Below are 144,179 nucleotides of genomic sequence, written 5' to 3'. Positions count from 1 at the left end.
AGTCTTGCTAAAAAATCTCCAGAAAACCTGTAAAAATAAGGAAATCAGGGGCATCAGACATGATTTCCTTTTCTGAAATGGCCGATCATTTGGAGAGTTTAGTGAAATCCTGTTCAAACAAAGCCCACGCTCTAGCCCTTCCATGCATTAATCAGATGATGTATTTTTTTTGGAGGTTATCAGGTTCAAAGCAGCTCTCACATCATCTCTCACTTAAATCAAGAACTTCTAATTTGGGGTCATACACTGAGGTACTAACAGTTGTCATTAAAAATCCCATCGCACAAAGAGTGTTGGTTTCCCCTGTATTGTCAAATAAACTCTCTCAATCTGGCAAACGAATAACCCCCCAGCTCAACTGATTTAATGAGCACTCCCTCTCCACCTCAGCTGATGTGTGGAGAGTGTTTTTGTGCAAATGGGTGCCATGCATCACCCAGGTGGATACTTCATATTGATGATACTAGCTAAGGTGAGCTATTCCCTTACACTTCAAAGCACTTTTGTGTCCATGGAAATCACTATATAAACAATGCATAATTCTTATTTTTATTAATTAGGGGTCCAAGCAGCAACCTACTGGAACCCTTTTGTTTTTGTTCTCTTTATTCATTTATTTTTTAAATTAAGGGTCCAATTAGCAATGCTGCTGGAACTTTATTGTTTTTGTTCAGTCCAAACCGTGAAGCCAGTACTCATAAATCTAATTTTGTAGCTATGGCCTCTTTTGACACAGCTGTTATGAATACTATGTCCGATCCTCACCAAACTTGGTAGTGAAATGCAGAACTTGCTTTGGAGCCAGCATACAAGATTTGGTGGGTCTTTTCCTAGAGACAAGAATAATAAAAAAAAATCTATAATTGCCTTTAACTCTTCAACCATTTGACTACTCCGGTTGAAATTTTGTAATAATTGTGGAGTTAGGAACTCAGTATTTATTTAAACGTGTTGAAAATAATATGGCCACCTTATATCAATCAATTGTGGGCTCTTCAACTACTTGGCCTAAATCCTTCCATTCCAGGATTCATCAGAGTCAGGTGTTGTTTTGTGTCGTTCATTACATCCTGGAAATAATACATTAGACCGTGCGGTAATTTACAAATGCTCCTTTGACCCTGTTAATTGTTGCTTGCAGCTTATTTAATTATTATTGTCTTTACAATTGTCAGTCTTACTTTAAGCAGCCCTAATATGTGTATAAGTGCAGTGTCTATAGACGTAGGGACAGTGTAACTACTAAATTAATACACAATGTTACATGATTCTTACTGTTACTCTTTGAATGCTTGGCACGTATATCACGATTGCAGGGAAATAAGAGAAATAATAACCTCACTAACACTGAACATGTGACTGTGGTGACTTACTGTTGTGACTGTAGTCCACAATGATGCTTGAAATTGTGTTTCAAACAGGTTTTAGAGTTGAAAGTACGAAATAGCAATGTGCCCATGCACAATTATTATTGTTACTACTCAAGTAGTTGCTGTGTAATTACACAGTAATTGTGTAATTACAATGCAACTGTAATTACACAGTGCACACTGCAATCACACAGCATAAAAATATGAGACAGATCACATATTGGACAGTGGTGTGGGAAGCCACAGACTCTTCAGCTAATATTGTTGTTCATTAGCTGTGTGGCACTTGAAAATAGTCAGCTCAAGTTCCACTTCCTTTCAAAGTGAGTACAGCAAGAGTGATTTCAGGTCAACTACTGCTAAAGGAAAAATGTATTACTCTACAACTTCCCTGAGCAAGTCAGTGAACTGCCAGTGTTTAAATATTGGTAGCCATGGTGACCACAACAACACCGGGGATAAAATGCCAAAGGTGTCTCAATGTTAAACCAAGGAAAGGTCTGCCAGGCACGATCTTCACAATCTGTGCTTCCCTAACAAAACTTTGAGCTCAATCACTGCCTCAGCAATGAACTGTGGCATGCATAAAAGCCAGTCACTGTCTGACTTAGCTTTATATGTTAGAGTGCATGTAACCTGTGGCAGAAAATAAAAGAATCTATATGTACATAAATGTACATACAGTAGTAGTGACTGTACATGTCATTCACTGTTAAAAATTTTTTAATTCACTTGAACCATCCAAAATAGCAATGCAACTGCTGTGCTGGTTGGAGCAAAACCTGCAAATGTAAATGGAGGGACTTATTATAAATAATAAATAAATATATTAGTAAGCACACACAGAAACCCTCATCAACTGAACTCATTTGTTTAAAAAATCCACATTCCATTTTGAGTCAAGGACATAAAAAAATAAAAAAGTTAAGGACAAATCTTATCTGTAGTTCCTGACATATTATTGTGGCCTTAGTTATTTGTGTAAATCTGGTCTCCATTATTTTGTATGGACTAAGGTGACATCTGACGTTACTTGCATTTTATGAACTTTATTTTTCTCACAGCCATAATTGGAAAAGCTGGTCTTGTGGCCTCTCAACTGCACCATGGAAACTGATCATTTTAATTGACTTCACGCTTTGATCCTTGGCAGAAATCCTACTGAAGATAAATGGATCAATGCATGCCCTTCCGTCAGTAAGCAACATACAAAACACTTGACTAATTTTTTATTGTTTTAGAGGAGCACCTTTGTTCCTTTACAAGCTTGCCATTTTAGGTCAGTCGTAGAAGAACGAGACAAGCCATTTGGTTCTTCTAAACGACTCATTCCCTGTTCGGTTGCAATCCCATTAATTAAAGCATAATGGTGAAAATACACATTCAAATTACATTTGAATTCTTTTACAGCATGGGGTCTCCTGGTGACCTTTACAAAACCCGCAACATGCCTAATTAAGCTCATCCAATTAAGTGTCTCTCCAGGTCTAATTCCTGCTATTAAATGCATTTGCCTGTGTGTATGTTAGGAAATAGTTGCTGCTGTTTTTTTTCTTTTCTTTTTTTCTCACAAGTTGACTACTTTGGAACATAATTGAACTAAATAAATAAATAAATAAATAAATATAAACAGAGTTCCTATAGCTTTTGTATCCCAGTATCTCAACAAAAATGATTCCCACGTACAAACCAGATATTGGCATGGATTCAATCAAGATATCTACTGTAATTAAGTATTTGTACTTGGATTGAGACTCAAATGTTCTCCTTTTTCTGAATTTTAGGGACGGTGAGCTAGTGATGCATGTAATTGTGAGTCAGAGTGAAGAACAAATGTTGATTGCATCAGGGGCCATTGACTACATCTCTAAATTTACATTTGGTAAATTAACTGAGTGTCAAATTATTGATATTAAAATGAGTACATTACAACAAATACATGAGCTATATGCCTCACACATAATAATAATAATAATAATAATAATAATAATAATAATAATAATAATGTGATGCAACCACATGTTTCCTGTATCTCTCCTCTGCATTCTTCATATATGAGGAGAATGTACCCACAAGTCAGTCAAAAGGAATATTTAAAATTTTAGGATTACATTAATTAGATTTTATGCCAGCACTAAAACACCTGATTGAACTCAAACAGGTGTTGATTGAAGACCACAATTCAGTAATTAGTTGAACCTCAGGTGTCATAGTGCTGGTCTTAAACAAAAACCTGCACCCACGTCAGCCCATTTTAGATAAGATTGGGCCACCCTGCTTTAGAGCTTCTGGAGGAGAAGTTAAAGCTGGTAATACTGCAATCTTATTGATTCTGATTTATTTTGGCTATCATACATGACTGACATGTTTTTTTGGTATAAATCATAAAATGTATAAAGATTATTTACAAAGCATATCCCAGAAGGTAAAAGGTTAACCAGGATGCTAACCAGGTCAGGCTCATATCAGGTAATAAACCTGAAAGGTGAGTTTACCTCTGTACAAACTGGAGCAAGTCAAAGGGGCAAGGGAGCCAGTTTAGTAATTGCAAAAAAAGAAAGCTCATGTCATCTTGACAGAGTGAAAACTACGTCACATCTTACATATTACCAATGGCACTTAAACTGCACTAACCATTATATTAAATTATGTTAATTTACATTCATTTGGGAAAAGCTCTTAAAGTGCCTTACAAACCCAAGTGTATAAGTGCATTCATTATATGAAACATAATGCTACATACAGAAAGAAGGAGCCACAGAAAGAGGATGCGAAATGTCTTTGAGTCAGAAACAGCATCGTCAAATAGTGCTAGTATCTTACTGTAAACCTGGCCAGGCATTGAGTTCATATCCTGGGAGAGCATCAGTTAAGGTCTGCATTGTGAAAAGTGATAAATATTATATCAAAGTGATTGATAGCAGTATATCAGTCCCACACTTCTCAAGGATAATGTCCTTATGGGTTTTACAATGACAGATGCCTCAAGATAAGAAGCAATGCTGGATGATTCCAGTGCTTTTTCCTTGGCTTGTGTGTTAGCACTATGGCACAGTAGGAAAAGGATTAACTTCATGCACCATAAATTATCATGATGACACCATGGGCCTGCTCATATATGTCTTCTGGGGAAAAGACTGGAGAGATTGATACATTTGCATAGGCAAGCTCCAACTGTGAATGCGAGAGAAGATTTATGGGAAAAGTCATTGTAGCAGAGGTTCAGTTTAACGTCCCCATTTCACTCTGAAATGCAATGATGACTCGAATGAAAATGTTATCCATCTATACAAACATTAGTATGGAGATTTGATGGACTGATTCATGCAGAACCTCAACACAACTGAAAAATTACACATATTATATATGTGCTAAATATTAAATATTCACTAACTCCGAAGGTGTGCCTCTCCTTTTAGTAATACTCCTTTTTTCAAGAAACGTGAGACTACTGTTAAAGTACAGTTCTAAAATATCAACCTATAACATGTTGCAAACGTGAGATAAACATTTAAGTATTGTAGCATACAACTGAAATTTTGAATGTTACACATTGGTACATTTTATCACGAAGACACACACACACTCACGCATACACACATACATACTGTCCTCCAAAATTATTCATACTCTTGATAAATATGAGCAAAAAAAGCTGAATTAAATAAAAACAATAGAAGCTACAATATACATTTATAAATGAAACATGATATTTATTTTATGCTAATACAATTGCTTGGAGAAAATGACTATTCAAAATGACTGTTCAAACTGCTCCAACATAATATGGACACAATGAGGGAAATTTCAGGCCCTGAGAAAAGGGCAGAATACTGGGCTACTGTGGATCAACGTACAGCTTACTACAGCTGGGGTGAGTCCAACTGTTTCCCTGTGGGCTCTTACTTTTGTGTGACATACCCCATGCATACACATTTGGTAGGCCTTTCATTTTTGGTAGGAGATCGTTAGAGCATGCAACTTCGAGGTATGAAACACTGTGAAACATGCACACCTGTGTTAAAGCTGTAGACGATGCTTTTCGCACTAATATAGAGACAGCTCTAATATTGGGACAAAGCTGGCAATTAGGAGGCTGTTTCTGTTGTGTGAATTTCAGATTTTTAAAAAAACAAAACATACTTTTCAAACAAACAAAAAAAAAAAACGAAATTAAAAGCACATAATCATCCAGTTACCGTAACTCGTGGAGGATAACAATAATATCATTTTAATTGGCTCCAGCTCGGAAACAAAACTGTATGAGAGTTTGTGAATTAATTTTGAATATTAATGAACAAAGATGTCTGTCGAGGTTCATTTAACTCAATTGAAAACTATGGGTTAATTTGTAGCTTTTTCATAACATCTGCAAAGGCTGGCGTATTGCATTTAATTTGATTTGTCTGTTAAAGACCCTACTCTTGGAGGTTATTTTTTATAGCGTGCTCTAGTTGCAGTTATGTCTGCAAATACAACTCAATTTTGCTGGTTTGAAGCAAACACAATAGGTTACTTTTTAAAATGAGTCAGAAATAGTCAAGGCTGACCTTTACATGCAAAGAGTTCTGCTTATTCCTTTTGCGCTTGCAGAGGCCGTTTCATTATAATGCAAACGTTGAAAAAAAATTGAATCAGAATTTCATAAAGTATAAAAATCCCATTTTAAAATATTAATATAAGCTATGATGGTCAGTAATGCTGTATGTTATCACATTGTTTCAGCCTGGCTTTGCTGTAAGAATGGGACACAACACAACACTCTTGAATTAAGTTGAATTCAAATGATGCTTCAAGTAATTTGAGGACAAAAACTGTACGGTCATACGCAGAGTAATTCATATGCAGTTAAATATCACTTTGCCTTTGTTAATTCCAGCATATTGTTTTCCTAATTATTTCTTGACAACGTAATATCTTATTTTATTGCTGACCTACTGGTGAAAGCTGACTGACGGGCAGTGGACACTGAATGTTCACCTACCAGCTGATTATAAATGTAGTATTCTTCTAAAGCACCAGCATTACAGTACAAAAACATTAATTATTGTAATTACTTTCACCCCACCCCCCCCCCCCCCATCCCCCCTCCCCCAATCATATTATCACATCCTTGACAGGGGGGAAAGCTAGCTATTGTTTAGAAATAATGCAACTATTTGCAGGCTGCACAATTATTTCTGGATAATTGGCTTGGGAATATAAGGCAATTATTTTTCCAAACTAATTATTCATTTTTAGAATAAAGGTAATTTTTCACACCATAATTATGAGCGGAATCGATGCTCTGAACTAGCCGTCAGGTCGTTTGTTTTTTTTCTTCCCCCCCCCCCCCCCGCTTCTTTTAGCAGACGGGATCAACAGCTTGAGGCAGACGTCTGCGCAGCACGGAGGGCGTTGTCGTAGTAACCACTCTGATGCGGTCGTTGATGGGGAGCGTGCTCAGATGTGCTCGGGAGTGCTGCTGGCTGTCAGTAACTGTAGGAGGAGGGGGCTCAGGGTCAAACTTAATAGCCTGCAAAACAGGAAGCAAAGGCTATTACATTACAGCAATTTGTGGTTCTCTGTGGGTGGGTGGGGGTGGAGTTCCCTGCTACAGGCTCTTTTTTCCTGAGGAGAACGACCATGTTCTGACTGTCACATGGACTTCTGGCAGTCATTCACACAAGTCAAGTTTACAGTGACCACACTCAGTGGCCTGTTTGCCTGAATCCTCACTGTTTATTCAAAACATGTAATACATAGATTGGGAAGAATCAGGCACATAACTACAGTGCATTAAATATACTGAAAATAAAAAATGGTAATTATAATAATAATAATAATTTTAAATGAAAAATAATTAACTTGAATTAATTATATAGCCTGCCTTGGATCAGTTCAAAGGTCAGAAGCTCAAAATGATTTTAAATATTTCTTATTCTTATAAGAAAATCAAGGGTTTTGCATTTCTTTTTTCTTATTTTTATAATTTGCGAACAGATGGGCAAAATTACATTGCAAGATTAACAGATCACATTTGAATTTTACTATTACAGTTAGATCATAATTATACATTCAGGTGTGTCATATTTGTGGGAGAGGTAGCAATTTCAACATGTCATCTTGAGATGAATGTCTGTTTATTCAACACCATTAATAATATGCAACCTTTCTCACTGATCCTTTTCTCAACTGTAAACAATAAATACACTTCTCAATAAACAACTATTCCTCTGATGAAATGCCTATGCCCATAGAAATAGCAATACATACATTAAACATTATGAGGAACATCAATCTACCTCATGTATTGCAGATAGTCCAGTCTCCTTTTTAAAACTGACTGAACTTTTCATATTGTAATGGAAACATGGACGCAACTGGCATTACTTTATTTTCATTGTAAGGGAAGGCCATGAAACCATACATTTTCTATCCTTCTCAGAGAAAATTTTTCAAACTGTTTAGCTTACTTTTCATCAGAAGACCAAACTAGCAAGCATTTGTAAACCTGGTGTATGTTCAGCATGTCCAACTACACGGTAAAACATTCAGTGTTAAATCAACTCTTACAGAGTAAATATGGCCCTACTCTGGTCACTATTGGGCTCATGTACTCTGTTAGAGTTGAAATACCCCTGGAGATTTTACTGTGTAAACGGCTTCCCTGGGGTTGATGCTCATCGCAAAAACGTCATTGTGTCACATAATCTAAATAGGATATTACCATTACCTTATAAACGAGTGACTCGTGAAAACTCTGTGCTCTGGGGTATTATGCTGTAAAGTGGGAATAAGGAGTATGGGATGAAAACGTATAAACTGAATGCAGTCCACAGCTAGCACTGGTATGTTCAGAATGTGATACCACTTGTAGTGGAGCCATAAAATTGACCCGTAATCATTTTATCTTTGGTATCTAAGGAGGATGTGGAAAACTGTTGCTTTCCCCCCATCCCCCCTTCACAGAGGCTGAAGTGTTTTGTGGGCAGCATCGAGAGCAAATTTCTTTCTATATTGAATTTCAAGGTGTTTCTTTAGGACATCAATCATGACCACTTTAAAAGAAATGCACTCTGTGGCACTTGTTTGGTTGGGCATGCTATATAAAATGAAATTTGACTGATAAGAGTCTTGCATTATTATCCAGAAGTGCTCCTCAGTGGAAAAGGTAAGAATCTTTCACTTCATAAGCATCAAGGATGCAATAAAAGCAAAAATGGTGAGAGCTGGAGCTGTGGGGTATTTTATTTGCCTGGATGTGCAGAATGTTTCCTTGCATATAAGGGAGGGAGTGGTGAAATATCTGCAAACAGAACATTCATAAAACATTTGAACATTAAAACCATTTTTCAGAAAATCTGCCAGAAATATTCAACCATACTATACAGGTTCTATACTTAAAGTTAATGCCCAATAGAATTAATCTGGCGGCATGCTAAAGTGACTTTGTGTTCAGTGTTTTATTACCATATAGAGTATTTAAACATCAGTATATCAGCAAATATCTTGGAAATACAAAACTATCTTGACACATACTTTATACAGCATTTACAGTGGGGGGTTTCTGGGGGGGTAGGATATGAAACTGAATCCATATCAAACCATTATGGTCAAAGGCAAGAGACTTTATATTGAAATTCAGCTCAAAAATTGCTTGATCAAAAATTTGTAAAGGAATAGTTTCTTAGATATTTCCCCTTGCCGGTGAATGCAAGCAGTGTCACAATGGATAAAATGAATACAAATTTAATGTGCAGGCTTCTGTGGAGTTTCACAATGGTCTTCAGCAACAGGAAATTTAAAGCTAATGCCACTTACGGAACGTGCAAATGTGAAAACCAGTGGATCTCTCTCTCTCTCTCTCTCTCTCTCTCACACACACACACTCACAGAACGTGCAAATGTGAAAACCAGTGGGTCTCTCTCTCTCTCTCTCTCTTACAGAACATGCAAATCTGAAAACCAGTGGGTCTCTCTCTCTCTCTTACTTACAGAACGTGCAGATGTGACAACCAGTGGGTCTCTCTCTCTCTCTCTCTCTCTCCCTCTCTCTCTCTCTCTCTCTCTCTCTATTTCTCTCTCTTTCTCGAATCTAGCCCATTCCACTCATGAGCGACATGATTAAGAGTTTGCCCCATCACACCATTATCGTCAGACACAGCTGGTGCTCTGTCAGGTAGCGGACGCTGCTCCTCAATCCCCCGGCACGAGTGGAGACGCCGACGCGGAAAACATTTCGTTCTCCTGACGCGCGCTTCCACGGAGTAGCTGCCCGCAGTGATTTCCCCAGATTACCATATTCATGACAGCTTTGAGTGAAAGAATTCCGCTCGCCGGTACCCGCCGAACACAGAAAAGGAATTAAAAAACTGGCAGGCAGTTTGTCTTCGGTTTGGTAGACAGATGAGAGCGGGGCTCTCTTTTGGTTTATGTAAATGGCGAAGCGTAAGGCTAACAGAGTCCAGGGGAACCCGACAGACCGGTTTCAGCAAACAGAACTGCACATAAACACCCTGAGTGTTTTTTTTTTTCTTTCTTTTTCTTCTTCTTCAATTTGTGTACTCATGGGTCAAGTAAGCAGGTGCAAATGAAACAAGGGGCTGTTTCATTGAGAATCAGAAAAGGTCAATATGCATGCGCTGCCTTAGATTTTAAACGAGTTGCCACGGTTTCCCCCGTCTCGTTGCGCAAGAGTGGCTCCGGGGTCTATTGGGTGCCTGCAGTCTGGCTGTGTGAAGTGTGCTCCTCTGATGTAATGACGGTGCAGCTGGACTGCAAAGCAGTGAAATAAAATGGAAGCTTATGCTTCAAAGGACATGAATGCTGGCCTACGCTCATTGGAATTGGTGGAGGTTGTTGCAGCCATGAGGCATACCAGTAAATTCAGTTGGGCATTTTAATTTGTGAGAAAGAAAATTGAAAAAATAAGGTATAATTATGAAATAATGAAAAACAACTATAGTTTGAATAGAAAAAAAATAGTATCAACATATAGCTACTTGTGTTCTGTGTTTTTCAGCCTTGGATCTTAGGCTGAAAGGCATCATATGTGGTACAGTATATGAAGGTATCATAATTGTATTGATTGTAATAGATTCATATTTTCGAATGGGGACAACCAGTGCTATCTCTCTACTTAATCCACTCCCCAAAACGGCATCCCTGCACTCTTGCAGTTGATGACTTTGCTTCCTATTTTGAATCCAATGTTACTGATACACTGTGTGGGGGTGCTCCTGCTGCCAAACTACAGGGTCTGTTCTGATGCAGTTCTGATGCCATAAGATGTGAGCCCTCAACTACATGCCCTCTAGAGCCCACCCCTCTTCCTTGCAGCAGTCTTCTGTTCCTCCTCTTCTGTCCTTCATCTCCTCTTTGGCCAACTTTTCAAACTCTGCTTCTGCCCAAAATAAGTTTAAGCAGTCCTGTTAAAAATTTAACAATGCACACCTGCAGCCCAAACGTACTGACCAGCATCTCTCATCCCTTTCCTGTCTATAACCCTTGAATGGCTGGTACCCAATAGACTGATAAACTGCCTGACTCAGAACAACTTGAACTTTAAGGCTAGCCACTCACTGGAGATGGTCGTCCTGAGTATAACAGAAGAGCTGAAACCTGCTCTTCTTAAATCTATTTTATCTCTTAGAACACTTCTAGGTGCTTCTGACAACCTAGGTCGAAATAGGTATCTTATAGGCAAGCCAATCTGACCTTGCTCTGCAAACAGGCCACTCTACTCTGGTCACCTTGTAATCTCTTTCTTACAACAGACCTTGAACCCTGAGCTGAAAACCTTGACCTGTGCGACATTTGCATCTGAATGTCGGTATTTATTTTAATTTCTACATCTGTGCCACTGAAATATTGCTCAAGCCAATTGGGGACTTGCTCATGCTCTCTGAATGGGGCCATTGTCATCTTGAAAGATGCTGCTCTCTGCAGGAAACAAATGGGTTGACATGAGATGAATATCATCACTTGGTACCATTAAGCAATGATTGATATTAACCTTGCCTTCTATGTGTGCGTGCGTGTGCACCCAAACTATGCTGGGATAATGTGCCCTACACTATAACGGAACCACCCGACCCCTTTAGTGTGATAATATAGTTGTTTCCCTTTTTGTTCACTATGTTTAGATCTATAGAGTATATAAATTATATAACTTATAATTTCATTAATTTGTTTAACAGAAATATACCATTGCATAGGAATTGTATAAAGTATCCAATCATTTCTTAGGTTAAAAAGAGCCTTAACCATGGCTCACCTCTGTGAATCATGCATTTGTGCTGTTTCCATAGAAAATATTTTGAGCAGAGCACATATTCTCCGGTAAAATGTATTTCAGTTACATCAATGAAAGAACTAATGGTCTGATGTACTGACAAAAAAAAACAAACAAAAAAATTTCATATAAAAATATGTGGCAAAGGCAAGGCCAAGCCCAAAGTGTACAATTCAAAGGCATCTCATTCCAATGTCGTAATCAGATCTGATCTGAAATTTAAGGGTTGTTTTTCCTGCTCTGGACAGTTACAAGTTCAGTGGGTTCTTTTTTATACTTTGAGTTGATGGGGCTCGAAATGGATATCTGCGTTGACAGAAAGGTTTCTTCCCTAAATGAAGCTCCACCACACCCCATTCCCACTCTTCTAGTAGAACTGAGACATGCCTAATGGGTACTAATCCTACTCTGAAAGTACAAATGATTGATGGTTGCAGTGTAACTGAAGGTGCAAGTCTTTGAGGGAAACTTCATTCTGCCAAATCCTCTTCCCACCTTTTCATAATTCTTTCTACTGACCATGAACCAAAGCTAAAGATTAAATTGCCCACACAGAAAACAGAGTTGGGCTTTTAGGCCTGGGTTCAATCAATATTTTTTTAAAACTTTTACTCACAATAAAATGTGATGTGTTCGCTTTTTTCTTTCTTTTTTTAACACAAAAGAATTAAATGATGATCTGGTACAACTTTGCAACATAACCTATGTGCATGAAAAAGAAAGGCAAAAAATGATTGTAAAAATTTCAGCGATGGAAATTATTTAAAAAGTGTTTACTACAGAAACCTTAAAACGCCAACACATTTCAGCTGAATGTCTTCTTCAGGACAGTATTGCAAAAGACATGGGGCTCTTTCTAATTGCTTATTTTACCTCCTTGCAAAGAAAGGATGCAATAGTGGAGGAACTGAGGAAATGTGTATTAGGCGAAGGGAATGTCCGTGTTCAGTGAAGCATCAGTTAGAAGCCACGTCATTTACAGATGTGGCAGTTGGGGAGAGGTGGATCTCACTCACGTTTCCTTGCTCAAGCATCCTTCGGGATTCTCCTAGCTCCTCGCTCCTAGCTTCTTCAAGGAGCCTTTAACAGGTAGGAATGCCCTTAAAGATGGTGGACTTTGATCGATTTCCGGGTCAGTGAACCGGCAGAGTGATAAAATACGCGATTGGAAAGGGCCTAAAAAAATATCCACATACACACCTGTGAGGGCACTCACTGACAAAGTCAACCAATAGGGTAGCAAGTGTCAATTAAGCACAGTAACCACTTTCCGCTGTAAAGTGGCTGAGTGCAATCGATGTAATTGGGCAACAATTAAAATACACTATGACTTAATAACAATCTCAACATGAAAACAAAAAGTGAATTAAAAATGAAGTGACAAACCGAAGCATACCGTATAAGAAATCTTTAAGACTAAACTCTTCATTCATACCATTTAAATTGGAAGATGCAAAAAGCTTCTCTATATTTTCAAAACTCTAGGACCTATTGTAGGGGAACTTCCTTTGTTCTTATAAACACACAGATAATATACCATATCTCTAAGTGTGAACAGACTTCTGCCCTAAAAACCCGCATCTGTGGGCTCCCCCTCTACGATCCTCTGAGGATCCCTTCCCACTGGAGAGGTTCTTTACCTCACTTGCTGGTTTTTTTGGGGGTTGAGGCTTGGTCTTTCCCAATTTTCCTATTTCTTGGTTTTCAGTAAAGCACCGTTGCGAGTTTTACAGTATCTCTGCAAACGTGCTATTCAAATAAAATTGATGATAATGAATTAACTTGCGTGTTTTAAGTGAAATTTTTGCAAAAGTTAAAGACAAATGCTGATTGAATCCCGGCCTTAACATTGAAATGAATACCAATTTGGGTCCAGAATGCCATTTGTGGAGAATGAAGAAGAGATTCAGTATGCACATTTAAATACAGTAAAGCAGACCAAGTCTCCATTGACAATTAATACTGAAAATTTGAATAAGATGCTATACAGAATCCATTGAAATTCTCCACAGCAGTGATTTTTTTCTACCTTTTGTTGCAGTGCATTTCTTTGTGAAAACAGCTTGGTTGCTGCCCTCTAAGCTCCATGTCTCCATTAAGAAAAGACATCAGGCCACAAGAAGAAAAAAAAAATTCCGAAGTATAATAATTGTGTGATTTATCCTCAGTAAAGTGCTACGTTGTGCCATAATTAAAAATGAAAACTTTAATTTATCTCTGTGTTCAGCAGTCATTAATTTAACCGGCAGAGCATGCATTCTAATCTAATAGCTTGGAATTTTTTTCTTCCTGTAACAGAGCATTAAAATGCATGCTAGCCGCCGGGCCTCTGTAACCACCAGACAGAGGGGCAGGGGTTTCGCGGGGAAGTGTGGCTCGAAGACCGCCGGCTAGCCGAAGAATGAACCTCTGACACTCGCTCAGTGTGATTAAGACTAAGCTGCCTTTTCTGCTCGTCTTTTGTCCTGCATGATAGGAGCCTATTTGTTGTGTAATAATTTGAAGAGAGTTCATTGAAAGCTGCAGGAACTGATGAAGTGTAACTGTTTTAATGAGAAGAGCGGGATGGGCGGGGGGGGGGCGGGGGGTTCTGCCAGGCCCTGGTCCCAAACAATCAGAGAGCCGTTCCTAATTAGATGCAGTGTTCCTCACAAACGCCAGATTTGTCAATTATGTAAAACCCCCTTACCCCCCTCCCATCCCCCATCCATGTGCCCGCCCCCGCCCCAGAACTGTAAACGATGCTGCTACTACACAAAAAAAGAAAAAAAAGGAAAATAAGGCTATGGTGATGTTAATTTGCCTGTATAAACATGCTGACTGTTTCCTAGTGATATGTTGCATAATTCCAGTTTATGCCCTCATGGCGCAACATCAGGTTTTATGCTGATTTTTGGAAAGGAGACGGTGATATAAAAAAAAACTAAAACCCAGTGAAGCAGAAAATGCCGATCTACTGTCATTGCAGAATTAAACTTCTGAAGTGAGAAAAAGCACTTGCCAGAAGACAAAAAAACACCTCTCCTTCTTTCAAACCCCCCTGCCCTCCCCTGGTGAAATTCTAACACGCTTCTTCTCAGCTGTGGCCTCCTAAAAGCAAAGAATGTGGATCAAATTGGCGTCTGTCTCAAGGGCAGAGTGGAGGAACGGCTAATGAAATACCCCACAGAGTAGCTGGGCTTGCGAGGGCAGCAACAGTACATCTCAACTCTGCTGCCGCCACTGGGCATAGGGCCAACCTGCTCGGTGCCGCTACGTGCTAAAATAACCCCGTGTGCTTTGCGCACTCCTCTACGCTCTTTCACAGAATGGGCAGTGACGGTGAAATCTGGCAGCACTGAACGAGATGGCCAGTTAGCCGTCGTCACCGCCTTCGTCGTTGCTATCGCCGTCGTTGCCGACACCGCTGTCGTCACAACGGCACCCTCGTCATTATTGTCACCGTTCGTCACCATGTTTGTTATCATCAACATCATTATTATTTTGCCTCCTTCCAGAAGGATCTGTGACATTGAAGTGTAGCTAATAACATGCAAAACGCACTTTAATTGAGCAGAGCAGGAGGATTCTTGGGTTCGAATCAGAATTATTTTTCTTTAGCCAAGGCACTTTAACTGCCTCAGTAAGCATTCAGAATGAATGAGCAATGTCAGTGCAGTACAGCAAATAGCACAGAGACACAAACCATATACAAAATGAGGTGAGAAACCTGTTTGTGGCGAAACAGGAGGACCATCTGTTAATTGCGATGTGGTGCCGGCCATGACAAAGAATGTGTCGAAACCCCTCACCCCCCTTTCAGAGGCTTAAATGATTGCTGCTAATTGTACAAAAGCCAAGCTGGTTACTGTGTAACGAGCTGGAAATCAAAGCTTTATAAAGGTTTTTGTATTAATGTATTTAACATTTAGAATTACTTAAATTAGATTGCCGTATTATATAAAGAAAATATAGAGTAAATATTCAATTTAAACAACATTTTAAAAAACATTATTATTATTATTATTATTATTATTATTATTATTATTATTATTATTGTTATTATTATTATTATTATTGTTATTATTATTATTATTATAAAATGCAATTCAGTGCCAAACAGTGACATAACTGTACACAGTTGATTGGTACCCAAATGGCTGATTTCTAACTACACTTGAGAGGAATAGTGCAGTTTCATTGTTTTTCTCATTCCAAGGAAGCTAAGTACACCGGGTACCAGTAAAGAGCCCATGGAGTGTTCAGTGAATGGCGTGCTACGCGGCGCTACATGGGGCTACGCGGCGCTACATGGGGCTACGCGGCGCTACGCGGCGAAGCGACACTTAAATGGCCTCCGCCTCCCATTCTCAGGCCTTCCGTTTGTCCCTCAACCCCCTCCCGCCCCTCCGTCGCCCGCCCGGCGAAGCTTGGATCGGCGGCGGCGGCGACGGCGTGTCACCCCGGGCCTCCCGGCAGAGATGGGGCAGTGCCGAGCCGGCTCGGGGCTTTATTACCGCACCGCGACCGCACTGCGACCGCCCGGGCCTCCACGCTGCCGTGCGGTCGGCCCCGGCAGTAATTACAGAACTGCATTTCCCCTGCCGCCCCAACCCCCGGGAACCGCCAGCTGTGCTGGGGGGGCAGAGACCAAAGAGGCCGAAAAACCAGATTTCACACCCCGCGTGGGGGCCAACGGGAGGTGGAGGGGAGGGGAGGGGGGGAGGGGATCAAGCTGAGGCTCGGTTCTCCCCTATGTCCCAACGGGCCATTCTGCCGCTGTTTCTGCTGAATAAACCTCTGGTATGTGGTTTCCTTCTTTCGGCAGTCTCCAGCACACTCTATTCCATGCTGTAATTTCTACTGCTTCACACCATACTAGCGCAGGAGACCGCAGAGCACAGCTGCAGTGTCCATATCTGCATTATTAACAATGAAAGGAAAGAAATGTAGAAGTGTAGAATTGGGAAATATTTTTGATATATTAATAACTATATAAAGAAAAATTGAACACATTTATTACTTTTTCATCTAATGAGTCACATTTGCCTACACTGCCTGCCTTTCACAGCAAGAAGTTCCAATTTTCTCATGGCTTTACTTTCCATATTATCGCTCTCCCATTCTCGATTTTTCTGTCTCTTTCACTGTATTCTCCTTCCTTCTCTCCCTCTGTATCACTTCATCTTAATCTTTCTTTGTTCACTTTCTCTTTCTCCTCTCTCTCTCTCTCACACACACACACACATAAACACAAACACACACAACTATCTCAAACACACAGACACACAAACACACACACACATTCACAGCCAGGTTAACAAAACCAAACATGCAGGCATGCACACACACACACGCACACACACATGCACATGCGCACACACACACACACACACACACGCGCACACGCACACACACATGCACATGCGCACACACACACACGCACACACACACACACACACGCACACGCACACGCGCACACATACGCACACGCGCACACACGCACATGCACACGCACACACACGCGCGCGCACACACACTCACACATTTGGCCGCAGTGGCAAATTGAATTGTCCCAGTAGCGGCACGGCGCTCGGGCCCCATGCCCCCGTGAGTGACGGTCATCTGACACGGCGCCCGGCGCGCCCTGCTGGCCGTGCCACCGAGCGGTGGGCAACCTGTCACCGGTCGTCCCCGCTCTCGGGTGACGCAGCGGGCAACGCTCGCCACATCGCGCTCGGACCCGCCGCGCTCCTGACAGTCTCCCCACGCCGCGGTCTGAAAAAAGAAGAACTCTCAGCAACTCCTTTTTTTATACTCCCCCCGCCCCCCCCCCCCCCCCCCCCCCCCCATTGATTTCAGATTTCACTTGAGTGGTGAAAGCTATGGCTTAGCCGTGTCACTTTATTTTAGAGGCAGGGACACGACATGCAAATGTTCCGGGCGATGCGAAAAGACGCTTTTTTGTGCTCCTTACAAACGTGACAAAACGATCTGGGGCACGATTGGCATAACAGCCGCAGGACTTGCCTCCGTGTGTATGCATCACTACCTCTGCAGGAGAGAAACCAACACCCTGGTTAGCTCATTTAGAGGTACACTGTGCTGTTGATATTTATGTCAAACACTGATGTATATTAGTGAGATATTAAAAAGCAGAGCAGACTGGCCAGACTGAGAAAATTCCACTAAAGGTTAGAAAATGCATCGTGGCCACACGCTTTTGACGGCGCACGTTGCATTTTTGTATGTAATTCTCTTATAGAGAATTATCGGCCACAGTAGACTCCTCAATAAGACCTTTACTTACATTTTCTAACGTCAACTATAAATCGTTAATACAGTTTTAATGATGGGTGATGGCATTATAAATAATGTGATAAACATTTATAACTGCACCACATAATCATCACACAAATTAACAGCAACACACTGCATGCGGATTTATTATTATTATTTTTTTCAGTAAATGCTGGTACCAATACTCTGTAATCCAAAAACAGTGATTTGGTTTTGTTTTGTTAAAGAAACCTTGCACAACTGCAAACAAGTACAATATCCACAACATTTAAAAAAACAAATAGCATAGAAAAGATAAGATTAACAGGAAGTTGTAGGACTGTTCCATGTTCTATGAGTGGCAGTTGGAACCAGATTCCTGTGTTATACAACTTTCAGTGGTATTGACATTGCGAGTTTAACCTTTCTCTGCATTCAAAACTGTTCCTCAGTCTGAAAAAAGGCACCTTCAGCTCCAATCAACCCAATGCTCTCAAACCAGAAGGACTCCTTAAACTGACACAAAGCCCTGAACTTCAATTAAATGTGTTGTAACAACATAAATAGACACACTTGACTCTGAAGGTTATGTTTCATGTACTGAGTGACATAGGCAAAATTAATTCTTACAGTTCCAAGCCATGGTGCAAATATTCTGTATTTACTTATATAAGAGGAGTGCTTTTTTTGACGAATTCCAATAAATTAGGCATAAATGAAAATTTTTATGCATCATGTACTGCAACTTTCTGATGAATTCACAATGTGTTATTAGCATCCCCCACACTAATAATTACTGGATTTATTCTTGCCATGCTAATGCTGTTTAGGTAGAGGCAAGGGGAATATAACACAGACAGAATAGGACGTGTATTCTACACTTTTGCTATTTGACAATGTTCAGTGTTAATTCAGCTCCACTAGGGATCAAATGCACTCTTACAGAGTAAATTGATTGAACACTGAACATTTTGCAGTGCAACATATGGCTTTGCTGAGTCCTCATCTCTTAGTTTTCTTTATTGGGCCTTCAACATTCCTCTTCAACAGCGAGCCGTCAGTGGAATTCAGGTCTAGAGCCATCAAGCTGCCTAAAGTTCTTACGCTTCATGAGTTCACAATGAAGGAGCAAATTTCTCGTTAATGTGCATAACCTGTCACCTCCCTGCCGGTTTGTCCAGTCAATGGCTCAGGTGATTGGGGGGGTGGGGGCTGTCTGCACCCAGTCACTTCTGCTCCTTTACCCTCCACAGACAGAGTGACAGCTCTGTGCCCAGACGGTGATTACCGATCGTGTCGTCATCCCTGCTCCGCACCCCACCTGCACCGGGGGGGACCCCGTCGCGCTCGCTCACACGCATACGCGGGTCCTGGAAACAGGCGCAAAGGAGAAGTAGTGGATAAAGCCAAGGCCGTGGATCCCCCCAGGAAAATAACAATTATGTGACCTAGGACAACTAAACAGTAATCACCAAAGCTCATGGACCAAAAGTGAGGTTTAGTGGTGCTATAAACCATTTTTCCAGGATTACTGTATAGCTGGAAGAGGGAGGAAACTGCACAGGGGGATAGGTGAGTCAAGTGACCAGGATTCTGCTTCAGAGAACACCTCTGTTTGCTGTGATTTGCAAATGAAAACTAACTGCACAGAAATTGTCATTCGCAGAGCTTGTCTCTCTTTGTGAATGAAATCGAAAATCTGAACTACGTGCTGCTTACTGTGTCTACTTTAATGATGACTGAATCCAAAACAGTTGCATGTATGCCAAACATCATGCACACCATTCAGAACCATGTGGTTGAACTAAAATCCGAAAACATATGAACGATGCTGGTGTGAACAAGAAATGTAAAATTGATATCATGTTAGTTTGTTCCGAGCAGTTCCGAGCAGGATAATGGTATAAGCTGCACGACAGAGGTATGCACTTTAACATGAGGTTTACTTAGTTAATGAGCTAAAATACTTTAGTCACGTCTTTTCTTTTAGATTCACAGCTGATTATTTTAAAACAGATTTGAAAGCAGAAAGGCCCCATGCTGAGATAATTCAGTTATTCATGCTTCCCTGCTTGTTGTTTACAGTAATGACTTCATTAGGATTCAGATCCACTTAAACTCACTATTTCGGTCTGTTGAAATTCGCTCCCTGTTTACATCTACACATTCCCCCAAAAAAAAAAAAACTAATTTTGACAAATATTTTGGAGTCAGATTTAACTGGCTCGAGTTTAGTATTGAATGTGGGAGGAAATACAAAGCTTGAAGTTTGCAAAAATGGAACAGTTGGTGAGAAACCATGTGAGAAACAGTTTGAGCTACTCATTTAAGAAGGCCACTGAACACCAGCTCTGCGAATGATTGCCGCTGAAAGAAATTAGAGAGCTGCTTTGGCTCATTGGAAAAACCCTGGCAGAAAGGAAGATAAAATGTGTCCTTCAGTTCTCCCAAGGAGTACAGTAAGCATTCATTAGAGATTATGCCTCCCACAGATGAAGATTTTACAGCAATATATATGCAAGGAAAGGAATCTATGTGTGTGTGTGTGTGTGTGTGTGTGTGTGTACTGAATGTGTGTTGATATGAATATGCATTAAAACAGCTTTATCTAGCCAAATTCCAGTTTTAAGCATACTTAAATTTATCCCATTAATTGGATGAAATTGGATGAAAATGGTGTTTCTCATCATTTTTACCATGTGAGTCTTAGGCCCCCTTCCCCCCACCCCAATTGACTTGGCAATCTACAAAAAATAGCAAACATTACCCCAACCTGTTATCACTGGACAAGTCCTACTTATCCGATGGTCTATTTTCAGCACGACATTTCACATTTCAAAAGCAGTGTGCTGGTCTTTTGAAATGTTCAAGTGCATCTTAAGTTGCACCAAAGTGCTAGTGAATTTTGAGGAAAGAAGATCACTAATATGGTAAATGGTGCTGAGGCCAGAGAAGAGGGTACACATGACTCGAATGATGAAACAAAAGCGCAATGCTTTATTCCAGCAAATACAGGAGAATACAGAAGATGACTGCTTCACAGTAACTGGCCAAAATCACTTGAGTCAAATCGATTGATTCCTTCTGTCCGTCTGCAGCATGGACTAGTTAATGTAATAGTGGAGAAATCTCACCTTAATCAATCAGTAGTCACAAAGGATCAGTGAAATGACACAGGAAGGGAGAGAAGACGCTAGCGCAGAGCATCTGAGAGTTTGTAAAGTTCACCATTTTGATACTGAAAGCTTTATTTCCGTATGCGACGAAAGTGCAGCATCATCAATATACATAACAACAACCGCATGTTTTTGATTTAAAACAAAAACTGAAATTATAAGACATTCAAAACTAGATGAGAGAAGTTTATAATCTCCAGGTGTATTGAGGGACATATAACCTTTCAGCACTGAAGCAATCTTTGGATAAAATGGGAAGCTACAGGATGAATAAGCATATTGTTGCATAGAGTGCCGTTGTTGTCTATCCAGCCGCAGGGTGCAGGCACTGTGGGCGGGTCAGGGTTAAGAGGAGGAATAAGACCAGACAGCGGAGGCTGGCAACGGAGCCGTTTAACATTTACAGCCTAGCTGAGCTGTGCGGCAGCTGAGCTGAGATACTATTAAAAAGACAAACAGTAACTGAGGATGGTAACATATGCGCAGGTCTTCTGGTAGAGACTCAGTTGCTTGTGCTGCAGGAAGGCAAAGAGACTATCATAAATAAATATGTCACATCGAAGGTCTGGGGGGCATCCGAACGATGAGGCAATGGACAACAGCTGGCATGATTAGCGACAAGCTAAGTCTGGTATTGCATGGGCGAGGCTGGTGCAGTCTTGTTCTTCTGTGAGAAGGGTCAGCGTTCAAGGTCTACGACAGCGGTCCTAGGGACCATTGTGTATGCTGTTTTTTGTTCCGCACAATCTCTTGTTCAATTAAGGTTGTTGAAAACGTGTTTAAGTTCTTTCTATTTTTTCTTTCCTTAAAACAATGCAGGTTTGGCTCCGTACATTTGCTTTGTCTTTTAAGTCTTCATTACCTACCAAATGGTCAGTTTGAGAGGCCATGTGTTAACACTTTCACCAATTAGGAGCCTATTTATTCACCTCAGGCTTTAATTTTACCAGTTACATTTTTTTGACCTTTATTTCTTTTGTAATCGTTTGCAATCCATGCGAATATGGTACTTTTATTCTTGATGGCACGCATAGCTATTTCTGACATAATGTGGCTTATGAGGGTAAATCATCCCTCATGAAAATTAAGAAAATTAACAGTCTGATAAAATTCTGAGATTGCAATGGTTGGAACAAAAATCGGCACAGACAGGGTTTTCCCCCATACCAAGTTTGAGAACCACTGGTCCACAGCACTCAATACAGCTGGGCCGGCGCTGTACGTGGTCCTGCAGCACTTCCAGTCTTCTGGAGCCGTTGGGGGGGGGGAAGCGCACCGTAAACAGCCGCGGCCCTCTCCGTTCCTGCTTTCTGGCGCCGCGCGTTCAGGGGAGAACCACGCCATTTAGGCCTGGTGTTCGCTTTATCTTCAAAGATGCTGCGCCCTCGCGCAGCCAGGCTTCCGGAAAAACAAACGGAGGAGAGAATTTCCGCGTCTTCACTTGCGACGGACGCGGCGGCCTTTCATCTTCCTCCGCTCCGGTCAGGCCGCACATTGATTTATTCCCTCTGTGAACACTGTCTTATTTCCTTTGGTTCTCTCAATCAGTCCACTCACTCCATGCGGCGGACTGCGCTCTTCAAAGGAACACATTGCCGTCGCCTCCAAAGAGATTTAAAGTTTGAGACAATCAAGCGCACTTTGCATTCCAGGTCTTTTAGTTTAGAAATGTACCACTTAACCATACAGCAGTCTGTCTAGGGCCATTCCCTGAAGACGTGTTCTGTAGTTTACCTTAAGATTATTGGCTGAAAAATTATGTGCACTTAATTGAACAGAAATAAAAGTTTTCAAGGTTAGGAAGTACTTGAATATGAACAATCAGAAAGAACATCAGGTGGTATATGTTTGTCTGTATACTTGTACAGGTTTACTCCTTGTCCTTATATTCCTTCAGGCTCTTTTCTGATTTTCAGAAAGCATAATTTGACAAATTATCATTCAATGCTCTTTATATTATATTGTGCTTATACATTTGATAAATTGACCATTGGTCATCCAAAACCTGTGTCACTTCTTGTTGGATATTATATTTCCAGTTGTTATAGTGCAAATGCGCCATTTTATACAAACTAATTCAATGTTAGGTTTATTTATTGTGATCATTATCAAATGTACTCTATCAGAGTAAAAGGTACTCAGAGTACTCATATTTTTATATTACTGAGTACAATTGCGTAATGACAGCTCCACATTTTTGCAGTAGTTTCTCACACAAGTCAATACATCCGAGCAGTTTTAGTAATGCACAATTAGGATGTGAAATGACTTTTATGACCACACGGCAACAAGGTTCATATCCAAAGAGAAAATACTGTGGTACTCCTGATCAATATCCACAGCTGTGAGCAGCATGCTCGGCAACTGACGGCAGTCTGATCATCGCTACAAACAAAGACTTTCCATGGATTTTAAAATTGGATATTGGATACTTTTCCAATCTATCATATGTACAAGGCATTGGGCACAATCAATGGTTCCTGTATTCAGCTCACTGTTTATCCTGATGAGGAGTATTTTAGTGCCATTTACACTGTCCATGTGTGACAAGGACCACTCTCCAGATCATTAGAATTGAATCGGCTGAGCCCTTTGTAATATATTACTGGCCCTTTGCTATAAGCTTGTCTATAAATTGGTGTTCAGCTATGTCCTACGGCTGATTATGTGGCAGTTGTTTTGTGATCTGACATGAGCATTGGAAACCACGCCTCTTTGCGTCTTCTTCAGTAGAGGTTGGGGGAGAGGTGTGCTTATTTTAAAACCACACAGGTACTTATTTTATTTATGACTGCTTTATTAGTTTTTTCTTTTTTTTTTAAACCTAAAAAGCATAGCACTCATCATAAGCAGTCAAACCTTCAGAGGGTTTTCTAATGAGCGGTGAGACGGTCGTTACTCTCCATCCCTGGGGCAACAACATTACGAGTTATGCATTGACTACACGAGGCTACGTGGCTTTACCTGCACGTTGTATCAGGGCTTCAGCATCAGCATCTGCTGCTGCACCGCCACACAGGTGTCTCAACTGGGTACACCGCACTGGAAGCCCTGTATTCCACCTCTAATGAGTCAAAACTGCAGCTGGAGCTTCTTTTCCTTTTTTCAGTGTTGCAAAGCCAGGCCTTCATACTCGATGAGGATTCTCTGTAATTCAGAAAACATTCTTGAAAAGAAAACAATATAGCGAGGAGGCAAAAAGCAACAAAATTAACATTCTGTAGAAACGGATTAATGAAATTCTACTGATCTGACAGAGGATAACAGTCACTTCACTGAATAGCACATGCTTTGATAATACTCTGAAGTTATTTGTTCTGTTTTTAAATAAAGAAGCAATGTCCTAAGATATGATACTTTGTGAAGATATTTTGGAGGACAATTTTCTGTTGTATTCTCTGGAAAGTTCAACCCTGGTAAGGAAAAGAATCAGCAAATGGTTTTTTACAGATTTCTGAAAAAAAATATTAATACGCAGAAAGTAGGGACTGGTTCTAACAGAGGGTGAAAGGGGTGATCCAGTACTTCTGTTTTACCCCAATGTCAGTCGAGGACATACACTACATTCATCAGGCACTTTGTTTTGAGAATAATGTAAATCACCCAGCCAGCTTTTGAGCCAATCCCATTAGTTTTCTTTATGGTCGTTTACAACAGCCGAATGAGCCGGCATTCCTCGAAAGAGCGTTTCCTGTTTTACTTCACTACAGATGACAGATTTCCCAGATTCTATCAGCCTAGGTTATAGTTTACTGTCATAATAAAACATTTTGTTCTTCACTGTGTATTGGTACTGTAGGTAGTCCCCTTTTTGTACCATAACTATATTTATTTATATACTGCACTATGTTATTCAAAGACAAAGATCCTTTGTACATGCTTTGGACAAAACAGGACACACACAGCCCACTGTGCCCCTTCACGGTGAAGCACAACGGTGGAAGTATTGGCTTTCAACACCTCCCATTTGCTCTCAGTTGTAATTACTCAAATATCAGAGGCAGCATCAGATGGATGTGGGGAGAGGGCTTCCTGCAAGAAATTCTTCTTCATTTGCAAGGGGGAGGGAAAAAAAGATGTTCCCCTAATTAGCGGGATAATGAATTAGCGATCCCGGGCTCTCCTTGGAGCATCTCGGAAAAACGAGTTACAGGGTTATCGCTGGACGACCGGCTCAGGTAACACACTCGGCTGGCTCCTTGGCACATCTTAATGGGAGACAGGAAGTTCTGCCTCCTCCATATGCCCCCGTGAAGCCCAATTGAGTCACGCTTGACTGTAAAAAACAAAGAACATTAGCAGCATTTGGCTACGTGGACTATAATGGACTACACTAGCACATTACTTTTTATTACTATAGAGGCAGTAATACAGTAGAGACTTCGGTAGCAGTACGGTTATAGTTTGAGAAGTACTATCACATAAACACTGATGCATGATAAAAATGAGAAATTGATTTATTATTATTATTATTATTATTATTATTATTATTATCATTAGTATTATGATTATTATTATTATCATTAATAATAACAAATAGGCCTGTTAGGTGGTCAAATAGGGGGTCCAGGGTTCCTAAGCATGCTTGCATGTTACGTATAGACTTCACTTTCCAATTTATTCCGGATTGCTAAGACATGCATGTGAGCCCTAGGGTCGTTCCCTATAGACAACTCTGGATTTCCTGGATTTTTCAGCCAAAGCTATTGAATTTAAAAAATGAACCCGGCACATTTTCTATGTTCGAATGCATCAAAGGGCTCCGCGGGACGCAGCACGTATAAATCAACATAGCCAAGAGAGCCGAGCTATTACTTTCACTGCCCCAGGGTGCTGAGATGAAGTCCAGTTAAAAGTAAAGTTATTGCTCCAGCTTTCCAACTGAGAAGCAAAAGGCACATTTTTATTTTAGTCTTTGGGCTTTGAAACCACGCCACCAGCCTGGACAAAATAATTACTCAAACACAGCTATCGAATGGCACGAGCAAACTGCGCTTGTGTCTTTTAAAAGTAGCCAATGACCCAAACACGAAAATGTGTTCCCTGACGTATTAAGGTTTGTACCCTGAAAAGGAATTAATCAATTTTCCCTCTGAATCTAAGTGATTTCATTAAGAACAGATGCGTCGGTGGTTCTATGCATATGTTTCTCAGATGAGCCCCGCTTGAGGACTGTAATTAAAGGATCTGTTATTAATTTTCTGTATAGATTCCAGAATTGATCCTTTCACTACCACATAACATTGCAGGGTGTAATAAAGCAATGAGACTCAATCAGTTGTCGCCACAGACTCACTAAGAAAGTAGACATTTGTTCTTTAGGCATCCCATAATTACTTGACAAATCATTGACTATTTCTGTGGAAAAACTGCAAGTTCCTTTCCACAGAATGCAATTTTGAGGAGCACAAGGAGTATTTTGTGTAAAACTACCATTTTTAGGCACTGTGTTTTCAGTATGTACTCTCATAGCAGATACCTTTAAGAAAGATCTGTAGATAAGTATTTGAAGAGCGTGAACTGAATCCATACATTCACAGAGGGTTTTCTCCCTCTGTGCGGTGAATGAGAAGATCAGAGAATCAGCTACAGAGCGGCTTTGGTGTTTGGCCTGCGCAATTCAGCGGGGTTGCAAATTCACACAATAACTACATGAATTCTGTAGGTGTAGGAACGCGTTTTTATCAGGCTTTCAACCTTTCAGGCAGGTTTTTCAGAAAGGCAACTTTTTATGTCTAATTGCCCAATGACCATGTCACTGAACACGTTCGTGTGACATATGTTGACTCAATGGGGTTCTGACAGATGTTGCACATGCTTGGTAGTTTTAATTAGCTTTTTATAAAACTGTTTGTTTTTGTGTTTGGGGATCCACCCAAGGGAAGTAACAGAGGCCCCTGATAAGCAGATTGCCATTTGTTACTTTTTCATTTTAATCCTTTCCATTCCATTCCGTGTGAGACAAAATGTTGTTGTGACTGCAAAGAAAACAGGACTTTATTGACTGGTTGACGATTCCTTGTGGATGAAAGCTGAAATAAACACTTTGTTAGAGCTACAATGCCGATCTGTGTTTCAGCAGCACAGGGAGCAGGGTTATATTATATTGTGGTGAGTGAGTACATTCTTGGTGATTAAAGAGGTTACTTGCTAGGAATTGGAACCAAACCTTAGTCTTTCACCCCACAATGCAGTGTGGCATTAATGCAGCTCCAGAAAGCCCAGTCACAAGATGAGAATATCCTTCTGCAATGCTGTTCCTATAACCATCAACATGCCTGATGAGAGCCATTGCCACTGTCTTTGCCAGTCGCCATACTACCCATCTCATGTCAGAGTTGTGAGGCTAAGCAGATGTGGGCTTGGTTCGAGCTCAGATGGGAGACACCCTGGAAAAAATAAGTTGCTGCTGGCAGAGATGCTGGTGGGCTGGTATGAGTCACACTTCCCGAATAGAAAATGTAAAGCCCCAGCACAGTGATGGGAGCACTGTGCTGCAGAAGGTGCTGTACTTCAAATGAGATGTTAAACTAAGGTCCTGCCTCATTGTGGGCATTGAAGATCCCTTCTTATTCAGAAAAAGTAGGGGTATTAACCCCTGTGTCCTGTCCAAATCTCAACATCTAGACACCTAATTGGCTACAAAATCCCTTTAATTCCTACCTACTATGAATCCCCAGATCATCACTGCAAATGAAAACTAAGAACAGATTTACGTTGACCTACCTGATTACATAAAGGTTATATAGGATTACAAAATGCATACATTGTTTTGTTATATAATGCACCCAGTAACCATGACGTGAACCACAGAGGGCCTTTTTGATGGTTCAACATTGAAGATTTTTCCAGAAAGAGCTACATTTGCACCAGAAAAAAAAAATGACAAAAAAACCTCAGCAACTGTTTGCTCAGGACTGAGACTTCATCTCAGAAAGGCTGAGCTCTGGGAGGTGGGATCGGCAAATCGTTCCTGAAAATGTTAAGCCTATAATGTTAAACGGCCTGCGTAAGTGAGATGACCTCATTTAGGTGTTTTTCATAAAGCGTCCAGGCGGGTGGCCCATTTTATATCCTCGCCGAAGACGGATTCCGGGCCACCCGGGGACCGGCATCAATCGCCTCGCTTTGCCGGGGATGGAAAATAATGGCGTCGGGGGGAAAATGTGGCGCGATGTGCGCAGAGAACCCAGTCCGCGCCCCGGCGCGTTTCTCTCGCAAGATTGCCGCTCCCGACGTCGCGTGGCTCGCTCGTTTACCTGGACTCGGGAGTCCCTAATGAATTACGAGCTCCGGTCCAATCATGCTGACAGATGGAGGTGTTCATCGCATTAGATTTAACCTCATTTGCCCAGCAGGGCTCCTGTCATTGATCACAGCTACCTGTTGTCCACGTTCATTTCGCCCTCCCCACCTCAGGAACTCCTGCTGCCGGACTATAGAGAAAGGCATCCTTTTCCCGCGTGCTAAATGATCTTTATTGCTAATGTAACACTAAACCTGGTAACATAAATTAAATCACTGGCCTAATTCCTGCATATATTCTACAGATGGTTACCACTATGCATATGAGCGTCTCCGTCTCCCTGCCACCCAACAGCCGAGTTTTTTCTTGGTGACTCGCGCTTCTTTTACAATCAATGTTTTGTAAAAGCATGAAAATATAAAAGGGAACTGGCAGCAAATCAAAGTGGGTTTCTGCTGTAGTAGCTGCCATCTTTGGTCGTTGAAGATGTGCAACAGGTGTCTTGTGCTGCTCACACAGTATGTATTACCAATGTGTTCTTTGTACGTTACCGATACATTTCTGAAATGTTGCTGAGGGCCACTGGGAGTCAAAATCAAATATTAGTCTGTCTGGTTAAAATATCCCAGAATCCCATGCTGTTTAATGTCACAGCCTCAAGATGACTACATGTTATATGGAAGCTGTGGTTTCCGAAAGGTAGCATGTCGGTATTGTGTCTTATTGATTGATTAATGCTTTTGTCCTTTAATCTCAAAATTGAGTGTCTCTATCAAAATACATATTGGATTAAAGCTAAAACCTCATTACAATTGCCCCTGTCTCTAATTTCAGCCAAATTGGGAACATGATGAACAATACTAGTGATCATCGTGTGACGGCCAGTGATTTATAGAGACCAACATGTTAGGAGACCGACCTGTTCCTGACTTCTTTTATTACTGAATTGAAATGTGAATGAATAAGTCGAATACATTTTCAAATTTATGTAAGGATGATAGAAAGAACGAAAGGAACAAAGAAAGAAAGAAAATGCATAAAGGCATAAATATGCATGAAGTGTATATGCATCTAAAAATAAAGGCCTGATTATGGGGAAATTTCTTAGCAAACTGACACATGCGTTCCAAAGCCAATACACAACATTAATAACAAAGCAAATGACATGAAGCAGAAAAAAATGATGAGGTCAAAGGATGTTCTGTTGGGCAGATGAGTCAAACAGTTACCCCAGCAACACACCGTATACAACATACACAGACATGCAGTATATATGCAGGTTGGCTGCATGATTAGAACAAAATAAATTAGTGTACTCATTTTTTTTTTCCTGCCAGATCTGCCCATTAATTTGTGTTTTTCATCCCACCCAGTCCATAGGTGGTCAATGAAAAGCCACATGCAGCCTGACACTCATTAGCTGCATTTCAACGCTGACATGCAAAGATAACAAGCAATTTACTGAAATAACCAATTTCCCTTGAAAATAATTGTGAAGAGACATCCCAGACCTACATTCCTTTAATAGAGTGTAGTAAAAGTGTTACGATAATTCTGACATTTTCAAATGCCATAGGTCCACCTTTTCCCTTTGACAGCGCTGTGGCATTATGCTTAAACAATTACCTGATAAAACAGTGTCTTAATGGAACTGCACAGTGAGCTATGCTTTCATAAATGTTCACATTTTGTTTTCCCCAGCAGGGGAACTTGATTCATGTGCTCTCATTACAGGGGGCATCATTGGCCAAGGGGCTGAAAGCTGCAGGTTCTCTTTGGGACAAAATAAAATGGAAAATCATAGCACTGTCAATAAATCAATAAATAAAAATAAAAAGTCAACAATAATAATCATAATAATCTTAAGAAATAAGAATAAGAAGATTAGGTCAAAAGTAAGAAAAAAAGAATAAAACTGAAATCATTTTTTCAGGAAAGGAGGCGAGCATGAGTGGGAATAGGGGAAACATTGCATTCAGGAAGACTTTTCAGGTATATGTTTACATAAAAAGTACTAGTTTCATTCCACAGTGAAAAATAAAGTAATAATATCAGTAATTAAAATATGCACGATTATTTTTTGGACTAGAATTCTGCACTTCCGACTGAAACTTGACAATCAAGCAGAAGCAGAGCGGGGGATCAACTTGGTTGAAGGAAACGATGGAAGTATGCATGTTGCAATTACATTGACATAGGTGGGCATTTCGTGACATTAAAACTATAATAATTTTAAAGAATATATATATTTTTTTAATTAAACTGAAAGCACAAATTCATTACAGTATATTGAATCCAGTGTAGGAGTAGATGTTGTAACTTAAGTGAAACATGTAACACTGCCTGAATGGGAAAAATTCACGTCACTTCATTTCAATCCTACAAAGCATTTTTTTACAAACATCTCGCAGACTATGCCTTTACATCATAGACCATGATCCCGATTTACTTAAATGAAACTTGCAGTGAAAATTGTGGGCTGATGATGCTGGTGCATTCACAGTCTGCCTAAAATGATCGTCTTATTTACTAAGGCTACAGCTACGCAAACAGCAAATGGCACTGCATGCTATTCATTTTGCGTATGAAGCAGAGCTTAAAAAGCGAAGTTCAACAAAAAAAACCTCTTGTTTAGTGCATTGAACACAGTAAAATGTCCAGTGTTGATTTAACACTAATTGTACACCTACAATATTTGGCCTCCTGGTGACAAGTAATAATAATAATAATAATAATACGTGTAGTCAATTCGGTAGATTGATTAGAAGTGTACAGAAAGCAGAGCGGACATTTGATTGTTGTAGGATAGCGACTAGCGCACCACTCCACTACAGAGCCTTCCTGTTCTTCCTGTCCTGCTCCATGCTCAGAAATGCATAATTCAGGGTTTTCACATGTCTGTGTTTGGCATTCAGGGTTAGCCAAAGGGCACAGGCTTATCTTGGTACACACGCAGCATGCGACACGTACTAGAGCTGTGAACGGAGCCCTCCCTGAGCGGGAGCGCGGGCTATTGTTCGCGGGGCCGGCGGTGGCCTTCCCGCGGCTTTCATTTTGTTTGTGTTTGATCATGGTTTCGCTTACATTGATTCCGTTACTATAAATGTCGTTGGCATGGCGATGCCATTATATGTGCTGGTATTTAGACAGAAGGAAATTATATTCCATTCATGCACAAGAGAGGAGGGCGCATATAGATTGAACTCGGGCCGCACGGTTCCAAAATAACAGCATATTTTTACATTTTCTTAAGGTCCATGCCACATCCTGGTCACCCCGTGCGAGATTCAATGCAGAGCCACATCTCAGTATTTCAGTACTGCAGTCAAAGAAACTGTTTGCATTGAAGTACAAACAAACTGGCTCAATTATTTTCACTCTGCATTATTAGACATCCCTTTTCATTCAGGGTAGGTAGCGTAGTTTATCATATATATATATATATATATATATATATATATATATATATATATACACACACACACACACGTCTTGTACATCAGGGAGACTGTAGACTCTATCTTCAACTATAAAAACACCAAGAATGACATGATGTGCACGCTGCGTCCAGCCTCTTAATGATAACATAATGTATGATAACATTTTAAATTAAAGGACTTGAACCCAATCGCTGCTTGTGGCTATGTTTTAGATACTGCGTTCTTCAGGTGGAATAATGGCACTCTTTATTATTAATATCATTAATGTGGGTCTGAAAGCGGAGATCTGAATTAATAGTTACCCCAAGGTTTTTAACAGCTGCTTTGGCGGAGACAGAGAAACCATACATTTTTAAAGGAAATTGTCAGAACTTATCGCTAAAAGATTTGGTACCTACTACCAGTATCTGAGTCTTAACAGCATTCAACATTTTGTATCAACCAAGCCTCTTTGTCTTTAAGACAGGCCTCTAATTTGGCTAGCTGACCAACTTCGCCTGGTTTAGAAGATAAAGTTGCATATCATTTAGAACCTTAGCAGCTACATCCTGTGCAAGTTGGAGAATTTTCAGAGCCTTATTAGTGCAACCAGACAATGCAACATTACAGTAATCAAGCCCAGAGGACACAAATGTATTAACATTTTTTTTCCATCCTGAAGTGACAACATCTTCCTTAATTTAGGCATGGTCTTCCGGTGGAATAATGGCACTCTTCATTATTAATATTATTAATGTGGGCCTGAAAGGAGTGATCAGGATCAATAGTTACACTAAGGTTTTTAACTGCTTTCGGGGAGACAGCTGTGTATTTAACGAAAACTGTTGGAATTTATCTCTAAGAGATTTGGGACCTACTACCTGTATCTCAGTCTTACCAGAATTCAACAAGAGGAGATTCTGGGTCATTCAAGCCTCTGTGTCTTTAAGACAGTCCTCTAATATAGATATCTGATCAACTTTGCCTGGTTTAAAATGATAAATGATTTTTCTGGTTTGCACGTAAAAGTTAAAGATTCAAGTTGTTTTGCGTTTCAAAGAGATATCAGTTTCACAATATCAATAAAGCAGTCACTGTCTAGTGTAGATTCAGTTATCTTTTCTTTAATTCCTATTGTTTTACTGCAAAAGAAAGTCAAGGAATCAATACTGCTACAAGAAGCTGGAATTTGAGGTTTAGTTGCTGCATGATTATTAGTTAGATCACCAACTGTATTTAATAGAAATCAGGGATTATTCAGATTTCCTTGTATACGTTTTGAAAAGTAAGAAGACTTACACTGGAGAGAGAATGCTTATAGGCACCAAGACTCTCTTTCCAGGCTGGGTGGAATACTGGCAGTGTTGTGGAGCTCCACTTGTATTCCAGTTGACGAGACTTACGTTTAAGAGCTCATATTTGGTCAGTGTACCAAGGGGCAAATCTTTTCTCAATAAATGTTTTACTTCTTAATGGAGAAACTACATCACAGGTTTTACTGTACATAGCACAGTAGCCAATATATCTGCCAGATCATGGATAGATGAGGAGGAAGTTGAAATGTTTCAATCAAAACGTTCCAGTAGTGCATCAGTAAAGACTGTGATAGTGCAACCTGTGTACATCTTAGGTTCAGATGTTAGGGGGTGGGCCAACTGTTGATGCAGTGTTATAAGAAAGTGGTCAGAGAAGAACTGGATTGTGTGGGCGAATTACAACATCACTAATAATAACACCAAACCCTAAGACCAGGTCTAAAATATGGCTGCAATAATGTGTGGGATGGACAACATTTTGAGTAAAGCCAACTGACTCTAAAATATAAACTGACTCATGAATGCAGATGTAAGAAGATCATCTGCATTTTTAAAGTGCAGGTTAAAATCGCCTGACATTACCCCTTTATTGTAGCTTATAACCACAGTAAGTGAGAAAGACATTCTGCAAAGTCATGAACAAAGTATGAGCCAGGAGGGATATAGACAGTCACCAGGGCAATAAGCTCAGAAAAAAATGCAGTGCCTGTTGAAATACTAGTGACTAGTATTTCAAATGAATCAATTTTATACTCTGATTTTGGAATTGTGTGAATTATGTAATTCTAAATTATAGCAACACCACCCTCTCTTTGAAAAAAAAACAAAAAACAGGGGGTTTGACTATATATGAAACCAGGCGGTTATACCTTGTTTAAACAAAAGTTCTCATCTACTTTACGCCATGTTAAAGATTACTGTCTTTAATATGTCAAGACAGTAATCAGAAATGAGTTCATTCATAAGAGCTACATTAGAGTTAAGAGATCTTGTTTAGTAATACAAATTTCAGAATAGTGTTATTTCTGGAATTATTGGCGGTATGATTTGTCTTGATCAGGATCAAGTTTTTTGTGGCCAACTATGGATTTTAGATTTAAAATTTGGAATACAGGAAACAACATAAGGAAAAATATTTATATCTCCTACATTTATTGTTGAAATGCACACGTTTAATTATCTGTTCTCACTATTCTATAATTTGTGGAGGTGTTTTCTCCTAAATGAGTAATAGACTAAAAGTAGACAACCTCAAGAGAGCACAATAATGAAAGTAACATGTTTATTCAACTTAATTAAACCTTATATTTACTCTGATGTTGAAATGTGTGAATTAAATACATCACAAACATTTTTGTTTTTATACACATAACTAAACATAGTAAATGTGTAATAAATGTTTTACACAGAGCGTGAGGTGCAGATGAGGCATGCCATTTGAACAAGGTTGAAGATGAGCTACTCGACACTTCTACCCATCCACATCTCTACCTATCCAAACCTTCTGCTGACACATATGGAATCTATCAAACCTATCAAAACCTATTTATTTACATTGTCTGAGAATATGACAGAGAGAAAGACAGAAATTTGATTAAGCAGCCAATGTAACCTGTGCAACATGCTGCACAAGTATAAATGCTCTGTCCAATCGCAAATGCTGCACACAATGCAAATTACTCATACTAGAACAGCCTTCATCATAGTCAAAAGACTATGAAAGCGCTCAGTTTGCAACTAGTGCTTGCACACACCACACAGATGATGATTGGTTGTCTGGTGATGAGATCACTTTGGTAGACAGCTCTGGCAACTGTTAGACATAACCATAGCAACATGTTATAATGGCTGATTCACAAAACCGATAGCCAGCGTTTATCAGGAAAATGTCATCGTTGCAAGAAGTTACATCTAGGTATTTTGTGGTCATGGATACACTATTTATTTGGTGTGTAAATATGAGTATGAGGTAGTTGTGTATTATATTGCATTATTTGTCTGGTTAGCTCTGTCTTGCATTATTCTGGGTAACTGAAAAAGTAATACAGCTAATGTTGCATTACTCTTAAAGCCTAAGCTAATTGCTTTCTGTAGAACTATAACTATAACAAAATGTCATTACATGGCCTGCGCAACCTGTGCAACAAACTGCACTAGTATAACTGATCTGCCCATTCGCGAGGGCTGCAAACAACACAAATCATGCAAACTGTACATTAAAAACTGTAGAGTTAGAGAAACAAAGACTTGTGCAGATGAAACAAGTATTAATTGGTACCAAAGTGATGGAAAGAGGAAAGTGTGGAAAAAGAAAGGAAGTGGTCATGATCCAAAGCATGCCACCTAATCTGTGAAACATACTGAAGACAGTGTTGTGGCTTGGGCAGTTATGGCTGCCACTGGAACTGGCTCACTTGTATTTATTGTTGATGTGACTACTGAAGGCAGCAGCAGGAAGATTTCTGAAATCATCCACAGAAACATCTTATCTGCTTAGATGCAGCCAAATTCCTCAAAAGTCACTGGTCAGTCCTTCACCTAGCAGCAGGACAAGGAGCCCAAACATGCTGCTAAAGTAACCAAAAAAGTTTCCAGAGGGGTGGCATGTTCTTGACTGGCTAAGTCAAATCACCTGGCCTGAATCCAGTTGAACATGAATTTCACTTAGTGAAGAAAGAAAAAGCAGGAACTCAAGATGGGTGCAAAACAGGCCTGACAGAGCATCACCAGGGAACATACCCAGCATCTGGTGATGTTTGTGGGTCACAGAATTCAGGCAGCCATCGAATGCAAACGATTTACGATAATAAAATATATACGATGACTTTTTAAAAGATTATGTTGATTTGTCCAATTGCCTTTGGTCCCCTAAAAAGGGGGTGTATGCATAAAATGGACTGTATTTCCTACACAGTTCACCAAATATGGATTTACATCACACATTATAGATACCCTCTAATTAAAGCCGACAGTCTACACCTCATATTAAATTTTTTCATTTCAAATCCAATGTGCTGAAGTACAGAGGCAAAAAAAGACGTGTGACTGTCCAAATGCTTACGGACTGCTCTGTATATCTGTCTATATATGGACTATATATGGATAATGCTATGCAGGGATTTAAGGGAGGTGCATCGCTCAAGGGCACGATGACAGCCACCCACCGGGGAATTGAACCCGCAACCTTTTAAAGCCCTGTACCAGAGGACCAATCGTTTTGGGCGATGCTAATGATCGGCTGAAAGCACAGGAGCGCAAAGGAAGGCAGGGGAACGAGAGCGATGACTCAGAGGCGGTTCGTAGGAACGCGCCGGTAACGAGCATCTCCGCATCAACCAGAACAACGCACGGCCATGTTTGGGTTTGATGTCACCCTGATAATCAGCAGGCAGGCATAAATTGTGATGCCAGAGAGAGCTGTAGGGGTGGCTGGGTATTTTTTTTTTAATGTGCTTCAGCTCCTAATTGCTGCTGTCATCAAAATGAGGTGCAGTCACCTCACCAACGCAGTACGATTTTCAGAATTAACTCAACTCTACCTGAGCTTAGAGAAATGTACTCTGACAGAATGAAATGTACTCCATCAGAGTAGATTTAATATTGAACATTTGGCTGTTCCAAGGATACTTGCTGAAAAGTACAGTAATTCTAAAAGATTCTGTAACTCCATAAATCTCTGAGAACAGAATAGCCCCCTCTCTGCACAGAGCCCATAAATGTGCTGCAGTTACATAGTAAATGCTGTTCCTGACTGTTCTGACCCTCTGGAATTATGTGAGTGTTTGAGAAGACTTCAGACAAAACTTTGTTCTTCTCTTTGAAAAAAACAAAAAACAAAACAAAAAACAGAGCTGAAGCTATTTTTCAAGCAACATTTGTCTTTAACTACTTAACTAACTCCCTATTAAAGTTAACAAGTGCCAAAATTAACTCACTAAACTGTGAAGAAAACAAAGTACTGTGTTTAATTAGGAGGTAAGTTTAAGAACAAATATTGATTAAATGCAGGCCTATGAACATTTTTCAGCTTGATAACTGCACAACTAATTTAATGCTTATATAAGAGAGACCTTCAGGTTCACATCGCATAAGTTATAAACGAATACACATCTCCCCTCAAATGTATCTTAATAACATGATAAAATACTTGCAGCAAAGCATTCCAGAGGGCAATAACAACAGTGAATGACAGAATATAAGTTTCAAATAGGCCTGCTATTCATTTTATATGTTTCAGGGAGCCAGTAGATTTCTCCCAGGCAAACTCACAAACACAGAGAAAACTAGATAAAATGCCCTTCTCCTCCAGGAAGTTGTGGCATGCAAAGGAAATGAAGGAAGGCTGTTAAAGTTGATGTCATCGTTCTGAGGGCACTGTAACCACTGCCATAACAAAAGAAAACACACCTAAGATGTTTCAACTGTTTTCACCAATTACATCTCTGCAGCTGATGTTAGGACCCACAGTGTAAATATACAAGAAGAGACATTTTCAAATTTGGCCTCCAGCCCCATTCTGCTTAGCTGCAGTGCGCCATGGGCTTCATTGTTGGATATAGCCAAGCTTTTTGTATTGTCTGCTCTGGGGGTATATTTGTTATTTTGAATATATTTGTAAAGAAAGTATAAAAGGCCTGGATTCAATCGACTACAAGCACAGTTTAGGTGAACACCAAAATTAACCCGCCAAACATTTTTTTTATTTTGCCAAATTTTATGCTTTCCCCCGCATTTCTCTTAATTTTAATTGCCCAGTCATATTCACCATCCTCTCTCATTGCTGCAGCCTCTCTGATATCAATTTTGTACAGCACAGAAAAGCACATGCTCTCCTCCAAAACATTTTGATGCCAGGCCATTGCTTCTTTTCACACCGCTTTAAAACATTGGGGTTTGTGCAGACATGAGTCGTAGGAGGACAGTTCACATGCAAGTTTGTCATGTGGGCTGCAGGTACCCTATTGAGCAACAGGGGTTGCTGATGATGGGTTATATATATAGTTATCCTAGCTAGATGAATTCCTTCCATTCTCTTTTAAGAAGACACATGTTTGACTGTCAGAAGTCAGTTAAAGACAACATTTGATTGAATCCAGGCCAAATATGCTGCTAAAATTAAGTTAGATGAAACAGCATTGTAGATATTCAGTTCAGTGACTGCCCACAGATGACACACCATGGGTCGGAACACTGGTGTACTGTCTCCTCACAGCAAGAAGGTACCATGTTTGAATCCTGGCTGGCCTCACTCAGTGTAGGCTGGGATAGGCTCCAGGCCCCCTGCAACCCAGACCACAAAGCAAAGCAGCATAGATAATAAATGGATGGATGGATGGAAGGATGGAATTTCACCATGCTTTGTTTATTTTCACCTCACAAACACCTATTCTTTTTTCAGTATGTTGGCCCAGTGTAAAATTCTTTGTCACATGAACTTGGTAATTTCGTAGTTGGAGGAGCCAACCTTTTGTTACAGTGTGGGTGTTTTATCATGCATTGTGTTATTGCAAAGCATTTTGAACTTGTGACCTGAAAATCCTCAACAAATTATTATTATTATTATTATTATTATTATTATTATTATTGTAAAACAATCAATCCATAATGTGTGAAAGCCTGTGAAAACCTGAAGAATGTTATTGTGACCACAGTCTTTGAAATCACTGCTTATTATGTACAATGTTAGTTGTAGCAATGCACTAATATGTCGCCTGCTCTACAAAATTGGTACTCGTGGTTGTGTCAGTTTGCATGGTAATGACATGTGTTTCATGCCAAACATCTTAGGGGACTTCATTAAAAGCTGCAATGCATCAATGAGAGATGTGCTGCATGCATTCTGTACCGTTCGATAGATTGTATAAGAGATCACGTAGACGGATGAGTGCACACACTGTAACAACATAAGTGAATACTGAAACCAATTAATATTTATGATTTTCTTTCTCAAAAGAATATATGATCTTAACCTTAACCTTACCCCTTGAATTAATATACATTTCCCAATGTGACAGATGTGTAGAAAAACACATTTTGACAGACAAACAGGCAGGCAAGCAGACACAGACAGACAGATAGATAGACTTGAAAACGAAAAATGCAATTAAATAATTTACAAATGGAACCAACAGGTTTTTTTTTAAATACACAGCAGTATGGTGCACGCAACTGTGATAATAGCCATATTGCACGTGGAATGACAAAACAACAAGACAAGACGACTTCACATATTTCCAGGTCGCTCTAATAGAGGCTCCCATATGGTCATGGGAACTTGAATGTGGATTAGGTCATTTCCTCCCAGCCCCAAAGGCAGGACACATGATGCGCCGCATCCTTGGAACGGTGTGTTGACATTAGCGTTCCATATGGTCGTGTCAGACACGCGCTTTGGAAAACAGCTCTCCCAAGAGCATCCCTGCTGCTCGCTTATCGCCCCGCTGCACTTGGACCGGCTGATTAATTGTTCTAATTTTCCTCCCTATATCACATTAATTAACAATGCAGCTGTTTCAAGGAGTCATGAATCATAAATTAAGTCTTCTGCGTGGCAATTTCGCCGACTGACTGCACGGTAGGATCGTGTTCACCGGCACGCATCCTGACAAAAACACGCACTCGGCCGCCTCGATAACATCGACGCGCTCCTTCGGAGGACGGGGTTTTTAAAAAAAAATAAATAAATAAATAAATGAATAAATGAACGAATGCATAAATCTCATCATGCAAATTGGTCTCTGTCGGGTCCACTGCCGTGAATTTTGACTGTGGATTACTTGCCGGATTCGGCGGAAATTGTTAGTAAAAAGGGGGCCCCTTCCTGGGTCTCTGACACCGGTGAGGGAATTTGGACGGCGTTAATAAGGTGTGCTTGATCTCCGGCGGAGCACGCCTGCTAATGCCTGAGTCTCAGGGAGAGAGGGGGGGATCACGCGGCCTTGCTTCGTTTCCATTACCCGAGGCTGGGGAAAGCGCAGGAATCAACTCAGATCTGATTTGTATTTCTCTTAATTCTCGTGTATTTCAGTAAACGCTGCTGACTGCAATGCAGTGGACCGGAGTAAAAAAAAAAAAAAAAAAAAAAAGTTAGCAAAGCAGAGTGTAAACTTCAGCAGCATCGATTTTGTCGTGGGCAGGGGATTTATATGCCGTGATGACTGCTCTCGTGAAGCCGGGATGACTCACGAATGCAGATCGGCTCCGATTCCATGACAAAGATCTGTCACTGCTCTCCTCAACATTTCCAGGGGAAAAAAAAAAGGATGTTTGAAAGGGCAATAGAGGGAAATTCGTCTGATAAATCAAGGTAACTTACATGTATTCCGGCTCTTTTTTTGCATTTAATTTCCTTTAGCGCTGTTTCGTCTCCCTTCTCCCTCCCCAGGGACAGGAGGCGATTGATAGCCTAATCCGATGACTGTATTATGTTGCGGCTTGTCTTGGACCACGGCCCTATCATTAGCAGTTGGCCTATGGTTAAATTCGCAGCTCGCAGCATGCTGCGCCCTCCTGAGATTTAGAGGTCCGGCCTTTAGAAAATATTTAACATAAAATTGAAATCTTGACAGCACTCGACGAACCCCGAGCCCTCTGTGAGTCTGTTTTAATTAATCAGACTTACTGTACCGTGAGAGTCGAGTCTGGCATCTGTTAAGCCTGAGACGCACCATGCAATGCAGCCCCCTGATAACGGTGCTGGTTCATGTGTAGTTTTTTTATTGACAAAATTTGCTACTAATATGATTGTTTCTGTCGAAACCAAACATTTATTTATCGTTTTATTTTTTCTTTAAATTTGTATGGTAAATACCATTCGCTGCAATGTCCGTGAGTAAAAAATTCAAGAACAGTGAAATCTTACTGTAACAGTTATTGACCCTGTTGTGTGCAAAGTAATTACGAGGACCCCACTAGCATTGATGAAGTGATCAAATTTTTCTTTGCTGTCCATCTGTCTTGCAAGCCAAGTCCACCTTAAGTAACTCAATTAACCAATGAAAAATGATAATTCAAGAATGTAATCTGCCTGTAGCTGTTTACTGCAGGAGCACAACCACAAAACAGATATCATGGAAGGCCATGGGAGAATAATAGACTCCATGGCAACAAGACACAGGCACCGAATCAGGAACGAAAAATGCATGCATTGAACACAGAGGAAAAGGATATTCTGAGTTGTTGTGTCAATCCAGCCCATTTCCACAGTAAGTGTTAAGAGAAAATAACGACAAAAAAAAATGGTGTCCAGTTCATTATTGACGATGATAATTGTAACCACATGTCAGTTTAAAAACATAATTTAAGGAACTTCATTTACAACTCAGCGGTAGTTGGACAGGTATAGCCTACTCCCAGTTGCTTGTTTCTGAATGTTGAAAACCGCACGGTGTTACAAGCTTGGCATGGATGACTGAAACAGCTGGCTATGAATTCAAATGCTGTGAACTTGCTTCTAGGACAGAGGAAATGTATCTTCACTCTGTAATGTTTACATTATATCTCAAATGAAGGCTGCTGTGTAGCATATAAATATGAAAATCTAAAAAAAAACTGAAAATGTTTTGGGGTCTCATGGACGCTCTTCAGATGATAATGACTCACAAATAGATGGGATCACTGGGGAGGGGTGATTTTTTTCTCTGAAAATTATATGCTGTTTACAGTAATTCCTTGTGCAAATTCATATTGCTTGCCTTCCCAGAAATTCTGAATAGCATACATGCTAGGCAAATTGGTGTTTACAGAGTGATTTCAAAATTACTACCAAGCACCCATTGAACTGTGTCTAGCAGGTCTTCTATCATGGAATATCCATCCTCTTGGTGCCTATAGAGTGGAAACCCCCAGTCCACTAAATAAATAAATTCATTTATCAATCCCATTAGCCACAATGCACATTCTGCATTTTGAAGGCCTTGTTGTAACATGAATTTCATTCTAGTAGACGTAGCTGCTCCACCATGTCCATTTAACAGTATTAACTGATTTAACAAAACATAAGCCAGCCTTTATTTATAAACACTCGACGCAGAGTGACGTGTGTTTGTAGAAACGCACACACACACACACACACACACACACACACACACACGCATAAATAAACGCACCCAGTAGCCACTTTATTTATTAGGTGCACCCACTCATTCATGCAAGTAGCCTGCTGCCCAAACAGTGAATCATGATGCTGCATCTATATAAAGCATGGGGACATTGTGAAGGGGTTTAGTTGTTGTTCGATGAAACATTAGAAACTGGCAACAAGCATGATCTAAGTGACTTTGACCATGGTATGATTCTTGGTGACAGACATGGTAGTTTCATCATCTCAGAAACAGCAGCCTTCCTGGGATTTGCAAGCACTAGTCTCTAGAGTATACAGTGAATCGTGCGATAAACAGAAAACATTCAGTGAGTGGCAGTTCTGCGGGCAAAAACACCTTGTTAATGAGAGAGGTCAGAGGAGAATGGACAGGCTCATTCAAGCTAACCGAAAGGCCACAAATGCCCAAATAACAGCTGTTTACAACAGTGGTGTGCAGAAGGGCATCTCTGAAAGCACAAAGCATCAAACCTAACAGATTGGCTACAGCAGCAGTGGACCAAGCCAGGTTCCATTTCTGTCAACTAAGAACAAGAAGATGTGGCTACAGTGGCCATGTGATCACCAAAACTGCATGGCTGAATACTGGAAAAACGTTGCCTGGTCTCATGAATGTTGATTTCCGCTGCAACATGCAGATGGTTGGGTCAGAATTTGGCATGAACAGCATGCATCCATGTATCCATCCTGCTTTCATGTCAACTGCTGCTTGTGGTATTACGGTGTAGGGAATGTTTACTTGGCACACATTAGGCCCCTGAACCCCTTCGTGCAAGCCCCACTAGTGGCCAGGACACAGGCTCAGATTACTCAACTCAGACGTTCAGCGCTCCTGCAACCAAACTTTGAGTGGAAACAAGAAACTCTATGGTCTACCTTTATTAGTAGATGATACAGGACAACTACGCCAAATACACAGTTTCTAAGTGCCATCAGTGTCATGTAATTTGTCCATTTAACAAGGAAACTGCCCAGTCTCATCTGCAACTAGTGTTACACACTGGACAGTAGCATCTATCTGGGAGATTAAAATATCCTTTCATCACCAAAGATTAGTATTCCATCATAGAAACAAGATAAAGGCAACAGTAGCCTGAAGTTATACCAATACATTGGTGAAAAATGCTGCTCACTGAATAACAAAATAAACAATAGGAATTCTTACCGGACCAAATTGCAACACTGATTTTAGTGCAGATTTCTCTGTTGACTCATTAGCAAGCTAGCTAACATGAAACTCAGTCAAAATGCCGAAAGCAAAACTGTCTAAAGTCTGGTTGTATTTTACCTGGAGGGACTCAAACAGTGGGATGTGCCTTTGCAATAAAAAGGACGTTTTTTTAATCGTTGATCTTTCAAGAAGGTAGACACCAGTTTTCCGTTTGGAAGAGCGTTGTTTTAGCAGGGGTATCATCAAAATGTGAACAATATCCATCCCTAGTCATGAAACAATATCATGTGGGGTGTGCATGCGAAATGATAAGGAATGAATTTCATTAATGAGCTTCCCGCAAAGATTATTCAGCTGTAAAAGCAATAGTTTTTTTTTTTTGGCAAATATTAGTTAGCAATCAAGCTAGCTTTCACTCAAACCAAAGATGGTGACTGCATAGTTTTTAAAAACGCGTGCACTTCCTTATATGTCCATTTTGTGTGTGTATCCGATGTTGTTATTGGGGCTGATGTAGCTAAATGCTAAATCTACTATTTTGGAGTTGAATGAATGAATGAACGAGTGAATGAATGGATGAATGAAACATTGCATTTTTATTGCACTTTTCCAGATACTCAAGTTTTTTTTTTACAGTGATGAGGGGGAAACTACCACCAATGTGTACCATCCATTGCTGACATAGAACAGTGAGATTAGTTCATACATATGGCAGTTTTCTTCTTCTTTCTTCATGTTGATTAAAAGAACATTTTTTCACACACTGTGGAAAAAAATAATACACCAAGAATGAATAAATGGAAATCTGACAAACACATTTCCTTTGGCTCACTTTGTCATTACTGCAAGCCAGAGCCACATTGGTTCTGCTTCTGTCTGTGGGTCTGCAGCAAAGTGACTAATGCACCTTGATTCTGTCATTAATTAACCGGCATTAATTCACCATTCACCCTGACTCAAGAATTAAAATGATTAAATTTTAAACCCAAGATTAAAATGTGACTTTTTTCCGCAGTCTTTGGCCTAGATTCAATCAATATTTTTTCCTTATACTCAACATTAAAGGGCAGACTTAGCTTTTTTTCCTAACAACCACAGTTTGGGGAGTTCCACAATTACTATAATTGTGCATATTTTAAAAAAGCACTTTAATTTATTCGGAAGCCAAAGTTAAGGGAAAATGTTGATGAAATCCAGCATGAACTGCTTTCACTTGAGGTTGAATTACTGATCTCTATCAAAATGTGTTGTGGGTTGAAGCTGAAAAACACTGTCTGATTCAAAAGTTCTTTGAAGGTTTTAGTATAAATGTGTACAAACCATTAAATACGCATTTTCTGTGGTGTATAGCCTACATCTTTAGATAGGGCTTTTCATCAAATTAAGCGATGTCGTTTTTAAATGTTAACTTTTAACTTTTTTCTTGGGGACCAGTTTCCGAAATGGTGAAAACAGGCAAAACATTCTCCGCTTACGACTTTTGTGAAAAATACTGTATATGATAATTATGTTCTGTACACATGTGCGAACAATGTAGATTCATTTTCCTGAGATATACTTACTGAAGCTCTGACCAATGCATCTGTCACTAGTGGGAGGTATGCAGACGCAAACTTAAATATAGTCACACCTTTTCACTTTTTGATGCGTGAGAATAATGCTTTTTTCATTTCATCGATCTAAGGAGTCAAAAGTATGTCCATGGGGGTGTTTCATTTGGCCTCTGTGCCACCACCTGAATAGTCTTGGCTTGGTGAATACAAGTGGAGGGGGCTTATCTCAACAGTTTTTAGCAGCTGTGATCAGGTCATTGGTTTGCCTTGCAGTGCTATAGGAAGTGAGACATGCCATCTCTTTGAATGAGAAACAGCAATTCAAATTAAAACCTTCTGCCTGCGTGGTTTAGTTCAGTTAAAAGACATGAACATAAACAAGTAGAATACCACTTTAGGTAATGATTTAACCATGGACACTGGCAGTCATTTAACTTAAAAAAGAGATTTACAGGAATGCAACACGTAATAATTTATTGTTGAATTTTATTAGAAACTGTTATGTAAGTAACTGTATTCTGAAAAATGTATCACAAATCTTAAATTTATTAAATGATGCCAGTAACAATATTCCACATCACTTAGATCTATGTGGTCTGCTTGTGTAAAAATTAATATCATTGGACTGATATAATATCATTAAATTGTAATATGTGATGTTACATAAAGCTGATTCAACCTCATACATCCAAAATGGAATGTTTTGCTTAAGATGACACAGCTTCATCAATGCTTATGCCAGAAAGAAGCATCAAATGCGGAAGCATTCTAGAATAAATTTGCAAGAATTAAACATCAAGCACCATGTTTAGTGTACACAGTAAAATGGTCAGTGTTAAATCAACTCTTACAGAGCGTATTTTACTCTGATAGAGTGCATGTGATCCCTATTGGTCTCATATAAACTCTGTTAGAGTTGAATTAACACTGTCCAATATTTCCTTGTTATAAACATGTAATAAAATTTTAGTAATATAATTTAGAACGCAGGTCACTATGCACACACTATTTTGGAATTGTGTAATCATAGTAGTCCCCTTTTAACAAAAGCATTACAGGCAAGTGGAATCTTCTGAAGAAATGTGCTACTTTTTTGTCTTTTCTGACAAAGTTGCCCAACGGTGAGCTTCCTTCTTCTTTTAACATGGACAGTAAATCAAAGCGTTGTGGCCTAAGCCTTAGATTGCAGAGTTTAAAAGCAAATGCTAAAACATGCAAGGGATCAAACTTGCCATTGTAGGGTGGAAATCTCCAGAAAACACTGTCAGCCGTAATATCCCCCGATGGAGAGCGTGGGTTTTATGCTCGGAGGACATAAATCATTTTATGATTTGAAGAAGCAAGTGCAAGCAGCCGTGGCCCCTGTAACCCAAACCTCAATCAGCATCCCCCCCGGTATCCTTAGCAGCCTGCTGATCAATACCCACCGTGTCCCGGGACGCTTTCACGGTGTGTATTCAGTCTGGGCTGCTGAGAGACATCGGCCTGGTTGGCAGCCATAACTCGCCGGTGAAACCTGCGACAGTGATGGGGGTTTTGCTTACATAAAATACTGCTGCAATAGTCTGTATATTAATTTTTAATGCGCGGTGCATTCCTTACCCAGGCTGTAACACAGTCAACATTACATCAGCTGAGTGAGGGAAGAAATGGCCCGTAAGGGGGAAGGAAGATGGATGCGCGCTTTCACGTGCGCGCATGCACCCGTGCACGCTCGCGTACGTGCACACAAGAAAACATAATTAGAGTCAAAAGACAGAAATGTCATAAATTGCATTTACTGCACAGCAGCAATGCTGTAACAATACAGACCTCTTAAACAGCAGCAGGAATTGAGGCCAATGCTGGAGAGAACATTATTCACTGAAAAGGCTATAACAAATCAGTAAGGTATACCATATATATTGTAAAAGAGGATTTTCTAGAATGTTCAATATTTACATTTTTGTATCATATGTAATGGTTTAAATATACATATATACATATAGAAACAATTTATTTACATCCCCCTATTTGGTGTTTTTGTCAATGCATTTCATACAGCTTGTCATTGTTAGCAACAAGCTGTTGTATTGTAACATGATGATGCTCTTGTTTATACAGTATATTTGTAAAGACCCAAACTATGAAAAAGAGTGTTTCACATTGTGACAACATGTTTTTGCAAACAACTAATTGTGACAATTTGCAAACACAATATTATGGTCCAAATGCAACTATACATTGTTTTTAAATTATATGCCCACAAGATAACTAAAAAAGGTTCATTTGTTTCATAGAACTGTCTAAATCGCCATAATTTTCATGAATATGACAAAACCATACCCTTAATAACACCATCAACACAGTTATGGTGGCTCATTATACTGCAATAAAACGCAATGGAAATTTGTGAGTTCTGCTCTCATCGTATTGCAGAGTCTCTAAATTCTTCTCAATGGTTGGCAGAGTTGGCAGTGGACAGCCATAGTTCATGATACATGTGTGAACTGCTTTGAGACCCATACCCAGCACTGTTCTATCTTTTAAAGCCTGTAATGCTGCATGATGGGATATATGCTCCCCAAGCTTACATGGGGGCACGCTCCCATAATGTATTAACACTAATTCAGCTGTACACATTATACCAAACCTGTTTCAGCAGCGCCATAATCCTGATGATTCCTAGGTCCCTATTTATGGTGAAATGTTGAGCCTACCTTTAGCCTCTTGAATTCATTTAGCTTGCGCATAAATTCAAGTGAGAAACCAAGGGGTTTGGGTGGAACTAGAACCGGGGGAATCTCTGCTGCACAAAGACTACCTACTCCACATGCCTCCCTATTTCATACTGTTTTATACCATTTATAGTGAAACTTTAATATTTCATAACTTTCATACAATTCAATGGCATGATTCTAAAATGTTGTTTTCTTTCTTTTGTGAAACAAAGAAGCAAGGCCCAGCCAGTGCTTTCACACACAATCTGCTCCATCTGTGCTGGCTGCTGGAGGCACTGAACAAAGCGACGCTTCATAGGCTGAATGTTAGCGGAGATATTCTAGCGTGGCCGGTGTGCTTTACACCCTGAGTGTTCTCAGCTTCAGTCTGGCCCTGAGTCTGGACTCCACCGAATCTTATGAGGACGGTCGCTCCTGAGGGGCATTTGTATGAAACTGATCTGAGACAGTCAAAACCTGAGGGAAGAGTCATGTTAATGATACATTTGGCCCAATTGACAATCACATAAAATGTGTTGACTTACATTAATTGTCTCGAGGAGATGACTCATATGATCAAATTGATGGTGGTCAAATTTCAAAGTGCATATTATATTATTCTGTTCCCGACTCCTGGGATTCTGGAGCAAAGAAACCAATGAGTTGCCATGTGTGGTTGTCTTTTCTCGACCAGTCACATGCCAAGGGTGAGCATACTGAATTTGCTTACAGTCCCACATTGAAAATATTCCCTTCAGAGTACAAAGCAAAGAAGTATTTCCATCCTTTACTTTGTTTACAGTTGAAGAACAGAAAAAAAGGAATAAAACAAATAATCAAGTCACTAGTCAGTACACTAGTGGGGCTTGTTGTGAGACTCCAAGCTAAACACTTTATTTGTTATATCCATTGGAGTCACGTGTCTACAAGACAAAATTTGAAATGCTCGGCACGTCTAACTAAACATTACGTCACCCCACCTTCTTCCTCACGCACCTCACCTCTTCCTCAGCAAATAATTACATAAGAAACCCGTTGCTTCTGCTCATGGCCTTGGCTGTATCTACACTGTTGCTGACAGTGTGGGTCAGTGTGGCCAAGTGGATTTTGACAGCTCTTCAGGCCCGGTGACAGATGTTCTGCGGCAGCTCTGGAGCCCGTTCAAACGGGTCGGTTAACGAAACTCTGCGATAAACTAATCCCGTGAACCTGTGCACCAGGCAGACCGGGGGAGCCAAATGCGACCAATCTGTCAGCACAGCAGCGAGAGGGGAGCCCGGCAAGGGCTTTATCTACGCAGCTTATTATGAAACTTATTAGATCACGGCAAAGCACGGTGCCAGGAGGATTTATATTTTATTAGTTTGCTTTCCACTTTGTAGCTGCTTACTATGATCACAGTGGGCTTTTTGTGCCCCTCTCGATACACAGCTGAGACCTGCGTATGCTAAGAAGAATGCCTGCTGAAGCCTAGTTCTCTGCAGGTAAGCCGAGGCATCTTACAGAGCCATTCAATCCTACTCTGTTGCAGACCATTCAATAGTACTGCATTACTGTTGCCAATTCTTTTTCAGGCTGCTCAGTCCAGCCTCACTGTCAGCTATTTATGGCTTTTGCATTTTAATTGTTCAGTTCAACTGCATCACATGCTACTCAATCCATGCACACTATGGCGCATTCAGTTGCACCTGTAACATTTGCAGCAATGTGTTCAGTCCTTTATGCAATAAGTAATGAATCTTTTAATTAGTTTGGATGAACTTCAAAAAGGCTTCAGCACCCCATTTAAAGTTAATCTGCTTAAACATTATAAATAAATAAATACTTCATGGAGCACTGGTTCGTTTATTTTACAAACCTTGGATTAATTTTTCCTTGTTTCCTAGAATGCAGCTCTAAATATGTGTTATAATTTAAAGTAGTACTATGGGAATCAACAGGATGCTTTAAAAATATCACTCTCCTCTATATTAAAACAAACATAATTGTTGCAGAAAGCCAAATGCACCATGACACAAGTGCAGAGTGTGCACTTCAGCTTAACACATACTGCTTGCCTACTACCATTCGCTGCGTTGCGATCCCTGTGTGTGTCCTCTAAAAGCATCTTTCAATGTGGCCTGAAAGCCAAGTACAGTTCTGTTGAAACATCAATTTGTAGCTTTGGTCCACCTCCCGTCGTTCCGGCACTCCGACGAGGGCTTCTTCCTTCCCTCTTTCTGCCCGCACTGCTTCTCTGAGGAAGATGGGCTATAATTTTTTTTTCTTTCCAAATATATCCGGTAACTTGTGGTACATATCTCCTCAAGGAATGGGTTTTGCTCTCCTGGGTAAAGAGGTGAGATTTACAAGGTCTAAGTACAAAATGTAGCTTGGAGGTCATTTTCACAGAGGTCTTGCTGTAATGTCTCCCTACAAAAACCATGTTTTTTGGGGGGGGGGGGGGGGGAACTATAGCTAATCTGTGAACTGGGGGAAAAAAAAACACATCAGGACCTCTGGGGCCATCGCAGCGAGGTGTGATGGCCATCCTCAAAATCTCAGCTATTTACTGGGGCTGCGATTTGAAAATTGTCCATCTTTTCTAGGACGGCAATGCACTGACGTGAAAAACACACCCTTGCTTAAACAACATATGCCGAACGTATTTGAGAGGCAAGGAAGGGGATGAGAAAGGTTATTCCTCTGCAGAGAATACATTTAATTCCCAGGATTTTCAGAACGCGTTCAATTTATGTGTGTGGGTATCTCCAGCAAATGTCGTCCGTAGCAATTTGCCTTGATTTATTCAAGACTTTAACAGGATGGCAAACAAGCCTGGGTAGCAGGATTCAACATTTAAAACATCCAACAATGAGACACAAAGGGAGCTTTAGTGTCCTTACTCCAAAGAGAGGTGCTGTGGTACTGTTTCTTTATACTGTAAGTTTAATGGTAGAGCCATTAAAAATAATTCAGCTCCGTTAAAAGTGATTCAACAATGCGCTACACCAAAATCACAGCTACATGTATTGCTACAGCAACCCTGGTTTAATCCTTTGGTGCCATTATGCTCAGATTTAAACCTACCAGGTGGGACAGCATGATATCGGTTTAATAATACGGCTGACCATTGAACTTCAAAAGTACATCTTGTGTCTGTGCTGACATTTGCAGCCAAGTTTAACCTTGAAGTGGAGGTATGGTTTTTTACTTCAGGGGGGTAATTGAATACCAGTTTTAAAAAATGTTTGAAACTGCAGAAAGCAACGTGGCATAACGAGTTTGCTTTGGAAGATTCACATCTGACCACAGAGGTGGAAAAAGCTTAAAACTGCTGCTGATCACCACTGCTGATATTACAGCACCAGACTATTCAGAACGTTTCGATGTTCCTCCATCTCTGATTATTTTCACAGGACTTGTCAAAGATAATAGAAAGAGTATTCCCATTCTAAAACAATAAGAAAGAAGCATGTTTACAAAGTGTGAATTTCTTCTGTTGCATCTCTACCACTTGCGCCTGCACTATTGCAACATCATAAATACTACCAACAATTCAAAAGATAGAATAGCTTTTAATTCTGCTACTAAGGATAAAATACAACTGTTGTTGTATGTCGACTACAACATCTATGACATCAAATGAATTAAATGCACTATTAGCAGGTCTTTTGGATGACAATGGTACATTCTTTGATATAACAGTCAAATTTTTATTAACAATGTGTTGTCCATGTAGTAGATTAGGGAAATGTGACCACCAATATTATCCTTAACAAAGCAGGTAACATACACAGCTGAGATGACATGGGATCTGTGGAGGGAGAATCACAGAGTGTCTGAGGGAGAGAGGTCAGTGTGTTTGTCAGGCAGCACAGTGAATCATCCACTCAGAGGGGTTTAATATGGTCCCGCTCAGGGCAGCTGGCGAGACGAGCAGGGATTCCGGGGAGATGAAACCGGCTTGGATGCCCCCCCCCCCCCCCCCAACCACATCCGCCATCTCCCAAGAGGGCTGGGGGAAATCGGGATAGGGCGAGAGGCGGGGTCACGGCGTCCGATCCGGGCACCTGCTCCCAAGCAGATGTCGCTCGTGAGAACCGGATGTCTCCGGAGCGGGAACGTGGCCCCGCGGCTTATAAAAGGCCTGGAGGCTGACGAGCGTTTGCTGCCAGCTGCCGGGGCCCCCCGGGGAACCGTGGTCCCTCTCCTCAGAGCGGACATAAAGTGTGACCCCTCCCCCCCCACCTCGGGCTCAGGAAACTGGACCCAGGTGAGATGGGCTTGGTGTATTCTGGCTGGGGCCATTAATCTATAGCCCATGCTTAGCGACCACCCAGGGACTCACAATGGCCAATGTGACCTAGGCCTCTGTACTGGCCTTTATTGGGAAACCATGATTAGAACAGGGCAGGAAGGAGAGGTTGTCATTTCCCCTGGATGAATTTTTTTTAACAACTTTTTTGTTTCAAACCTCCCAAATTTGCAACGTCCACACACAACCATAAATAAGTCCCTCCTACTGCATCCTCTGCCACTGGAGGGCATCCATCTCTCTCTCTTTCTCTCTCTCTCTCTCTCTCTCTCTCTCTCTCTCCCACACACAAACACACACACACACACACAGTTAAAATATACAGAGAGCACTCAGGCTCTGCAGAGCTTGCTATCACTGGAGGGCATGTGAGTTTGTGTAGGATTAGATTCAGGACCTTGGACAGCTGCCATGCACTGGCTCTGGAGAGCCTGGTTTTTAGGGTTTTAGGGTGGCACAGGCACAGCATATTGGTCACAGCAATTCATGCTGAGGCTCCAGTGGCCCTCACAGTTTAGCTACTCACTGGAACTGCTGTGCGTGGGTGCTCATTTGTATATATACCTTTACAGTATTTAGGAATTGTTTTCCATTGATGATGAAAAAGCATGGCACAGGGTAAAAAAGGATTTAAGAAGATTTAAAACAATTTCAAATTTATAGTCAAATTAATTCTCCATTTTATTCTGCACTTTAACTATGCCTGAGGGTTTGGTTATTTGACAAAACAAATGCATTTAAAAAAACTACAATAACATTATTTTTTACTTAAATAAATAAATAAACAAATAAATAAATAAATACATTTTCTCTGCCAGTCTGCATTGGATGGATAAGGTTGGCTTCTTTCTGGGGAGATAAGTGCATTTTTAATTTGAATTCTAATGTAATTTAACACATAGTTTGCATCTTGTTACAGGTTCAAAGCCCTGAGTAGGTACAGCAGTCTAAAGATTATGCCCCGTGTGTGTTTGTGTGCAGGCGTGCAGTTTTATTTGTATATGCTATTAAACAATTTCTTGCTTATTTCCATACAATCAGAAATAATGCTTCTCACAGCTGTGGAGAAAGAGTGGCAAATTGTGTGATTAAATGATATTGCCTCTCCTTAGTTCACACAGAGGTTACCTGCCTGAAGGCGTGGGGCTTTGATTAGCTTTATGTCTTACAGGAGAAAATTCAAAGCAAAGGCTATAACTCTAGTAATTTATGTGCACTGCAGGAAGAAAATAGCTTTGTCTCCTGTTTAGAGGGAAACTATTTTTTTTTGTCCCCGGACAACAATAAATAGTCATAATAGTCAGATGGAAAATCATGCCTTTCTGTGCCACCTCAGGTTAGATAAAGCCTTTTGTTTTGCGCTGCGCTGTCTTAGTAATTAATAACCTCCATCACTGCATATATATATATATATATATATATATATATATATATATATATATATATATATATATATATATGGAGAGAGACTTTTAATGTTCACAAGTACATGCAATGTCATTATTTTAAAGATGTATTCTGTTCTGCTCTGTTAATATCTGCATACGATGCATTCTTTGTGGGACAGCTTTTGTTCTTTGAAATGTTGAATGTGCAAATCTGAACATGTAAAGCTTTCTCAATTGTAAACTGTAAAAAAACCAAAGATGTTCCATACATTGTGATATCCTACTGACTTTTAGAACTATGCTATGTCTTGCACATCTGTTCCTCATATAGTGCATTCCGCAGCTCCTACTGCTTAATTGTACGCCATACATGTTGTGAAATTGATAAAGTTTGACATTTTTGAAATGATGAAATGAGGTGGACGGCCTTGGTTCAAGGGTGCGGAAACAATATTGAATTTGCCACCTGAAGCCTCATCCTGAAACTCAAACCAACACCTTCACTTTCTGATGTAAAATGCAAGCAGTTAGAATGATACTGTACTTTAAATGATGCCTTGGTCAGTTTAAATTAATTGGCTGGTGATTGTGTGGATTTAAGTTGTTTCATGAGGCAGAATTTAAATTTAGGTATTATAATTTGCAATTTAAATGTAGAGCCGTACAAATATTCTGAATTACAATGAAAAATACAAAAAGAAGTACTACCTGGGTACATCATAAAGATGTTAATGAGGAACAATAAAAGGTGCTTTTTGGCATTGGGGTAATATGCAGTACATAGAAAAGAAAAATCAAGGCACTCTTGAATAGAAAACACTTAATAAAATACCTTTATTTCATGGCATGTTCCAAAAATGGTTATGAAATGCCCAACGCATTACGGCAAAGCTGATAAAGGCTTTGAGTAGCAGAAAAAAAAAAAATCTATAAAGCTACTGGCTATAACAGTGTTTTCCCCCTTTTAGCCGACATTATTCTCATACAGCTGATGTTTTGGCCATTAGAATTTTCTGCGGAATGCCCTAGTTTATTATAATGGGCTACATGGAGTTCATGTAATCTTCCTGTGTGCACGATTGCACCTTAAGTCTGTCAAAGTTTAAAAAAAAAAAAAAAACAGAACATGAGATAGCAGCGAAATTGATTTCCGGTGCCTGATGTTAAAAGGGAGATGCATTACTTGTAGCTTGCAGTTCTTTGCTCTGCAAAGGGTTCTACTACCGAAAAAAATGTAGTAATTTGCTGGAGACAAAAAGTCAAGAAATCTTGTGAATTTGAGCTGGGTCTCAGAGACAAAAAGTCCAATTTAATCATTTGGCAGATGTTTTTAGCCAAAGCAACTTATAAAGTGCACTTAACATGCTAAGCAAACACAGCTGCAATCATACTGTATAAGTGGCACCTTGAAGGCATATGCCTCAAGACCAGTGAAATACAGGTAGAGGAGGGATTGTGTTTTTATAGAAAAATTGTGGTTTAGTTTAAAAAGGTGGGTGTGTGTTTTTTCCAGACGTTTGTGGAAATCAGCCAGTGAATCTGCCTTCCTGACTGCTCGAGGTAGGGCGCTCCACCATCACAGTGTGAGGGCGGAGGAGAGCCAGGGCCGTAAGCAGCAGCTGCCAGGTGCTCGAGGAGACGGGACAGCCAGCTGGCGGGAGGATGCTGAAAGGAGAGGTCTGGGTTGGTGCGCGCGGTGTAATCATTGTCTGAAGATAGAAAAAGGGGCAGCACCGCACCGCAGCCTGGTACAACCGGTGCCACCGATTCGAATTGAATGCAGGCAGCCACCGGATTCCAATGAAGGGTGTTCAAAAGTGGCACGGTGTGAGTGAATTTAGGCAGTCTGAAGACCAGGTGGGCAGATGGCAGAGGCCGGTAGGCCAGGCAGCAAGGCGCTGCAGTAGTCCAGATGAGCGATTACGATGGGTTGGACGAGTAGTTGTGTAGCCTCCTGGGTGTGAGAAGGGCTTTTATTGAAGGTTTATTAAACTGATGTACACCACAACAGAATAGCATCCAAAAAAAAGTAATCCTGAGTCCAGGGTAATTATATTTTTAATGGTTAAATAAAATTTGTATTGATATAGCCACAGAAAGGCAAATCCGAGCAAGAAAAGGCCTTTGGCAGCCTATTACGTTAGCAGAATGTCTTCAAAACGCGCATGAAGAAGGGATTTGAACAATTACAACGGCTCTAATGCAAGATTTATGATTTCTCCTCAAACTGACAGCCATTACAGAGAGAAAGAATAATAAGCATTTTAGCCTTACAAAGCGCAGAGGAGCAAGTGGCAGGATGAAGCCATTTATCATAGTCAGCTGCGAGAGCAGCGGAGGCAGTGTCAGCCATAGGCCCCTCGCGAAGATTTCGCGGTCAATTAGGTTGAACACAGGTACAAAGTGGACACAATGCACTGGGACTCCAAAGCCAATTACCGAAGATGTTTAATTTCACCCCTCTTTACATGGTCTAGATTGGAAAAGGGCGCAGGGGAGCGGGGAGGGGGGGAGGGGGGGTGGGAGTGGTGGTGGGTGTCCTTCCCAAAACCGTGGATCCAGGGCTTATTGGATGTGCATGAAATGAGACCTGCTCGATTATGACAGGCTATTCTCCACCACCTCCTTATCAGTACACAGTTAGTCAGCTTGCATGAACTAAGACCGAGCAGACACAAAACCCAAACTGACAGGCAAGCAGCGAGAAATAGTCAGTTAGATGCATCTTCCAGAACAGGTGGTTGTTGACAGAAATGCAGCCGTAAAAACTTTTAATCTTTAATCAGACACAAGAAAATCCTTTATGGGTCGTGCACAATTAACACTGTGATGTCCCAAAAGGTTGTCATACAGCACTCAACACTGGTCTTACTCAAACAGCCAGCCTTTACTGTTAATGATAAAAGGATAGCTGCCTGTATCTCCCTCCTGGAAAGTTCATCAGTGTTAACTGTTTATGTAGCTATTAGCTAGGTACTTGCAAAATAACATAAATGTGGTTTGATTGAGTGTGGGTCGGGAATGCACTGAGGAAAAAAAATTGTCTCTTAAATAAATAAATGTAACTGCTCCACAAATAAATGTAGCTGATCCACAAATAAAGCTGATCTACAAATAAATGTAGCTGATTCACAAATAAATGCAACTGATCCACAAATAAATGTAACTGATCCACAAATAAATGTAACCGATCCACAAATAAATGTAGCTGGTTCACATTTGTGCACTGCCTGTCACTTGCATTTATTTGAGGATTTTTGTGGATTGGCTACATTTATTCATGAATCAGCTGCATTTATATGGGGATCCGCTGCATTTATTTGGGGATCCGCTACATTTATTTGTGAATCAGTAACATTTATTAATTTATTTATGACACAATAATACCCCCATGCGGGGAGGTTTGGCTGACAGGAGACCAATGTAGAGCCTTTTTTAGTAGTATATTTTATGATATTTTTGTTTCATATATTTAAGTAACAACTGTGGAGTGCACTGTAGTGTAATGCACTGTACACAACTTTTCACAACAAAAATTCACAACACTTTTGAATTGAACACTCCCCAATCGTGATTCATCATAAATCAATGACAGGTAGGGATCAACAGGGCACCTCCCTGCAATATGGGTGGGCTTATCTCTTAACTCAGTGGTTTTACTGCCAAGCGTTATATCCACAATGATATATTAAAAATTGGCTTGCCAGGCTATTTCAGCACTGATATCAGATGGGACAGACTGGCGTCACATTACAACAGAACACATTAGATGTGGGTAGTAAACACTATAAAATAAAAATTTGTTAATGACTTGAGCCCTCAGTGGAAGTTCTGGCACATCAGTCCATAAGGCCTAATTAAGAAGTTTAGCCTTTAATGGTTGATTTTAAATTTTTATGTAGGTTTTGTTCAAGAAGCATTAATTGGTAAGTCCAATGACTTAGAATACTACCTGAGATCCTGAATTATGCGGTGGCTGTTGTTAATTTCTCACACACAAAGCAGCGATGCTACAACAACAAAATTTATCATAAAATATTAAGGCAAAACGCCTGACAGCAGATGTTTTACTTTATACTACTTTTGTTTAACATTTAACTTCTGTCCTTAGGCAAGGCGTTCTCCTTACAGATACAAAGCAGGAATGGTTTTCTCAGTTTCAAAACTGTGTTTCCATGGTAACCCTACATTTCATATTTCTTGCAAAGGTACTGTAGTTAGCCAAGGGGCTTTGGAGGACAAGGAGCCACACCATAATGTTCATATACCTGGCAGGACTGTCCGTGGCCACTTGTCACATTCCCTTTCCCGTCTTCCCATTCCTCAGTTTTATTTTTTCTAATGGGATAATTGGTGTAAGTAAATAGATTAAATTAATCCTTCACTGGCTTACTTTTGGAGTGATGTGTTCTTCCTGCATAATCTCATTCTCTCTTTGTTAATTTTACTAAATGAACATAATACTATAATGAACATCTGGCTTTTGCCTGATGAATATTTGAATATTTTCTCATGTGATTAATGCATTGTAAGGTTGTACTTATCTAACAGGACACATTGTTACATAAAATTAGTTTAAAACATTTTTTTAAGTTTGATTATGACCTTCAATTGTAATTTATGGAAAAGCTAGCTATCTTACAAATTATTAATTAAAAAAACCTCTGTATTGAATGATCATACAAAAACAGAAAGCAAACAGAAAGCACACTAATTTCTTCTATTAAGCTGATGAACCCTGATATACTAGCTAACTAACAAATTACTTAATGACAATTACCATTCAAAACCACTGCTTCCATGCTTCCAAGTGATTCACCTTATTGAACGAGCGTGCAAGCCCCCATCTTGGATCTACCACTTCAGGAGGTGGGTGTACAGTCGCATGGGCTAGTCACACTACTTCTTAACCTTGATAAAAATAAAATTACTGCCATTCAATTCAAACATACCCTTTTTTTTTCGAAGTAAAAAGACACATTCGTAGGATTCTGGCTCCTTTTAGGCGAAATGTAATTTTCACCATTTTTTAAGCTCAAAGTTGTGATTTTCGGTTTTACTGTAACTGTAATAATTGGGCTTGGTTAAAAAAAAAGCAGTTCTTAACTTTGATTATTAATGTGCAATTCTTTTGTTACATTTCTTGCCCAGATACAATACATACTATCTGTACAACTGAGTCTGGTGCAGCGCAGAATTTGCTGCTCAAATAAACAAAATCAATAGATACTTGGCCAATTAGTAGGCCAGTAGTTAGCCAGTTGTATCTCTTACAGAAAACTTTGCCATATACAGTCATAGAAAGATTATTTGTCTTTATGTATTATTTAGTTTTATGTATTATGTAGTTTATGACTGAAAACTGAAACATGACTGATATTTTTGAATTAGATGCAGTCAGCATGCTTTCTATATAGCCAAATAATTTTACACCAGGCTATACATAACAATATAAAGGTGCCTGAAGAGAACACTGACATTCATTCTGATTTGGCTATTTGACAATCAGAAATATTTTTTATGCTGATAAAAGGAAAAACTGAAAATACAACCTGGAAATATGAACACGGCATATTGCCTATGTTTTATATTCAGAAGTATTTTCAGCAATTTGCTGATGCAAAAGTTCCATCAGCAACAAATCTTCCATTTTCAGGTTAAATGGCAAGGAAGTATTACAGTATGCAAGGTCTGTCTAGCATTTTCTTTGTAGGAAAGGCCATAGTTGGAGGGACAGTACAATCAGGGGCTGGAATCTTAATGATACTGCACTGAATGGCTTACTGAAATATTCAGGGGCATGAAATAGGGTAGATAGTGACAAAAAAAAAATTAAGCATAGCTTATTGAGTCTCGAAACCTTGCATATTCTGTTGTTTATCAGGCAGGAAAAAATATATAAATAGATACCAAGATCAGATACTAACTTTTTCCTAATGTCATTCAGAGATTCTTTCTATATTCAAGTAGCCAGCAAATGTAGATATAAAAAAAATTGTATTTACAGTGGCAGCAAAAGTTTGGGCATCCCTGGTCAGAAGTTTTGTTGAAGTGGACACAACCTCTTCAGGGTAGAAACCTAAATGTGACATAGATCTGCAAGTTTTAATGCATAACTTGCTAAATATATGCTTGCTGATGAGTTTGAAATTTGTTTGAATGCTGTTTAAAAGTTTGAAAAACATTAAAGGCATAATAAACAAGATTATTATACTTACTGTGATTCTGTGTTCAAAGAAGTTCCATCCTCCCTCCTCAACCCTGCCCACTCACCTCTATTTTATATTTTATTTCCATTTTTATGCCATTTTTATTTTTATATCCTTACTTTTTGATAGCTGTTGCCATCAGGGAAAAGAAACTCTGAAGTTGACTCTGGTTCTTGAATGAACCCTGTCGGCTACTCATCTTGCTTCTTTGTGCTTCTTCACCTCCACCATTGCAGTAGCTAGCTAGCTACAAACATGCCACTGAAACCTGATCCCGCCCCACAGGCTCTGCAGGCACACCTGCCCCTCCCCACACAGAAAAGAGTGTCATGCCCAGAAACATCCCAAACACATTTTAGAATAAATACAAAGGACAATGGATTCGGCAAATGTGCGCACAGACAGATATTGCAAGTGCATCATAGATATGACTGAGCATGGTTATTTTATCATATTTTCAAGGTAAAAATCCTGCATAAAATGCCTTTAATTTAAATGTGGTATGTGCAAGAGTTTAGACACCCTTTCAGTTGAACCATTAATGTTTTTTTTTTTAAATGGTCTCAACTCGATTTTTAGGCCTTAAATTAAGTGAAGACAATTTCAGAGCTTAATAAATACTCTTAATAAAAAGATCCTTACAATCTCGCTTGACAAGAACATATCTTAACACTTCCTGCTGGGAATTTCCACTGTCAGAAATAGCAATGACATTATTATAACATCAAGAAATGGTAGTTAAGTAGCTAAGTAAAGCCAAGGGAATATCTGAAAGACCAAGAAGAATCTGCAATAGAACTGCTCATAGACTGGTCAGGTACAGTATGCAAAGCAAAACCAACATATCACTGCAAAGTACCAGAAAAAAGGTTTAGTGACCCTGGAGTAGTGGCACACTGGTCCAATGTGCAGTGTTGCTTACACAAAAAAGATCTGGAAGAGTTGTCAGAAGGAAACCTTTCCTGTGATCTAATTCCAAAATTCAAGGTCTGAAGTATGCAACGTGACACTTGGATAAACCAGAGACTTACATACTGGTGAAAAAAGTACTGTGGACTGATGAAACAAAAATGTAACTATTTGGCCACAACCACCAAAGATACATTTTGGATGAAAAGAGCACATTACCAGCAATTTAGCATGGGATCTATTGGGGTTGTTTGGCAACCAGTGGCAAAATAAATATTTTACCAGCAGAAGAAACAATGGATTCAACTAAATATCAACACATCCTTGAAGCAAATGTCCCTGAGCCATTTAAAGGAGCTGAAGAGAGTTTGGATATTCCAGTAAGGTGATATCTCAGAATCAACAATCAACCACTTAAAGGAACAAAAGGTTAAGATTTTGGAATAGCCTTCACAGTCTCCAGACGTATTGAAAATCTGTGAATATTATTGAATATTATTGAAAATCTCTGGGGAGATCTCAAGCACGCCATGCCCTGAGAAGACCTAAGAATATTTCTGAACTAGAAGGCTTCTGCAAGGAGTGGGAAAAAAACACACAAATAAAAAGGCTGTTAGCAGGCTATAAGAAATGTTTGGGAGCTATGACGTCTGCCAAAGGATGTTCTGTCAAAGAAACGTTTGCACATGAAGCGTTTACTGTTTTATTTGTTCAACCTGTTAAATTTTGCAAGCAAAAAGTATTTGTGCATTAAAATTCAGAAGAATATGTCATATTTAAGTTTGTTCCCTGCAGAGGTTGTCTTCTGTTCACTTAGAAAATCAACAAAACATGGAAATTGACCAGGGGTGCCCAAACTTGTGCATGGCACTGTATTTTAAGCAATCTTACCACAGTGGGGTAAGTGGTAAATTGGCAGATTTGGACAATTTGGACTTTGATTCTGACAGTCACTCGTAACTGAAGGAGCACCCGCGAAAAATATATGAGGCATGATTTATTCGATACATTCTAGAGCCGGTATTTGTTACAATACTCTAAATGAATATGAAGATTATGTTCATAGTAATTACTAAATTATACATTTCAAGCTGCAAACAAACAGTGAGAGAATTAATCTTACATTGCAAGACAGAGAGAGAGAGAGTGAGGGAGATGGAGAGGGGGGGTGGGTGGTGAGTCATCCGCCACCTGCCCAGTCTGTTCAACCCTGTTGGTTCAGTGCGAATTGAGCTTCAGCTATAAAACTCCGCGATTTATCATCTTATTGCTTTCACGAGTATGGTAAAGGTCAACAGTATCCTCAGACCGTTAGCCCGCAGTGACACAATTTATGAAATAAATGAAACGATCGCTTTAAATCAAATTAGATATATTTTTTATTTCTCTCAAAACTCACCAGAATACAGCATTTAATACCTACATTTTCTCCCAAAACTCACAATTCCCCCCAAGCCATCTTGTGTACAGCAGATACTAGTTACCAGTGAAGTCACACCTCCATGAAACAGGCCTCTTTTGTAAATGAGCCTTTCTCGAATACAGCCACCTGACAGCTTACATAGCTGCTGACCATGTTTCTAAAGTGGCCGGACAGGTTCAATTTAATGATGCAAGCGAAAACGTGGCACATCAATTAAACAAGCCACTGAATTAAAACCCAGAGACTGCAAATTAAGACATGGACCCAGGCTACATCTGACATTCCCAGTGCACTATTGAGAATTGCGAGCATGTGCGTCAACTGTGATTAATCCAGTCTGGTAAACTGTTTGTTGTCACGTGGTAGTCGGTGCACTAACACGGTACATAGGTTGGACTGGTTGAAGGGGAAGTCTATGAGAAGAAATAAAACAAAAATAATTCGGAAACTGCTCGGCTTGGCAAGTAATTATTTTACCAATCAGCTTTACCAGGCTGTTGACATGATACCTAAATCACTGATTTGATGATTTCAACATTTTTGTTAGTCCATCATGAATACGTATTTGCAAAATATATATATATTTTTTTTTTAAGTTTGGGAATCCATTTCGAGAAGGTCTACACATTTTATATTGTTTGTGCTGTGTATTTCTAAATTATGTATAAAGCTATTATTAATAATTTATTAAGTAGTTACAACCACATTAAAAGTTTTCCACATTAAGGTAAAATTGCCAGAGAATATCCCGCGTTGGCCTTGCATACAGAATCCGCCCATGCATTTCCATTCAAAAGATGAAAAGTATCGCAGGCGGATGCAACTATCCAGCAAGGGAAGTTTTTATTCCCTGCATCCCAGCGTAAATTGGGTTGCGTGTGGCTCACAGATGAAGCTGTCTGTCCTGAAACACCACCTGCCCATCCTTGGCCTCAAACTGCTCCCTACACATTGCAGCATCTGTTTTGTTCCTTTCAACTGCTTGACAGCACCCCCAAAGAAAAGCTCTGCAAAACATTGCTTTTAATGCTGCAAGCTCCCATTCCAATGCAGCCACCTGGTGATTTACACTGAGGGAACTGGTTCTGTTGTATATCATGCACACTGTTATAATGACAACAACACAATGGCAAGACACATAAACAAGTGAAAACACCAGTAATGAAACACACAAATTATTAAAAGATTATGAGAAGGTGCATCCCTCAATTGTATTAAGAATTAAATATTTTGGAGGTTGAAATGAACAACATTGCCCCCAGTACATGCACCAAGACTCATTAATGCACTTTACTAATCATAATACTATAATACTGAATTTTCTTCATGCATAATAAAAAAGGTTTAAAATAAACCCAGATCTCTTTAGTCTTTACATAACTGCACTGCATACTAGAGGAAAATAATCTAGAGAAATAAGGATAACTAACAGTGACTGTTGCTCTGTAAGCTCACCTGATGGGCTTAGACAAAAGAGTCCCATTTCACACAAAACCTTCCACCACTCAATTCTTGTTTCAAACACATAAAAGAGATCTGAGAACCATTATCTTGTCTTTAAAAGCATCTCCCTCTCCCTTCTACTCCTGGAGTCACAAAATCAATATTTATCATTTACAGGATCAAGACAAACCCACTAGTGGGCAAGCATTATTAAAACTATAAAAATGCTGGAATGACAGTATTACTTAGGAGCCCTAGTGGTACAGGTGGATTACAAACAGTTTTCATTTTTTCTACTGTGGACACTATAATCTTGCTATAAAATAGGAAATATGGTGCATGCTTCTTATAGTTGCCTTTAGTTCACTAAACTATATATCTCTGTGTATGTATGTTTCACAAAGGATGTAAAATATATATTAGCAGATAGATGTGAGTTGTTCTGTATATTGTTTCTCACTCTTACACCACCCTATCCTCCAGATATAGAGCATAGTCCACTGCCTATTTATAGACTATATTATATGCACTCTATTCAAGCAGTTGGGGTGGAATGGCCACATTCTCCATCCTAAGAGCCTGGTGCTATGGTAACGTGTGTCAGCTGCAAAGCTGATACGTGCAGGACCAAGGAGAAATGTTTATTGAGACTCACCTCTGACATCACAAAGCACTGCTTGCACAAACACCATCACTTTGAACGAAGGGAAGAGCAGAGTGGAAGGGGTGGAGGCAGCAACACCTCCAGTAATTCTTTACCCGTGGATACAAACATTTTGAGTTTCTCAAAACACCAGGGGCCAGATTTACTAAGCCTTTTGCAACTATTTTCAGATGCAGATATTATGCATTCTGCCCCAGAAACATGTATCTTATGTATAAAAGAGGCGTACAGGGCAAGAAGCACAGTATGTGTGTGATCTAGGTGAGTCTTCGCAAGGTGCGATTGTCTCCTTAATGCATATCAATTTAAAGAAGGATCAAGAAATATTATGTGCCGCTGATTACGTGTTCTGTGGAATTGACTAAAGTTTGCACATTTAACAAGGGTCAATTTTTGCATGACTTTTCACCGCCTTTCAAGAGTAGGTGTAAATCAAGGAGCAAGCAAGCCGGAGACACAGGTGTAGTTCTCAAAGATGCACTGAGAGAGTTTTTGAAACAAGAATCACATTAATTGAACTTCCCAAGAAAGCATCAAACCGAACAGATTATTAACATGAATTATAATTTAATAATTATTGCGGCCAACAATAACGACTGGTTGTTTGTATTGAAAAAAACATTACCGTAGCTATAGGAAGAGCGCTCGGAAAATCACGGAAAGCACAGAAACAGTGAAATTCTTCCAACTTTGTCTAACTATCTCACATCTGGATCAATTGAAAAATTGCCACTACAGTTGCAATATATGCATTTTGTTTTGCATTGTCAGTAGTGCTGGATATGCTCCACCAGAAGATACACCAATTTCTCCAAATCCAATAAAAATACACGGTACAATATTCGGCATTAAATCAACCCTTACAGAGTTTATATGAGTCCAATATGGCCAGAGTGGACTCATATGAACTCTGTAAGAGCTAAATAAACACTGGGCATTTTACTGCGTATTCAATGCACTAAACAAGATTTTATTTATTTCTTTTTTTAACTGTGCCTTTTAAACTGTGCTTCATACGCAAAATGCGAATAGTAGGCAGTGCCATTCGCTGATTGCGTAATTAGCCTTAGTAAATAAGACGTTCATTTCGGGCAGACTGCAAATGCATCAATATAACCTCGTCAGCCCCCAGTGTGCGCTGAGTTTTATGTACGTAAATCTGGCACATCTGGAGTATCTATAACATTCTGGCTATAAGGCATTATTATTCCAGTGCAATATTATTATTATTATTATTATTATTATTATTATTATTATTATTTTCTATAGACTGCCGTCCATACATCAGATCCCGCATAGCCAGTGAGTTAACCATTGTAAACCTCGTCATGTCTCTGTGAGACACAGGAATTATCTTGTTATCAGTTTAATAACGGAACATAGGAGTAAACAAAGCTGTCCTCCAGCACCTGTTACGCTGCATCTCCGGGGAAATCCACTGTCATTGGAACTGTCAATCACAGCAGATACAGAAATATTAAAAATGGGAAGATAATATGCCCTTTTGCTCTGTAAATCTATTATTTGGTGACGGGTGTAATAAGGAAACTCCACTGGACTATAAATGCAATCAATGCAGTGCAGCTGACAGCCATAACCTATGAGCCCATAAATGTTATAGACGCTCGTTTTGGGAGGTTATTATTTATTTATGTTTTTACACACTTTATTTTATGATTGTGTTCACAAGAAATTTTTTGACCTGTGGCCAGTGTTAAAATGAGCTTGATTCTTGCTGCCTCATGAAGCTTGCGAGCAGAGAAGAGAAGGCTGATCCTTCTCATTGGTGGAGGCAAGTCGTCCTACGACGTCCCAGTGGCCTGACTAACTAGGAGACACAGCTAAAGTCGACCGGTTGCCCAGGTGTTTCTTGTTCCTTTCATCCCTTGTTGTTCAAATCCATGTATAAAGCCACCACTTTCTGTGTCTTGGGGGAGAGACTTTGACAAGGTTTTGCAAGGTGAATTTCTGCAACCCACTTTTTTTGCTGCATAGAACTGTTGTGTGTTTTTGTTATTTTTAATGTTCACTGGCAGTTTGTTGGGGAGCCTTTTCTCTTTGTTTATTTGTTTATGTTTTGCACGTATACAAGGAAATAAAAAATTTCCTGTTTGATTTGTGATCAATTTAAGCCATTTGCCACCCTGTGCTACTCCATCCACTATGCTATATCCTGCTAATTCCTTGGGGCACTATACTGCATGCTACTATGGTTGTCATATATAGATTCACCTCATGCAAATGGTGAGCTATGAAAGTAGAAGTACTGGCTTGCTCATGGTCAATGGACCATCAATAATGTAATCCAAACCAGGAAAATAACCACCAGTGCCTTCAACATTCAAAAAAAGCACCAAATGTAGCACAAATCAAAACGATTAAATACCGTTTTACTTAGCTCTGACTGTTTTGGGCAGGGCAGAATACTTTGGTGTGTTTCAAAATGTTAGCATGCAGACTTTTGTTTATCGTGAAAAAATGATTCAAATGCTTTGAGTTTTTTTCCCGTGACAAGAAAAGCGAGAAAGCCCTTGTGATACCACCGGAGTAAATTATGTGCAAAAAAAAAAAAAAAAGGTGGACTCACTGACTCGAGTCCCGGTGTGTTCAAAAGCTCCATGGGGATGAGCGAGACATGAAGAGCGGTGAAAGCAGGTCACACGGCGCGTGAGTGCGCCGGCGGACCTCCCCCCACCCGCCCACCCCCCACCCCCCAAAGCCCCCCCCCGCCGCCCCACCCCCCCGCGGAGACCTCAGGATTGTGTCTTCTCCGAAGCAGCGTGCAGACTGCAGCAGCTGGGATCAAAATATTATGCCTGCTTCTGCTGAAAAAAAAGGCATTTCCGTTAAAATAATATCTATTGTTAAAGCGCTGACAGCCCCGTATCCCTTAAAATGAGAGGGATGTTGAATATCGAATGTTTGTGAATGCCGTCCATTGTTCTCCGGCTCGCTCGAAAGAACGAATGCATCCGTACTTACGAATGCAAAGAGCAGATAGACAAAAGTATTCTGAAACATTCAAAAAGTAACTGTCACACAAATCATAATAGAAATCAAAGACGCACAAATGAACAATACGTAATAAAAAAAAAAACAACGTTGCATGATTGAGGGAGCCCGATTTCCATCCCTGTAAGTATTTACCCCTTTTTTTCTCATTTGTGATCTTGTGTATCTCAAGTCTTCCCATGTAGGAGGCACTTACTGTTGATGCACACACTGTTGTTATTTTGGCTGTGAAATATGACACTGTCCTTCTACCTAGTTGTCTACCAAGGAGGTGAATCAAGTATTTCTTCTGATACGAAAACACCAACAAATGAATAATTTATTTTAATCACTTGATTCCACTCGTTTTCATAAAAAGGCCGACTCAATTTGTAACATTAAACATTTATTTACAGTTATTGTCAAGAGACATAGATAGAAGAACCATTACAAGGTAATGTGCCTTCCGTTGCCCAGAAAGGAACGTGTGGCCTTGGGTTGGAATGATGTCCAGCTAAGTGCTGATAGGTCGGGAACTCGGGGATTGGTCCATCTTCTTGGTCACTCTGGAAGATGTCGGCTGCCTTGGATTTTTAACCAAAACCAGTTTACTGATCTCTGGCTTACCTGGAGTCTTTTCCTTCTGTCCAGGGCTTGGGTTGTGCTGATTGGCTTATGTGAACAGGAAGTCTTGAACTGTCAGCTCTGATGTTTATGATGTTTATGGATGGCTGTTTATGGATCTTCTCATTAGTTGGGCATATGGTAATAGAACTAATCCCCCGTCCCTGCTGATGGCAGAGGCAATTCTCTGTGGATAGCAGAAAATGTGAGACTGACGAAAGTTTTTGATAATGAATGTCACGAGTGCAAGCTACAGTGCACTCCAATAATGCACTCACCCAAGAAGCAATGAGTTAATACTGGAAACTTAATTCTGCAGAGAATGTGCCGATTGGAGGAGAGGCATGTGTCACATTGATAGTCGGTAGCCAGTGGCTGCTTAGTAGGGAAGAGCTAATACAGAATCCTCCAACTTAATATCCCAATGTTAGGGCCTCCTGGACATAGCCAGATCAAGTCAGCCAAGGCTTAAACCTGTGGTGTTTAGAATATAGCATACATGGTGCGCATGTTCAATTCAATTCAATTCAGTTTTGGTCTTTATACAGGTACACTGTCACAAAGATGCATTACAGGAAAACAAACAAGTTCATCGATTCAGCCAAACAGGAGTGACTCTCCGACTCTCTCGAGTCTCTGAGTTTACTTTGTACATTGATTTCAGTCACACGTCGGCTCACGCACATTGCAAAGTACAGCTTCCCACTGATCAGTACACAACTTAGGAAAGGGGTGTGGCCCAGGGTGGTTTCCTTATGCATTTTGTGGATAAGCATTTGGATCCTGCAGGATGGTAAAAGTTGACAGAGAGAAAAGCATTTTTCTCTAAATTGAGAACAGTGTGCAGAGTTGCAGATTGCAATGCTGTTCCCTGCGATTAGGTGAATCCAACACATCCTGTTTTATGCATGTAATTATGTGTGCATCATACATCCAAAAAAAAAAAAACAGCCCGTGTGAGTCTGTTTGCTCTCGTTCATTGTTAAATGGCAGCCTCTGTCATGATACAAGTCTCTTGCTGTGTCTGTGTATTGTAAAACAAATTGACTTTGGTTCTGTCACTTTCAGCGGTTCCAAACTGCCTAAGAGTCCGTATCACGTAATAAATCCAAGCCAGCATAAGTCACACAGTGCACAAAATCAAAAATCAAACATCGTAAAATGACTGCACGTGGGGTCATTCCAGGTAGAAATGCCCCAGCGCTGGCCCGTGTCTGTGATTGTTTTTATTCAAGTCTGATTTAATCTCTCGAACTGCATGGGTAATTTTTCACACTCTCGCGAAATATGTTTCTCCACTCTTCCTCTGCATAGCCCTTGCCCCCAAAATTTTGTAAAATAAAGATTTTGAAAATGCATTTGTTTTCCACAATGTGGTGCTTGAGGCAAATCAGCACAAGGTCAGATACCATTTGACTGATTCAACACAGAACAACAGCTTAATGGATCAGCTCTAATATTAATAGGACTAGCAATGCTTAAAGCTTTTCCCACAACACACGTGTTTTGACATAGGGAAGACTTGCAGTTTTGTATTATGTGCATGAGAGATGGGCTATGTACCGGTAGTCCTAGTTCAGTTGTCCTTTTTCTGTTGTCACATGTATGCCATTACAGGAGTAGACATGATTTCATTGAAAAATCACATCACGTGTGGAGTGTTCTTATCGTCTGGGTTCCAAGGCAGTAGTATAGGCAACAATAATGAAACATAATAGTGACATAATGATCACAGCATACATGGCTATTACCTAGAAAAACAAGCTGACATAAGAAATGTAAGATATATGGTCTATGTTTGTTTAAAATGAACATTTTATTGTTTACTTAATAAACTTAATGACATGTGCATTTTCTTTTAATGTCAGCAGGAAAAGATCAATTTAACTGAATTCTTTAAGCACTTAAATTTACTTATTTTACAATTTACTATATATTGCATCGCTGGAAATCTATTTTATATAGTTCTCTATAATAAAAGTAAACCCTTAGAATAAAAATTTGCCAGGAAGAGCATAAATGAAGATGCATTGACATTTTAGCATTCTCTCCTCTGATAAAGCATGGCCCATTACTTTTGTCGCAATTATGAATTTGCATATTTTAATTAGGAACTACCCCATACAAAACAATTACTATAATAGCACACTAACTTGATTTCATAACATGGAACATTTTTTTTTTCAACCGGAGAGACAAGAAAACCTTAATTAGCACTAATTAGACCTGATCTGCATAGGTTTGATAAAGCCCACCACTGCTAGCATGTAAGATTATTTTTTCTTCAATTTCTTGAATGTTACTGATGGAGTGATAACAGTCTCACACAGCAAGTTCGCTCACTGTTACTGTGCATTCGGGCCTCTGGCACAGCGGCTGAATTCTGACTTAATGGCTAATTGGGTTTAAAGTAGAACAGGCAGAGTGTGGTTCCATGAACTCGGAAACGGGCAGGGTTATCATACACAATCAGTTAATCACTGATCTGATTTGTGAGGATATCTTTAACTTTGACTCTAAATTAAATGTAAGTGTTCATTTTAATCTCCACTCCACTATCCTGGAGTTTAGTGTTCTCCAAAATTAACTTGTCAAACTGTGTTGTTGGAGATAACAACTAACAATTGATCTCAAGGTGACAAGCAAGGTTTCCCACTGAGATTAATAATGTACAACCTAGCCTAGCCTAAATCAGAAGTCAAGTGGTAGAACGTAAATCCTCCATGACAGTAGTGGTGTCTAAAAATGGATACAAACAGCATACTGTACGTGTAAACACAAACATGGGCACTTCAACATGTTCAATGTTAAATCAACTCTTACAGAATGGACTCATGTAAACTCATGAGTTGAAATACCAGTGGACATTTTAACATGAAGGAAGGCATCTTGGCTTTCACATCATCCCATTCTTCACCTTATTTCATTTTCACTTCCTTTGTTTATTTATGATAGACACAGAGAGACAGTGTAAGTCCTTTTCACTTAATTTCACTGAACACTACTCTCGGCTGCAAGTGTGTTATGCATTTGTTAAAGTACATACTGTATCATTTGAGGTCAAATTGTATTTGTTCAAGAATGTTAAAATGTGCTTGCTGATTGCTAGTCCTTGTCAGGAGAAAAGAAAGAATTAAAATATCCAGATATTCTTCCCTTAGGTTCAAAATATTGAATATGAACAGTAAACGGAGCCAAACAAACATTGTTTGAGGGAGGTACAGTACCCTCTAGTAATATCAACAGATAGCATGACATTACCAGGGATGTGTGTGTGTGTATGTGTGTGTGTGTGTGTGTGTGTGTGTGTGTGCGTGTCTGTGCATGTGTGATAGAGAGAGAGAGAGAGAGAGAGAGAGAGAGAGCGAGAGATCATCTGAGTAGGGTGTGTGTGCGTGTGTGTGGAGGGGGTGTCTACAAATCTGCAAGTTTGTATTTAATGAGGTTGTGACCTTGGAACATTTAACTCCTGGCATTTTTTCTTATCTGAATATATTTTAACAAGAATTTTAATTCAAAACAACTAAAACCATGAAATTACCTAAAGTAAAATGCCAGACTAAAATACAGAAACAAAGAATCTAACTTGGAAAAGATAACACATTTTATTTTTTTCAGTGCACTCCACATACAGTAAGTGGCATCCAGGAATCCTTTTGGGTAGAAATATGTAACATACAAGCATAATCCATTGCAGTATATAACTGTAACAGTGATTGATGATGTCACCTGCTATGTAACGTGTACACATTTCATGTATGTGTGGTGTGGGTATTTCCAATGGGTTCATGTTGGGAAGATTTGGTTAAGTACCTTCAGAGCTATTCTGTGCTGTTCTTCTCTAATGAAAACACTGTACAGGCCCCTATCCAGGAACACAGATTCAGGTCTATTAGCGTGAAATGCAGGGCAAACAGGGTAAATAACCACCCAAACAGATGGCAGCTAGGCCTGTCAGGTATACCAGCTTATCCGCAGACCAGATTCAAACTGCCTTTTTCACCAAAAAAGCAACAAGACCAATTAAACTGTTCACTGACCAGATGAAGATTTTTGTTTTAATACTTTGGCACAAGACCATTTATCCTCTTGATATCCTCTTTGTGACACAACACTTATGAATGCCATTCTGCTGTAAGCAAATGTCCACAATCACCGTACCCTGTAAAATGCTGTGAACCCAACAAAGTAACTAGCTGGCCTTGAGCATCGTATTCCACGCATGTTTAGATCCCTTGCCGGCTACTTGTATGTTTTTAAGGAAACCAGGTTTTATCATTGCAGCACAGCCATCTAATCCCACCATAAAACCCACAACCTTTTGAAGGGAGACACTGGAGATGAATACTAATCAGTTACTGGGGCCTAAACTGTGGTTACATATTGAACCTCTCTACGATTGGCTGAATTTGTGGTCACGGGCTGAGTAAATATTATATAGCAGTTACACAGTAATTGCTTCATAGGTCTTTCACAGTAAATATCTGATCAAACTTGACAACGCTCCAATTCCAAAAATCATTCAAGCACAATTTAGTCTTTGTGACTAAAACCGGTATTATTCCAGGTGGACGGGGTTAGCGGTGGCGAATCGTAAGTGCAAAAAAGCGAGAGTACCTCTCTCTCTCATTAGAGGTAAATAAGTGACAATTTGGGTCTCCTATTTACTTTGGATTTTTTTAAATGATGGAAAATAGAAAGGTGTCTTTACTTTCAATAAGCTTTGTAATCTCACCCCCTCTCACCACCCACCCACCACCCCCTCCTCATTTGGAATCTTATAACCCATCCAATTTATTTCTTTTATGGTAAAGGAAGGTCATACCTCTGAAATAAATTGATGTTTTTTCATCTTTTATATTTTTACGAGACTTTAAGTGAGAAATTAGTGGAAGAGTCATGCATCCTCATGACCTACGATTGTATTAAATAGTCACGATGAACTGTGTCCAATTTTTAATAATATCAGCCAGAGCAGAAAGTGCCTTCATCATTTATAGAAACTCTTGGTTTGAAAGCAGTAATTCCATAACCTGCATTTTCATAGTAATGGGTTTGATTCTCATTATCGTTTAAACTTCACCAAGATGATAATGGATACATTAAAGATGGATTAGAGATCATTAGAGGTCATTAGAAGGAATACGTCAACATTTGTCCTTAAAATGTACTTACAAATGAAGGCGACTGGCTGTTCTTTGCTTTAGTTTAGTTAATTTGTGTGATTACTTTTCTCAAGCAATTGTCTGGATTAGAAATAAACAAGAAAGAATTAGAAAGCCAAAAAGGTAGACTTGAATTTATTTGAGTCAAACTTAAGGACACATGTTGATTGAATCAAAATCATATTCAATCTTGGTTGTGATCATCCATTTATGATTTGTCAGAACTGTTTAATGTTTTCACAATGGCCTGATCATATTGCGCCTCAATACTTTCCTGGTTTATGGTTTATGGTACTGCTCCATCCCTCCATATGGCACACTCATTTGCATTTTGCCTTTGGCTCATATAGTGGACTGTTCTTTTTTATGTTCAGCTGAATTATTTAAAATTGGGTGCTAATCAGTTTAAAGCTTCACTATTCATAAATGCCTATACCTCCTTTGACAGTGACAACAAAGCATTCACTGAAGTCAGTGTTTTAGGTTTCATTCCCAAAATATAAAATTGCACTACTTTTCATCGCTCACTCAAAACCAGTTATGACAGGTCAAACATTGTTTTATCATTTTGTTTCATCATGTTAAATATATATATAAAATGAGCCACCTTTTGAATCAAACTATGGTTGGCACAGCCCTGATGTCCCATCTCATTGCGTAAGATCAGCTCCTCTTGTCAATCAGGTGCTCATAGACTGCCTGCACCGGCTGCACTTCAAATGAACCCCTTTTACTTTAGCAAAGTTCCGCTGTTGGACTGTGGAGTGAAATGGCAGCTGGCCATGTCGCCAAATGTCCCAACTGGATGTTACAGAAATGGGACAGGCTCAAAAGCAGGATGAAGCATTCCAAACAAAGTTTCCCCAAAACAAACCATGTTAAAGTCATTTTTTTAAAATCTTCAATTAAAGAACAGCTTGGATTTTCTGGCAACATAGGTGAAGCCAGAGTCCAAGTGTTTTGATTTAAGGCTATGCAAAACCTTGACCCTGGAGTGTAGCACTGTCCACAAACCTCTTTGTCTTTATAACAATGACAATGTAAACTTGATCAGTATAATCTTCATGTAGAAAATCTTAAACAAAAGTTTGGATGATAGTAGCTTAAAAAAATGCATGACTGGATTTCTGCCCTCCAGGTCAAACATTATTTTCAGAGACCCATTACTGGTTTCCATAAGGACACCAACAATGATTTAGTAAGTACCCAAATGAACAGGTAGTAATTGACAGTGCAGATGGCAAAAAATAGCTTCAGTAAATATATAGTAAAGTGTCCCCCATTGAAACACCACTGATGCACAAGTGAATACACAAGAATATATGATTGAATTCCTACTGAAGTATCAAAAGTAGAAAGTAAATACTTTAATAATATATAAATAATTCCTGACAAATTTGTATATGCCTGAAGGACTTTGGTGTTTAAGGACAAGCATGTTTGTAACTGGCTGAATTGTGGTTTGCCTTTACATTTGTACCTTATTTTAAAACTATTCAGTGCCTTTTGTTTATTTACCCTTGGATGATTTATTGAATTGATTGACTGAGAGTACTTAAACATGTACAGTACAGTGCCTTGCAAACACACTCACCTCTTTGCAGAATTTTCCCATTCTGACTCACAGCTTACAATTATGCCCATTTAAAATCTACAGATCTTTACCATGGTTACTGGACTCTGTTGACATGCATTGATGTTCCACAAAAATGTAGAACTGTAAGAAATGTATCATGGGAGGGATTATTCATTATTTGTTTTATCACAGGTCTGTCTATTCCTGTTTTCTAAATATCAGAGAAGGAATGTTTTATTTTATCATCTCTAATCATGCAAATATCAATTTAATTGGATAATCCCCTCATTTTTCATATCTATCCTGGAATTAAAATATCCACAAGTATGACGCACGGTTATGTGACAGCCGTAATTATTTTTTATGACAAATTGCCATTATATAGTGCCTTTCATGGTTCTAAAAGTGCTTTATATTGGGTTGGTGGGAGGGGGGGTGGGGGTGGGGCTGTTGTATCTTGGCTTAACTACCATCAGTGTAGGACTCATATGGGTGATGCATTTGCGGCCATTATGTGCTAGAGAGCTCAGCAGGCAGAAGCCCAGAGGGGGATTTGACTGGTATACCTTTCTGTACATTCACAGTAATGATAGTGTTCCATAAAAGCATATAATATGACGAGTGTACCTTTACATAGACAAGATTACTATGGAAGTAATTTCAGAAGCATAAGGCATGCAAATGAAAATGAAAAGAAAGGAGGTCATTCTGAATGCATCTTGCCGTCAGTGAATTCATTGCTTCCACGAGAGAAGCACAACTGAAGGTGAAAGGTAAAATAGTTATAGATAGACCCTGATTATAGTGCAGTCATCATCAGACCTGTCAGTTCTTTTGGGAGCTTGGGACGCACACAGGCTCTAAGAAGCCATGTTCCAGCAATTAGGCATCATGGCCCAAACATTTTTATAAGTGTGTGTCTCATTGTCACGGCAACCTTTGACAATTCAAAAGAGCGCAGGCAAGCATATAGTCTCCTTTGAAGCCACCGCTTTTCACTCTGTAGTCCCCCAGCCAGCTGAGCCACGCTGCCATCGTGACTCAAGGATCACACTTCATACGGATGTAGTACAGACAGACTGCAGGCACCCAATCAGCCACAGGATTAATTCTTGCACAATGGGACAGGGTTAAACCTCCAACCCCACTACCGAGCAAATTATACTTCACCTATTGCCCTCAGAAACATAATCTTCTTTTTCACAGGTGTGTATTAAATTAAGCAATTCAGGATAACAAGCAAAACCCACAACCATTTGTTACAATGTCTAGGTCCACAGCTGAGGTCCAACAAATTCCACTGTATGTAAAAGCCAAAATAATCACCATTTCAGCACTAGCATCAGTGTAATTCCAAAACCAGACAATTCATATAAAGCTATCTGAATCAATGATGATGATAATATTATTATTATTATTATTATTAAGAAGAAGAAGAAGAACCACCACCACAACCACACACAGAAAGAGAAAAGAATACGACTCATACTGCATTCACACAGCAATATGCGCTGAAGGACAGGAATAAGGCAGAATGACGTGTGAAATGAAATTGATATTTTTCAGCGGATGCCGAGGTGGCATGGGCGCAGACACGCAGTTGCACTGACTGTCACATAGATGACCAGCCCCTCCCAGCACTGCCTCTTTCGGCATACGTCGATGTCTGCCACTTTAAAGATAAGGTGGGTTTCTGACACCCCAAGCCGTACTGTAATTTCACAGAACTTCATAGGCTCTCGTGGAAATACAACACAGGTTTCATTTAATTATTTTCTCTTGCATGTCCATCAATAATAATTGCAGTGCCGTTTAACGATTCTATTTTAAACTCTCTTCCAGAGCAGCCATTCATTACAATCATCATTCATGACTGTGTTTGGCTGCCCAGAGGGGTGCACATTTGATGCAGTATGCTCGGTCCACATCCAAAATATAATGAATAAACAGAAATTGCATGTACTCATCAGTTATATTATTGATTAATATGCTTTTTTAAGTAATATGTAGTTGGAAGAGGAGAAGCTGTGTAAAGTATGATTCCCGGACTGGAGTATGGAAATTCAGGTTGGTTTATCTTTGTGTACCCATTCCTCAGAATTGCTAAAATCCTTTTAGTGTATTATATGCCAGCATAACACAAGGGTGGGGCTTGTCTGGACGGGCTTAAAGGGCCTCATACAAAACTGATAGACCCCCAATTAGCCACTCCGAGTAAATAGCTTTATAGTAATAGTTTAGGAGATCACTGTATAAACAAAATTATAGCAGCAAATGCATTAACTCCAAACATCGATAAAATTGTATTGATATAGAAAATGTGGGTGTGGTGGGTTAGCATGCAGCTATGGCAAAGAAACTACTAAATCATTTTCATTTCAGTTTCAATTTTTAAATTCTTCTCTGATTAGTGTCAAGGCATTTAGAAATAGCCAAGGACAACTTCACAAAAGTCAATGTATTACAAATACTGAGAGAAACAGTGAAAAAAATACAGCTTGTTCGTGTTAGCACTGAGACCTTATTTCAAATAAAAGGGTCGTAGTTGGGTGTCAGCTCTGTGTAAAAAGACGATGTGGGCAGATTTGATCTCTATTTATGTTAGTTTAGGCTTCAGACAAAGATGGCTTCAGCCTTCATAAACCTCTCTTCAAAGCCGCCTCCCAAAAAAAGCAAAACAGCCTTGAATCAGCAAACCGAATCTAACCAACAGATCTACGTGCTGGAGTTTTGCCTTGAAAAACCATGTACTGTAATGACTCTTTCGTGTAATAGAAATGCTTGCTAGGACAACATGAGCTGCCCTTGAGTTTTTTCCAGAAAGACAGAACACAAGCTTTTATTGTGAAGTCTCAATGTGAACTCAGAGGCATGGGGAAGAACAGGAATAGCAGGTTGGTTAAATGATACTGTGAACAGAATGAACAGCAGATATAAGATTTAATGTAAATGGAAAGTGACTTTTTTTTGTGGAAAGCAGAGTCTATTCCCATACTGTGAGCAGAATGAACAGCATGAACAGAAGTGTTAGAAATGTACATACAGTTAAATGCAAATGTATTGGGACAGTGACACAATTTTTGCTGTTTTGGCTCTGTATTCCAGCACATTTGAAAAATATTTTAAAAGTGCTGTAATTCCTACATGGATCACCCCATATGGATGTAAATACCCTCAAATTAAAACAAACAGTCTGCACTTTAACATCACATTATTTGTTTTACTTCAAATCCAATGTGCTGGAGTACAGAGCTAAAAAAATAAAATAAATAAATAAATATAGTACCACTGTCCAATACATTTTTTTCTATATATGGAGGAAACCCAGGTGGACATGGGGAAAACTCCACATTCAAATTTGAGACTTTCTTGTTGTGAGGCTACAGTGCATATTTGGTAGGACTTGAGATGCAGGAGGGTGTTTAAACTGGCAACATGCAGCAAGCATCCATGCAAGAGGAAGCAGCCAAATGAGTAGGGGGAGGCCATTTAAATAGACAGCCCTGTTATGTGAATTGCCTGTGAATGCTCTACTCAGCCGAGCCGCCAGCTGATTCAGCTGGAGCCAGGCTTGACTCGTGTGGCCTGCCTGAACTAATGTTGTGCTCAATTTAATGCACATACCCTACTTCTCCAAACAGTGAATCATGTGGCTGCAGCTCAAACTATAAAGCATGCAGACATGGTGAAGAGGTTTACTTGTTGTTTGACCAAACAGACTTTAGTTTACTACAATGGCCTGCACAGTCCCCAGATGTCAAATGTCACCTTTGGGATGAGGTGGAACGGGAGGTTTTCAGCATGAATGTGTGGTCGAAAAATCTGCAAGAACTCTGTGATGATGATTTCGGCACCTCGTTTAATCTGTGCTGTGAAGAATTCAGGTTGTTCTGGAGGCAAGGTTCTTGTGCCTGGTACTGGTTAGGTGTTTCTAACTGAGTGTGTACTGTATGTTTGCCAACATAAAGTTACGCTTGTGCAGACAGTAATTTCTTCATTTTCATTTTTAGGATTTCAGGTCTGTTAGTATATGTGCATGTTGAATTTTGAAATAGAATTATATGTTTTGAAATTAATAGTTTAAGCTGTCTCTCTTGCAATTGCAATTTGATTTTGCTCAGATGCCAAAGACATTAGTGCAGACCAAATCCATACAAAAATCAATACAATTCCAATTGAAAATAAATAAATAAATATAAAAAAGAGACTGCTCATAATAAATAGACAGAGGCTACTATTAGTTGTGAGAGACTAATTGATATAATAAACATATTTATTATTGGAATTGAATTGGTTAAACAGCTTGTGTCACTGACAGCTATGTGGTAGTACATATATAGTACTCTCGTGTCTCAGACCGTACATGCCATGCATCAATATTTTTAATAATTACCAATGCTCATGGGCCACATATTTGCATTGTTTGAGATATAAATAAATAAATAAATAAACAAATAGTCATAGGTGATATAGAGAATAAAGATTTTTCCAGAGTGCTTAATTCTGTGGCATATCAGCCATGCAAGGTAGACCCTGCGACTTTGATCTCCCCATTAATGGGTATGCTTAAAATCTGTAAACATGTAACTGGAGCTAATGAGGCTAAACTATTTAACTTTTTCTTTTCTTTTTTTTAAATCTGGGAGCATAAATTCAACTTTCCTTAATTTGCTTGACAAATAAAAGTTGCTCGTCTGTGACTGCCACTTTGCATGCCAAATATGCTTTCCATTATTCCAGACCATGGCTTTCCAATTAGTAAGGAGATAAGTGTGGAACATTCTAGAAAAGTGTTCTGTTTTACATGCCAATCCAGGAACCTCTTCCTCTTTAGAATCCATTTTTTGTGGTACCAGTCTGCCCTGACCATGGCACGCCTTTATTTACTGCTCAAATAAATGTTCCCATACCTTCCTGAATTTACAAAGTCTTGTTCGCATTCTTCGCAGCCATTCTTTTGTAACCCTTCTGCAGAGAATACCGTATGCATACTGTAGGCCAATATTTATATTTAGGCAATTTACGTGACATGCTTCCCTAGTGTAAACATTGTATCAGAGATCCTAACCTCCACTCACCTGATAAAAAAAAAAGCCCAGCACAAGGAGAGAGGAACAGAATGAAGTAGTGCTGAAGTGCAATATGCCCTTGATCTCACTGAATTCTGAATTGTGTTGTATTATATTATATTGCACTGTATTGTAGTGTGCCCTCTGTGTTGAACACGTATTTGTGTTTCATACTGCCATGGGCCAGAACATTTTAATGAAACATTTTAAAGGAAAATATAGTTTTTTTTCTAAAGTCAATTATATTTAAACGTCCCAGCAGCACAAAAGAATCACAGCAAGAATTACTCCGTCAGTGTTGAGGCCACGTAAACACAGAAAGGCAAAAGTATTTGAGCCGCCAATAGGGGTAATTTCCTCTTTCTATAAGAAGCACCACGTGGTTACAGTGACTAGTGTTTAATCATGAAGAACCAGCCCTAAATTGGCTCCACATGGCTTCTACTTTACAGTTTGTAAGACGGTTCTGGTACTGATGTTGTTTCTAGTGGTGCACAACAAGGCATTTTCTTATGCATGTTGTTTTCTAGAATAATAGCGAAGGGAATAAATATTTTTTTCCCAAAGGGTTATCTGTTAAACTCCAACCTTCTTCGCCTCAACAAGTGGATCTAGCCAATATTCCCTCTATCTTCCAAGGCCAATGAATGAATTCTGCAGTTTTTATTGAACGGGAGGCTGTTAGAGATAATAACTGTAAATGTTATTGGACAACACTCTGTCTGTATTAAACAGTATTCCCATTAATGTGATTGTATTAGAGGTTACATCAGACAGAAAACCTTTTAATTTAACACTATTGGACAAGAGGCTATGCTGGACCTAATGTTTAGTGTCTTACTGGCCCCAGGGCCACGTCCACTCCGCTGTTTAATTTGAGGTGTTTCACCAAAAACTATCAAGAGGAGAGCATAATGGTTTGATGCAATACTAGACTGGAAATCTTTCATCAAAATAGTCAATCACCAAGATGCAATCAACATTTCCCTTACATCTGATTGATACTTGCAGAAATAAATAATTACTGTAATGTTTAGTAGTGGAAACTTGACATTGTCTTCAATTTAAACTTGACATCAGTCTTCAATTTACTGTAAATTCTGTCACTGAATTAAATCAATTCAATTCAATTATTTCTTAAAATATGTTCCAAAACTGATTTTTATCCAATAGAGCAGTGGTGTCAAACTCGTTGCCATGGAGGGCCGTGTATAGGCAGGTTTTCATTCCAACCAATTAATGCTGCCTTAATTGAGTCCAATTACTCATTCAGCCATATGCGTTTAACTGCATTGAAGCACAGAATATAAGAAAATTTTTATTTAGACAATGCGGGTCACCATAGACGTCGGGTCACCATTGTGCACAAACCTGCATCCCTAATTCAGCAAATAATTTAACTAATTATATAATCAAGATCTGAGGCTGGAATGAAAACCTGCATACACACGGCCCTCCATGGCAACGAGTTTGACACCACTGCAATAGAGCCTATGTTAATAAAAGGTTATGCATAGTCGCCTAGTTTTAGGTGATTATGAGTCAAAACAGTGGTACACACCTACATAGCCTGAAACTCTTGCTTTTAACCTTTTGCTTTAAAGTGTAACACCGTATACATAAAATAATACAAAACAAACAAGTACATGAGGGCAGAAACAGTTTTTCTGTTCTGGAAAGCATTTCTGTCCAGAAACATAAAATCCAAATAAATAAGGGTATACTATCTATTTTGAGAATGAGGTACAGCATTTAGGAATGTATAAATAATATATGAGACTGGGGTTGGTTGGCACACTCTTCATTCTTTTCAGTATTTCTCTGGCATAATTTATGAAGATTCCAAGCAGTAGCGGACGAAAGGTTAGGATTAGGGTCTGAGCTTGTCCACAAATGTTTTCTAAAATTAGGTGACTAATGATTAAAGTGTTGTGCACTTGAACCAAACAGCCCCAACACAGGGTTGTTTCGCACACGTTATGGAGTTGGTTGGCACAATTTTAAAATGTTATAGTTACAAAGAATGAAGAAATGGAATAAATAAAAATATTATCTATAAAATCTAAAATGTATAAACAATATAATATAAAATAGAGTTTCTTACTTCATTCTTTGTAACTATAGCATTTTAACATTCTGCCAACCAACCACAAAATTAATGTGCCAACCAACCCCGGTCACATTGGGACTCACCTCTGTGATAATATCATGTTACCCAGCTAACATCACTCATCACAGACTTTCTAATCTTATATCAAAATGTAGCTGATTCCTATCTCTACCAAGAAATACATTTCCAATATTTCTACCTAGCACATTTTTATCTTAGTGTGAAGACCATTGTTTCACTTTTGATACTACAAAACTGAAATGTTTGCCTCACAAAAAAGCGAGTGACTTTTCAGATGTTTTAACATAATACATGAGTTCAGGTCAAGAAAACACACATTTTGATTTTGCATGTTTGTGTCTATGACCTTCAAAAGACGAGAAAACAGCTATGTGCCAACCAACCCATATGCCAACCTAAACCGGACTCCTCTACTTTTTGCACTCTAAACAAGTTCCTTGTTTTCCATGTTCCCCTGTTGATGTCTACCTTCAACTTTCGTAAAGTTAGGTTAGTTTGCAGATTGGGTTGCCAGTTTGCTAATTACACAAAAATTACCCAGAACCTAAGGAAAATTCCACAACACTGCTGCGCAAACTTACCCTAATTAACCGTCAGCTTAATTACACAATTTATGGTGTAATTAGCAGGCGATTAGTTGACAATCCCTCAAATTGTGCTACCAACAGCTCAGTCTGGCTTGCATTTCTGCACCAATTCCAGATCAAAATGTCACAAAACAACTTCTCTGGGACAGCCACACAGTACAGCACCATCTGGGCAAGTTCAAATTAATATTGAGATATTGAAGGAAGCATCTTTTAGTCTAAATCTTACAGTCATTCAACCATTGGTATTTTACAATGTCAACATTTTTATGAATCTTCAAGAGCTGGAGTAAGCAAGGAGGACTGGTTCTGGATTCCATGCCAACTTCTGCTCTTAATTATTTAATTAGCCCAATCACTTATCTTGTGTGCAATTTTAGCAAATTACTTCATAAGGTATTAAAATAATATATTTAAAATATTCTTGCAGTCTAATCGACAAGTAAACCATTCCCTGATAGACAGAAGCATCATCGTACATTTTGAGATTTGCCTCCAAGGACAATTATTGGAAATTTAAATAAACGCTCACCAATCAAGTGTAGCATGTGATATTGTGTGTAGAACCCAGTAATCTGAGGTTCCATGTTCACACCATGACAATTCAGCTGTGCAGAAACATGGTAGCTGCAGCACATACCTCAGCGGAAATACATGGTTGTCTTTGCACTACCAAATTTACAGAGTACATTGTAACATTGGGACAAGCCAACCATTCTCATAATCATGCCAAATTGGAAGAAAAGAGAAAAAGTATATAACATTATGCGTGTATATCTTACATTCATTATCGAGCGGTCTACCACCACTACCCATCGACATGTACAAACTAATTAGCAAAACCATGCACACACTTTCTGAGATAAGATGCAGGCTGCTGAGATTTTCATAACCTCGGAGCTGAGCATCTCGAACACCATCAATGTCATCCCGTTGCAATGTCTCGATAGAAGCGTGATACTGGAAAACAGGATATTAAAAAGCAATCCCTCATGTGTAAGCATGATAGCAGAGCGCTGCTTGCACATTCATACTGACACCACAAATATCCCCTCTCACCCTGGAAAAAGGTCCCATTCAATATTTCACACATTGAAAACAATAGAGAATACCAGTCCTGTTCAGAAATATATCCACTAGTATTACACTGTATGCTGCCCACATTATAGTAGACCGTGGACAGCTGTTCGCAAACATCCAGAGTTCAGGTAAGGGAGGTAAGAATAAAGAAAATACCTAAATGTAGAAAATGTTCAAGGAAAAAAAAATGACATGAACAAATCTGAGGCCAAATCAGAACAATATTCAACCATTGACCTGGGAGCTGTTGTGTGTGGGAGATAATGTGTTCGACAGCTGTTGAGTCAGAGCATTCATTTACGTTGAGATTCCTTGGTGAACTCAAGCAATGGCCAGTAGACTCCATCAAAATTGTTCATATTTTGCATTGCTCACTTACTATTGCTCTCAGGTGTCTGATATGCCAAACGTCTCAGCACCTTAAATTGACTGCACTTCCAATTCAATGTACAGCTTTCCCCAGCTCTCAAGACAACACATCTTTTTTCCTCATGTGGAAGGGGAGATGTTTTATTTCTTAAATTAATTTTGTTGGAAGGCACGGGTTTTGCCTCCACACTTTAATTAATTGCGATAGATTTTCGATTGCTGTTACTTGAAAATGGATAACCTTGTTAAAGCCGCCAGGAAACAATGTCCATGAAACAAGTGGGGGATTTATTACTTCATTTTTAAATGCGGCAAAGAAACATCCGCCCTTTTTTACTATTTTTACATTTTCCAGTTGGCAGAACAACTAATATTCATCTCCGAGGATGCTGGCAATTGTGTGAAATGATTTCCTGCCCTGAAAGAGAGCAGACACCTTTAAGTGATACCACAAAGATGCCTCTTACAATTCAGAATTAGCAGCACACTTTTTCCCTTTTCATTTAATTACCAGCTCCACTAATCAAGGGTTGCTAGCAAGCGCAGAGCCAACAGATGTTCCTGATTAATTTCCCCATCACCAGAATTAGAGAGTAAATTAAAACAAAAGATTTCTAGTGGAGTTCAATAAACAAATCAGTGACTTTTTTCAAGGAACAAATGTTACATTGCTAACAAGTTAGACGCATGCTTGTCTAAGAAGTAGCTGACTATCTGCTGCCATCAAAAACAAACCTCAATAACCTCATGCCTGTAAACGTGTTAAAAAGGTATCCTGTCACAGCAGCAAGTTTTAAAACCTGTGGACGCAGGTTAAACTGTATGTTGAGCACAGCATGAGTACTGTAGCTACATCTCTGGACAACGCTATGCAAATCTCTGCTTCCTACATTTTAAACTTAAAAAAAAAGTATACAATATTAGATGTTTCCCTATAAATACTCTAAAAGAAAATAGGAAAATTGAGCCAAAGGCACCTCTTAGCCCAACTGGGTGACAGGTACGGCTCTTCTCCTAATCAAATGTTAATAAAATACACAATCCGTAAACTACTAAGATTGGCCCAGTCCCAAATGGAGCCCTCTGGACTCACAGACTTTAATAGTGTATTTCTGGGGCCATTTTATTCCACGAGTGGACAAGAGCTTGAGGGGTATAGGACAAGACTTCTGACATCTGACAATATGTGACATGTTGCTGAGAGATGGAGACACGGCCTTACTCAAATGTATATCACAAAAGAGGAAGAGGCGAATCATCCACCACCTGAACCAGTGGCAGGGGGGTGCACTGACAAGTGTTTCCAAGATTTTTTTTTACAGAAAAGCTTTGTAAGTGAATAATAAGTGAATTCTCATTACTTTTGAAAGGAAAATGAGAGAAAGGCAAGTGAGAAGAAGGAAATATGTTGTCTGTTTATTACAGGTACATGCAGTGTCATAAAATGTGGCTACAACATAAATAAGGCTGGGCATAATTGTCAGGGAAGGTATCAATCACGGCAAAGTTGTTCAAAGTCACAGAAAACTGAAAAAAGGGTCATTTAATCGATTCGATCCATCGTGTCAAGTACGTCCTACGCCATTGAGCTGAAATGAATTTAGGATAATTCCCTCAGTCTAAGAGCCATATTTACTTGGGAAAGGAAGGGCTTTTATAGACGCTACGGAGATACATTTTTCCATATTCACTAAGGTGGCTTCAGCTGGTAAAATGAGAGAAATGCAACATCCCTAAAATGAGCATATTTAAGTTAATGCATATGTATTTTAGGGTGTTCTGATGTTAGACTGCAAAAATATGGGATGAGAGATGTAAATTCATGCATATGACCTGCTACAGCTGATTTATCATGGCTGGTGGCCCTTGCCACAAAGGTAATCGTGTCTGTTTTTCAACTTCTGCAAAAAGCGGGTGTTAATTTTCTTTCCAGCACAGGATCAGCATGGCTAGTCTTAAATTATTAATAAGAGACATCATCAGCATGTTAGAGTAGGGGACAGTCACCCTAAATGTTACAGTTTTCCGATTTTGCTAATTTATTCAGGAAATACTTAGCCTAGCACTATGCAATTTCACTTCAAATAGCTTTGGCATGCCATTCATACATCCTAGTTTTTTGTGATTGTATCAGAGGTGCGGAATAATTGTAATAGTAAATGAAAATGCCCTATAATGTATGTTTTTTTTTCTGCACATAGTAATGTTAATCAAGGAAACATTTCCAGATGTATCCAGATGTACCCTGGTAGTTTATATTCAGGCCCCTTGCATACCATCAATAATTGTGAAATATTATGTTGGACAGATTACTTCGTTCTCAAGCTGCTGGTTATGTGACAATTCCATGTATATCTAAAATTACAATGGGTGATTGAGCCTTCCCTAATGGAGCTCCTGTCTCATGGAAGAATCTCCCTATGTAAGTGCAGGCTTCAGATGCACTGTCTTTAAGTGTAAGCTTAAAACATACCTCTTTAGTCAATCCTATAGTTAGCCATTCCTAAAGTCCTAGGTAGCTTAGCATCAAGTGTCAAGCTGGCCTTTGCAGACCTGACGCATTAGGCAGCTTAGCGTCAAGTGTCAAGCACGCCTTTACAGGCTGACACATTAGGTAGTCTAGCATCAAGTGTCAAGTTCACGGAGCTGACACACTAGGTAGCTTAGTGTGGTAGTGGCATTACATACATTTACTCTGTGTGTTGAAAATCTTTATAGTGCTGAACCTTATCTTCTCTGTTTCTTTTTCCATGGGGCTCCTGCCCCTAGTTCTCAGACTGCTCCAGCCTCTTTCCTCCCCTCATTCTGAGGGATTGCTCTAGCCCTGTTCCTCACTCTGTGGTCATGGACTGATTCAGTCCTGTTCCTCCCCTGCCCATGCCTTGGCGCAGCCTGGAGCTCCAAATATATCAACCGGCCCCTCTAAACTGCACTAGAGTTTTGTAAAGGCCAGCTTGACACTTTGGTCTCCTGTTATCCCTGTTAGCTATTACCGCAACTGTAACCTGCTTAACCCATTTTTTATTTGCTGTGATAGATCCCTTACTGAATTTCTGCTACATTCCATTCTACCACTGCTTTACAACAGGCCGGCCAGTGAAGGATAGGCTCCCCTATAGCCGGATTCCTCCCGAGATTTCTTCCCATCGGGAAGTTTTTTTTTTCTTCTCGTCACCATTTGTGGGTTTTTCTTCCCACTGGGATTTTTTACCTCATGTGCTTGCTATTTGGGGGTTCAGGTGTTTGCCCTGCTTGCTCTTTTTGCTCTGTTTCTTGCCCCTTATCTTTTTGCTATTCTGCAAAGCTTCTTTGTGACGGTTCACTGTAAAAAGTGCTACACACTTAAAAAAGAATTGAATTAAATTGAAAAATGTAGTCGGTCAGTCACATAAACAAAATGAGGGGAGAACAAGATTATATTCTAGCCTGGTTAAGTCGATGCATTACATGCAGGGTGAAGACCAGCATTTCAACATTTTTATGATGTCGGCAAAACAGTTCAATGACTTGCAGTAATTAACCGTATCCGTTCTTCTTATCCCCTCCATGTTTATCAACACCGGTCAAAATAATGAAGTGGAAAGAAAAAAAAACATTCTATGACAAAACATTTTGGCGTTCCATCTGGCTGTCCAGTCAACACTGCATGACAAAATTTGCCATTGTCCGTGACATAACAATATTCTATAGGTCTGTGACACTGAAAAAAAGTTTCCTGCAACATTTTTTTGGCCATTTTTGTGGTCCAGATGAAAGAGTCATGCGACAGAGTATAAATCAATAAATAAAGCTTAAGCCCTGTCAGTAAAATAGATGTCCGCATTCCATAACAACATTTTGGTGTTTAATTTATGTCTATTTTAGTGTATGCTAGGATGGCAAATGAGGCACAAGCCTGTTCCACTTCAGTTGTCTTCACTTCACTTCCCACTGTCCTGAAAGCTTGGAGGAGATGCGGAAATAGCAAAACGGGCCACAATAGTCCAAATAAACTGTGAGTACTCTTAGGTCTCTGCTTAAGATCTCACACAAATGTTAAAGTAATTCAAATTATGTTCAAAGATTCTTCCTCCTCCAGTGGATTCTAGACTAGTGTATTCTCAAAATCCTAAAAGCAGGAGTCTGAGTCTGAGTGGTGGCAATATTTATTTGGCAGTTTGTATGGATTTTTGATAATCTTTCCAAGTTGGACAGTGCGGACTACATTTCAAATAAATGCATAGTTTAAGGAATGTGCTTTCCATGCCCAGGTGAAGTGTCCCGCTCTGCACGCTGACTTTGTAATGCAAAAGCCACTTTCCCGTGTTTTAATGCTCATAAATATTACACTGTGGCAGATTCGGCAGTAACAGGGAAGTTATGTCAGAGAAACACACAGCTCCAGGCACCCTAGTTTGAGAACAGTATATCATGACAGCATATGTGCCGTGCTCTTTATAATAATCATAGCTCTCTGTGAATAACTTAAAAATGACTTGGTGTTTGGTGTTTTCAAACAGCATATTACAGTGCTAAAAACACATTTTGAAGAAATAATAGAGAGATTAATTTTACTGTAATAGTATAATATTTCTTGCATTCTAAATCATTTTAATTCTGTACACACAGACACACACGCTGTCACGCACGTGTGTGTCTGTGAAAAAAAAATTCCAGTAGAATTTTATGCAAATGTTAGTTACATTTAAACATATGTCCCTGTACCATATCTATACAATTTAAAATAGCTTGGTTCATGGTGCCTTCCTTAATCCACTTTTGGAAGAGCAGACAATTCTGTATCCTTTCTTTGCTCTTCAGAAGTAGTCATGTAATCAAAGAATAAATGCTACTCTCTGCTTTGCACTAACTGCAGCTACCTCATAACAATTAACCTATGGATGAACTTTCACTGTCTGATAAGCACCCTGCTTGACTGAATCCTTTCTGTTGAGCTTAGGGATCAGCAGAAGGTCGAAAGGCATGACTGTTGAGTCGTGAGGTCAACTGAAGGTTCTGAGCTGTCGAAGAGGAGTGGAACAAAGCGACTCGTCCAGTTTGGTTTGTGCTCTGTCCTCCATTAAGATGGCCTTCTTTTTGACTGCTGAGCAAGGTCAGTTTCCGCTCTTAATAGCTGTCCTGTATCTCACCATCTCTCCAAATGCTGAAGTTGTCATTTTCACTGTAAAGCTCTCAAGGTTGTTGAAAAAAATTTTTTGAATAAAGTTTTTCCCCATAACAGTCAATGATTGTTTACATCTCACTACTGCTGGAGATTCATGTGGTGCAACAGAAAAGAAGCTTACATGTAATCAAATAGTTTAAAAAAGGAAGAAATGTGTCTTTTAAAATGTTTTTTTTAAAAGGTACTATTAAGGAAACTGGTGAAAGGATGGTAAAGGGTTCAACTTGACTACAGAAAATGATCAAATCAAAGAGCCGAACCTGATTTAAGTCTACATGAAAAACAACTTGAAAGCCGTAAATGCGGATGGCTGACTCACATTCCAGCAGTGTTTTTGAAAGAGAGCTGTTTAACATTCTGTGCATTTTGATGGATGTTGGTGCACAGTGGAAGAAACGTTTGTCTAATTAGAAAAAGAGGTAGGGGGGAAAAAATGAGTGCGGCAGTGGATCTTTTCCCATGCACATTTGCTGTAGACTGGTGATGTTGCTGTCAAAATAGACAGTGCGCATGGCTTGATTTTAGATGTGTTTTTGCACGTGCATGTTGCCTGTTCACCCAGTGGTGTTTGCTTGACTTGCGCTGTCCGAGCTGACAAATGCCCATCCTTTGTTGGAAGGGAGGTATTCTGAGTTCAAGTTAGCTGCAGCCCATTCCAGTTAAATCTGATAATATGTCATGGACTCTTTATCTGTTTCGAAAGACAAGAATCAGAGATGGTTAATGATGACCACTGGCTTTAAACTTGTGAACCCTAATAAAGTAACAGTTATACTTATTAAAATGTATTAGACTGAGCATTGGCATTGGGACAATTGTTGCACTGGGCCACTATGTGAATAATAAAATATACTGCACACAATGTAGTTATTAGGTAAGCCGAGCACTTCAGTGGTAGGAAATGGTGAGCATTGTTGGGCTGAATGGGCTGCTCCTCATCATGTTATGTTATGTTATGTTATGTTATTGTTAGAACTGTTTCTTTGTTTGGAGTCTCACTGTTATGAGTTGCTTTAGTTGCACCAGGTGTAACAAATAAATATACATTTTTGTCAGTTGGTATCACAATAGCATAAAATAATATAACATTGTACAGAGCAACACATATCATGTCCACATGTAAAGCACACATGCACACAAACATGAAAAACAGGTATGCATGTTACACAAATGCAAGCCTATGCACACCCACACAAACAAGGAAATGTAAAAACCCCACAAAACATTTGTAATAAATATAATTACAGTATGGTGCTTACAGTATTGCATACTACCCTCATACTATCTCTCATCAGTAATTCCTCACATTTCCAAGTAACCTTGAGGCTAATTGTTCCTGATAAGAACACCTATGAGCAGTTCAAATACACTTTAATACAGCTCAGTGATGCCTCTTTTTCAGGAGCAAGTACACATGCCATGTCATGTCAATAAGAGTTGCTTTTTCAGTGCTAAAAGACAACAATTCACAAACAAAGCAATGCGACTTCTGCATTAGCATAATTAAGACCTCACACACTTTTATTAAAAAGTAACCAATATACAGGCGTGCACATCAATAACATTATTAAGTTATTTTGAGATAGTAAAGTTTGTTGTTGTCCAAGTAATCATAGCTCTAACATGTGCTACCATGCCAGCACCATGTTAGTTTCAGTTTGCATTCATTTACACTATTGACAAATACTATAGCTGCGGTTCAACACAAGGCCGTGAATTCTCAGTTCAGCCTATTCAGATCATTCGGTTTGTGTTAACACATCATGCCAAGGACCATAGATATTTTTTATGATCTCAGAAAACCAGTCGTTACTGCTCATCAGTCTGGAAAGGGTTATAGAGCCATTTCAAAACAATATCAAGTCCACGATTTCCAATCAGGCTGTTTTATGAATTGCAAAGAATCCTTAAGCTACATCCAGGGGTATACATGCCTCTGTCAACATGATAAATGTTGGAGTTCATGACTCTGTCATTAGGAAACGACTGAATAAGTATGGCTTTCGTAGAAGGGTAGCCAGGAGAAAACACTTTCTCTCCAAAAAGGACATTGCAGGAGGGCTTAGATTTGTAAAATTGTACCTGAATTTTCAAGACTTGTGGAACACTGTGTCCTGGCTAGACAAGACCAAAGTGGAGTTGGCCATAATGCACCTCATCACATGAAACTCATGCCAACCATCAAGCATAGTGGTGGAGCGGTGATGATTTTGAACCAGAGACCTCACAGTCAGTGACTCCACCATGAATTCCTCTCTGTAACAGCATAGTCTGGAAGAAAATGAGAGACAGTCTGTCAGACAGCTAAAGCTTGGCCACAAGTGGATTATACAACAGGATAATGATTCTTAGCACGCCACCAGTAAATCTGCTGCCGAATGGCTGAAAAAAGAAAATGATCAGGGTTTTGGAAGGGTCAAGTCAAAGTCCAGACCCCAGTCCCATTAGAATATTGTGGCTTGACTGTAAGAGAGCTATGCATAAACAAATGCCCTCAAACATAAATGAGTTGAAGAGGTTTTGTGAGGAGGTGTGGGCCAGAATTCCTCCAATGCAATGTAAGAGACAGATAAATTCATGCATAAAACAATTACTTCTGGTTATTTCTGGTAAAGAGGGGGTTCTACAAGCCACTGAATCATGGGGTGCACTTTTTAAACATAAGGGTTCTGCAAGTTGGCCTTTTCTGGTTGAATAAATAGTGATAAAATAACATCTTTCACATGAGATTAGATTTATTTACCATTATGATTTGATGAGGGTCAGTTATGTCCCGATATGTAAAACTAAAAAAGGGAATACTTTGTTTTTTTCACATCACTTTATGTCGAAATTGCATGTAGGTGTGCATGAAATTCACGGAGCCAAGAAATTCCAGGATATGTAAAATACATACGGATGCTTTTGTACTTTCCCTATGCACATAGCACCACTGTGAAATCTCTGTATGAAACCAAGAACAGAAGTCCTTTACTCACACACATTGTTTGCAGACATTATTGCATTTGAAATCAATGATACACACCATGAAGAGCTACCTGTAGAAATATGCTAATGCAGAATACATAGATTAAAAGAATAGTCATTCATAATGAAACTATTGTCTTCGTATGTATGCATGTATGTGCTACCGGAATGGTGGTGTTTGGTTCAGTACCTATTTATAATCTTGGAATAGTGATCAGGTTATTATGAACTGTGATTACTAAATACACATTTGCACTTCAAACATCGATCTTGGAAATTTAGAAATTCCATATGCTGTTAAATGGTGGGGTTAAGTGGGAGGAACAAAAAAGAATCACATTACAACTTATATTGGCAGATTTGTGAGGACAAATGTTTACGTTGAAAAGGGACTTCTACATTTTTATAGTCAATGATAAAAGAAAATAATGATTGAATCCGGACCATACACAGTTGCAATGACAAAAATATGATAATCCTGAGAACTGTTCCAAAATGTAACAATTCAATGCAACTGTACATTCTTTGATTTAAATTAATCTCCATATGATCCATTCATTGCATATTTATCTTTCTCATTTTAACCTTCATCCACTTGGAATTCAATACGTTTTGTTGTCTGCCAACTCGGCACAGAAGATTGATATGGCAATGTTATTACAATCGCAAAAGTGTGTCAGAAACAGAGCTGTCAGCAGGAGTGATAGCAAAGAACTAATATAAGGATGCTAGATTGGACTAAGACACAGACACACATGCACGCACATTGCTCAGTCTTTATAAATGGTACATTTTTTAAATTAAGTTGTATATTTTACCCCATATAAGAATATCTGCTATATAATAATAATACTAATAATACTACTACTACTAATAATAATAATACATTCAATCATTAATATTAATTTGTTCTAATTCAAGCCATTTATCGTTCTCGCATGGTAGCATACAGTATGGAAACTACAACAGATTGTATATTTCACAAATATTTGCCTTCCCACCAAGGTGTGTTTGCTTGATACTACGATTAGCACTTTAAGTACGTGTGAATTGTTTGATTGCAGATCTAAAATTGTGGGTACAGAAGCCAAATCATGAAAAGTATGTCTTTGTCCCAAACATTATGGAGCACACTGTATATATTAATAAGAAGACTTAGATGTTTGAATCACATGACTTAGATTGTTGATGATTGAAAAGCATTTAACTATCTCAGTGTGTTCTGTTAATTCCTACCAATGCCCAACAGTCAAATATTATATTTAGAGCCACCAGTTTGTCTCCCCTTGTTTTCTGGCATGGTACTTCAGTTCTCCACCAGCTAGAGGTCAGCCGCTTTGTCACTGCAATAATCTCAATAAGTTGATAAAGTAATTGGCACTAATAAGGTACAGATGATTGACAGTGATCTTTGCAAGCGACAATCAGGTGTTAAGTTCTGTTCAATTACTTACTACCGTGGACATACTGTAGTATTTCTTAATGTATAGGAGTACTAGAGGATTTGTTAGAAGAAATGAGAAATTCCCATAATGAGAGCAGTTATAAAACATTTAACTTGCACAAAAAAGTGAAATTACAAAATAATTAATGATTCAACCATTTAACTAATCATGGTCTTCAATCAAGAACTTAAGTAGAGTCTGGTGTCTTAGTGCTGAGGTGAAACAAAAACCTGCCACCACACCCACATTTTTAGGATAAGATTGCACACCCCTGCTTTATCCATCCCGCCATTATATAACATTATCTAACTTATCCTGGTCAGGGTCGCAAGGAGTGCTGGAGTAGTGGCTCAAAGAATGCTTTTCATAGTATTTAAGCTTCAATCCATGTCCGCTGTCCTTCCTGACTCTCCCCATATTAGATCAACTAATTGTTTTTTATAAAAACCAGGGGGGGGCAGGAGGATAACCATTAAATCCCTGCAGATCACATGGTGAAGCCAATGCATTGAAAGCATTGGAGTTAAAGTACACTAAGAATTTTGAAGAAAAAAAAACATTCCAAAAAATCCTTCTCTTCAAAGGGTTAAAGTTTTATTGTCTTCAGCTGTGCTAACTGATGCCTGCAAGTCTAAAACTTAATATGCCTTATAAACAAGTTTCATCTGAATAAGAGGGACACCTGCGTAACCCGACTTGGTTATAAAAAGCAAACAGCTGTGAACAGTCACCTTGCTCCCCTGTTTCTATGTATACATTTTTATTGCTGTTTCCATGGCAATGAGCCTGCTATGACAGGTCAATTTGGAAGAGATTTAAAAAGATATATTTTCCTAATAAATAATAAAAGAAGGCAGCTGACTTCACTTGATTATATGTTCAAAAATAGCATAAGAAGTAGAAGAAGAAAAGAAGAATATAAGTTGCAAAGTGTGGCAGGAACTGAAACTTTTCAATCCTGTGCTCTCAGGTCCAGTGATATTTTGATACAGTGATATTTTTCGATATGAAGCTCATATCAGAATTAACAATATGACAATTTCACTAATATTGAAATATTAAATGTATTGAATAAAGTATAAATATGGTTTCACAACAATTCTTACTTTAAAAATTATTGTAAATTAACATTAGCGCTATGGTATCATCCCTAGTCCCAATACAATCAGGGTTTCATTAGAGAATGTAAGGAACATTTTTTGCACGTAACTAGCAAGTGAACTAGTGAACGAACTAGCACTTGCTTGCTAGCCAACAACCAGACTTTTGATAGTTGAAAGACTTAAATGTTACTTGTGGCCATATAATACTGTCTTTTGGGAGCATCAGGATTTATTATTTATTTACTAAACTTTTATGATAATAATTTCATACTACAACTATTGGACATGAGTGTTTGGCTGAATTACTCAGCACTTAATCGCTCAAAGCATTTGATTAAATGAGTGGACTCATCTGACCTGGTTTCTGAATGACTGCTAATTCTCCTATGCAACTATAACCATATTGGCAAGTTTATATCCTAGACATAGTTGAGTGAGTTTATATTAATCAAAAAGAAATTGTAACCTACCTTCGATGCAGTTATCAGCCAACTAGCAGAATCTTTACACATACAAACATGCAAATGTACCCACACACACACACACACACACAAACACTTTCACATGCAGAGAGACATGATCATATTGCCACTTAATTTCATATCACCCACTCCCCACCTTCAGTCCCCCAATGAAAAGCCATCATATTTTTATAACCGCTCTGAAACAGACCCTGTGCTCTTTCAGTCGACTGAAAATGCAACAACAAACCAGACAGCAGACATATCAAAAGATATGAGTTATCCTTCAGCTTTTATGTTGATTCCGCTACAGTGCAGTGATGAGCATTTAATTTGCTTTCCATGGAAATAAATCCAAATGCAGGGAGTCAGCAGAGCATCGTCTCTCTTTGAGTAAACAAACACTGCATTTGGATTCAGTTTGAAAAAAAACAAAATGTAAACCACATTGGAAAGAGTTTGGTTCTATTGAAAATGTTCTATTTGTAATGCTTTATTCTTGCTTCTCATTCTTCTCAAAGAAAAAGTAATTTCAGTACAGATTATGAGTGCTTACTTTTGTTTATTACAAAGAAGCCCTTTGATGTTTAAGGCCTCCTGGTTTCATTGACTGTCCTTCACAGAAATTGTCGAGCTGATCAGCTTTGGCAGACCTGCTTCGACAGAAGAATAAGATGAATGATAAATTTAGCGCACAATTTTCTACACTAAAAGCTTAAGTTTAAAACAAAATGTAATCTGGTGGGTGCAAGTATGCTTTTAAAAGTATGTGACATCAATTTAAAATTCTGGGATTTTCTCCAAATCAAGAGAATACTTTCGTCAACTCAATGACTCGCCGAACCAAATTAGCTATCCTGAATGTTGTGCTGCTTCAAGTAACTGCCTTCCTCAAATAAATACCCACATCTTTTCAAGACAGATTTTTTTCTGATCTTTACTTATAGCTGTCGCTAAGCAAAGCAAAGAATCTGGGCCCCTCCCAGCACACAGCCTCCTGACTTTATCTCCTTCTCTCACCTGAGCAACAACTAACACCTGTCGGTTATCCTTTGCCACCCAAACTTATTTTTGCACAATTGAAAATAGGGGGATTCCATGCAAAAAAACAGCTGTTTCTGTAAATGGTAAAACATATATGCATGTAAATGAGGGCTGATTATCTCTACTTTTGTTTCATGTTCACCTTTTGATCACACATCCAAATGCCTTAAGTATATAGCGAAGACAACAAATTTCACTCTACCATTGCCAGTCTTTTTGAAGGTACTGCATATTCTCAGTTTCAATATTTCTGTATAAAGTGACAGAAAATCACAGTCGTTATCTAGGACACAACGCCGTACTGCATCGGTCATGTTTCACACACAAGCCCTCTATTTTTGCCTCAGCAACTACAAACATTAAATTCATGCCCAATATAAAAGAAATCCATCCATAAATCAAAATTACTCTCTTCACCCTATCCCCCAAAAATTATATAACACTGAACACTTTCTCTGAGGGAATGGAGGCTATCAATCCCTACCTCATTACCAGTTTGTCATCAGGGACCAGGCTAAATGTATTTCAGCTCTTGGCTCTCTGCTAAACGGTCAATGAAGGATCCTTCAGACTTGCTGGGAGATCATGCAGAGTCACATGGTGCTTGTGGTATACATCAAAGCAGGACATTAGTGTTATCACAGTTTAATAAATAGTGCCATTTGAATTCGGTAATCCCTCGCCCTGGGTTATCGGCCCCCTGCTTAACTGCGCTCTTTAATAGTAAATAACATTGTCATCTATTGGGTTTACTTTGTGGATGAAAGCTCATAAATTATGAATATGCACGTCTAAATAATGGTCATAGCATCTGGAACCTGCAATACGTATGGGGGGTTATTTTGCAGGGGGTTAGAGGCATTCAGAGGGAAATCCAGTCAAAATGAATAACTTGCTATGTTGTTCAGTACACATGTGCATGCACACACATGAACTCTTTCCCAGTGCAAATGCAGTGCAAGTATTGATATTTTGGAGTTGTACACAGCTGTGCAAAGATGTGTTGTGGCAAGGCTAGCATTCATCCCTGTTTTTTTAGCAGTTGGTTTGGTCATTCAGAAATGTGGATAATTGATGCAAACATGTTTTATTTTTTACAGATTCTAGGGCTTCTGAATATCCTTCCAGCAGAAACATGATCTTTTATGTCATCATTTAATTATTGTCCATCCTTAAAATCAATCGTATGGATGTAATCCTGCAGTTTAGGCAGGCAAGGTAGCCTCTAATTTACATAAGCGGAGCAATAGGTGAACAATGTCACAACATGGGAGGGTAACACAAGTGAAACTCCAGAATATTATGTATGTGCAGTATGGTGACATGACATGAAACAGTTCTATAATCTTTAACAGCTAATAATCTTTAACTTAGCCTTTAACAGTACTACAGAATACACACTGAAACAAGTTTCCACAGATCTTGTTCAGTAGCCTGGTTATATCATTTATCTATCATCATATTTCAACAAAAGTCCTACCTCCCTCAATGACACTTGTGAGGTTTTCTTTGTCACTTTCTCTTACCTGACAGTGTAAGATTAACAAAAATTGTGTTGCTCAGTAGTGGCCTTTATGTAAAGTGGGTTAAGGTCTGTTAATATTCTGATGGATTGCAATGCAAAATCCAACAAATAATAGCATGACACAACATCTCACAAGTTATCTCTGGCCTAAATAATTCCTTGATTCTCGCCATCTCTTCCCTTTCTACAAAATGTCACAGTAACCATAACCACACGGCAAACTGTTCAGTGTAAAATCAATCGCGATTGAGTCGTTTTTACTCTAATAGAGTACATTTGGTCCCAGTTAGACTCATATAAACAGTAGTCCAACAGTTTGATGATTATCACGTTGCTGTTTAGAATAGATTGCAATCATGATACATTCAGGACACGGTGTGTGTGCCTGAGCAGATGACTTTCAGACAGCTTCTGTACTTCCAGTCATCAGCTGTCAGTGGCGCATTGTGTTATCGAATGAACACTGGACATAAAATGGCTTAAAATGTCTAATAAATAAAACATAAAAGTACAGCCTTTGTTACTTTGGCAGAAATATTTTAAGCTGGTGAAAGTAGCAAGTGGGAGTTGGATCAGTACAAAGCACATTTGGCTCTAGGATCACCATGGGTAGGGGGGTTTAAAGTCTTTGGGATTACAGCATTGCTCAATGACCCCCCTGGTCAATTGGGCACCCCTGCCTGTGTAGCAGAGAGAGCCCTGTTAGTTTGGCTTTAGTGCGTAGGCTGACACAAAGGACATAACCCCCTGAGACTTGAGCAGTCATTAACCCTCGTGAGCTAACATACTCTTCAGTGCTGCTTTGAGATTGCTGTTTGATCCTCATTGCATGTTACACCAACATGGTCACACAAATGCCATGCCTTAAAACCATTACGAGCTGAAATGGCCTTCATGTCCCGTGCACCCACGTGAGCCCCGTTCTTTATCATCAAGGTGCATATGCGTCCCTGCTCTTTGGTCTCAATAGAAGGAGAAACGCAGCATCTGCAAGGTATGACATACCGAACAACCAGCACAGCACTAGGTAGGGGCAACCCTTAAAATAACTATCTCTGATGAAAAAGTGAGATTTAGCTACGACAGGACACTTCAGCACTACTTGTTGTTTCTTTTGTATCAAAGAACAAATGAACTTAATGAGACTCAGTTGAAACAATGAACAATTTCTTGCATTTTCCAATGGCATTGTCAGTGCTTATCGCCGCTGGGTGGAAAGAATGAAAGGCACTTCAGTCCATTCCCAACCCAATTGAACCCTTACACACTGTTAAAGTAGCATGCTATGTAAAATGAACGCTACCATTCGTGAAGGGATCCAAAGCATAAAAAAGTCCTTCCTGTTCTGCATTCATTGACCTCGTCACACAGGAAAATAATTTGGTATCAATGAAAATAACTTGGTATCAATGAAAAATCAATGCATCGTAACAAACAATAAAATTGCTCATAATCTTTGGCTTTGCTTGAGTTTTTTTTTTTTTTTTTTTTTTGATTTAACTTAGTTTTATTTGTTTTTACTTGCTAAAAGGCAAAATAATATAGATTTATGTACGGCTAGAAGATAATTTTTTTCCCCGACTCTGAAGCATATCCAGAGTCTTTTTTGTGAGCCATGCTGTGTTATTTTCCTGTTTAGCGGAGAGCCTCCTTCAGGGCAAACATTTACAATTCTGTACAATGTGGGCGCAGTTCAGACAGCTAGATTACTGTATTTACGGGAGAAAAACTGGGGTAAATGCAACGCCCAAGGGGACAGGAGTGAGTCCCAGTTTAGGACTGGAACCAACAGAATCCGGATCGTTGGCCAGCGGTGATGCAGGAGTCCTGAGGCAAATGTAGTAGCCCTTGCAGACATGTAGCAGCCCTTGTAGACATATATCAACCCTTGTAGACATATAGCAGCCCTTGTAGACATGTAGCAGCCCTTGTAGACATGTAGCAGCCCTTGTAGCATATCCTTGCAGTGCCACTCCCATATAACAAACACTTTTGCCTGAAAACACAGTTTGTTGCACAATACACAAAGCAAAACAGAACTATAATAATCGTATTTAAAACATTTAACTTCTTGTCATGAAAACTAGCAAGAATGTGAGGCGTATGTGTCTCCTGTGTAAGCACATCTTATCATTAATAATGCATTATAGTGCAAGCTTCACAAATAAACCTTTCAAATCTAAGGCATTTCTTAAAAATCTTTGCATGTGTTTATCTTTTTTAATTTTCTTTCTTGTCTGTTGCACATTGAAGTATTTCCCCCAGTTCACAGTGTTGATAATTCTGTCCTTTCATGATGTTCCAGATAAATATGTACATGACCTTCTTAGCATAAATCATTTCTTTTTTAAGAACAGAATTTTATACTTAAAAATAGCTTTTGAAGAAAAGAGTACCTTAGCTTCCTCGGCCTTCAGACTAAAACAACATCCTTACCTGTGTTTTTTAGTTCAATTCAATTTTCAGTTCAATCTTCAATTTAAGGCATGCCATGGAGAAACTTGCATATCAATCACAACCGATTATGGCATTTTATAAGACTATATAGCACCAGTGTGAAATAAAAAAAGAATTCATATGTTATCATTGTATTGGTACACAAATTTCTTTGTCTGGCACCTTTAAAAAGGCATTTCAATATATATATGTCTCTACTGCTGCGATCATAGGGACATGCTTGAGAGAGAATCATTTCTGTCAAATAATGCTCTTTTTTATAAAAGGTGCCTTCAATGCAGTGATGAATGATACTTTACCATAAGTTATGTGATTTCAAGAGGAACAAGAGAGCTGCCATTGACAGACTCAATGAGTGTAGAGAGACGAGGTTGCCCATCACACAAAAACAGCTAACTAGGGTGCTTAAACCTGCGCTATTATACAAACTTTATATATTTGCTGATATACCTAATAACTACAATATCTAATTTCAAGTAAAGGCATACTTTGACTTGAGTTGTTTTTGTCAAGGGAGTATTGCTGTAAAAACACCCAGAAATCACAGCCACATACTAGTATGGCAACAAAAGTAGCAATTTCACAGTCCTCAATCTACTGGATTTATAATTTTTTTTGGCAAAACTACATTTGCCAACAGCCTCCTGCACCTTTATAGCCAATGAAGCTGAGTTTGAGATGATCCACAAAACTCTGACGTGAAAAAATGGTTGTGCTGGACAAAAAAGTGACAGTAAGATTTGTCACAGCTCTTATGCTCTTACTTTACCTATGCCAAAGCAGGGCTTTCCAACACACTAAATTCGCTCTGGTTTACTATAAAATCCTTACATTCATTCAAGCTATGCCATGTTTTTTTGGAAACCAATTTTAAGCTATGCTGAGTCACGAGCAGACCACACTGGGTTAACTGCAAGCCCGTGTTTTCCTGAGCAGCCAGTTGGAAAACAGCAGACAGCAAGGGTCCGGGGCCAACGCGGTTGCCTCTGTGGGAAAACCAGCTCTAATTGGCCCCTCTTCCGAAGAAGGTGCCTATGTAGAGTTCCGAGACGGAAAGCGCCACCCCACTCGTCGCACCCAAGGGGTTGTCAGACGTGACGGCCTTCGTGGTCCTGCCGTAGTTCGGCGATGCCACAGCTCGACTGACAGCTTGGTTTACTGGGGTGTCTCTTTGTTTACTTTTTGATGATGTGACATCCTTTTGTTCTTGTAATTAGAGCCTGTTTCTGCAGAACTTTACCAGCCCCTGTCAGGATTTAGACCGCTCCCTCCCGAACTCCATACATACTGTATACGAGCAACATCATTTAGAGACTAAGAAAACACCTTGCGCTTTGCATGCCAACTTCAAGTTGTGCTCCGCACTTTGCGAACAAACATAGAATTCACATTTATTGAATTTACATAAAACAGGCATTTGTTACATCCGAGACAGGTCAGAAAGGAGGCCACACTAATTAACATTTAAAGGTTAATAGTGCTGATAATCAAAAATGATTGCAAGCCCAATAAAATGTTTTATCCTGATTAATACCCTCGTATATTAGGGAACCTGAGGTATCCTGGGATCATGAATTAAACATAGAGACAGCTGGTAACATTTGTCCACCTTTGGATGTAAACATATTTCTCTGTTGCTGACATGAACAGGTGTGTCCTTTGCTTGGTGTGGAATTTTAAAGAGGTTTTCTGAAGATACATTGACCTCTCAGGACAATATTATACAGGGCATTATGTGAGGCCCACCAGATTCTTGTCTGAACCCATCCTTCTCAAATATAATCCACCTCCCTGTACAGATATTGTTCAAAATACCCATTGATGTGTACTACGTATGGAATCTATGATGTCTCTCTGTGAAGGTGGACCTGCATTGCTAATAGCCTTAGTAACCACATTACTGTTCTAATCTATGTGAATACCACTCCATCAGGTTCTCAGAGATGGGCAAAAATAAAGCTCTGCCCTGGTGTGACAGAAAGGAAAAGCCGACAATCTGGAAGTATTAGCTATAATTCATTTCCCTCATCCTTAAAAGTCAAGCCTAGTTTCAGTGTGCACAGACATTGACTAACAAATACACGTGATAATAAAATGATTTTTGTGTCTTTTGAAAGCACAGAACCCAGCAACGAGCAGCAACTTTCCTATTTTCTTATTATTTTTTTCAGAGGGAACAATATTCCCACTTGCCTTTGTAAGTCAAGGTAAGGCCAAATTGACTGAATTCAGAGCATAGCTTCAACATAAAAATCACAAATAATAGTCTCTGTCTAACTATATACACAAAAAAGACAGTTGTAACTGGTGTATGCATGCAGTCATATTTACTGTATTTCATATGTGGATTTGTGCTCTGAAGGTAGCAATGTTACAAAAACATTTTTTGCATGCCACAAATCACCAAAATCTGAAAAAAAATCTCCAAAATCTTCAGGGCTCAAAACCAAAAGATAACCATTCAGTGTGTTTCTGTGCCAACCGTAATATCAGCATAAATACTGACAACCATGTAAAGGCTAAAATATGCAATTATGGTAGACATATAACCCGTATTAAATAATGAACAGGGAAATTTAGAAGAGACCAATTAAAAATTCATGCAAAGTGAAATGAGTGAGCACTGTGTTATGTAGGTCTGTGTGAACAGTGCATGATGGGTCTTGAGATGAGGGAGTCTAAGGCCAGCAACCTCATCGGAAAAGGGGGGGGGGGGGGGGGGGGTTGGGTCAGTTTTTATCATTGCTACGGTTTACAAATAAGCGTCTGACCAAATGTCAGGTTCTAATGAGCTGTGGTTGTTTGGCTGTAAACTGTACAAATTTTACTTGTTCCTCTTCTTCTCTAAATGTGCTGTAGCCTGTGCCCCGTAATAATCCCGTTGTGTGACTCTCTAAGCTCAACGCAGACCTGGAGTCCACAGGACTGCCATTAATACCACTTATCACCCTGACAGCGGGGTAATTACACCACCACCGTAGCCAGGTAACCCCCTGCTGAAATACCACGGCTCGCGCAGGGCCCGGCACCGGTGATATGTTTCATTAAATCCGGACTGGTTGATCATCAAGTGACATTAGCGCTGACCTATTTTCTTCTTATTTGACAATAAATTATCCTTTGACCATAGCAGACATCGCAGCAGACAAGACAGGAGGAAGTAGTTGGAGAAAGCCGATGAGGGCCAACTCGACTGCGTTATCTGTTAAAGGTCCCCTATTATACAATTCTTCTGCAATTTTTGTGTTATTCCACAATGTCTACCAAACATGTTGAAATGGTTTTTCAGGGGAAAAGACTGTGCAATACATTTAAAAATATATATAAATCCAGTGAGTTTCTTACCCTTCAGGCTGAAAAAAAAGCTGCTTTGGGTGGGCATTTTTTTCACATGCTCTGAATTGACTACTTAACTGCCCGAGAATGACTGAAAGTACCTGTCCCATCCCCTGCCCACACTCCTGCTCTGGAAAAGCAAACAAACATGGCATCTGTAAATCAACCAAACAGCAGGTATGTTTGAGCCAGAGTCAGATCTCGAATCTAAAGCTATGGAGGAAGCCCAAGACCTAGTTCATGAATTAAAGGCCCTGTAGGAACTATAACAACTATTTGATATAAAACTATGGCAACAGTTTTTATATCAAATCACAACTATAGGCTGCCTATCACGTACCTAGCTGCAAAGTGCATTGCCAGCTTATGCCCAAGCTCCTTCTATTTTTGCTGATTTTGCTTGTAGATGGAAATATTAGAAATTCCCTGGCATCATGCTACACTGCATAATGAATGTCAAAACTAGGTAAACTCAGATTTCTTAGATATGGGACCTTTAAAATTAAATGTTGGCACGGCTAATATTGGATGTAAGCCCAAACCATGGCTGCTGTATGATGGAGCTACGTACAGTATGCGCTGCAAACTAGCTCCCTGTGTAGTCCAAACATAATCCCCATGTTGAAATGCAGATGTTCAGACTGAAGCTTGGGTTCAATGAGCATTTAACTTAACTTTGACTTAAAAATAAAATGTAGGTCTTAGTTTTTTAACACTTGGTTGAACAAGTTCTTCAATGTGCATCATTCATTTTCCAAAGTCTGCTTGTGAAGAAATAAATGAATAACTAAGTACATATAACTCAATGTTAAGACAAAATATTAATTGAACCCAAGCCCGAATTGTTACTACATAAACCAAGTTGAATCCTTGACCACACACAGGTGTAATTATGACCAAGGATTAATTAAATGTTTTAATAGAGTGAGGATTTATAAAACCCTGTATTTAAAAATAAACATAAAATACACCAAGCTGATAGACAGCTATGTGGAACCACCATATTAACAGTAACAAAAGCTAAAGAAAGCATTGAAAGCATACAAGGACAGTACCTAAATGATGAATGCAATGTCGACTTTAGCGCTCTTGACAGGGACCATGCTTCATAATTACAAACCTAGCCATTTCTGTTAATTTCTTTTCACAAATAAATAATAATAACAATTTTACAGTATTTCCTTTTTTTATTGAAGAACGAAAGAAATCACTGGGAAAATAACCTTGCCACTAGGCTTCTCTCTGCTAATGGAGCCCGTAGTGAATTTCAGTGAATTTCTAACAGAACCCCCCCCCCCTCTCTCTCTCTTAAAAGTAACATTAAAGACACAGACACAAGATGAAACAACCTTCTACTGGGCCTCAGTTGATATCTCTGACCAGTGGCCTAAAGTGCTTGGCAAATGTCAATAGAAAGTAATGCAAGGGCAATGTTATTTGTTCGAGAACTACTTTAGGTCACAGAGATTCAAGAAGGCATACAAAGCACTGTTCATGAAAGGACGTGTCTATTAGGAACACCTGTGCTTTAGAGCACAAAATAAAAGCAGCATGTTTTTTCGTCTCAAAAATATATCCCACTAGGTCTAAATTGAAAGAACACCATCTTCGCATGGTGTATAATTCATTTCCCTTCAAAAGTTAACCCTTTTGGTGCTCCATTCAGTGGGACCATGCCTGTATATTACAGGCAGTCCACATGCACAGGTGGCTAATCTTGTCATTTATTGTTTGTATTATTGCTAACCCAAATAAAGCCAGCAATAGAAATGTGGAATTCAATAAAGCACAGGCATTTGGAGGATTCACAATCTAATTTGTTAGTGGTTTATGTTTTTAAATTATATTCCTTGGTCCTGGGCTCCCAGGTGGCGCAGCTAGTAAAGGTGATCACTTTGAATGCAGATAAGGCCTTGTATCCAAATTCTTTCAGGTTTAAGCTCTGGCTATATCGTCAACTGACTGTGATGGGGATACTGAGAAGGAGGAGACAAATAAACTTTTGTCTTTGGGGTATGTGGGGTTCACACCAACCTAGTTTCCTTAGGTTAACATTGCATTAACTTTTTAAGGGAACACAGCAGAAATCCAATGTTTCTTGTTGTCAACTGTAGATTACACTACTTGAAATGGAAATAGTACTAGCTTTGTTGTACTACATAAACTGCAGGGTGGAGGACAGCCACTCGCTGCAATGAAGTTTATTGAAGGAGTTTGTGTACTTCAGCAGAAAATTCTGATGAAATCAAGGCGACAAAACATTATTATTTATTTTCATAAAAACACATGTAAAAAAGTGTTCTTTGTTTTCTGTGCATATCCTGACAAATGACCTGATACTTCATTCTTTTCTGTCATCTGAATTGAATGTACTAGCTTTGATTGACAACCAGAGATGTATAACATATTCAATTAATCATTTATAACATGCTAAGTACCACATAATAACATATGTACATATTTTTAATAAACAATTGTGCCTATATTTTGGTCATGTACATTTTGTCAAGTGTGGTCTTGCTTAACACAACATTTGAGTTTAGAATTTCACACAATGTGTTATGTCGTCCTTATTAACATTGCACAGTATCTTTGTAATTATGCTGTAGGACATCTAATTCACCATTTGGTCTGTTCTCTACCCCAGAAAGCTTCAAAGTGTTCGCCCAGTGTGGCCTGGAGATAAGACACAGAAAGCAGGAACTCTGGGGGGGGGGGGGGGGGGGGGGGGGTGCATGTGTGCACGTGCATGCGTGCGTGTGTGCATGCATGTGTGTGATGGCATTCTTCATAGGATTCTGTACCTTAGAATAAATTGGTTAATACACCAATAGGCACTATGTGAGATATACTGATCAGGCCATACCAGAATAAAGTGGAAGTCACAGTGTTACTGCTGACTTTGTAACTTGGTTTAATTATTATTATTGTAATTATGAGCCATAGCTGACTCTCCAAAAAATATCTTGAAAACCCTTAATATTTTATGTAACCATAATGCTTGCTAGAAGAGAGGTTTAATTTACCTATAACATTAAAAATAATGTTTGACACATGGACAAACATAAACACAAAGAGGGATACGTTGCCAATCTACAAGGGATTAACAGCTCTGAAGACATTACTGTCCACTCCAAGTTATCTATACTCTTGTCTTTAAGCATCCGCATCTGAATTCTATAACAGCATAACTCATGGGAGGAGACTAGTAGCTAGCTTACTTGCTTGTCTGCTTGCCTTACAACCTAGCCATTGTTTTTTCTAACTGTTAGCAATGCACTCAGAGATCTACAGTAATAATTGATCGGTACAGATTTGACAGAGCTGTCTGCTTCCACAGCCCCTGCTGTGCTTTCTGTGGCTGGAGCTACCAATAGTGTTGATCAGACTGACTGTTAAATATGGTTGTAAATTATGGAAAATCATTTAGAACATCAAATCTAGTGCTGTTTGCAAAATGCAGCTTTATAAAGAAAGTATGTTAAATTGTACATTTGGTGCTTTGGAAGAGAAACAATTGTTAGGCCAAACAGTGACCCAGTTATGTTTTTTTGTGAGTATTGCTTTCATAAAATTCTTAAATTAAATTCAGTTTAATGATATCAAATAAAGTCCCTTTATTTATAAGGATACAGGGTAGTTGCATAAACGGTTTATTCCTGTAGAGCATCAGCTGAAGCTACTGTGTGGCTGACGTCATTCTCCGACTGCTGCAGTCCAATTTTATCAGCCGTACTAAATCAAGGCTGTATAGAGTCTGTACGCTCAGCCAATTATCGTGGGCCAAGTTAACATAATTTAAAGAGTGTTATTAACTTTAAGTGATGACAGGAACAGGTTAGCTCTGAAGCTGTTACCTCTGTATCAGCATTATTGATATACTGCTTTCATTGTCATTCCTTGTTCTGTAGGAGAGAGTAATAAATTATTAAAGAAACTGCCGGATAAACTTGACTCTGTAACTCATGGACTGCACTAGAAGAAAATAAAAGAAAGGTTGTGCTTGTAAAAACTTTGTAGTATTTTTTCAAATTCAGTCATGCATGGTTGTCTGAAAAAATGAAAAATCTAATAAAGAAGGTATTTACAGTAATAAATGTAAATTATGTCAATATCTCACACTCATTGCTAGGTGAAAAAAATTGTCTTTATTCTATAATCTTGAGAAAAGTACTTCTTCCACATACTAAATTGTGAATAGTGCTACAATTTTATTTTTTACAGATACAGGTAATTCCACGATTAAAGATTCAATCTAAATTTAAAGATTTGTTAAACATTAATTACTTAGTTACTTAAGGCACACAATGAAAATGATTTTTGTTTTTCAGGATTTTTTTATTTATAACTATTTTATTACCCATTGCTTTTTTAGTCATAAAAAGAATTGCAGTTAAGCAAGAGAATATACATTTCTTAATAATCATATTTGCACTTCTTTTATTTGTCTGTAAAGCACTTTGTGCTGTGTTGCCTTAAAGGTATTATTATTATTATTATTATTATTATTATTATTATTGTTATTACAGACAGTGGAGAGTGAAGTGAACATCATACTTGCCAGATTTATGATCTTTTCTCTGCCCAGAGGTTAGCCACATACACACGTTTTCTTGCCTTTATGAATGACAGTGCATTACATTGTGAGCATTTGCATGTATATGTGTGTATGTGTGGCTATTTGTATGGATGTGGATGGATTAGGTTACAATCTTATTTCTATATACAGTATAAGGGCTGGAGGATGTTCCTTTGTTTATTGCCATTTTATTCACTCAAGTTGCATGAAGCCCACTAATATTAATTTTATTAATGAGCAAATGTACCATGATTATACTTTTACAATTCCCACGAGGGAAACTAATTAAAATTGATTTCATAACAAACACAATGTACATCTTTTAGGACGATATTGCTTGTTACATTTTACATTTCAGGCAATTAGCAGATGCTCAGACTGAGAGCAACTTATACAGCCTAAATTCTTTACATATAATCAATTTATACAGCTGGATATTTACTGAAGTAATTCAAGGTTTTGGTCCTTACTCAATGGTACAATGGCAGTGCCCCCCCTGGGAATTTAACCTAGAACATCAGAGTTACTGTAAAAGCCCAGCTGCCTAATCATCAGTGATGGCTTTTCAATATTTCAAACTTGAAGATTCAGTGATAATCACTGACTGTAAGACATCAATGATACACACAACTCTATACATAGCACACCGTTCAGGTTTATTGGTATTAAGTCATATACCTGCTTCTGAAAGTCAGTTGGTTACATCATATTAATGACAGTGTGCCTGGTTTTGTGATTATGTGTCTTTTGTGATGTCCTGGTTGATATTCTTCTAAGCCATGGTTCTTGCCAGCTGTCTGGGAGATCAAGTTAGAACAAAATTTCCTTCAGTGGGATCAAATGCAATATTTATCACCAAGCTGATGAAGTACGCCGAGCGATCAATTGTGCACGGAGAGCCATGCCATATACTGCTGTACGTGAAAAGTAATGGATTAGGTATAGGGTAGTGGAAAATGAAAGAGAAGAAAAAGAAGATGAACAACAATTTTGGACCTTTGACTGGTGTTATTGGGTAATTGCTGCCTATTCCTGTATAGAAGACCGGGCTGAGAGTTGAATTCATTCAAAAACCGGGTAACAAGACCATAATGTAACGATGGCCCTTGAGACCTTGCTGGAGCTGTCTGTAAGGACAGGTGGGCTGTGTGGTATAATGAGAAGGCTCCTCTTACAGCCTGCACTGTCATCTTAATTGCATAAACTGTCTTAGATTTGACCAATTAAATCCAGCTTTAAGCAGAACACTTCTGTTTCTGATTTTTCAGCTGCCACGACAACCAGTAGTGGCATGGTAGGGGGGAGGGGAGAGGATTGAGATGAATATGTATCACTTTTAATCTTATACAAACTTTGAAAATCTAAGGTCTGCGACACTGAAGGAAAATATCTACTGTAAGTATCTTAATTGCAGAAACAGCCTAAGAAATAACCAATTAAACCCTGCTTTAAATAGCAAGAACCTTTTGCTTATAGGCTGCCAGGACAACCATGAGAATACAGTGGCATTGAATTGTTTACTGCACCAACTTTTCTTGCACTTTTAATGTATATGTAGTAGTCCCAGATAATTAAAGCATCATTTCTGGTTGGATTAGGAGATGCGATAAGTGTCAAAGCAAATGTTTTTTTTTCCTGGAACTTCACTTATCTGCTAATTTAATTTGACAGACACCCACTCTTTCTGCTTGTCGAATTTACTTACCTAAAATGAGAAACTGTCATCGTTTTAAACGATCGCATTAACAAATAAGCCTCGCATTCCTTAAATGATAAATATCTTGTTTCCTTTCTGAAAAAAAAGATGTAATATCAGTCTTATGGTTTGTGAATACACTCCGTAATCCTGACTGCTGCCAGAAACAGTGACTGGTGGCTCCACGGGAGAGCAAATGATGAGCCATGTCTTTGTCCCGGGAGGGAGTATTTCACTCAGTAGGCCTATCCTCGTCCCTTCACCTCCTGCCGTCCGCCTGCACCAGCTACAAATGAAGTGCGCTCCCCCCGCACAATGGCACAGCTTGTGGACAGCTGAGTGAAAAGATGAAGTCTTGCCTCCGTCCTGCTCTGATTTTGGTCCTTAACTTTGAATGACACATTTAAACAAGTGCCATTTGTTCTGATACACAGCATTCGGCTAGACTCATACTTTTTTTGTGTATGTTCCGTCTACTGCTGTGACATTTACAAAGCATGTGTCAATATTACAAGTAAACATAATATTCTTTGCTCGTATATGACTGTTTTAGGCTGCCGAATATAAGTGGATAGACTTTTTGGTGATCAGTGCACCCACACATTGATCCAGTACACTTTTAAATACCAAAGGTTTCCTTCATTTTCTGCTGCAGTCCTACGCTCAATCAAGCACTGATTTTAGATTCTGCCCGTGGCCAGGATTCATTGAACATTTGTCCTTAACTGGTCTAGGAAGGATACAATTATTTCTTTACAAAATAGATTTTGTTGGCAAGACAATTTTGCTGATCGCTTGCCAACTGTATTTGTGAAGAATGAATTTTAAACGCAAAGACCATACATGCAGTCTGGTGCACATGGAATGAACTGCACATTTCAAGGGTATTTGTCCAGTACATAGCAAAACAATGACCATAACAGATGAGCTCCTCACTGTTTCACAAAAGACCATTAAGATGTTTTAATTAGTGGATTGCACCCACATGCAAATACAGATGTGTTTCAGTTTACTACTCTATCTTCCTAGTCATTGTAAGCCACTATTTAAGAATTATATGAATATCCTTTATCAGAAAATGCACCTCTCATGAAGTCTACCTTTTTTGTTTCAATATCTTCAGTATATTACATGAAGAAGAGGGATAATGAGTGGACCACCGCTTTGCAGTGCCAACAGGTGCAGACATCTCTCGAAGCTGCCAAATTAAAGAACAAAAAGCTGAATCTAGAATAGCAAAACAGAAAACTGTGGGAAATTCTGAATATTTGTATGGTATGCATACATCACTGTACCTGCCTGTAAATCAACAACAGCATTTACATTTGCTAACAAGTGCTCCAAATGACATATGTATATATGTAAATTGATTAATAACTTCATTATCGGCCATTACAGCAGGATTCATGCCAATTTTTTTTAACTGGAGCACAAAAAAAAAAAAACTTTCCTAGGAGCTGATTTATGTGGTGAAGGACAAAATGGTTGCTTGGTGACATGAATATTCATGCACAAATATGATTTTAAAGAAACAAAGCAAACAAAAAACAAGCTGTACCTGAGTAAATTGAGTATTTTCTGTACTATTACCAGTTTATGACACAAGCTTCTTGCCTGTACCCAAAGGACATATCCAAACAAAAGACTTATGGTATTTAAAGTATTTAATACTTGTGTCTTAATTAAACCCCTTCGCACTTGGTAAGTAATTTGTCCAATTAAGAACAGGCATGTTTTTCTAGTGATTTTTAAAAAAGTCGGATTTAATGCTGAATGAACCTCCAGGCTCCATTTGCTGAAGTTGCGAGGAAAACCAGGAGTGGCATTATTGCTTGACTGGATATTCCTTCAACAGTGTGCTTACACCAAATGTATGATATGTACTCAGGCTTCTTAAAATGTACCAAGGTTCAGACAAAGAAAGCAGTTTTTTTCTTTGTTGGACTGCAATGCTCTGTAATGAAGGTGCTGTATCCTTACCCACCTTCAAGAACAATGTAAACTAGTAAGTCCAAAACTAGCTGAAAATCACTTTCATTTTACATTTTAAAGTTGACATTATAGCAATATACACTCGGAAATCTATTTTTAATGGAGGCTGCTTGGCGGTAGTGATGACCGCAAGTCACTTTGCATGATAAAACTGTCAACTTGAAAAATGCAATGTAAGAGAGCAGGAGAGCCATTCCAACATTTTCAACAATTTCAGCAGAACAATCCCGAGCTAGGTGGATTTTCTTCGTGTAAGAGAACAAATGCTAGTTAGCTACCTGCTTTGTTCCCTCACTGCTTGTCCGACTCATAGAACTGCATTAAGCAGTACAACTTTTGCTATATCACCTTTTCCTGAGAGGCCTGTACATTATGATATACCACTGATGAACGCATATGCTCTAACGCATCAAAGGTTTTGGTTCCTAATTTCAGTTTTCTACATTGTTGTACAGTTGGTGTGGTAATGCGGTAGTAGTATTCTTGTGGGTTCTTGTTCTAGTGATGTGGCAGAGCAAAGAATGCACAGCCTTGTTTTCCATCAAACTCCCGCCATTGTGGGAATATGTGAGCAGCTGTTTGTGAGGGGTGTGTAGGTGTGTCGTCTGAATCTTTAAGCGTATATTTTTGCCAAACTGCTTTTCCCATTTTTTTCTTCTCAATTCGGAACTGCCAACAGCACTTCAAGGTACCACCATGCCCCCCGCCGGCCTCATTCTTCAGGCCGTGTGTTTCTTCAGGAAAGCCAGTACTGATTGGACGAGAGGCAGATCTCTTAACTGATCACAGCTGATGGCTTGTGGGCAAATGGTTGTTGGAAGGATCTAATGCAGCAGTGACTCAGGAAACCATAGTTCATTGTTACCCACCCCATTCCTTGCAGGAAGTAACTAATTGTATCCCCACTTGCTTGGGTGTAAAAGTATTTTATGGACCTGAGCCTGAACAGAAACTGTATATATTACCTGACAGGTGTGTACAGTATAAAACTTATATTTCGATTTTTCTTCCTCATAGTATTGATAGACTGTTTTGCTGGGGTGGGGAATGAACTGAGCCACTCTACATCAGAGCAGTGTCCTATTTCTTCAGATGATGTGAAGATGAAGGCTTCCAGCCCAGACTTTGATGTCCCCCATTGATGAGCTTTAATAAAACCTTTATCTTCCATCAGGTCATTTGTAAGGCTCCATGGGAGGTCTGTTTAAAAGGGAGGTAAAATGAACTTGAGTGTTTAATGGATGTGGATCTTGGCATTGTTGCACACATTTCCTGGTGATAGGATCTCTATATACAAATGTGTGCATGTGTCCATGTGTACCTAAGCATATTAGAAATTATTTAACAACACCGAAGGACAATCTTGTCAAATAATTTATCATTTTCCTGCCGGGATTAGAAATGTTTCAGGGAATGAAAATGATTAATTAAAAAAAAATAATTGTTGTGGAACAAAAATGAAAATGAAATTGCTTTCAAGTCTTCCAGAGAGAAAACAATATTTTAAGAGTATGTTAATTTGCTAATAACTTTATTTTTTGTTCCAGTCATTTTCTTTTCCCAAGGCTGTAGTCCAATCTGTACCTGGAAACTTCACTTGGGGGAATCGCTTTAGAAACCAAAAGTTATGCCTTTCTGTAGCCACTGTCCTTCCTCTGTCTGGCCTACTAGAGAGTCAAAGCTGGGCGTGTCTGTGATTCCAGAAGTTTCTAAGACAATTTTTGTAAAAACAAGAGATCACTGAAACTTCTATGCTGCCAAGTTTCCTTATATGACATAATAGCTACCTAGAGACAGCAAAAACAACCTCCATATTTTGACAAAGGGACAAGAATGTAGTGCAGTTTTTCTCATTAAGAAACTACAGGCCCCTTCAGTACAGTATACTTAGTGAATTTACGTTGCTGTTGCCCCTGCCATTAGTTGCTAACTTTTCAACTTCTCAAGAGCCAAAAAATCAATAATAATAAAAAATAGTTGGCAAACACACTGTCCATAAATATATTTAAACAAACTTTATTCTTTATATAGCAGACCATTACAAAAAGGTAATGACATAGGATTATCAAGCCCGCTATCGCTTCAAGCTATATGGATGTATATATAGCTATACGTTGTTCATTATTGTACACCAAGAAAAAAGGAAAATGAAATCAAAAGAATTTACCAAAAGACGAGCACCAGTTGGCCTAAATGAGAGAGAGAGGACCAAAATGTTTAGCAATGTGCCGATTTTAGACTTTCTGCATCTTCAGAAGGCATCTTTCAGCAAGGTACACTGATAATAATTAGAAGTTGTTCTGAATTTTGGGCTTGGTTGCTGCTATGACAATACTTTCACAGTTTTGCTGCACTTTCCTTTAGTCACCACTGTGATGTCACCATGCCAACATTACTTTTTTATTTTTCATTCTATCCATTATTACATTCATTTATATTGGCTGCGGGTGATATGGTGGTTGAGTGGGTAGCACTGGTTCAAATCCCAGGCCTTTCTGGAGTTTGCATATTTTCCCTGTGTCCATGTGGGTTTACTCCAGGTACTCCAGTTTCCTCGCACAGTTTAAAGACATGCAGGTTAGGTTAATTGGAGAGTATAAATTTCCCCTAGGCATGACTGTGTGGGAGTGAATGGGGTGTTTGATGGACTAGTGACCTGTCCAGGGTGTATTCCTGCCTCTTGCCCAATGCATGCTGGGACAGGCTCCATCACCCCCTGCGACCCTGACCTGGAATAAGTGGGTTTGATAATGGTTGGATGGATATGTGGGCTGTTATTATACCATTTTTGTTAAGAATGAAACAAAATGAAAATAACATGTTTCCCTGTTTTCCTGAAGAGTTGTTTGCCTCAGGAGACATAAACAGTTTATTTTTTGAATTGTTAATCTCACCTAGTGACAGCTGAAGCTCTGAGATGTCAGGACTATGTTCATTTAAATTCGGTTCACTATAATTATAATTATTTTGAAAGTTATTTGAATGACTAAGATGATTACCCATGGCTATTTTAAAAACCATTTTAGTGTAGTTAATCTTCCTCACTCTACCTGAACCTTTAAACATTTAAAAACAGTTTTTATAACCAGTCTTTGTCCCTTGATTGCATGATATGTTTTAAATTTTGATACAGGGGACGATGGACACCTATGATGGAATTCACATTTTTGTAAATTAATATTTTGAACAAAGAAATCATTAAATTGATCAAGTGAATATAGGAATTGTGAAAATGTGGTTCAGAATAGATAATAGGATGAGATTCAAATGCAGGCATTCATAATACCACTTCCATTTTCAAGCATTATCTCTGTCCTTGTCTGTTTTATACAGTTGGTTGGCCCTTGCCTTTAGTTTGTCTATTATAAGCACAATGGTGGTCTTATGAATTTTTTCAAAGGAAAAAAAGGAATTCTATAATGCAAATAAAGCTTTATTTATTTTTTTGTTTCAAGTAAAGCATGAGTTTACAACAAGAATATGCAGTATGCAGCAGCACTGGTGACAGTTTAGCAGTGACATGCTTCTGTCGGTTGTCTAGACTAAAATCTTTTTTATAGAAAAATTTCACCATGTGTGGGGGTTTTTGTTGGTCTAATTTTTTTTTGAGTTTACAAAACATTTCAAACGTGTGTGTGTGTGTGTGTGCATGTGCGTGCGTGTGTGTGTGTGTATGTGTGTGCACGTGTGATTAAATAAACCCAGATCCTCAAAGTGAAGGGGGCAGTTATAAACTGAATGTGAGCCTTGCAGTGTTGAAGGCACCTGTTTAAAAAAAGGTCTACCCTTTTTTTCCAGATAAGCAGGAGCATGGCCAGGAACAAAGGCTGCCCATTTGTGTGAAATGTTTTAAACCATTTCAATATATTCCTGGGATTCCATAAGTATTTTCAAGTGATACATTTTTACATATTTACTTTTCTCCTGTGCAGCGGGCCTTGGCTTCTCCGAGGCTTCCCAGCCAAAGCAACGGCCTCCGGGGAGGCTTCTCCGCTGACAAATTAATACCTCTGGGAGGAGAGCTGAATGGTGGCAATAAACTCATTTGTTCCCTCAATAATGAAGAATGACTTTTTTCCCTTTGCCACATCTGTGACTGTTTCCATGGTGACCCGGCCTTACTTCGGCGATTCTGGAATCCCCCCACCTTCCCCTCCAGCTCCCGCGGAGTTACCGCGCGTTTGATGTCACTGGAATTGTTCTCTGGCTTCGCACCGCTCTGTCGTGTGTGCACACGCACACATACACATACGCTCACGTTGCACGCAGTCTAACCTCTTGTCTGTCATTCACTGTTCAAGCAAATTAACCCCAGCTCCCTGTTTTGTAGCCGAAACCCTAGAAAACAGTGGGCTTTTATTGCCGTGCTTACTATTACTTTTATATACAGCGTGGAACTAATTGAAACATTATGAACTTTTTCTATCCACCTTGCCGTTGTCACAGCGACACCCTCAATGACATTGGAAAAGTGTGGGCGAGGAGATTATGGCGTTATTAAGAGTGAGTTCACAGTCAGTGCCCGCTGGCTTTCAGTCTTATGCTCTCTAAACCCTGTCCTGTGTTGGAATTAAACTCCTCCCCCCTACAACGCAGGTACAATGACCTGTACATAGGTGGGAGAGTTAATCTTCCAACCACAGGAGAAATTCTTCTATAAAAATTTCTGTTTTCTGTACTATTTTATGCTATGCTACTTATTTTGAGGTGGATACCACATATCCACAGGCAGCGAGCACAGAAGTAGCATTATCCGTGTACACTGTTGGACTTGCTGAAGCAGCTCAGGTTAAGTACTTTGCTCAAGGGTGCAGCAGCAGAGCCGGTTTGGGATTGGATTTTGTTGCCTTCTGGCTTGCAAATCCAGTTTCTTAACACCCTTGGCCATGCTGCCTCTCTATTGCAGTTTCACACATACAGACGCACAGAAACATGTACGCACATATACAAATGTGCACACACACTGCTTTTTTAATTGGTACCCCTAGTGACAACAGAGTATGAATGGAAGATTATGTTTTTCAGACATTGAAGTAAATGATATCTGTCTTTATAGTACATAATAGACAACATAGCACACAAAAACACACACACACACATACACAGATAAATGCAAATGTATTGGGACAATGACACAATTTTTGTGGATCTGGCTTGGCACTCCAGTACATTGAATTTTAAATAACATTGAATTGGAAATGATTCCCTAAGTATGGGGGACTATGTATAAAAAGGTCCACAGATCACCAAATATGGATGCAAGTGCCCTCAAATTAAAGCTGACCCTGTTTACTTTAACACATATTGTTTTATTTCAAATCCAATGTACAATGTACAGAGCAATTGTGTTGTACCAATGTCTCAATACTTTTGTATTTAACTGAATATACGATGAGCACCACAATGTTTGGGACAACAACATGTTTGTCTTTATTTGTCTCTTATCCAGAGAGACATACCCAACTTTTTTTACATAGCATTTACATTGGATCCATTTATCTAGCTGGATATATACTGAAGCAATGCAGGTTAAGTATCTTTCTCAAGGGTACAATGGCAGTGTCCTACCCAAGAATCGAAACTGCAACCTTTTAGGTTACAAGACCAGTTCCTTACCCATTATGCTAGTATACACTATACCCGTTATACAGTACTTCACTGACCACACTTTATAACACCTCTCCAAAGCACAATTAGGATAAAAAATGTTAAAAATAACAATTACTTTTGTGGAAATTTTCTTTTTTTGATCTGTGCATTTTCCAAAGCAACCACCCCAGTGAGAGCAATAATGTTCAGAATGAAGACTGATATGCATTTGGATGTAACGGAGTAAAATAATTGTCTTTCTGCAGAGCGTGGTTCACCTTATTAATGGTCGCTTCAGGTTTTTTGTGTGACAATTTAAGACAAATTTATTGACTGAAGCAGGGAACAAATGTTCCCCCTATTCATCCTGACATTAAACTAAATGAGTCATATCTGAAGTGTCACTGTCACGAGAAGACAGATTGTCCCTCTTTGTTTTGCATGTTGTAATAGATGTTTCTAATCACAGATATAAAGCCATCAAATAAAGTGAAGTGAGTGGTTTATCACAGATAATGTTTCCTGAGATGAATTATGTACAACATATGGTACTCTGGCCCAAATGTATGTAAAATTAATTAATTATGAATTATTATTATTATTATTATTATTATTATTGCATTTTAAATAATATTATTTATTTAGTTGTATTAGTGTTCTATTTAGTATTATAAAGAATCACACTAAATACATATCACATTTTGTTGTATTATGCATTTAGCGTGTGTGCAAAGGAGAAGCTATTTTTTCTCTTCTGCCTCTGACAATTCATGTGGAGATCATTCAGATGCTATTAGGCTTTAACCTCCGTCAGGTTATCACTGATAGATTAAAATCATTACGCTTCACCAGTCAACCCTGCAATTTATTCATTCTGCTGTGTCAGAGGTCAGGCAACTGTTAACCAGATTTGTACTCTGCACTGAGAATGAAGGGTGGGGGGTTGGGAGAGGTTGGGGACTGGATGGGGAGGTGTCAGTAAAGGTAATTGACTGGATTTCAGTGAGAGAACTGATGAGGGCAGAAACTTGTGTGTATCGGTCAGGCTTGTCTCCATCAACATTTTTCTGGGACGGGGGGAGGATAAAGTTTTTTAAGTATGTGGTAATTTCATGCATGAAGTCTCAGTAAGGGTTCTGAGCACTTTCAGTAATGGATATATTTCCTGCTGAATGGAAATGGAAGTGTCCCACAGACTAGTCTTTTGGGAAGGGCTGGTAGTTATGGAGGGCCCCCCACCAAATTTGGAGACTTGCCTGGTACCCTTCCTCCTGTAAACCTCTGCTTCTTTCGTTTTGATGGCAGAGAGGGTTCAGCAATGGATAGACACGATACCACTGCCACCTAGAATGTGGCTTGCGAGCTTACTTCTGTCATTTCTAATGAGGGAAGAAGAGAAAATGAATTACATTAAAGCTCAGTACTGCGTCCCCCCTCAACACCTCCCCCTTTCTGTCATTTATCTGGGCACATTTGCATGCCTTTTTAGTACAGAGCTGAATATGCACTAAAGTAGTTTAATGCCCATTCAGCTCACAGTGTTTACTGAGCGGCAAAATGCCATGAATGAGCTCTTACAACCATCACTTTCAGGTTTCTTCTATTTTTTATCCAGACGGTTTCATTAAGCAGATTATCTTAAGTCAGTTAAGTGTGGCCAGGGATGAACTGCACTGCTTCGGACATGTAAAAAGGTTTAATCTTGTTCAACTCTGTCCTCTGAAAGGAGAGGAAATAAAATCCTTTTAAAGCCTTAGAGCCGATAATAGAAACCTCTACTATGCTACAGTGCTAAACGGCCCAAATGAATCCAGTTTAAATGAAAATTCATAAATCTTATAAGATGTGTTCATCTTATTGTGCTACCCAAGCATAATTCCCCAAGCATGTCATTTATCTGTCTCTTGTGAAAAGGCAAATTAGGTGACAAGTTTACATCGTATGGTGCATTCATATCAATTTCATATTTGTCTTTTTGAAGTAAAATGATGATTGTGTTTTGAATTAGTTACTTTTGTTACTTTTTGTTGTTTATTAGTTAGTGCTGAACTCGCCAAATTGAACTTTAGCGGACAGAAATGTAAAATTAAATGTTCGACTGAGTTACAGAATAAATAATGAATCCAGGCCATAGTTAAGGTCAAATCGTGATTTAATCATGCTGTTTTAATCCTGTTGAGTGTAGGAGGCACGCTTTCTGAAATCTGAGTTCATGAAACAGAGTGAACATTAGAAAATACGTATTCATTTTTATCTACATGCGCAACGCAGATGAAAATGTGTACAGCTATTGCTCAGAGGAACATTAACTTGAGACAAACCAGATATGAAGTGTATTGGCTTTTTCGTGATTCACACTCTTTTTTCATAAGCCCAACTGGAAGCGCAAAATGATTTCCATATAATTTCCATATAATTGTTTTTATTGTCTCCACCATAGAACACCAAACATTTGTTCACAGTGTCCAATTGGATTAAGAGTTCAGGGATGAATGTAGCATAGATTCGATTATTATAAAAATATCTGACTTGCACTTCATCAGTAATCATGCAAATTACATATCAACAAGCATCTGTCTGCATACCTTATTATTAAAAATAAAGTGTAACCTTCCTGAATTAGCTTAGCCGAGCACCCGTGTTACAAGGTAGATATTGTAATCGACAGCGGCAAAGGTGCTTTTGTGAAATGACAAACGGCATCCATGTGGATGGTCTCACATCTTTTGTGGCATTATTGCATTAGTTTCACATATTTTATGTATGAATCTCTTCGATATTTTATGGCGTTATGTTGCAGCGATTTGAATAAATTTGTCTTGCCGAGATGCAAGCTCAGGCTTAATTAAATTGCACCCTATATTTCCCATAGTGTGCCCATTGTTATGTGCATTGCCAAAACTGTTTTCAAGAGCTTCAGATAGGTAAAGGTGAAATATTGCCACAGCACATCCATAATGTATTAGAATTTGGTTAGAAAGGAATTTAACTAGATGCAGAAGAGTGACCCTCTGACCCTATGCTGGTTCTGTTTTAAAACGGTGTACCTCTTCCCACATATATTACTTATTTTATTATAGTTCTAAACCAAAACATTTACTGTGCCTTAATGTGGACTGAACTACTCCAAGAACCTTTTTTGTTGATGTTTTCAGTCCCCGTGTAGTTAATGGAGTTGTGTATCAATAAAATAAAGCACTTACTTTACTTACTAAAGCTAAAGACAAAGCGCTATAAACACACACACTTGCGAACACAAACAAAATGTGATATATACGTATATAAGGTATTTTAATACATTTTGTGCCAATGAAAGTCAAGGAAGCCATTATGAGGCTGAGAAATAAGACAGAGACATAGGCCAAATCATAGGCTTACCAATATAAATTGTTTGGAACATCAATAAGAAGAAAGAAAGCACTGGTGTGCTCAGTAAAGGGCCTGGTAGGTCAAGGAAGACCTCTACAGTTGATGACTTGTAAATTGATATGAAGGAACTGGTGAAGTCATTGACCTAATCTGAATTCAACTGAACATGCGTGTCATATGCTGTTCAGAAAACTTAAGGCAACTAGTCCCAGAAACAAGCGGGAAAAGGAAAAATTACTGCAGTACAGGCTTGGCAGAGCATCACCGAAGAAGATACTTAGCAGCTGCTTGAATTGTATGGTTCACAGACTTAAGCAGCCAATGCATGCGACGGATATGTGACAAAGTAAAAATGACTACTTTCATTTACATAGCATTAATATGTCCAAAATGTAATGGTGCCCTGAAATTGGGGGCTATGTATAAGTGCTGCAATTTATACATGATGAAACCATAGTGTATAAAAATACTCTTACAGTAAATAAAAGCAGTGAATCTGAACATTAACCACATGTGAATTGTTTGATTACAAATCTGAAATTACGGAGTGAAAAATGCCTGTACTGTAATGCGTGGTTAAAGCCACTTGCTTTTTTGAATATGTTTAAGCTTAATGTAAGCTGGGACGGTAATTATTGTATCTTTACACCCAACAAAACAAAAACTCTCATTTGTGTACGTGGTTTGTGGGTGTCCTGTTGTGATGCTTTTTTGTTGTGTGACATTTCTTGTTTACTGTAAATGGTTATACTCTGTAACAATTTTCAACATATTAACATAAATTTCACAGTTACATGAATTCATATGAATCCAAGAGGGATCAAATGTATTCTATCAGGGTGCATCTAATACTGAAATGTTTGGATGTGCCACGCACCTTAATTTAAGTCCACACATTACTTGACCATTGTAAGCAGGCTTGACTTTCATTTATTTAAGCAAATCCTGAAGGACTGGGAGAACTCCAGTATTAATGAACCAACATGTGTTCTTAACTTTTTTTCACAAGTATTAAGCATTACATACAAGCTGTACATTTTTTTAATCATTAATTTTATTTTATTTTTAGCATCTACAATTAACATGTCGCAAATGCTTGCACATCTTGGTAATAAAATGTAAATGAATGGATTGAATCTGGGCTTATTTTGTTTTTGTTGTGTACTGTGGCATTTTCATATATATATATATATATATATATATATATATATATATATATATATATACTCTCTGTATTTAAACATTTAACACCTTAAAAGGAACGTGCAATACACTGGAGAAAATGAGATACATCTGGAGAAATCAATCATCCAGTTATCATTTGAGCACATCCATGACCCAAGATGCACCATAATTAAGGTTTCAAACATGAAGCATTGTTCTTGCTAGGATAACCATTAACATTTTCACTTGATATTATAAGCTGATTTTTTTTTTATTCTACAAAGGATTAATTCTAATCCAACATCCAGGGACCCTATTATAACTAATTAGACAAAATGCTTAGTGTTGGGAATTGCCAGCATAATTTAAGCATCATATTAATATGCAGTCTCTGGATAGATTTGATTTTTTAATTAGAAGAGACCACATTTGTGGAAGTAAAGTGTTTAAAAATGGACATTTATGAACCATGACTCTGAAACCAGCGCTATCTGATAATTATGAAAAGCAATTTAGAATATTTAACTAATCTCTAAAAGGCTTTGATTTTTTTCTTTTTTTAACAAACACATCAAGTCTCATTGTAGCAATTACTTAAGACACATAAAGCAGCCTACATGTATTCACTCAAAATGAACACTGTGAGGAAAAATGAGGATAGAGGAAGAGGAAAGTAATACATTCTGAAATGTTTTCTCATAACATTTTCAATAGAAGGAGTTTATAACAAACACCGACACTTTCTCCTGGGCTTCTGAATTTTCACAAGACTTGTATTAACCTGACATCATTAATAAGTTGACGTTCATGCTTGTTTTGCATCTTTATAAACTAATAAACAAACAAAACAAAAGTTGACAACATGTACATTGGAAGCTGAGGACCGATTTTGTTTCAACGCTCTAAAGTTTCACAGCTATTTTAAAGCTAATTTCAGCACAGTGTAAAACAACTGTTGGAAAAACATCTTCTGTTAAACATTTAGCTGTGGTTTGATGTTAAAGCACTCAAAGTGGTGTCAAAACACTCTCATTTACTGCTCATTTACTGCTAGGAAACATAGCAGTAATCTTGTCAGTTTTTTGCGGTGTATCCCAATTTGTAACAAAAAAAAAAAACATCAGCTCCTGCACCTGGTGCTTGTACCTACCTTTCAGACCACCAGGAAATTACTGTACAATTTGGAAAGTAATTATATTTGATTACATGCCAAATAAAACATTAAACATAGGCTAGTCTGAACAGTCAGGAATGACAGCACCAAAGAATAGACTAATAGTATTTAAATTGTAAGTCAGATCTTTATGATACAGAACCCCAGAAAGGCAAAATGAATTTTTAAAATGAATTTATTTACCTTTTTTTGCAGTTGGCCAAACCATAACCTATAGGTAAACGTAATAACTCCTCCATACAAGATAATATCCTGTACGTATGAGATAACTTGTACGTACAAGATATCTCATGCATGCGAGATAAACATGTGTATGACTTTGACTACAAAAAAAGCCCAGAGGATTCAAGGTAAGCTTGTCAAAATACTTGATTTAAACCTATAAACTATGTCCCAGTATCTATCCTAAAAATTTTATGTTAATATATGGAAAGAAGAGACAAGTGGAACTGTTATAAAAATGCTTCTGATGCAGTTTATGGTAATATTATGATATAAACCTAGTGGGGCGAGTTATGTTTACAATGGTCATGACGGAAACACGCCCATAACATATTCACGGGAATGTCTGTTAGCCCTGCGGCTACAAAGTTACCACCAATACCATCAATTTAATTTGCCAGTGTTTTAGTGGTTTGAAAATGTGACTGACCAAAGGACTGCAGGCCATCCTAAGAAAGCCGTTGGGCATCTGGTGTAATTCTGGTCAAAGGAAGTGAGGATGGTAGGAGGCAGATATGTCCGCCGCTTCCTTCTATTATTCTCATCCCTTTCAAATAAATCGGATGAATTTCTTCTCGGAAAACAGAATAAAAAAGTTATTCTGTTCTATTCTATTCTAATGGAATGCTTCATTAGGACAAATCAGCATGACATCATAACAATAACTAACTTAGCCACTTAGCCAGAACACCTGGAAACAACAGAGTGTGCATGTTTGAGCTCTAGGCCACCTCTGAAATTATTCTTCCCATTTGGCTATTAAAAGAACATACAATGTATATTTATCAAAAACCAACATGATAGCATGGAGGGAGGTATCTCTTTTCAAGGAAAAATAGAAAGCCCTGACATTATATGACTTTTTAAATGTCACATTTTTCCTTGCAAAAACAGAAGAAAGAAGGAAACCAGGCTTGAGGCGATAATGATTTTTTTCATGATGCCTTGACTCAAGGTACAACTGAGGTCAGATTGCCATGTCTCCGCACAGTTCAAGCGTTCATTTGGAATCAATGAACATTCACCACGTTGCAAATGACGTTGGTGACCCCCCTACAGAGGGCTGGTTGCTCCACAGGCTATATCAGCACTGCCAGGCCCGACAAGAACCTGGCTTGGGGACTGAGCACAGAAAAATGTGATCCTGTTTTCCAAAGAGAATAAAGACCATATGCAGCCATATGCGAAGAGACCATATGCCACTGTATCAATGTGACATGTAGAGCTCTACATTTTTTGTTCTGCATGAGATAAACTTTATATAAAGTTTTCCCTCAGAAGTTATCCTTTACAGAGCTGATGACACATGAAGTGGCTTGATTGCATTTAATCATAAGTTATTTCTTCTATTTTGTGTATGGATTTTTAAAAATAACTCTTTTTAAACCAATTTCTAACGTTTGCAATAAAAAAAGTCTGCTGTACTTAAATTGCAGTTAAAGTGCTCCTAGAGTGAATAAGAGTTATGAATTTGGCTTTTAAGAAATGTCATTTTACCCTAATGGCTAATATTTTGCATTCACTGAGAACCGTTCCCGGTTTTGCCTCTACTGTCTTTCACTGTCACTGGAAATTCATATCAGTCTTAAGCAATCTTTGCAATACTAGCCATACTACTTTGATGGATATGCTAAATTCACTCTGTACAGTCCTTCCATTGGAAAACTGTTATTCATTCCTATTGCAAAATACTTTTTTATATAGTAAAAGTTCTTTCTGACATGCAGTGGACAACATGTCTGGTTTACTTGGACAATATCATTTGTTTTGACTGGACTTTCCAGGAACATTTATTACATTTAGATGGAGTTCTCTCCAAGTTGCAGCAGGCAAATCTCAAAGTAAAATCATCAAAATGGAATCTCTTGGCTACACAGTTACATTATTTAGGCTATGTTATTTCAGCAGATGGTGTCAGGATTGACCCAGCTAGGGTGGAGGTTGTTCAAGGGTGGTTGATGTCCAAGAAATATACAGAAGTGAGAAGTTGTGTAGGGTTAGTCTCTTATTATAAGTGTTTGGTGAAGGGATTGGCTGAGATTTCTCACCCCTTACATCAGTTGTGTGAGAAGAGAAATAGGCTATGATGGAGTGACGAGTGCCATCAAGTGTTCAATTGGTTGAAGGCTAGTTTAATAATGGCCTCAGTGTTAGCATATCCAGATCCAAATAAAACTTTTATTTTGGATATGGATGCCTGTGATGTTTTTTATTGGGGCCGTCCTCTCTCGAGTGGAAGGTGGGATGGAGCAGGTTATTGCATATACTGGTAAAGCACTAAATAAAAAGAAACACAAGTATGCCACGACCAAGAAACGCTGTTGAGTATGGTCACATTTACTAAATATTATGCACTACCTTTTAAGTAAGGAATTTTTTCTACATACTGATCATAATTTATCGATGTTTGCACAATTTTCAGGTATTAGAAAGACAGCTAGCCAGGTGGTTGGAACAGCTTGCTAACTAGCAGTGTAAGATTGTCCATTGTGCAGGGAAACTGCATTCCAGTGCTGATTCGCTCAGCGTTGTATTCCTAGCTTCTTGCACTTTCAGTAGAGGCCTAGGCTACCTCACCTCTGCTCTTTGCCCAGGATCAGTTTAAGTGGCTGTTGTTCAGGTAGTGGAAGAAGCAGTCTAGCTGGTAGTGTTGGGTCAAGGAGATGAGGGAGACGAGTTGGCTCAGGCACAAATGGACAACCCTGAGATAAAACTTCATTTTCAGCTTAAAAGTTGTGCAGATGGTGATCAGATAGAACTTCCCAAAGATTCCCCACTATGTAAATATGCTTCTGTTTGGAGTCAGCTATAGGTTTAGGGTTCAAGGTTGGTGAAATTTCCCCCAGATACAGCTCCTCAGGTGCAGGTGTTAGACCAGTTACACAACACAGTGACCGGTGGCAATTTACAGTAAGGGTACAAAGATTACAGGGAAAAGTTAAAAATTGGATTTTATTGGCAAGGGTGGTTCAGGTATGTGAGACAGTGCAATAGAGTCTGTGGACTGTGCATCACACAAAACCCAGGGGAGACCACCATCTCCTCCTTCTATAGCACTGATGATCACTTTGTTGAGCTTAAGTCTTCGGTTGCCCTTGGTGCAGGGATGGAGTCTTCAGCTGTTGTTGCTTACCTCCAAAGTCCAGGGGGCTGGTAACAGATCCCCCCGGAGTGGGTGGCCTGTCTGGAGGTCCACCTCAACAGGGACCACATCCACCCCAAGCCTGGAGATCACCTGCATGGTTCTGGGACTACTAGAGGGCATCATAATGACACGAGGACAAGTTTTTTTTCCATGAGGGGGGGTTAAATGTAGTGAATGGCTGCACCATCACTGATTGCTAATTGTGTGCACCTGCTAGCTCGCTGGTTATATGCTGTTGGGACTATGGGAATTAAAGTCAGAGCTGGGAGCAGTCGGGTAAGTGAGCAGAGGAGTTGAGGCGCTGGTTATATTTGTATAACCTACTCGTTATGGGAAGTGTACTCTTCCCAGGGGGAAGGCGCCATTTGTGGCTGTCTAGGACCACCAATGGCAAAGAGATACTGAGAAATAGCGGTGGGATTGAGTAAGGTAGTCGGGGCTTATTGTCATAGCAGTGCTGTCCACTTCCCTGTTCATTGGTTTGGAGTGATTGGCCCACTGCCACAGTCCCCACAGTGTTTCTGCATCGGACTGACAATTTTCCCCCAAGCCTGGGCTCACACGCTCTACAAGCCACATCAACTGGTGCAGCACCAAGCATAGACCCCGAGGAGGGTCTGAAAGATCGGCGAGTTATGTGCTTCTTAATTCCTGATTTAGATAAATGTCCTGTCCTAGTCTGTGTCTCTTGTTAGTCTAGCGGGGGTGGGAAGGTTATCGAGGGAATTGGCTTGGCTACCAGGTGCAGATCACTCGTAAGAACATAATACTTTGCTGTGTGCGTGTAGGACACTCCCTAACCTTTGGGCCTTGCTATTTGTGTTAATCCTACATGCTATACCTTTTGGAGGATGTGATAATTCACGCATATTTAAGATTGGTTGTCCTCCTATTTACCTTGCTTTGTGTGAAATTGTATGCATGCTTTAAACATTGCTGTGGTCACTCAGTTATCCATAGGTGCCACAGGCCAGGCTCAGTCTTCCTATTAGATTCTCCGGCCTGGTGTGTCATCTTATGAATTTACAATATTGCTCTAAATAAAGTTTAAGTTTTCCTATCACATCATTGCTGTCTGGTTGTTCTCAGGTGACCTACTCTAGACTCTACATTGAAAAGGGTTTATTGATCTATCACAGAGTCAGTGGATACGTGGCGTTAAATTCCAATACTTCTTATCACACAGATTTTGTCCAATCTGGGACGAGATCTACCCTTTCCGGTTTGTGAAATGTTTATTTATTTATGTTCTGGGTGTTGGGTTTTCATATTCATTCATTTGTCTCAACATGTTTTGTTTTACTGTTCGCTGTCCCGTTTGCTAAGTTGTGAGTGTGTTTCATGAAATTTTGGGGTTTTTATTTAGCTGTTAATGTGTTTTGTGGCATGTTCTGCTTTTGGGTTTGTTATTTTGTTTTGTGAAATGTGGTGTTTTCTGCGTTATAATTGTGCTTTGTGAAATTATATTGCGGTTTCAGATTTGTTATAGAGTTCTGCTAAATTATGTGGGGGTTTTAGATTTATTATGTTTTACTAAATTATATTACAGTTTCAGATTTGGTATTTTGTTTTGTGTGATGTTGTGTTTCTAAGTTGTTGTCATGTTTTATGAGATGTTAATATGTTTGTGTTTTATGAATTGTTAATTTGTCTGAATGCCACTCTGAAGAGACATAAAATCAGAAGGATAATTCATGAATGAAGTCAGCACTTTCTGACATATTTGTGGGAAATAAGGACTGCTGGTTTTTTACCTCCAGCACCCCCGATTGACAGCTCACGAAAAGAATCAGTAAGGGGCTTCTAAATTGCCTGAGGTACATTATTTTCCTCAACACCCATTAGGTCAGTATGTCTTGAACATGCTTTTGCCTGGGCTCAACTGACAGAGACATGGAGACTGGCCTGTAGCTCAGTCTCTCATATACTTCAACTTTGTGGCCATCAGTTGGATCGGAGTACGGTATTTTTCACCCTGGGACTCAAAGCCCATATTCTCTAAGGGAAAATAAAAGATATAGCAGACATAACATGGTTATCAGAAGGGTCATTTTTTCCAGCTTCTGATTGGTGGAGAGGGATGAAAACCAGCAGTACTGTCCCCTGAGGGGTAGATTTCAGCAGCCCTGCTGTATATGGTGAACATGAACACACAGAACATTTGGGATTGTGATATTGAAATATGTAAAGGAAGATCTGCTGGTTATTAGCACAGATTATATATATCCTATGGATAAACCCACTCAGGGCTTTCCAACTACATATGCCATTTCTTACTATTATAAATGTCAGGGTGCTTTCATTAAATTACACAATTACAGGCATAAAGTTAAATCCAGTTAATAATTAACTTTCGATAACAACTGAACAAATATTTTGTATAATTATATTTTTATTATTTCAGTGCTTTTGTTCTCATCCCAGAGATGCCAGCACAAAATTCCCTGATGGAGAAAAACGGATTTCTCTTTGTCTCTCACTAACACCTGGGAATTGCAAATCTACAGAAATAACTCCCTGTTCGGTACTGCAGTGAACTAATACTGCAATACGCAACCATCCATTATAATTAACATTGCTGCTGCTTTTAATATAGACATATTGCACCTACTGGGTTGCGCAGACGTAGATCTGAATTACATTATATTATCCTCTGTTTGGAATATTATAATGTGCAGTCTTCTTTTGTCATGAAGCAATAGGTGCATTGTCTTAATACTGGAAATATATCTTTAACATAAGATATAATAAATGTAATAAATACAAATAACAAAACAAATATTGTGTTATTGTATTATTCTTGCACTATTAAGTAGCAAGTTATATTCTAGTCCTACATGAATGTGCAATTTAAAGATGCAATTCCCTTTATGTTTTAACCACGTTACCTTAGCAAGAACAGTAGTGTTGGACTAACTGATATACAATCCCCTTAATCCCCTGGCCCCAACAGTGATACCCCATTCAACCACTTCATGCAACACCAAACACTGTCCAACACGGTTGTTAATTTCACACCTAATAAAATGTAGTGAAAAGCACTGTTGAGATCTACAGAAACACTGAAACAGAACAAACAAATACGACATTACTTAAAGGTGCAGTATGTAAGCTTGGAGAAATGAGCAAGAGAGAGCTGGATTTAGAGAAAAAAAAAGTTCCACCACCTCAGCTCTCCCACTGAAGTCCCTTCCTCCAAACATATGCACATGTACTTCCTGATGTCAGAGTACAGGAGATAGAGGACATTATGTGACCTGCTGTATCATAACCAGTCAGAAGTTACTATGGCCATTTTCATAAAAATTGATGTTAACATCAAACATGTTTCATGGTGTTCAATGTTTAGGGTTCCATCTGATGGTAAAATAACAATATATTGGCTTTTGAATGTAAGATGAAAGCACCAAAGTTTTACATCATTTGGAAACTAGCTAACTTTAGCCAGTTTGTTGTCACCAGTCACACAATCACATCAGCTGCTTCCGTGGCTACAAACTAATGAGTTTCATCTGATTTTACTCAAAAAATATCTTGGCTTTCATTATCTGTATGTCTCAATGTGAAATTCAGTGTAAAATACGTTTTTTTTTCTTTAGATTTTTCCATTTATTGAAATCTGTCGGCATGCAAAGGAAATTTACCTGAATATTAACAAAATTGTTTTACACCAAACTTACATGTTGCACCTTTAATATTTTGCTGCATGTTAAAAACCAAATATGAACATTTTTAATGAACATAGTCTAGCCCCAGGTTAATGTATTACAAATAATGACAAGAAAAAAAAAACAGTATTTGATTTTTTTTTTTTTTTTTTTTGCATAAATATTAAAGGAGCCACCGGTTGGATAAATCACAGTAAGGACAGACATTGTGAAATGTCTGAATTCAAACACTTCAAATGGAACCATGAAATCAACCATTCAAAACCAAGAAAGTGCACTGCCATTTCTTTGCAATTCAGTGTATTATAAATGAGCTGATACTGAAATGCCAGATGGGAGCACTATGCTGACCGAAGTCTAATATAAACAGCTGATGTATTTACAGTTAGAATGGCAATGCAATTAACATCAAGATTTGACACCAATGGTCAGCTTTTGATATTGAGCTAAATGACATGGAAAATAATAGCATGTGACCACACTGACTAATAACAATTACTAGTTTCAAGTCCATATGGCTGCTTTGTGGTTACCATGAAAATTACACAGATACACTGAATTCATCTGAGGTATGTGCGATTTCGGAGCTTCTGATGCCGAAACACAAAGGTCAGTTCACCTACTAGCATGAGAATACAAGCATTAATTATCATCACGTAATTACTAATGGCATGCTTTTCACAGTCTAAAGGAATGCCATATTTACATTCCCTGAATGGAAACCCAGACATTGGTAAGACAAGGTAATTCAACCGTGGAATTGAACTCTTCATAACTATTTGGGCATTCACACTGCTAAACCCTTGAAAGCTTCCCAGGTAAATAAAAGGACATATTTCACACAGTGATCCCCTTGTTGTATTAGCGACTGCGGCTATACCATTTCTTGTAGGCAATTTCTGACGGGCAGACTGAAATGTGTGGTGGGGCTGTGTTTCTTAGTAACATGCACAATGATAAAAGTTATGAGTATCAATCATAATACTCAATAATAATAATTGCCTTTTCATTTTAGTGGTACAATGTCTCACCATAACATTGAATTGAGCAGGAACATAAAGTGTTTTTTAGACAGAGAAGAATTTGTTTAAATCAAGTTGTACCTGTATATCTTACCCAGTTGTATCTTACCACTGCATCATCCTCAGTGAATTTGGAGGGCACAGATGAACACGCTGTTACTCCTCCACAGCTTTTACTCCAACCATCTCTTCTTTTCTCTTTGCAGTCCATCGGCTGAGCTGCACAGTGGGAGTGCAGTTCCGCGCGCGTGTGACGTGGGGGGAACGCAGGGACCTGAATGACTGGAGCAGGCTCTGGTGCATCATGAGGTGTGGAAAGGCCTGCTGTCTGAAACCTGTGTGACTATATGGCCAGATATGTGCTGCACTGCTGGACTGGTGCCCACAGTCACACGGGGAGCAGTATGGATTCATACCGAACAATGGGGTCCTCACACCAGTACCTTTTGTGTTTAGCTAGATATGCTTCCTCACAGTCATATATTGAGCTTTTACTCTTTCTTTTTCTTAAACTTTGACTAATGAAAAACATATTTCTAATCATTACACATTTTTCAATGTGTACACCACTTATTATATTATTCAAATAATTACTATGTATTTTTGAAATCTCTATTAGGTAGATTGATACTTTATTAATCTTCAGAAGTTCATTTGGTAAAGAGTGGAGCTGTTAAAAATATTCTTGTTTCTACAGGTTTCACATTTGCATCCACATTCAGCTACAGTAGCTATAACTGGAGAGGACACAAACTGATTTGAAATTACAAACCATAGCTTGTTTGAACCGTTCGAACAGTAACTACTTAGTAAGCTAGCCATATAATATGCGTTTTACAAAATAATAGCCTGATGACGGGTGAACAGATAACCGGGAGGGAGGTGCCAAAACAATGTGGGCAGTACAATTTAACTTAAAGGTATAAGTAAAACTTGCATAAACTATTTTATGTGGGTACAGACTTTTTTAGGCGTGAAAAGCATGTTCATATTTAGAGAAGTTCATTGATTATGAGTGCAATGTCTGCACTTAACATTTGAATAACCCGTAATTATTAAACCCTTCGTGCAAGCCCCCTAGTGGCCTGGCGTCTGCATAAAGGGGTTAATGCATTTTAATCCTGGGTTAAAATGAATCTTTTCTAGAAATTCCAGAGAACAGAGATGTAATATGTGTGTACAAGAAATACAGGAAATAGCCTGTCTATTTAATAGTGCATCAGGATTACAATACACAATTTTTTTGTATCCAGTGGCCTCTTTTTTTCCTTTTTAAGCACATTTCATATTTTATTTAAATTACAGAAAAAAAAGCCACTTGATTTAATTAAATATCAAAAAATAGCCTGACATTTTATTACCAGGGAATACATTTCTGCCGTGAGGCATTGATTTATTCAAATAATAACAAAAAGAACCAGGGATCAAATTCATCATGTTTTCCTTCTCCTGCAAAGCCCCACTTACAACCCAGTATTGACCTTCTCCTCTCATGTGGAAAATGTACACCAAGAAACAAATCAATTTCGGACCCTCATCTTAAGGCGACCCTAATAATGTTTGACAGAGTCCAATCCACTGTTATCAAAATGCTTAAATACAAGTGGTAGGAAAACCTGCCCGCAGTAAACCAATGGCTGCATGTGCACCTCCAGCACACATAACACACGCTGTACTCACACATTCAAAAGGTAGCCATTTTCCTCTCCAGCACTATGGAGGAAATCTATTATTAATATCATCATTAATATTTGCCAGGTATAGATGTTGGCTGTGGCTGAGCTGAGGTAAATCTCAGGATGGTACAATAAAAAATATTTTCGAATGCAGTGGAAAGAGGGAATTACATCATGAAGTCCATTATGTCTCTGTGTGCATGGGCTTTATTGTTAATGTACTGGCAGACAATAGTGTTACATTTTGAAAATTTGTGTTAACATCGGCACTTTGGAGATTGCTGAAATGAAGGACATATGCTAGAAAATGCAAAAAAAGAAAATGTAAAAGTTGTTTTAATGTTTCACTTAAATGTATGTGTTAGGTACACATCTTTCTAGTAATGGTTAGTCTTGTTAGCCACCTGCTTCCTCAGTGGTTCAACTGATATCACTGGGACTGCTATTTTATGCATTACCATATTAATACATGCATACACTACATTGGCACTGTTGTGTCTGTAAATGGATGCTCCACTGAAAAAAATGTTGTTGCTTCTTATCTCGTAACCACCTCTTTCATTTGGGGAATACCATGTTTTCATCCAGAATCTAAATACATCTCTGGGAGTGCTTTACCTACCTTGGCAAAACTCCCCTGGCTTATTTTATTATTATGGTGATTTAACAAAATTGAGATTTCCTGGCAGTAAAAAATATGCTTCAAGCCAATGCCATCAGTAATAGTGTCTGGACATGAGTTGTGGGGATGAAAGGCTGATAGCATGAGCTATGGCAAGGATGACTTGTTGACCCAATGTTTACACAAATAAAATGATTTAAGAAATGATTTAATTATGTGAAAATCTTATGTAGATATGTAAATGACGCACATCTAACAAAGTCAGCATTTACTTGAAGTCTAGCAGCACAGTTCCAAATACAGTAGTGTTTGAGATACACATACATCGCGATCAGATATCGATGTGTACTAGAGCCTTCGCATGTGTTCAAACGGGCAGTGAAGTGATTGCTTTATGGATAATGTAATCAATAACTGACAAGAATTTGTTAATGATGATAATAAAAGCACACACACGCACACACACACACACACACACACACACACGCACAGTCACACACGCACACACACACACACACAGCATCCTAAAATATTCTACAAAGACAGTAAGCAACTTCATGTATTAAGATTTTCAATCAATAATACATGAAGTGAGCTTACTTGCAACAGAAAATGGGCTGAATTGGTACACTGGGTACCTATTAAGCCCTGTCTGAAGTTTTCCAGTCCTTATCTCAAATATTAAAATGTGTAGAAGTCATGAAACTTCAAATGAGAGGTTAAAATAAACGTAAATGTTTTACAAAAGTTTGACTGAAAAAAAAAAAACTGGCAGCATATGTAAAAATTGTATAAACCAAGACTTAGGTGGCTTAATAGGTGTATACAGATCTCTTCTAAATGGAAAAGGCATGGATTCAATTGTATTATCTTGCAAAGATAAATGAAAGACGGAAAAAGGCATTCTTAAGGTCAGACAAGTACTAATTGGTGCTCCTAGTAATAAACTTCAGAGCTTGCATGAATAATGCATTCCTGTTACAACCCATACATCCCTGCCTACATAATGACAAAAGAACTGTACATTTAACTACAATGAATGATATTAATGTACCATCAGTTTCTTGTCAGCTATGTCAATGTTATGCATCTTGGCCAGGAAGATCAATATTGTGTAAGACGGAGAGCATCTATCTTTATGATCCAATCGATGCCTCATATAAAGCTCCTTTGCAATTCTTAAACAACCTTGTTAAAATGAGTGTTTACCTGATGTCAGTATAGCTAGACAACAAATGGATGCGAATTTGACTGTATAAAATGTCTCACACCATACCATGTAAGATATAGCAGAAGTTGTATACTTATTATGCATTGTGCGATCATAGAAACAGTTTCATTTCTTTGGCACAAAGAAAAGCAAAAAGGTTATAAATGTGGTGTTAATCATTGACATTAGAGCTGAGGGATGTGGGGTTTACACATTTGTTTGGCTGAAGCCACTTTTAAGCATGATACTTTACCTTAAATGCTCTTTTAAACCTCACCCTTAAACACTGTTCGCTGTGTGTATTGGATCAAAAAAATGTGTAAGCACTGAAAGTCTCAGGGTTGTTTACTCAATAATAGTGCTGGCTACGTTTTCCAGATATGAAAAATTCTCTCTCAGCTTGCAAGAATTCTGTTTTGTCCAAAGCCTTCCTTGTTCCCTGACCTTTTCTTTTTTCAATAAGAAAAGGGCCACTTGAGGGATTCACAAACACGATTTAAAGAGAACCCCGTCTGTGAATTTACAGTCATTCAAGGAAGGGCCTTGCATCGATGTTTACCAACCTCAGAAATGTGAACAGATGAGTGACAAATGTTACATTTCACAATGTCAAAGTGCCTGAACTCACATTTGTCATTAAAAATATATAGTAGGAAAACCTCTAAATGCAAGGTTTAGTGCATATGTTAGCACCATACTTAAGTATGCTGTGTAAAAATTAAATAAAAAGAAATAAATCTGGCATAAACATTTGTATGAGAACCTTATTGTTGAAAAGGTGTACGTTGCTCTCCTGACTTTTTTATTTTTTCAGAAACAGATAAAATGTTGTACACATTAATGTATCTACAAGCAAACCAGGAGGGCTTGCCTTTTGCTTGTCTAATCAATAGATGCACCGCACTGTGAAATAAATTACCCTGACCTTCCTTATCTCTTAAAATACAAGCAGAACTAAAATCCAGTTAAAAACTCATGGGACTCCTGTATGCAAAAAAGAATATTGTGTAAGATTTAACACTTTCCTGTCCGTAAAGCTGACTTCTTTATTAGAGAAATTCCATTTAGTGTTGTAAGCTGAATGGTTACACATGAAGATTGAATGGTTAAACATGATCTGGCAATTCTCTGGCTTATGCTCAGTAACCTCACAAAATCAATAAAGGAATTTCCACATATTGATTTGGCAGCAGTAATATAAAGCAACAGCTTTTTGGGTCAGCAATATTAAATATAGAATCAGAATATCATTCAGTTTCTATATAATTTAATACAGTGCAGACTAGTTTCACTGAAAAATGACACAACCCCTGGAGAATGAGTACTTAAACAGGGCTACATTTCCATATCAGAGTGAGAGAAAAACAGGTGTAGAACAGAACACAGGTTACAATACTTGTTTTATCTTTATAGAAAAAAAAATGATGAAACTACGGCTTATTTCACAAGTCGTGGTGTAGTATCAACTGTTCTCACTACATTTCTTTGTATGTAAATAAATATCAGTGCATTCAGCATCGGTGAAATAAAAAACCTTCCTCCACAATCGCTTTAGTTGAACATGTATAGTATTGCTGTATCATGTCTTTCATGGTACAGTTCAAAATATTTCATTCACACATGCAATACAAAACCCAAGTAGACATGCATGGATCCTGATTTATTTTTTGTTTTCACAAATCAAGGCAAAGTAAGAGTTTTCACATTTACGGTTTATTTGTTTGTAAATGACCTGATTCAAATTTGAGACAAAACAAAGGAACTCTGAACTGGGCGGAACTGAAAAAAAATCTAAAATATATAAACATTGTTATCGCAATCGGAACCCTCCAAAAATAGGTAAAAATAGATAAAATACCAACAGGACCACTGAGGCACAAAACAAGGGCACGCCAAACTAGAATTAACACACTCAGTTCTCTGGAAGCTAAAGGACACTGTCAATTCCACAGCACCTATGAATCAGTGACCTGACTTTCGCAGTCTTTCAAAGTTATGGCAAAATTTTCCTGTTAATCAGAAACCCCCCCGCGTTAGCTCTGCATCCATGCAGCATCCAAGAACACAAATAAATCATAATTAAATCATGTGCATCATAAATTAGCCACATTCAGAACATAGAGGGAGCACAAGGGTTTATTCTAAAAGGGATAATTGAACCAGGAACAGGATGGGAGGGTTTCTGATTAAAATGTTCTGATGAAAAAAATCACCCTAATTGACCAGACTCACCCTCATGTTTGATGGTGGTGCCAACAGACAGGAAAAAGGACTATGGAAAAAGTTACTGCCATTGCTGCATCTGTGTACAGTGTTTTGTAGCACAGGGATTGAGAAAAATGTAGACAGCTAGCTATCAAGCATTCCTTTGTTCCTTTTGTTATATGCAGAAAGCTTGCAAACCTCAGGGAATTTGTGGAACATGAAGAAGGTAGCGTAAAAAAGTTGAGAACTTTCAGCTCATGTCGGAGCAGCTCTTTCTATACTCCTTACATTCATCTATGTCATGTAGCACTGAATAGCCCCCATTTAAAACCATTATTTCTGTTATATACACTGCATTTCCAAAAGTATGTGGACACACTTTATAAAGAGTTGTTTTGGCTACACCCATTGCTAACAGCTGCATAAAATAAAGCATACAGCCATGAAATCTCCATTGACAAACATTGGCAATAGAATGGGTTGTACTGAAGAGGTCAGTGACTTTCAACGTGGCACTGTGATAGGATTCCACCTTTCCAACAAGTTAGTTCATCAAATTTCTGCCCTGCTAGAGCTGCCACAGTCAACTGTAAGTTCTGCTATTGTGAAGTGGAAACACATAGGAGCAACAACATCTCAGCCACAAAGCAGTAGGCCACACAAGCTCACAGAATGGGACCACCGAGTGCTGAAGTGTGTAGCGCATAAAAATCATCTGTCCTCATTTGCAACACTCACTACCGAGTTCCAAACTACCTCTCTGGAAACAAAATCTGTGCAACTGTTCCTCAAGAGCTTCATGAAATTGGTTTCCATGGCCGAGTAGCCGTACACAAGCCTAAGATCACCGTGTGCAATGGTAAGCGTTGGCTGGAGTGGTGTAAAGCACACCACCATTGGACTCTGTTTGCTGGAGTGATAAATCACGCTTCACTGTCTGGCAGTCTGACAGACAAATCTGGATTTGGTGCATAGTGCCATGCATATTGCACACTGTACTGGCCAGAATAGTGCTGTAAAGTTTGGTGGAGGAGGAGTAATGGTCTGGTGCTGTTTTTATGATTTGGTCTAAGTCCCTTAGTTCCAGTAAGGGAAATATTAATATCACAGCATACAATGACATTCTAAAGAATTGTGCGCTTCCAGCTTTGTGGCAAGCCCCTTTCCTGTTTTAGCATGACAAAGTCCCCACGCACAAAGCAAGGTCCTTAAAGAAATGGTTTGCTGACTTTGGTGGGGAATTGAAGTGCTGATTGCGAGATCTTTGTGCATTTAAAAAGCTGTGAACAACAAGAAAGGTTTCTTACATCGAGAAAATCAACAAAAAACATTATCAGGAATAAAAATAACAAACAAAAAAATTTATTCATAACTTTTTATTACATTTTTTTTGTATTTAGCAGACACACTTATCAACGACTTGCACAACTTCTTTACATACACTCAGTTTATTCAGTTGGACAATTACAGAAGCAATTTGCACAAGGCTACAACAACAGTGCTCCACCTAGAAATCAAACAGACAACCTCGGAGTCTAGTTCCCTAACCATTATAGTACACTGCCCTCTTTACACATGTTGTTTGGAAAGGTAGACTTCCTGATTGCTGAAGTTGTTTTGATTGATAAAGCCAATTGCTAAACTTTTGCATACCACCAAAGACACAAGTTTAAGGACAAAGGTATAAGGAGCCAAGGCTAAGGACAATTGTTCTCTTATTCCAGCCCACGATCATGGTATTATTCAGTAACTGCAGTGTACTTACATTCTCAGATTAGTATCATGTTCATTTTCTGTGTTCTGCCCATAGATTGGAGAAAAATATGGACTAAGTGATTGCGACTTCTCCCACTGACTTTCCATGGGCCTATGAGAAGCACTTTGTAGACTTGGAAGTGCAGTTTTCATGCCACCGTGTTGTATAAATTGGAGCCTGAAATTGCAAAGTAGGGAAAAGTGAGGATCCTTATATGGTCATGGCTGAGTCTGGGTTGTCCTTAAGCAGGCAAGCGATGCGCAGTGACACGGCAGTGAGGCAGGCTGTCCCTGATTTGTCCATAAAATACAAAAATTTGGTCCAAATAGCACTATAACTTTAGATGAAAAAAAGACATTAGACAAAAACTGAAACAGCTATTGCAACTACGTGTTGTTGTTGGAAAAAAATTATCAACTTTCTATTTTGACCTTATCAGTACCATGGTCTTAGATTGAAAGGGGTGGCTGAAAACCTATACCTTAGCCAACCGCACTGGCGATAGTGAGCATCGTCTCTCCAGCAGACCAGGATGTGAGCTTCAAAAGCAAAGCCTGGTTTTGGCCACTTGGTTCAGCCCTGTTTCAGAATTTTAAAGTACAGGTTAAAGCTGATCACGATGTCCAGGTAATGTGAAGTAAAAAATACATTTTAAAAATTCAGAGGAATATGATCTGCCAGCCACCTTGTGTTTTCTCAATGGAGTCAAATCAAAAAGCGGCTTTGCATTCAAAATACGCCTACCTTGAAAAGATTATAGAACCCCACATAATGAAAGCTAGGGCCAGTCATCCTTAGCTCAAGACTACAAAATGCATAGTAGCTCTTCAAATATACTGCATGGAACACAATGTGTACTGTACATTATTTTCAAGGGAAAATATGTGAAATGATTTTGTTATATATTGATGGAGACAACCAGTTTTCTTGTTAACTAAAATGAATTCAGACAGCGCATACATATACCAATTTATTTTGGTTTGTGTGGTTTAATGTATGGCCTTGCCAATGATGTAAAAAAAGAATGGTTAGAATCACAGGCATTATGTAAATCGAGTAATTGTTCCTCCAAAATGTGTTGCCTATATTACCATTTCACTATTACTGACCAGCTTCCTCTCAGAGGTCTGACTGCTGTACTGACTGCTGGATAGGACCCGGTCAAGCTTGAAGGCCTGCCACAAAAGCCATAGGCTACCTCTTTGTGTAAATGTAGCATTAATCTGATGAACACTGATGGCCATCCTGGAGGATTTTAATGACTCTGCGTGCACACAAAGGTACATATTTAGCGTTTTCTGAAACCCAGGGATATTAAAATTGGACTTCTCACAGAACGACAATAATTGGCGGGTTTAATTGCTCCGGAGATGACGATTATTATGACATTTCGAAAGGTACTTCTGTGTCACTACATCTTTGGCTCATCGTAGATGCCAAGGTCACTTCGCCGGTTGTCATTACTACCTGAATAAAAATGCTAATGAGCGGCTTCTCTGTCCCTTCTGTTTTCTCAATAGAAGTCCAATTAAATCTCCTTGCTTCTTAAATAAAGACCATCTTATCTCTTTTGAGCAGTAGTGTTGGGCAGTCGACACACTCAGTGCATGCATTTCCAAGCCTAAAGGATCGTAGTGTAAAAACAGGCCAAGTAATGTTTTGTTTCTACATTGTTATCAAATCATCTGTGACGTAGCACTGAAACAGATCTGGATAATTTTCAGTGGTCACCTATGAAATTTCCTGTCCTCCCCACCTTGCTTGAGAATTTCCTCTTCATTGACCGATGTGATATATACAACAAGCTCCATAATGTTTGGGACAAACACTTAAAAAAAAATTGGCTCTGCTACTCCACAATATTATATTTGTAATATTTATGGTTTGCTGGGACCACACGCACTCAAATCCGTAACATTCCATGCAGTTGTCATGTAGCTGCTCTGCTCAGTTTATTCAAAGTCTCAGTTTCAGTGAAAACCTGAAAAATATGTTGGTGATGTTATCGCCAAGGATTTCTAATCATTTCTATAATTACAGCATCCACAATTATTCATCCCCACCCCAAAGGTTTTATCAACTTCACCAGACGATTGCAGTGAATTAATTTCATGTGATTATGTGTGCTGTCATTGGGAAACTTGATCAAAGCGCTGGTCATTCAGTCGCTGAACAGCATGCCAGAGTGGGCAGTGATACGTTAGCACCTGGGTAAATGCACCTGTTGTCTATTGTGAAGAAAATGACACAAACTGCCTGCATTGGCCGCCAATGTGCTCTTAACTTTGATTATGTGCATTTTCTTTATCACACCTACTCCTATAAATGTCCACTGTTGTTTCCATGTTCATTTGTATGTTGATTATATATTTTTTTATATGTGTTATTTTGAAGATCCTCATTGTAGCCTACCACACAGTTTTCCCAGAACAATAGAAGGGTAAATAAATAAAATGCAATATTTTCAAATATATAGTCACACACAAACACATCCTCAGAGCAAAAGGAAGGCCCTTGCAGTAACAGTCCTGTGGCTGGCTATCTCTCTCTCTCTCTCTCTCTTCTTTCCCTCTCTCCATCTCTCTCTCTCACTCTCCAGGAATCACAAAGGGAACAGAACAACATAACAACAAAAATGTTATAAATAGAAATCTGAAAGCAGAAGTATTTCAGGGGTTTGCCATCACCTACTGCACAAAAAACAAAAAAGACAAAACAAAAAAGCCCCAAAAGTTTATTCGTTCGTTTCACAAAAGAGAACGTGAGGCATAGCCTGTACGATTGACTAACTAATTTGTGCTTACTGAATCATATGTGACAGGAATGCCCTTATGTCTGACAAAACTGTGTTTGTCAGGCAGCTCTTTGAATGTTAAGAGTTGCGAAGACCTGGATCATCACTCACATGTTAGCAAACGCTTCATATCTGAAGTGAGCAAATGATGAATGAGGCGTCATTTGGGAGTTAACTGCATTTAACCTGTGCTTAAATGTGAGGGGCTAGGTGGGTGGTTGACTGAGCACATAATACACATTCAGTATGGAGTGTACTTGCAGTGCATTACAGGGGATTATATTTCTGTTGTACAACAAATCAAACTGAATTGCTGTGTACAATTTTAAAGCAGTCAGCCCTGCCTAATATCACTCATGGCGGTTGGAAAAAAAAAAATCAGGGCCAGATAAGTGACTCATCCACTACAAATTTCACAAAAGAACAAACAGAAGCATTACCTGAATGTTACCACAGTGCGCAAACATGAATTATAAAATGAATTGCTTCATTCCTGGATGCTGTGTGGCTGAGATCACGTTCTACAGTGATTGCAAATTTGATACAGTTGCAGTTAATCAAACTGCCTGTCCGTAAACAGTATCTCTCTCTGCACAATCTATTACAAATAATATCACAAAATAAATAATATTGTATTATCAATGAATTTCTTCTACATGCTGTAACGGTTTTATAAAAGCAATACAGCACTCGAGGCCATGCTGTATCATGAATAGTATCATGACACTCTGATTCGTGCCATGCCTAACAACACCCCCGTAGCTGTGACTGCATTCACGATACAGCACGGCCTCTCATGCCGTATTTGCTCAAACAGAAACCATCATATCGTCCGGCCATTTTGATAAATTCATTAAAAAAGGAACCTCAAGAAAAACATGCACGAAAGAGAAAAAAGCAGGTCTTCATTCCCTTGGGAAGGGCATTGGTATAAGTCCAAGCCACAGAACACCTGTCTGAGTTATAGGTCAGTGAAAGCCCATGTGAATAAACATGCAGTGCTCACCTGTCTCACAGCGATGGATGTGGCTACTCTTCTGGGTGGTGACTGACCAATAGTTAAAAAGAAACAGATCAAAATGGGACCTTAAATCTTTCAGCTTTAAACCTGTTGAAAAATGGGCAGCACTCAAAAGCAGTTCACGCAGTAGCCCTAATGAAGATAATGGGCAAGCTCTAATGTGTTTGCATGTGAAGCCATCGCTGTTCAAGGCACTGAAGCCCAGTTCAGCCTATGAACAGTGCGAAGCAGTCAAACAGAAGGAGCAGCCTTGCTCTCTCCCCCATATCGGCATCATTTCAGTGTGTTTAAGACTCGTAGCCCATGCCTTCTTCTGGTGGGTGCTTCCACATAATTTTTACACCATGATAATGGCTGCAGAACTTTCCACACTATGTTTGTGAAAATGAAAGCAAACAACAATTGCATTAAATGAAAGCAAACAACAATTGCATTAAACTGTGTGACAAAGTTAAGGACAAATGTTGAATTCAACCAGTCAGGTCTCTTCAGGTGATGAAACTATTAAAATTACATTTTATCAACAGAGCCCTGGACGGTCAGTTAAATTTAGTTTTATTTTATTTTTTCTTTTATTAAGTCAAAGATACATCATCCATGACCCCATCACTTCAAAATAAAGCAGCTGAGCGATGTTGTTCTGAAATGAGAAATGCACTGCACCGTTACATATTCGATTCCCAAAATATGGTGTTAGTCAGGTTTGAGTATTTTTTAACAGTTTTCAAATATGTTTAAATGTTTTAAAAATGGGGAAAAGAATGCAGACAGCCAGAAAGCCAGGTATAGTTGAAAACTATTTTCTTTAGCAAATTAATCACTTTATCTCCTATGCATCTCACTTCAGGGAAGAGCATGTAGATTTGAACAGGATTTAAATGAACATGAATAATTCATCTCACTATTCAACTGACAATGCAAATTTTGCATACAACTCGTCGCACTTGGGAGGAGAACAAATGCATAAGAATTTAAGATTGTTTGGTGACAAAAAAAAGACCATTTACAAAATATTGCCTCATTATTTTGTCCTGTTAGGAGAAGATCCAGAACAGTGTTAAGTTTTGTCCCGAACACCCCAAGGATCCCAGCTAATACTACAAGATATGGCAGGCTATTTCATACATTAACAACTCTGTGAAAATGTGAAGAAAAAAATGCATTTCACAATACCAGTTGCCCAGGAAATTGTTCAGTTAAAAGGCAATATCTTCACCAACAGTACAGTATTTTTTTTTTCAAAGTTTGAAAGCAAAGAAGATTTGAATCAAATAACAAATCTAACATGTATTCCCTTTATACTTTTTCAGTATAACACAAAATATTACCAAAATTGGCTAACAAGCTGGCATATTGCCTTGCTAATTTTGGCTATAAAAAGTACATGGGAGATAGCAGCACCCATTATCCTGTGCATGCATGGGTGAAATCAGGTAGCTAACACTGTATGATTGAAAATTGAAACTGAAAAGAATGGTAGCAATGTAGGAACCTATATTTTGAATAGTTGGTTAAGTTAAGTAATTTAGTTTGCCTGCCAAGTATTTTAAAATACGGTTGCTAGCTCTCAAACAGATGTTCACTCCATCAGATCACAAAATAACATTTCCCCTGATGCTGACCAAATGTTCTGCTTTAATCTGATTGCTGGGCTTGTTTTGTTTACCATCAAAACCAAAATGTGTGCAACTTAAAATTTGCTTGTCACTGCCAGTCAATGTTGTTGCTCTAGCTGTGGGTGGTAAGAGATACCATATTCTATCGTATGATTTCTTTGCATGTATAACAAGTTAATATGGGCTATGGATCTGTTTTTCAGCTGATTTTACACAGGATAATAAGGTACAAATGTTTTCATGAATCAATAAAGACATACCTCAATTTGAAACTGAAATGAATGTCACAATCAATAATAGCTGCTTTTTCAGAATACAGAACACTTATTTTATTTATTTTCTTGTGCAATTTTTTGCTTACTCAAACATCTAAGATGCATTTTATAAGTCTAACAATAAACTGATTTGAACATTAATTATAAAATAACATGATACATGATACTTGAGAATTACTCATAAAACTGCAAATATACTCTGCCTGAAATTTTTTGATTGAAGTGACTGGTAACCATGTTCACTGTGTGACCTGTGTTTCTGAAAACCTTGGTAAAATTTTTTGATCTGGTTATGCCCTTGTGTACCATCTCAACACCTTGGTTAATGGCCGGTTTCCATTGCCCATCTAGTCATAATTCACCATTGCACGGC

The sequence above is a fragment of the Anguilla anguilla genome, chromosome 6 (genome assembly GCF_013347855.1).
Source record: "Anguilla anguilla isolate fAngAng1 chromosome 6, fAngAng1.pri, whole genome shotgun sequence".
Taxonomy (NCBI): Eukaryota; Metazoa; Chordata; class Actinopteri; order Anguilliformes; family Anguillidae; genus Anguilla; species Anguilla anguilla.
This window is presented reverse-complemented; position numbering follows the sequence as displayed.